Genomic DNA, 144,179 nt, shown 5'->3' with positions numbered 1-144,179 from the left:
TGTCCATGGCATATCTCATCATGGAATGGAAAATAAAACAAAAACAAAACATAAACATAGCTATCTCACTGGGGTGATACAAAACTGTCCATGGAAAACTCATCATGGAATACTAAGAACATAGAAACATGAGAGTGATATTTTGAGATTCGGACCGGCGATACTGTTTACCCGCTGGACAGTGAACGAGATTGAAGCCCTCTATGTGGTAGAACTCAGAGAGGACGAGATCGAGAAGGAGACATACCCGAGATAGCCGCGACATCCAATGTAGAGGTTGGGTGGACAGGCGTCTGAGAAAGCCCTAGATTGGCTAGATTTTCTGTTGGTGATTCTCTCTCTAGATTTACGTAATTGTATTAGCGATTATTATTGTGTTTTTGGATTGTCAGACTTAAAAACCATTATAGATATTGGATAAATTTCTTCTTTCTCATGAAGTGTGAAGTAGTCTGTTAGATCTGGTCAAGTGTTATGATTTTTAAATATTTGAGAAATATTATGATTTTTTATGAATAATTAAATGGAACAAAATATGGGATACGTTACAGTTGGTATCAAAGTATATGTTGGGTAGCTCGCACTTAATTATGAATGTTGCAGGTCTTGGGTGACTAATATTATTTTTTATTTTTGTGATACAGCCAAGAGTTTCTTTCTTTAAAAAATCTTTTACAATTTTGTTGTACAATCAAAAGATGGTTGCACATCAAACAAATTCAATAGTCAACCTAGGACAAGAAAAGAAGCTTTTACAGGGATTATTGCGTGTAACTCCAGAGAAAATTATCAGACTTATTACCAAGAATCAAGAATTGGAGGAAAGAATGAGAGCCATGCGTGCTTGAGCTTCCATGGATTTGAATGAAGAAGACGGGGGTGACCGAGAAGATGAAGAGATCTAAATTTTGATGATAGACAGGGTCAACGAGAAGGACAAGGAGCAAGAAATTATGACAAGCAGTAAGAAAAACCTGGTAAAGTTCCCATAATCCCACAACCAAGAGTTAATGCACAAGGTGGGTTTGATCTTTCAATACATCAAGCTATTAAGGAGTTGCAGGATACAGTGCAAGCCATGAAAATTGCTATAAGCACAAGACTTAAATTTGGTCATGGAGATGATTTTCCCCTCAAACAAGTTATGAAGAAAAGGTCATTACCAACCTTTAATGAGAAGGGGAAGAGGAGTGAAGAAGCGAAAGCATGGATTGAGTAGCTTAAAGATTATTTTCGAACGTGCAACTTTAGTGATGAAGCTAAGGCAAAGACAACAGTGCTTCTTTTTGAAGGTTCTGCAAAATTATGGTTGCAAAATTATGGTGAAAGTTTATTATGCCTAGCAGGGACTTGGGGAATGAGGATATCATGTGGTCTCTAATCAAAAGGCATATGATTCAGCATTACTGTCCACCAAAATATCACATGGAGAAAATGAATGAATTTTTGAACTTGGAACAGAAGGCACTTACTGTTGTGGAATATCATGACAAGTTTTGGGACTTGCAAAAATATTCACCCTCTTTAACAGAGAAGGAAAGAGCTTCTCGATTTATGAATGGCTTAAACAGGTAAATCAAATTTCTAGTTAAGGGTAACAAGCCAACTACATTCCAAGATGCTATGTTATGTGCCATGACATATAAATAGATGGGAAAGAATAAAGAAAGCTTTGGAAATAAAAGAAAGAGGTCAAATCGGTTTTATGTGACGAGAAGGAAAATTTTATGCAGAATAAGAAAGAGAATGCAGATGGGTGAGAAGAAGAATTGTAACCAAACTTTCACATATTTGTCCCCAGAGATGGTAGAAAAGGCTTGGTGTAAAAGCCTATGTTTTCGTTGTCTACAAAAGGGTCATAGAACTTTTGAGTGTAAAAACAAGCCATCACATGAGGTATGTTAGGGATTAACTACAGGAGATCAGAAACCAAGGCAGAGTATACAAGAGAATGTACATGGATTTTCAAGTAATAACAACGCTTGTGAAGCAAGAGGTAAAGCTGCCAGTGGCCGAGCAGATTGAAGAATATACACACACGTCAATGCTGTTGTTCATGCAGGTAAGGCCGAAAACCAAGCTTCAATTATTAAAATTCCAATCAAGATTGTGAATAATGTATTTCAAGTGTTGATTGACTCAAGAAGCACCCCTAGTTTTCTATCACCCCATGTAAAATAGTTAGGAATAATTGAATTTTACCAAAAGAAGCTTATGGTAGAGCTTGCTTTGAGAAAGCAATAGATATGTAAGGAGTATGTCAAGAATATGCCTTTCGTTACCTCATAGGCAACCTCAAGTCAAAAGCAGACTTCCATGTGTTTCCTTCGGGAAGTTATGATACCATTTCAGGGATGGACTAGTTAGTGCCTAGAAAGGCCAGAATATTGTGTCATGAGAAGTGGATTTGCATGATTGGAGATGATGGTAAAGATTATTACTTACAGGGTCAAAGATGTGATGTAGAATTTAGAATGATGTCTGCTTTAAAGCTTGTTAAAGTAGCAAGAAAAGGTTGTCATATTTATGTTGTGGAATTGCTCACAAAAAGTGTTAAAGAACAGAAAAAGGGTGATGATCATCCTATACTTCAAGAATTTAAAATTTTGTTTCCTGATGATTTGACTGAATTACCTTCGCATAGATTTGCAGATCACGAATTAGAGCTCATACCTGGTGCAGAACCTGTAATTAGAGCTCCTTATTGTTTATATTTAGTGAAAAGTGCTGAGCTGAAAATGCAATTGTAGAAATTGCTTGAGCAAGGATTTATTAGGCCTAGTGTGTCGCCATGGGGTGCTCCTATTCCCATAAAGGATGGGGCTTTGCAGTTGTGTGTTGATTACAAGGGGTTCAATAAGTTAACGATCAAGAATAAGTACGCATTACCACAAATGGGGGAGCTTTTTGATTGGCTTGTAGAGAGTTGCATATTTTCTAAATTTGATCTACAATATGGTTATCATTAGATTTGCATCAAAGACAGTGATCTAGCAAAGACTGCCTTTAGAATGCGTTTTGGGCATTCTGAATTTGTTGTGATGCCATTTGGATTAACAAATTCCCCTACAACTTTTAGTGTGTGATAAATCGCATTATTCAGGAGAACTTGGATGACTTTGTGCTTGTGTTTTTGGATGACATATTGGTGTTTTCCAAAAGCAAAGGAGAGCATGACGAACACTTGTGACGAAAAGTGTTTCATATATTGTTAGAACATAAGTCGTATGCAAAGAGGTCCAAATGTGAGTTCTTTAAAGATAGGGTGGAGTACTTGGGACACATTGTATCTAAAGAAGGTATTTCTATGGATCCCAAGAAGATTGCAGCCAACTCCCATTTCTATTAGAGAAGTTCATGGATTTATGGGGCTTGCATGTTTTTTACAAAAATGAGTTTTCTCACAAAGTGAGTCCAATGACATACCTTTTGAAAAAGGGTAGAATATTCATATGGACTGTACAACGTGAGTAAAGTTTTAAAATTTTGAAGCATGCATTAACTATACAACCCTTGTGCTTAAATTGCTTGAACTTGGGAAAACCTTCTTGGTTATTATAGCACTTGGCAGGGTTTTGATGCAAGATGGTCATCCTGTCGCATTCGATTCATGTAAGCTAAAACCTCATGAGAGAAATTATTTAGCATATAATTTGAAATTACTAGCTATTGTGCATGCATTGCGTGTTTGGAGGCATTAGCTTCTGGGAGTTGAGTTTCAGTCGCAAACTGATCAATTTGCTTTGAGGCATTTGTTTAGTCAAGCTGAATTGAATGTGCAAAGCAAAGAAGGTGGATAGAGCTTTTGCAAGAATGTGATTTTGAAATCAATTTATAGATCAAGAGAAAACAAAGTGGCCGATGCATTAAGCAGAAAACCAGAAGTTGCACGTGTGAGTGTAATCACTGTCGTTCATAATAGTTTGGGAGAACATGTAAAGAGTGAGATTTCAAGAGATTCTTTCTTCAAAACAGCTTTTGAGAGTTTGACAAAGAATGCATTCGCAAAGTATAAAATAATTGATGGAATATTATACTATGAGAAAATATTATGCATACATGATGTTGTGGAGATAAAGAGCAAGTTGATACATGATCTTCATAATATTACCATAGAAGGACATCCAAGATTTCAGAAGACATACACTAAGGCTAGAAATAGTTTCTTTTGGCCAGGTATGAAAGCTTATGTAAGGGATATGTGGTGAAATGCCTAAAGTGTCAAACAGGTGAAGGCTGAGCATGTGAAGAAACCAGGATCTATGTTACCATTAGATGTGCCAAAGATGAAGTGGCAATGTATATCAATGGACTTTATTATTGGGCTAACAAGGAGTAGAGGAGGTTATGATAGCATTTTTGTGGTGGTAGATAGGCTTACAAAAGCCACTCATTTCTTACCTATCAAGAGTACATGTACCATTATGGATGTGGCAAATGTGTTTGTGAAGAATATCTTCAAGTTACATAGTATGCCTAAAAGTATAGTATCAGATCGAGATGCTCTATTCACCCCAAATTTTTGGCAGACATTCTTTAAAGTTGTTGGCGCAACACTTGACATGAGTATAGCATATCATCCTCAAAGTGATGGCCAAACAAAATGAGTGAATTAGACCTTGGAGGACATGTTAAGAATGTATTACATGGATAAACCTAGAAAGTGGGATGAATACTTGCATATGGTAGAATATGCATATAATAGTAGTCCACAATCTACTATTGGAATGTCACCATTCAAAGCATTATATGGGCAAGATTGCATGTGACTTATGTTATGGTAAGATCTTGTTGGGAAGATAGAGATAAGTAAATATATGTTAGATGAAATGGAGATGCAGACAAAAGACATAAGGGAATGCATAAGAGTTTCTCTAAGTCATCAAAAGAGTTATGTAGACAAGAAAGCAAGCCAAGAGAATTCACTGAGGGTGAAATGGTATTATTAAAGGTGAAGCTAAAGAGGAGTTCTTTAAGACTTGGAAAATTTAAGAACTTGGCACCTAGATATGCTGGATCTTTCAAGATACTTAAGAAGATTCGAACACAAGCTTATCGCGTATAACTTCCAAAAGGAGTTAAAGCATACGAAGTATTTCACATTTGTTTACTAAAGAAGTACATGGTTGATCCAAACCACATACTTGGTGATAGTACAAGAGTAGAGGAAGTGGAAAATTTTGAGATAGAACCAGAGACCATTTTGGATTGCAGAGTCAGGAAGCTTACACATTGGGACATAGTTGATCTTTGGATGAAATTGAAGACTTATTTGTCTGAAGCTGCCACTTGGTTGTCCGAGGATCATGTGAGGAGTCATTATCCTTAGTTCATGTGTTGAGAATAGCGCTCTTTTTTCTAACCGAGGAGAATGTAACGTACTATGTACGTATTTTGGGGTCCAATTGACTTGGTGATTTTTAGCATCTATATTTAATGTTTATAAGTGAGAAATACTTGGAGGGCATAAAAGATTAATTATGGTCATAAATTAAGTGATTTTAGAGATGTCAATTTTGGGATTTTTATACCTATTTTGTGTTGTCATTTGTAAGTGATTTCTATACCATACCTAACCATATTAGATAATGTATAAGAGGGTCATACCTAACCATATTAGATAATGTATAAGAGGTTCATAGTGGGTAGTTTCGATTAAAGGAAACTTGTATGGGGTTTGCATAGTAAACATAGCCATACCAAGCGCCTGTTGGACACCAAATTGACCCTTAATTTTCAGTAATAGCTTCATATGAGGGGGTAGATAACTTTATTTATTAGAGATAAGAATTAAAGAAAGATAGATCATAATAAGAGGAACAAAGTCTGTGTTTGTATCATTTGGAGATTTCTCACAGTTTGGCTGGCATTTGCAAAATGAATCCAACACCACTTTCCAGTGTTAAAAAAAACCGTATCATCTCTATTTTGGTTAAAGAACGTGTTTTTAAAAAAGATTGCTATCTTTATCTTTTTTGTGCATGGTAATCTAACTAATTTTCATGGGCTATTTTATATTTTCAGAGCCTTGGTGTGATTTGGTGCAGGAAGAGAGAGAGAGAGAGAGAGAGAGAGAGAGAGAGAGAGAGAGAGAGAGAGAGAGATTCGGTCCTGCCACCACCAGTAATGTTTACCTGCTAGACAGTGAACGGGATTGAAGCCCTTTGGAAGCCATGTGGTAGAACCCAAAGAGGATGAGATTGAGAAGGCATCATATCCGGGATAGCCTCGATGTCCAGTGTGGAGGTTGGGTGGATGGACATCTAAGAAAGCCCTACATTAGCTGGATTTTTTGTTGGTGATTATATCTCTATATTTTGTGATTGTATTAGCTATTATTATTGTGTTTTTGAATTATCAAACCTAGAAATGATTATAGATATTGGATAAATCCCTTCTTTCTCATGAAGTGTGAAGTAATATGTTAGATCTGGTCAAGTGTTGTGATTTTTGAATATTTGAGTAGTATTGTGATTTTTTCATGAATAATGAAATGGAACAGAATATGGGGTGTGTTACAAGGTGAATGCCTGAAGAGAACACACTCTCTCTTAGGTCAATGCCTAAAGAAACATACATACATACATACATACATACATACATACATATATATATATATATATATATATATATGTTTCGCTTAGGTCAATGCCTCAAGAGAACTCTCTCTCTCTCTCTCTCTCTCTCTCTCTCTCTCTCTCTTTTCCCCTCTCCCCTCTCCTACTCCTCCACTTTTGCCTGAAGAGAACTCTCTCTCTCTCTCTCTCTCTCTCTCTCTCTCTCTCTCTCTCTCTCTCTCTCGTTTGTTTCTATTTTATTTTTCGTTCCATATATGAGATATGCCATGGATATTTTTGCATCACTGGTCTCATAGGCCCATTGGGTCTTTAGTAGATGCTTAATATATCTTTCTTTCTTTCTCTCTCTCTCTTTTCCCCCTCTCCCATCTGCTACTCCTCCACTTTTGCCTGAAGAGAACACTCTCTCTCTCTCTCTCTCTCTCTCTCTCTCTCTCTCTCTCTCTCTCTCTCTCTCTCTCTCTCTCTCGCATTGCATTCTTATTGTTGATAAGAGGGTAAGTCCTGGGAAAACCCATATTATGTTTTTTAACGCCTCCTATCTGATTGTAGCCACACATTTTTTTACATATAGAGGAGACGAGGTTGAGTTGGTTAAATCATATGTACATCTATAGATCACTTTCCAAATTTTTATCATGCACACACGTATTGTGAGGGGATATAATGAAGAGACAATGTTTTCACGTCCACTTCTAGGAACCTAGTACCAAATGTTAATACTTTGATCCTCTTGGCAATGATATATGGGGCGCCTTTTCAGGGCCCACACTTGGAAGAGGAAAGGGCTAGCACTACCTCTCTATATCACTAAGCAAGTACCAAATCTCGAGCTGGCGAGTGGAGGGTCTAGGCCACCAAGAGTAGGAGTATCTTTGAAGGGATTATGCTCTCTCTCAACTCTCTCTCAACAAAGGACTCCCCAAGCGGGTGCATGACTAGCCTATTGTGGGTCTAGAGGGTGCTTGTAATGAAGGGATTTTAGTGAGCACATACATATGGGGGATGGGCCTAGGCACATGGGGCTTAGGGACATTTACACATATGTTATGTAGGGCATATGGGGGCCTTGGGACTATAAAAGGCACCAGTCCTAGGATATTGTATCTTTATGACCTTTTGATACCTTTTATCATGATATAACATCTTGTCTTCTTGGAGCTTATGCCCAAGCTTCCATGGCTAATTCATGGAAGTCTTTCCATGTTTAGGTGCTACTCCCCTAGGTCCCCTTCATTGCATTGGTATCAGAGCTCTTGGCTTAGATCTTGATGCTTTGATTATGAGATTAATCATTTTTGGATTACTCTTAATCCAATTTTTAGAATGCATTTCCTTGATCATGATTATTGATATTCATTTTTGAATTACTAATTAATTTAATTTTTTAGAATGCATCGTGATTAGTGTTAATCATTTTTAGAATTTATTTTTACATAGTTTTTAGATTTGATAATTATTTGTTTTGAGAAGATTAGCAATGAAAATTGTGTTAATCATTTTTGAATTTATATTAATCACTATTTTTAAGACCTTAATCCACTTTACTACTTGATTTATTGAAGTTCTTGATCTTGATTTGTTGAAATTTTCTTGAATTTTGAAATTAGGGTGTACAAAAAATTGATTTCTTGCATTATCTTCCTTAGGGAGCATACTTTTTCAAAGATTAATCCTTAGAGCCCTTATTTCTTCAAGATTGAAACCCTAGGTTGCCAAATATTTGAGTTCTTGAAGGAATATTGTAAGAAGAAGGTTGCTATGCAAAAATTTAATGTAGTTTCAAGAAGTGTGCAAAAAGTTATTGTGCAAATTCAATTGTAGAGTTGAAGAATAGTGAAGATCTCTTTCAAGATCAGTGTAGAATTGAAGATTATAGTGTAGAGTACTGTTTTGTAGTAGTTTACAAATTATGCAAAGTTTATTGTGCTGAAATCAAATCTTGATGCAAAACAACAGTAGATGTTTTTTTATCAAATCTTTTTAATCTTATCACTTTCTTGCAAAGAAGTTGAACAAAGATGACAAATCTATTGGAGTAGTATAAATCTACACAGATTAGTGTGAATCTTAATGTACTGTAGTTAAGACATCAAGAAAAGTGTTGAGAAAACACTATTTGCAAGCACACATTTTGGATTACAACATTTTAGTACATTTTCATCAAGAAATGTATATCATGTTGTTCTATATATAGATCTAGGCATCAATATTATGCAAATAGCATGTTGATAAATAATTGATGCAAAAGTGTGCAAGTTTAACAATTTCAAGTGCAGAATTTCAAAAAGTTAGTTTGTTAACACTATGTTTGTAAGTATGGCCCCACATTGGGGATTGAACCCAGTCCACTGGAGTGAGCCAGTGTGCACCATACACCACAAGGTTCCCTAACTTGCAAACACATGATGCAAGTATAGTTCTTATGGTAAAGATACTGTGATTTACCCAGTGTAAGACTTTTGCAAGTCATTTCAAAGTTTTAGGCTAGCGCATAAGTCTTATCACATGAGTTTAAAAAAAAAAGAGAATGCAGCATTCAGTGGTGATTACACTCATTAGGCTAAGCACAGCTTTAAAAAAAAGAGAATGCAGCATTCGGTGGTGATTGCACTCATTAGGCTAAGCACAGCTTAGTTTTTTTTTTAAAAGTAAGCTTCATCACCAGAGTCTCAGCTTGAGTTGCAAGGGTTTGAAGAAGATAAAGACAAAAAAATATACAAAATTGCTCAAGCTAATGTGAGAAAGAGAAATCTTTTGAGGTTTTTAACTTTTAGGGTTTTAGACCTTTCTTGTCCACACTTTGGGGGTTTTTCCACAGCTTTGGTCCTTTTACACCTTCAAGTCCCTTGCCATTCAGATTGTGGACACCTAGCCACTATCTTTCGCTACTTCACACACCAACCTATTAACCTATTGGGGGTTTTTCACACGTGGTGTGGGGAATTATTTACATGCATTGGTGTGTTGTGAGGTTTGTTCATAAGCTTCGTGTTTTGTGGATGGATTCACATTATTTTGGCCACTCACACGCTGTGTTTGAGGTGCTCATATATGCGTGGTATGGATTTTACTCACATGCTTTGGGCTTCCTTGGTGATTTTCCATGCGTGCGAGGTGTGACACACGTGTTGATACATTGTTTGGGCTTGTTTACATGCAATGTGCGTTTTGGGTGGTTCCAAGATGAGGTTATCTAGTTTCATGTAGCTTTAGTTGGAAAATAGGCATTTTTTCAAGGAGTTTCACTTCAAGGTCTTCTAATGAAACATCATATGCAAAGTTGGGCACCTAAAACTATAATCTGATCGAATATCCAATAATTGCAAATCCCCTTTTCTTTGGGAACCAAGTTTGTATACAGGCTCTGTCGAAGGTTTAGACAGGTGCAGTGAATGTGAGTAAATTGCCTATAACTTTTACATTATTACTCATATGATGTTTCCACTTTGCATATCACAAATACAAATAACATAGAGCTTAACTTGATTTATCGAGTAATTTTTGATGTGTTTTACTATTTTATATATTATTTAAAAAGTATTAGAATTGTTAAAAAACATGCTATTTTATCCTCTACCATTTAAAATGCTCAAATTGTATAATCTAGTGATGATTAGATTGGGAAAGATTAGTATAATGTGGGTATAAGGTAAAATTACAAATCTAACGGCGGTTGGATTTTTGTAGATTTACTTTGAAAAATTTGTTATGACTGTTAGAGGCCCATTAAATCAATTGTAATTTAATTCTAGAAAATTAAATATTGAATCTTTCAATCTAAAAACTCTAGGGATCAATACTCTTGTTGCCATGAATTTATTTAAAAAAATTGGCTTAATTTGAGTATGGGAAGGTCCATTTTCAATCCTCCCAGTGTCCACTCTCCCCTTTTCAAGTCTAAAACCAATCCTAGTTAGGTTTGGAAATCTAGGCTTGGTAAACTTCAAAGCTTAGGTATCATTCCATGTGTGAGGCTTGGGTAGGCACAAATCTTATATATGCATGCCACTTTATGTCCACATGAGCTTCAAGAGGATCCACATAAGCAGTTTGCCACCTCACCTTGCCACCTCCACTCTCCATCTCAACATGGTCAACCTAGTTGACTCCCCAACTCATCATCCTAGTCATCTCATTAATGCCACATCTTCTTGCCACCTTTGCATGCCACCTCGCACTTTGACATGGCATGCCACATCATGGAATTGCCACATCAACCATAATAGTGCCATATGTCAAGAGAATGCCATGTGCCATGCACGCATGTGACACGTGGCACCTCCTTCCTCTTTTAAAAAAAAACATATTTTTGAAAAAGTTAATTTAGTAATTTAGAGAAATAGAATATAAAATTTTAAATAATAAAATATATATAACTTATTAAATAAAAGAATTTAAAATCACTAATTTTAAAAGATTATATTTTGGAATTAGATCAATAATATTATTATTAAAGTTCATATTATTTAATTTAAAAAAATAAAAATTTTAATTTAATATTTCTTAAAAATATTTTATGTAGAATAAACCTTTGAATAAAATTTGAAAAAAAATACTTTATTAAAAAAAGTAGTTATATAATTATAAAATAAAAGATAAATTTAAAGATATATTTATATATCTAGTAATGATAAATATTTAGACTTGTTAATAAATATTATTAATAATATTGATTTTTAAGTGGATAATAGTTTATCTTTAATTATCTTTATGTTTATCTTAATTATCCAATCAATCTTAGATAGGAAATCCAATCAATCTTAATTATCTTTATGTTTATCTTAATTATCCAATCAATATTATTAATAATATTGATTTTTAAGTGGATAATAGTTTATCTTTAATTATCTTTATGTTTATCTTAATTATCCAATCAATCTTAGATAGGAAATCCAATGAGATTTGAAGGGGATAACCTATTTTTCCTATATAATCACACATCTCTAATATTATCCCACACTTATATCTAGTACTATCCCATCATTGAGCCTTTATAATTTTTTCTCTCTTATGGGTTCTCAAAGTCATAGGAGTTGGAAATGTGATAGGACTAGACTTCCCCCCGTCCACCAAGTTCAAGAGGAGGAGGGGAGAAGGGTAGCTCGTGAGAGAAAGAGAGAGTGGAAAGCACGTCAACGAGCAACACCTTCCGTTGGCGATGATCCAAGCCTTGCTGCTTCTCTTCCACTTCCTCTCCCTCCGCCCTCTTCCCCCCCACTACCCCTTAGTTTAGATAATCCACATGAACCTGCCCTTCCTGAGTCTCCTTCTCTTCTACAAGAACCCACCCCCCTCCTTTGGGTGCCCATCGTGTGGATAGGAAAGAACTATCAAAGTCAGGGGCACATCGTCGTGCCCATGCAATCTTCCATTCCTATTTCAAAGACCTCACGCCTTCATCACAGGCATGTGTGCTTGATGCTTTGATTGATCTACCCAACATGGCCAACTGCAGGGCACTTTCCGACATTGGAGGTCGAAGAGAGAGGAGAGCTGGCATGGCGGTGCTACAAAGTGTTCGTCATTTCTATATAGTTAACAAGAGGAACTCTACGGACGCTTTGGCTGCTCGACGGGCTATTGTGGCAGCCATAAGTTGCTCCCAAATGAAGGGTAAGGTTAGTGCCACATCTCGCATCCTTTCCATAGCACCACACGCACTTAGAGTTGGGTCTATTAGACGACAAAGTTTAGATGCCAATGAGGTTGGTGCTTTGTGGGCGAGTAGGGTCGTGTAGCTAGGCATGATCGCCTACTAGATGAAACCACTAGAACCTTGATAGAAAGTTTTTGGGAGGAGAATTGTTGTGCCTCGCCAGTTTTCAAGAAAGCTTTGCGTAAGAGAGTGACAAGAGGAGTGTTCATTGAGCATGGTGCTTGCTTTCTTGAAATGACCCAAACTGAGTTTTATTCTCAGTTTGTGGCTTCGTATCCAGAGCTTAAAATTGGGCAAAGGTCATTTGAGGGGTGTAAGCCTTGGTTTGTGAGGTACTCACGTCAGCGTGACACATGTTGTTGTCGCTACCATGTTGAGTTCAAACTTTTTTATGATGTGTTTTGTTCTCTTAGTGGGCATAGAGAGTTGCCTCGTAGTCCTCGTGATTTCATCCACTCTCTTTTGTGTGCACGCACGGAGGATGCCCAGTTCCATAGGATGCCTTGTGTGGAGAGCAATTGCACATCATGTGGTTCACTTGCACATCTACAGATGGTAGATCTTGATGCAAGTGACCAAGAGATAGTGCCATGGCAACGTTATGAGTATGTGACACACTAGCTCCAGAGTGGTGGACAATCCAGGAAGTTGCAGCTCGTGGACAAACATACACCACGTTGTCACTTCACAGCCACATTTAGGGAGCAGATCTACCCCTATATACGGCACAGTCATTGTGCCAAGTGGCAGGATCGTCAGTTCTGAGCATGCCTGGCAGAGTTTCCTATTGGTGTGGTCGTCTCTGTGATTGATTTTGCAGAGAACTACACCACACCATTTCAGGAGATACAATCTGAGTATTACTTCTTAGAGCAGGTAATGGTTATATTTTATAATATTTGTTTCGTGTTTGAGCTACATTACTTATTTGATTTTTTGTGTCCTAAACGTGTGTATTACTTACCTCACCAGGTTTCTATTATGGTCCACATTAGCTATCGACATGCAGAGGCTCATGTAGATGGGATAGCGAGTACCCCCGAGACCCGTGTCATTATTCGACAGTATCATTTTTATATCAGTGATGATCGTTCACATGATGCACATTTTGTGCAACACTGTTTTCGTCTCCATGACAATTTTTTAGGAGATTGTGGGATCATACGTGGCCAGCAATGGGTTTGGTCGGATGGTTATGGTGCATAGTTCAAGTCATCACCACGACAATTCTATTGGCTCTACAGGTAGTACTTATGGTTCTCTTATATTTGCAATTAAACTAAATTCACTAGAACATCTTAAAGAAAACAATAACTAAGACTATCTTTTATGGATTTATAGGTGGCATGTGCAATCTAGTATCCCAGTGATTTGGTCACTCTTTGAGACTGGTCACGGGAAGGGAGAGCATGATGGTGCGGGCGCGTGTGTGAAACGTGCCCTGAGGCGTCATTAGCTGCGGCGGCAGGATGCTTAGCGGTTTAGAGATGCGGGCCACGTAGTCGAGTGGTGCTCCCAACATTTGTGTGGGAGTGCAGCATCATCGTATCCCAAACGTGATGCTCGGATTGTCAGGAGATTTTTTTGGCATGTGGATGGTGGCATGATTGAGCGTAGAGCCTCCCATGATTGTGAGACAGTACCTGGCACCTTGGGCTTACATTCCATCAGGAGCACGTGCATGGCGGCCCCCACGATTTACACACGACGGTTTGCATGCTTCTGTGGAGTATGTATGGATGGGGATTGGTCACATTGTGCCTCGAGAGGATGGGCAGATGCATGGATATAGACATTCCTCTCCCCCGAGCATCCTTCACATCCAGTGTTGTCTGATGAGCACACAGGTCTTGCGTTCATGATCAGTTATGATGACCTGACAGATTTGCTACAGGAGGGTGATGTATTTGCTGTTATTGCCAGTGAGGGAAATAACGAGGGAGTAGACTACTATCTGATGAGTTGCAATAGGCCAAAGTGCATCCTTGACCAGGATACAGTGGAAGATCATGGGTTTTCTTATGATGCCCATAGCATGATTGTGGCAGGCCGGTTCTACCAACAGATTCGACATGAGTTCCAGCAGTGGAAGTGGGAGTTAGAGGCATTTCAGTTCTCTCATCTAGTGGTTGCTACCAAGCTCACTCTTGATCGAGTACAGAGCCGAAAACCACAGTTCTCACCCTCGTTTTCGGCTTCGAGTGGATGACCATGAGAGCATTCTAGAGCAGTTGAGAGCTAGAGAGGGTGCTGTTGACTAGATCTCTATCTTGATAGTGACTAAACTCAGATTAGCTGGGTTAGCTCACTTACATTGTACTTAGATTTTTTGGGAGTGACTAATCTCATAATAGCTGGGATAGCTCATTTTCAAAATACCTTGATCTTTTGAGTTAGTGGCTAAACCCAGAGTGACTGTGTTAGCTCACATTCTGATGTACTTAGTTGATGTTTATATCATTATGAGTTTTCGCATTATTGAGGATCATTGCATTTTAGTTGATGTTCATGGTTTTGTGATTTTTTAACACTTTGGCTATCATATCGTTTGTTGAAAATCACCATCACCATATTATGTCGTTATTCCATGGCCTCTTAAGCACCAAGAGACTTGAAAAATCCGCACTGGGTGCTAATTACCAATCCAAACATGCTCCGATTGTGACCAAACTTTGCAAGCATGTGGGGGTGGGTCCCCCCACATGTTTGCAAAGTTTGGTCCCCATCGGAGTATGTTTGGGTATGATGGTATGGGGAAGGCCCGGATTTTCCATGGCCTCTTAAGCACCAAGAGACTTGAAAAATCCACACTGGCCGCTAATTACCAATCCAAACATGCTCTGATTGTGACCAAACTTTGCAATCATGTGGGGGTAGGTCCCCCCCATATGCTTGCAAAGTTTGGTCACAATCAGAGCATGTTTGGGTACGATGGTTTAGGGAAAGCCCGGATTTTCCATGGCCTCTTCAGCACCAAGAGACTTGAAAAATCCGCACTGGGCACTAATTACCAATCCAAACATGCTTTGATTGTGACCAAACTTTGCAATCATGTGGGGGTGGGAGACTTAGATAGATGTAGGTGGGGATATCCAAGTAAGAGAGGTAGGTGGTGAAGTGAAGGGGACAAGAATTATATTTGATGTGGAGGGTGGATCGAGGGGAAAAGGCATCGAGGCTTATTCCTTCTCTTTGACTTTGTTTGAGATGCTTGAAGTAGGTGTAATTGAAGAGTCCCCCCCACATGCTTGCAAAGTTTGGTCCCCATCGGAGCATGTTTGGGTACAATGGTATGGGGAAGGCCCAGATTTTCCATGGCCTCTTAAGCACTAAGAGACTTGAAACATCTGCACTGGGCGCTAATTACCAATCTAAACATGCTCTGATTGTGACCAAACTTTGCAATCATGTGGGGGTGGGTCCCTCCCACATGCTTGCAAAGTTTGGTCCACATGCTTGCAAAGTTTGGTCCCCATCGAAGCATGTTTGGGTGTGATGGTTTGGGGAAGGCCCAGATTTTCCATGGCCTCTTAAGCACCAAGAGACTTGAAAAATCCGCACTGGGTGCTAATTACCAATCCAAACATGCTCTGATTGTTACCAAACTTTGCAAGCATGTGGGGGTGGACCCCCCCACATGCTTGCAAAGTTTGGTCCCCATCGGAGCATGTTTGGGTACGATGGTACGAGGAAAGCCCGAATTTTCCATGGCCTCTTAAGCACCAAGATGTTGGAATTAGGGTTGCAGGAAAGCACACAAAGCTTGGAGAAGAAGCAGCAAGAATGCACACAACACAAAGTGTATTAGATTGTGTCAATGTACAAAGATAAGTTAGCCCTAGAATGATGGGTGTATATACAAGCCGGGGGAAAAAACCTCCTAAAGAGGGAAAAAGTGCCCCGACGGTCCTAAGTGTGTTCACACACATCACTGCCTATATATATGGCAACAAATCCCCCTGGGAGTGATGGTGTGAACGAGAGCTGGTACTCATGTATAGGGGAGTGCCATGCCCGAAGTAGATTAATCCACAAAGGGGAGCAAGCCCAAAGCTTTGCGGAAAGCTTCGTACTTCTCACGAGGAAGCGCCTTTGTGAAAAGATCGACAAGGTTGTTGGAGCTTGCTTTAAACCATATAAAGCCTTTTTCAACCTGCACACTTTGTTTTCCTGCCCTCTTTGAACAAAACCACGAGGCTGCGATACATACACCTCCTCATGCAAATCTCCATTCAAGAATGCAGTCTTTATGTCCAGCTGATGTACATTCCAACCATTATGAGCTGCCAATGCACAAATGCTACAAATGGTAGTCATACGACAAGTGGGAGCAAAGGTCTCATCAAAATCAATGCCCTTTCCTTGAGCATAACCCTTTGCAACAAGTCTAGCCTTATAGCGATCAACACTGCCATCTGGCTTTCGTTTCAACTTAAAAACCCACTTACATCCAATGGCCTTTTTACCAATAGGCAAATCACACAAAGACCATGTACCATTCTTCATTATAGCATCATATTCACTTTGCATTGCAGCCAACCAATTTTTTGATTTTTGTGCCTCATCAAATGAAAGAGGTTCTTTCTCTTCACACATACTAAACACAGCCAAAGCATAATAATCTGATTCATAAGAGGCATGCTGAAAACCTGAACGAGTACGACTAGATATAGGTGCATCAATTTTACTATCACGCAAGGTTTGCACCAGCCATTTAGGCATACCTCTAGCCTGCTCATTTTTAGCCCTATCCTCAGAAATTACATCCTGTAAATCTGCATCAGAAATGGGCTGATCTATGATGTCGTTTGATATCTGCATAGGCTGAATATTTGCTTCATTAGGACTTACATTTGAATTCCCACCTGTAAACAGAGGTAACAGTGTATCAAATACATCCCGTGAGCTCACACCTGTCTCTTTGGTACATGATAACAAAGGCTGCACAGCATCTTCCACAAAAACAACATCTCGACTAATCAAGATACGCTTTGACTGCTGCGGATGATACAATCTGTAACCCTTGCTCTCAGCACTGTAACCAACAAAAATGCATTTGACAGCCTTATCATCCAATTTTCTGCGTTGTTGCACAGGCACTAAAGTATAGGCCAAGCAACCAAAGACACGCAAGTGACTAATAGAAGGCTTCCTGCCATGCCAAGCTTCGTATGGAGTAATAGACTGCAAGGCCTTAGTGGGACACCTGTTGAGTACATATGCAGCACACATGACAGCCTCAAGCCAAAACGCATGTGGCAAAGCTTGGCTCTTGACCATACATCGTGCCATCTCCATAAGTGACCTGTTTTTTCTCTCAGTAACCCCATTTTGCTGAGGGGTATACGGCACTGTACATTGGTGTTTTATCCCATGACTAGCCAGAAATGCATTAAACTCTTTAGACATGTACTCCCCCCCTCTTTCAGAACGGAGGGTGCCCACATTACAATTGGATACATTTTTAACCATAAGCAAAAACTATTTGAAGCACAAAAACACTTCGGACTTTGCCTTCAGTGGATATACCCATGCATGCCTTGAGTAATCATCAATGAAAGTCACGAAGTACAAGTGTTTACCAAATGACGGAGTTTGCATAGGCCCACATACATCACTATGTACAAGTTGCAATTTGCGAGTGGCCCGCACAGAACCATCCTTTGGAAACGCAGAACGCTGCATTTTGCCCAAAATACAGCCTTCACAAACATGTTTCAATGGTGCCTCAAGAGGGGGCAATGAAGCAACCATATCAAATTTCTGCAAACGCAACAAACTAGCAAAGTTCAGATGACTTCGTGATGATGAACTTAAGAATTTCATCCTATCCCTGTTTGGTGTTGGTATGAAGTATAACTATAAGAACATTATTTGCTGCCTCCTCATTATAGCGGCAAAGCTACCTACCCATCACAGGTGGCAATCTCTACCAAGCTATAACCAATTACAAGCAAATAAACTAGTACTCTTGTAAGTTCTTCATAACCGTATCTCACACCAGACTCATAATCACTACGGATTAAATGCCAGGGCTTGCAAAATTGAATTTAGGTAGAGGGGATCATCAAACTACGGATGACCTCGCTAACTCACTAGGACTAGTGATGTGTAACTTTTAAGTTACTCCACTCTCCTTGCTTATTCCATACCATCGAACAAATTGGTCCCTCGATTTGAGCAACGTCAACATATTAATGAGTACCTCGATACTCATGGATTGTGGTTCGGTAATTTAAAATGTTGATCTAGAGTATCTTTCACTCGAGGATCTTAATGTTATTAGCAGTTATGATTAGTAGTGAGTAACTACGTACCCACTATCATCACACTAGTAGCTCCATACTAGTCTGTGAGTAATTCCGTACCCATGGCGTACCTCCCCCGAGTGGGAGTACCATATACAACCATCTATAACAAGATGATTAAGTCACTTGCTGCTAAGAAGTGACTACACAAATTGACCCCTCCATTGCACATTGCAGTACAATATCTGGTATTACAACACAAATTTTTGGACGTCCTTATCATAGAGGTCAACTTAAAAACTAGTGCATAGGTCTTGTGGAGTCTCGGCTGACCTAACCACACCACTGGTGACTTCCTACAAAAAATGTGGCGCCGAAGTCACCACCTATGTACTTTAACTTCGTAAAGTACATGGTCTTCATTTATCATCTAAGTTGTAAAACATTCCTGCGAGATGGATTTTTATCACCCTAAAATTATGTGCACTATTTTAGTGTGAAGAGCTTTTTTCCTGGGTACCATGGTTCACCCCAAGCTCATCTTTTGCTAAATTCTCCGATTTAACAAAAGATATGTCTGCCTCCGAACACTCCGGTTCAGCCCCAGACTTTGAGTTTACTTCTTAACACTTCGGTTAAGTCAAAACTCACCAGATACAGTAGGATTTACCACTAAGCTCTCCAGCTTAGCCTTCTATCCTAACTCAGCCCGAGTTTATGTACACTACATATGTCGGATCCGATACTAACAACAACCAGGCTCATCTGGAGTGAGATACTACTCACTATTGCCATGTAAAACCTTATTAAATCCTAGAAATGCTCCACTCATTTCCCAGGGGTCATACGACTTATAGGGTTTACACGCACATGAACTTTGTAAGCAAAATAGCCTGTCATGCAATATTACAATTGCTTATGTAGGAAAGTAATATATTTCCCAAATTCATATGGTAGCAACTAAAATGTGCTCACAATCGCACACTTATGTTGAACATAGGCAAGACTACACTTGCAAAATGCTATAGGGCGTCCCTCATGCATGAAACTGTCCAACCAAACTAGTCTTACTGCTAACCTCTAGATTTAGATCACTCCAGAACTAAATCACTCTGTTAGCACTAGCACACCATCATGGTCTTGCTACCTAGAGCTTTTCTGAACTCTGTAACTGGGTTTTATCCCAACTTATGGCTATATTTGGTAAATTTCAAAGTTCAAATTTTATCTTGCACACTTTATCACTACCGACAAGTGTACATACAGACCTGCCAAAGAGTCAAGTTACATGCACAAGCCTTGGCGTCCCATTCCACCAAGACTACAATCGATTCCGTGAGAATTTGATGTCCCATACCATAAAATTACCACCAAACCAATTGATGTGACATATAAAAAGGCTCTTTCCCCCCTCGAAAGATCACCACAAACTCTCGAGCAGTGGGATGTTGACGCATGGCAATAAAAAGAAGAGAAAACCATGCTAGTAAGTTTAAGAACGGTTCTCTTCGTCGATCAACTTCTATAAGGGCATTGAGCATTACATCTCAAGACTATACCCCTTCAGATTTACCTTTGATTTCTATAAATCAATCCTAAATCTGGTATTATTATCTATGCGTATGCTAATCCCTCAGATTAGTACTCCTAGATAAACCATTCAGTTGAGTACTCTAGCAGCACTACTAGCCCCTTTATCCCAAGTAATACACACCTTAGGGATTACTTTTACCAGGCAATCACGTGACTAAATCAAACTAGTCACCACTCTCTAGGCCCAAGTAGTGACACTATTTTGTTACTTTTAACAAGGGCCAGCTTGCCTCTACGGGCCAAGGCCTTTTATTGCTACAAACAGTAAGCAACTTGTTTGGACACGAGGCATAACCACATCAAGACTACGCTTGTACATGGTTCTCATTTGCCGAAGTTTATCACAATCTTTGAGCATCTGTTAAAAGATTGTGAAGGGTTATGAGCACTACGGCTCAATTAGGCTTACCTTGATTTCTCGTGATAAGCACTCCGTCTAATTTGGGCACAACTGACGCCATTGCCAGTCTTCTTAGCCCAAGTAAACACACCGCGGTTTCACATTTACACTATAGCCAAACTACGTGACTTTTATGGTCAATACTAAGTGTATGCTCAGCTTAAATTTAGTCTGTCCGAACCAAATGTGATTACCACATGTGTTATTCTCGCAGCGCTACGGCCATAGACGTGTTCACTAGGCACAACGGCCATAGAACGGCTCTCTCTCAAAGGACTCGGCACTACGGCCGTGGGATCTGTCTCTCTCTTAGCATGCGACACTACGACCGTGTGCGGTGGGTCTCTTTCGTGAAAAACAGGCGTGACGGCCACACGGCGCGACGGCCGTGTGGGTTGGTTTCATGGGGTGTGCCGTTGTTTTGTGTTTTTTTTTAAAAAAAATAAAATAAAATAAAATAAAATAAAATAACGAGCCGGGCCGGCCCTCGCCGCTTCGAGCATGGTCGCCCGCCAGTGGGGAGTATTCACAACAGGCCCTATTCTGGCCGCCGCCTCCTGGCTGGCCGCTCGCTGACCGCCATTGTGATTTTTTTAAAAAAAATAAAAATAAAAATAAAAATAAAAATAACGGGCCGGGCCGGCCCTCGCCGATTGGGCGTGGCCGCCCACCCACCTGTGGGGAGCCTGGGTGCCGCCGTTTGGCATGGCCGCCCGCTGGCCGATCGCCTGCTTCATCTTTAATTTTAAAAAAAATGAACAAATAAAATATTTGTTTTTTTTCTTTTTCTATTTTTTTCTGCTCGTGGCGTTTGTTGGGCTGGTGGCTGGCCGGCGCCGCCGGCGCCGCCGCCTGGTTGGCTGGCCTGGCCGCCGCCTGGTTGGCTGGCCTGGCCGCCGCCTGGGCTGGCCGGCTGGCTGTAAAAGTCAAGAACACGGCCATTCTTCAGACGTGGTCTTCGTCGGTGCAGGAGTCTGCTGCTACGCCCCCCCTTTCAAAGAGGGTCAGCTTTGCCCCCACCCACTCGACGTTGTCTCGCCAGCAGCCGTGGGCTGGTGTCGTCCCCCACACGCAGGTCAATATTACAACGGGCACATTGTTTTTCTTCGCACATTTGTGCTCTTCTCCCCAGTTCTCAGACGACGACTTCAGACGCAGTGGGGCTGCTCTTCGCCCCCCCCACCTCTTCCACACACAGTATAGCAATTTTTCTCTGCGATTCGTTTGCTGTGTGTGACGGAGAGAGAGAGAGAGAGAGAGAGAGAGAGAGAGAGAGAGAGAGAGAGAGAGAGAGAGAGAGAGGGAGAGAGAGAGAGAGAGAGAGAGAGAGAGAGAGAGAGAGAGAGAGAGAGAGAGAGAGAGAGAGAGAGAGAGAGAGAGAGTTCTTCCCCTCCATTCTTCCTCTCCATTCTTCCTTGGCCGCCTCCCTCCACACCCTCCATTCCAGATAAGGATAAGGAGACGAATGGTCGAAAACCATCGAGTGGGCTCCGGTCCCTCGGTCACGTGCGGGCTCTCACAATCCCATCGAACCACGCTCTGATACCATTGTTACATTTCCGTAACGCCGCTAGCATTACCACAAGAGGGGACGGCCTCTGGCTCACCACCCAGCCATAGAGGAAGAATGAGGACTGCCCCTCATCCCCCAGGCTATATAGTGTGTGGCCTGCCGTCCACACTAGCCTAGCCGCCCATGACTCCGCATGGGCGTCCTCTCCCACTGAACCCCGTATATAGCCATCCGGTCTGCCGTCGGTCTCACAGGCATTACAGCCTACGTGACAATATAGTTGCCCTATAGCGTTACTCCCGCGAAGAAAGCTCCTCAATCAGAGATCGTTTGTCGGTGCCTCCCGTAGAGCTCCCGACAAGGGTGTAGTCGCCAACACAAATAGGGAAGAGTAGATGAGGCTCTTACCCTCGTACCGCTTCCTGTGCTTCTCTTGCTTGTAGCTCAGCCCTTAGCATGAACCAGGCTCTGATACCATGAAAAGATGCAGGGGAGAAGAGAGCTTGAGCTCTTGAGCACACACACTCACAAAACCCTAAAAGAGAACACACAAGGTGAGAGGCTGAAAATCTTCTTCTTCTTCACACAACACTCAACACACCATATACAAAGATAAGAGTACATGCCATATGAAAAGGTACTAAACCAAATACATACTAGGGTTGTCTATAGTGTGAGCCCAACTAAATGAGCTGGTGCTATAACTATGCCAGTCTCTAGAATGGTTGTCACACAGCCTGTCATCCCACCACTAGCTGCATATCACCCATGATCTCACCAACCATGCCAGTGGTGTAAGTGTGGGGCCTATCCCCCAGGCGGGTCATCAGTGTCCACCACCGCCTCACTAGATGAGCTTGATATCTCAACAATATATCGACCGCCAAATTCTTGTGTGCCATCAACCAAAGAAAGAGTGCGATCTTTCTATGCCGAAAGCTATCTCAAAGCCTCTTCCAAAAATCTGAAAGGAAGCGCTATGAAAGGCCCTGTGGTGGCTGCTAATGTGCTACTGCTACCGGTGTGCCATCTATCTCAAGGCATCTGGATCCTGTGGCCTAACTGCACTATATATGCAAAGAAGGGGCATCCAAAGTCTCCTCCTGATCCATAGCATCATGCCAAGTCCTCTCTCCTGAGTCCCATTACAACTGCATGAAAGGTCGACACTCCCAAATCCATAGCCGCCATAGTCTCTCCCTGGCCACCTTGGCCGGTGCTAGATCTATGTGCCGTTCCCATCCCAAAAATCAATCACCCTCACCCTTTGGAAGGTGCAACCTCTGAAATCCTCCAAGGGAAGCTCTGATCTCTCCTGGGAACTAATATAAAAAAGTGAGCAAACCACTGTCCTCATCTGCTTTGTGGATCGCCACACGAGGATATCCTGCCTCATAAACACTCCTAAACACACTGAGGGGTCGGGTCTAGAATAGGCATTAGCCATGAGGATATCGTGCCTTGTAAACACTCCTAAACACACTAGGGGGGTCGGGTCTAGAATAGGCATTAGCCACTCCTCCTGAGGGATAGCTGAATCAATGTCGATGCTGAGCCTATCTCGACCCCGAATCCCTATTAGGCCTCGCTCTTACTCCTCTAGGGGTAATTTCTTGTGTGCAATCCAATCTGTAAGAAACATGGCTGGTCTCATGCTCAAGGTTCCCCAAGATACATGCGGTCAGGCCTAACATGTGGCCACTGGGTAAATGGATCAAGGGGTTCCAAACCAAAGGCTATCGTAGCCGCTCCTATGAGGCAACTAGAACTATCTATCTGAGGGGTGGCCTAAGATGATCCCAAGCCCGAAGTAAACTCGCTGTAAATTTGTCCTAAAAATATGGGCTAAAACCACGGGCTCGCATCTCTGTGAAGATCCATTGGGTACTCTGTAGTCACCATGGGCCCCCAAGGCTCAGAGTGCGGGCTGAAATCCGCCGGGCTAATGAGAAATCCTTCTAGGGCTCACCATTGGGACGGAGTCCTCTGACAATTAGCTTGCCCAAGAGGGTATGGCTCTAAATGGTAGGATTGATAAGGCCAAGCCCCCCAATGCTATGTGGCTGAATGATCACTCGCCATGCCTCCTTGGCCTTGGCTAGCCTCCCATCACTTCTGACCCATAAGAAGTTCCAAATTAATCGTTGTACCTTGCCAATGCATGCCCGAGAAAAGTCCCAGCACGAAGTGATATACCACATGGTGGCTAGAAGTACATGATTTGCCACTGCCACTCTACCTGCTAGGGAGAGCCTCGCCGAGCTCTAATATAAAAGCTTCTTCTGAATAATCAGAAGAAGTGGGGCAAGCTACTACACGGGAGAGATATCCATGCCAACCTGCCAAGATATCAAACTAGAGTGCCCCTCAGGATCAATTGAAAATCCTCAATTGGTCGCCATGTTGGAGCGGGTGCTAAGCCTACCACAAAATCACATGCCTTGTGCCAGTTGATCTATGCTCCTGATGTGCAGCAAAAATCTCGATTGCCTCCGTAAATATGTGTAGATTCTGCACATCTGCCTGCAAGGAAAACTACTATGTTATCTACAAACTTTGAGTCCGATAGCTCCTCCTGTGTGCATAGGGGAAGACACAATCCCTAAAGCCTGGTCTCCTAGGCGGATAGAAAACTACTCATGGTCTCAGTGAGACGAATAGGAAGAGGTAAGGTGCCAAAGGACAGCCCTGTCTAACCGAGCGAGAGGGGGAATTTATCACACGACTCCTTGAATGAAAACCTGGCTGTGTGAGGCTAAGTAAAGTCTTGAGACTCCACGAATCCACTCCATGGAGAATACCATCCAGCTCAAAGTGCCCTCTAGAAAGCTCCAATCCACCCTATCCTGAGCTTTCTCAAAGTCTAGGAGTAGCACAATGAGGTTTTGCTGCCGCATCTTGGCCGAAGCTTTTGCCTCCCAGAAAAGGTAAAGATGTTGTCTAGAATGATTCAATCCTAAAAAAAGCCGATCTGAGTGTCATGGATCAAGTTTGGGAAAAAAGGCTGAAGTCTCCTACTGATGGCCTTGGCCAATATCTTATAGGCTGCCCCTAGAAGAGTGATGGGTCTCCACTGCCTGATCTCCAATATGTCACTACCCTCCTTGGGAATCAAGTGAATCAAGCCCTCTGAGAGCCTCTCTGGCATGTCACCTATGATCATTATCTCATTGAAGGCAGCACAAAGGCCACCTTCCACTGCCTCCGGCAACTCTTCAGCAGTAGTAAAAGGTGTCAATAAGAATGACCAAAGAGAAGGGGGGGAACTACCTCCCTCGTATGCCACCAGACCCTCTCGCATGCTTCACCTGTGGAGATATTGGGGCACCAATGAGGAGGGATCAAAAAAAATCCGCGGGGAGATGGCTCTCACCTGGGGGGGATTTGACACAATAGCACATCTTGGCCATGCAACTTGGGCGAATACCATCTCTCCTCCTGTGGGGGCTGGCTATCTCAAAGAAATCCCCTATGACTCTATTGCCTGATTGAGTCCAGAAAGAGGCACTTACATGATACCTGTACTCCACCCTCCTCTCCTCTATGGATCTAATCTTCGTGCAAGCGGTGGCGACAACAAGCTGACTCTCGATCCACTAGCTATCCAGGGACCTCTCCTAAAGCTACTGTAGAGAGACAAGACAAATCCTCAAAATCCTCTCCTACTCCCGAAAACCCTCTAATTGGCTCTTGGATACCTCTTGTAAGAAGCAGCTGATCTACCCTAAGCCCTCATCCGCAGTGCGTGCAGCAGAGCCCTGAAAGAAAATCCAATCCCACCCATATTTGCTCTATTCTACTGCAAATCTCTGGGTCCTGAATGAGGCTATCCAGGATCCTCAAGCTCACCTTCTTGTCATGCCTTGAGGGGTCCTCTAAGGAAAAAATAATCGGGGCATGGTCAGAAAATGAAGTGCCTACCAAAATGTCAATCATACCTCCTCGGCTACAAGCCCACTAATCCATGTAAAATATGTCAAGTCTAGAGAGGTTGGGGCAGGTGCTCCTCCTATGCGATCTCGAGAAGTGACGGCTCTGATGGCTATGCCCAAACTCTAGAAGATGGCAAGGGTCCTATGCCCTGACTACAAGAATCATCTCCTCCCAGGATGAGTACTTTACTCCTACAAACAATTGTGGCCGTGCCACTCCCAAGTCTGTGCTCTGCTGCCTCTATCATGTTAAAGTCACCACCCAATTGCCAAAAGTGAGCCTGAGGGAGGGCTTGCCATACTGAGCTCCAAAAGAGGGCTCTACCTGTAGCAGCGTGTTTGGAGCATAAACGTTGAGGAAGCCAATGCTATCCTCTCCAATAGTAATGGTAATCCACTGTGCATGCCCCGAGGACGATGACTCCTAAGCTAGCCATTGCCGATAGCACAGCTACTCACTAAAACAAATACACACCCCTCCCTATGTCCGAGAGGGGCCGAAGATGGGGACCCAAAAGTGTGACTCCTGCTTGTTGGAAGAATCTTCCTGCATATCTGCAGGTGCGCCCCTCTGAGAGGTGGTGCTCCTGGAGGAATAAAATGTCTATGGGTCCCCCAACCATGTCTCTCTAGGGATCGCCTCGTAGGACACCTCATCTTTGAAAGCACTGAGGCCTCCCTATACCTTGAATGTTCCATGTAGTAACAATCCACATATTAGTCTTTATGTGATGCGGAACTACCGGAACTGCCCTCCACTCGAAGAGTCTTGGGCGAGGGTTTAGACGAGGAATAATCACAATCCATGAGGGGGCGAAGGCATGCCAGGTGGGCACTAATCTTTTCCTCCATGTGATGCCACTCTGTACGAGTGTAAGCGTATGCATGTTCCAAACTCCATCGATCACAATAGAGGTATCTGTAAGAGGGGGAAGAGGTACCGCCGACAGAAGTATGCATGAAGACAAAAAGAAGCACCTCCAGGTTGGACACTACCATCTCCCCGTCTTGGCCTTGATGAGCAGAACCTCCAAGCTCCATCCTAGCCAAAGGCTAGAAATGGGTGAGAATGTCACTGATGCAAAGATCCTGGAGGTGCTGGGAGGAGAGCTTGATTGCTTGGCCCTAGATAGCACCTGCCACCATCTCGGGATCCCAATCTATCCCCGGGGAAAGAGAAGATCATCGTGCCATTATCTGGTGTAGAGGTCATGGAGTGGTGAAAAACTACACATACCTGTACAGGGGCTATTGTCTCCTCAAAAATGTCAGCCCCTTCCACCGGTAGACATCAAAAGAAACTAGCTGTCCTGGGATACCCACCTGGGGACTTTGGCAAAATATCCCTCATGAGGGAAGCGGCAATGGTCATCTCTACTGACTTAGAGAATTGGTGAATCAAGTGACTGACGGATCCTATCGGCTACCTACGTTCCGAGTTGAGGGCTCTTGGGGGGGGCGACAAAATTACTCTGGAGAGGTAGAAGGGGGAGGGGAGGGAGGGAAGAGGCAGTGAGGGAGGGCAGAGGGGTGGAGGGGCAGGGGAGGGGTGCGGCTAGGAGAGATCCATCGGAGAGGATGGCGACGGTGATCCAGAAGAGGCAGCCAGATAAAGACTATGAACCAGATAGGATCAGAGATTGGAGCACAGGTGCTTTGGGCAGTGTGGAGCAAGGCTTGGGGAAAACAAGAAGAGGTGCTGTCGGCTGCCTGGAAAGGGGGTACTATTGGCTGGACACAGGCTCTGTCATCAGGCTCTGTCGGCTGTACCAGAGAGCATGGCGGCTGAAACGCATCAAGATATGGCAAAGGGACTACAAGCGTATCAAAACATGATTTATTTATCTAATCAACTGGCCGACCAGCAGAGTCGGCCAGTTCTCCATAAAGTCAAAAGAACTATAAATAGCACAAGAGGCTCCTTGAAAGATTCATTCAATCCTCTTGGGATTGGGTCATTAGGAGTCCCATAGGGGGACAGAATTTTGGGTGTTATCACCTTTTCTTCAAGGCAGCCTATGGCTGTAGACAAGTACCTTTTTGTACTTTATGAATATACTGAATTTTCCAGCACATCTCTCTCTCTCTCTCTCTCTAGCATGTTGCCAAGAGTGTTTAGGGCTGAAAGAAGACTCTCAGAGCTTCCGCGTGTTACATTGGTATCAAAGCATCAGGCTCAGCAAAGCTAAACACTGATTTAGTCCCATATGATGGTGTACAAGAAAGTACACGGATACGAAGCCCAAGGCAAGGAACACAGAAACGGGAAGAACTCCCAGAAGGTTTGTTGGTGGTGTTCCACATAGCCAAAGGGGATGTCAGTCCTATGAGCGAGATAGGTTCTCAGGCAACGGTCCCAAGGGAGGTTTATCCTCCAAGGGTGATGTGAGAGTGCCAGACTCATTTCTCAGGAATGAAGACCAAGACAGTGTTCAGAGTCACAGGGCAGGAATGGATTGTGGACTTGATGGAACCAAATGCATAGATCTTAGTCATTGACAGAGTAGTTTGGAGACCGCGCCGAGCTTTCAGAGAAAAGGGTTGCCAGGGATGGATGGATGACAGAGGGACTTCGGGAAAAAGAATGGGATGATGACAGTCATCCAAGAACAGGTTGGAATCTCGTCATCAAGTTTAGCAGAGGGGGATGTCATGTGCATGATCAATGCCATGGACAATCTTCCTTCGCTGATCCAGAAGAGGCAGCCAGATAAAGACTATGAACCAGATAGGATCAGAGATTGGAGCACAGGTGCTTTGGGCAGTGTGGAGCAAGGCTTGGGGAAAACAAGAAGATGATGTTGTTAGAGCTGGCTGGAAAGGGGGTACTGTTGGCTAGACATAGGCTCTATCGGTTGTACCAGAGAGAATGGCGCCTGAAACGCATCAGGATATGGCAAAGGGACTACAAGCATATCAAAACATGATTTATTTGTCCAATCAACTGGCCGACCAACAGTCGGCCAGTTCTCCATAAAGTCAAAAGAACTATAAATAGCACAAGAGGCTCCTTGAAAGATTCATTCAATCCTCTAGGGATTGGGTCATTAGGAGTCCCATAGGGGGACATAATTTTGGGTGTTATCACCTTTTCTTCAAGGCAGCCTATGGCTGTAGACAAGTACCTTTTTGTACTATATGAATATATTGGTGGGGTCGGTGATTCCTAGGGTGGTGGTTCAGGATTCATTTACTTGCTTCAAGTGGGTGCTGGTTCACACTGATGGTTGGCATTTTTGTCAAGTGGGTTGTTCTGAGGTTTGCTAAAGGATTAAGGAACAGCATGAACAAAGTTATCTATCATAAGAAAGGTAAATAAGCCTTTCCAATAGGAAAACAGAACTGTAATAAGATTAAGGGGGCGAAAGAGGGAGGTGGCAACCTGCTTGTCTCAAAAATAGGTGTAACCTTGCAGGGCTCCAGTACCCACCCTGACTCTAACAAGCCCTCAATTACCAATGCATGCAATGACCAATAGGCAGTGTTGATGTCAACCATAGCCACACTCATATCACCTATGAGCCTGAGGCTAGAGATACAAGGACCATGCAAATTACCCTGGGGTCCATGCTTTAGGAGACTAGGAGAGTGAACTGATGTGTGGAGTGGCATCACATTAAGTATAACATCCATACCCACCTTTTTCTTGATTTTGAACCAAAGGAGACCCCCTCAATAGAGCTTAGTAGACACAAGGACTCCCTCACCAGACGGCAATCTACCTTGGAAGACTAGTTTGTCACACCGCCTTCCTCAAACAAACAAAATAGAAGGGAAAAAACTATACCCACATAAGCTCTCTTTTATATTTAGTTGTATTTATCTGGAGATGTATGTTCACACTTTCACATGTATCCACGTCTCATTGTGATAAGGATGATGATGTATGTTCACACTTTCACATGTATCCACGTCTCATTGTGATAAGGATGATGATGAGATAGACCTACACCTAGTCTACCCTTGATATTAGTTGTCTTCTAGTCTTTTCCATGGCTTAGTACTACATGGAATTCTTGGTCTTTTAGACGCATTGAGTCCTTTGTTGACAATATTTCTTTCTTTCCTCCTCCTCCTCCTCCTCCTCCTCCTCTCTCTCTCTCTCTCTCTCTCTCTCTCTCTCTCTCTCTCTCTCTCTCTCTCTCTCTCTCTCTCTCACACACACACACACACACACACACACACACACACATTACAAGGCTCATTTCATGATGAAGTTTGATATTGTGGAAACTTGCTTGTTGTTGACTCGGGCTATATTTTATTCTTGTACACATACATAAGGAGTTTGCAGAACTAGGCTATTTTGAGCTTGCTTGGTGGGTAAATTTTGAGAAATTGTTAGCAAGCTAACTTATGGACCTTTGCAGGCTTGCCTTGAGGTAAATTTTGGCTCAATCGATATTGGATGGGCGTTCTATGGAAATTTCTATAGGCAATGGGCAAGTGTCTACTTTTAAGCACAATGAAAGCTAAATTGGGCATGTTTCTCATGTATGCAAAGGTGGATTAGATGTTCTTCTTGGCTTAAGATTTTACACATAAAGTTGTCATATCTCGTTCATTTTTATTTTAAATACTAGGAGTGATAATATTGATAGTTGCACTACAATACCTTATAAACCATTGAATCAAAGAATAAACAATAACATTGTAATTAATACCACATATACTATTGAATTAGAGAACAAAGCTTGACATTGAAATTTGTTGAGTTAATACCCTCGAGTCAATATATCATGCATAATATTCTATAAATAATATCTAATGCTTACATATTTAAGTGAAGATACATTCTTCCATATACCTACATGTCTTAAACATGGTTTAAGAAAGATTTCTACACTTTCATTATTTATTTTTTTTGGGAGGGAGGGTGGGTGGTAAGGGGTTACTATTCTTAATGCTTAGATAAAAAACATTAGCCTTGTTAACTTCTTGGCATGTAAGAAGACAAGTATAGCAATTACTTGAAAAATGAAGAAGATTTGTGCATTGTGTAGATCATTAAGTCTAAGTTGTGAGTGGCTCTAATGATAAGTATACATGCTTTTCACCTAAATTAATATACAAGAATGTAAGTACGCTTAATAAAAAGTGGATACAACAAATAAAGCCTTGATTTCAAAGTCACACTATGGTAATTGACCTAATTGAGCATTTGGAATTGAGCACTATTAATGCATGTTAAAGTAGCCAAGTGACTACAAACTATGAATTACTAGGTTAGAAAAAAGAAGAAGTATGCAATCACTTTTTGGTCTCAACGAAGTAACAAATTAACCCTCTACCTTTTTCCTTTTCCATATAGAAAGTTTTATTACTTTGATCACCTAACACTAATTTGAAGTAAGGATAATTTGTTTGAGTTTACTATGCAAAGAGATACTATTTGACAATTTAATGTTGAACCTATTATAGGATCATTGTGCAAATCACCATGGTGTAATTATACATAAAAAATTTGTGTAATAATGTTATTTTGATTTTATACTCTCATAGCTATCTTATTTTGGAATTTTATACTTTGAAATACTAAAATTATGTTTGTGTTATGTTGATATTATACCCTCAAAGCTATCTTGTGTTATGCTATTTTATTTTCTCAAAACCATCTTGTGTTATGCTCTTTTATTTTCTCAAAACTATCTTGCCATTGTCCTCATTGTGCTAATTAACACCTTTTTGCTATAATGTAGCATCACTCTTACACTAAAATAACACTTTATGTTGTTATGCGTTACAAAATAGCCATATGTTGTGCTACATAAATGGACTCTTTTTTATATTTCAAAAAATCTAATGTGTTAAAATCTTAAAGATCTAATATTGAGTACAAGTTTAAGAGAAAGGACACAAATCCAATATTGAGTATAAGCAAGCTAAGAGAAAAGAGACAAATTTTGGATTAAATGGTACAAATAAACAATAGAGGATCCATATAATTTTTCTAGCAAATGGATTGAAGATGAAATCTTATTATAATCATAGTGACCATAATAAGTTGTTTCACTCTAACATTTACTCTTTTTGTCACTTAAGATTATAAATGCTTAAGTATATGTATAGATATAGGAAGTGTTGTTTGAGAGAGGCAAGATTGTGGATTTCTATAATAATAGTATATTGCAAAAAAAAGTTGAAAATAAAGTACAGGCTAGGAGATTGTGGCTTGTAAGAGACAAGAGTGAGAGTTAGCTTCATTTCACCCTATCATTGTCATGATTTCTTACTATTCAAGTCTAAAACATTGGCTTTTGTAGCTTCTCGGTGTGTAAAAAGAAGAAAACATCTATCTTATATACTTAATCTCACATCAACATTCTTAGATCTCAAATATGTGCAACATTTGAATTAGACATGCACTAGAAAGTCATGTGTTAATGTCACGGGAGTGAGATTTTTGAAATATTTTATTATCCAATTTTTGTAAAAAGAAAGCCTGTAGAGCAATCTTGGGCTAAAATAGCCATTTAACCTATTTTTGAAGTAATAAAATCTATAAATACTCAAGCGGGGATGCTTTTGGCACAGGGGGTAGTTGGGACCCAATTTGGTGTTTCTCTTGCGTCTGTATTTTTTTGTTTGGCATGCGCTTCTCGAGATCCCGCTCTTTCCCATTTTAGTGGTACCAGAGCCCAGGGTACGCTTCATCAGAAGGGTGTGTGTTTGGGGCACTCATATGGCCATGGACCAACAAGTCTTGTGTGAAGGTGCACAAACCAGTGCAGACATGAAGACCGAGGATTCACCTCATGTGAATGTCACATCAGAGCCATGGGCATACGTCCCAACAAGAAACACCAGTCAAGCGGCGGCGGCGGCAGTTGTTGACCAGGCAGCAAAGCAATCGGAACCGCACTGTCATCGGTGCAATAACACAGCAACATCAGCAACACACGACTGGGGCACTGTCATCACCGGGCTCACGACTCATTATGCAACAATGCTGGCGGCATAACTCAGCAATGGCAACACACGATCGACCAAAAAAGCAAGGGGCCAATTTGGTGTTTCTCTCGCGTCTGTATTTTTTTGTTTGGCATGCGCTTCTCGAGATCCCGCTCTTTCCCACTTTAGCGGTATCAGAGCCCAGGGTACACTTCATCAGAAGGTTGTGTGTTTGGGGCACTCATATGGCCATGGACCAACAAGTCTTGTGTGAAGGTGCACAAACTAGTGTAGACATGAAGACCAAGGATTCACCTCATGTGAATGTCACATTAGAGCCATGGGCATACGTCCCAACAAGAGACACCAGTCAAGTGGCGGTGGCAGTTGTTGACCAGGCAGCAAAGCAGCAGCCGGAATCGCACTGTCTCACCGGTGCAATAACCAGCAACATCAACAGCACACGACTGGCACACTGTCATCATCGGGCTCACGACTCATTATGCAACAATGCTGGTGGCATAACTCAGCAATGACAACACACGATTGACCGAAAAATCAAGGGGCCAGACGGCCACCAACCATATCACGGCCGATTGGCGCACTGTCATCATCAGGCTCACGACTCATTATGCAACAATGCTGGTGGCATAACTCAGCAATGGCAACACACGATTGACCGAAAAATCAAGGGGCTAGACGGCCACCAACCATATCACAGCGAGACGGACAACCACAATTCCCTACAGCGAATAATGGACAGCACACCATACGATCATCCCACCGAGACATGGATGTCTCCTAAAAGAGATAATAATAAAGTACGCTCATTTTTCCTTATTATCCCCTCTACTACTACGGAACCTAAAAATGCTATATGGGATAATCTAGACACCACGTGGCAGCGTTAGGTGAGGCGCAAGAAAAAGAAGAAGGAAAAGAAGAAGAAGAAGAAAAAGAAGGAGAAGAGAAGAGAAGAGAAGAAGAAGAAGAAGAAAGAAGAGAGAAGAAGAAGAAAAAAAAAGAAGTGAGGAGAAGGAAAAGAAGAAGAAGAGGAGAGAAAAGAAAGAGAAGAAAAAGAAGAGGAGAGAGAAGAAAGAAGAAGAAGAAGAGAAAGAAAGAGGAGAGAGAAGAAAGAAGAAGAAGAAGAAGAGAAAGAAAGAAAGAATTATTCTAGTAACAATTAGTGCTATAGTCTTACAACCAAAATTGTTTGGATTTTGGACTTAATGATGCGCCAGTAGATATGCGTGGACTCGTGATGTGACTGGGGTAAATTTTCGGTCATGCACATAGCTCAAGGCCAACATTATTCTAGGCTGTTTCATTATTTATTAAGCAGTTTATGTCGTAAACATGAAGGTAATAGTTTTGAGTTTGTGCATAAGGGTAGGCATGTTATTATGTGCATAAGGGTAGGCATGTTATTATGTGGTGTAAGCATGATGTGCAGGTTATACCGAGATGATCACTACCATAAAGCTACATTCAATTCTACATTCAATTCTATACCGAGATGATCACTACCATAAAGTTACCATAAAGCTACATTCAATTCTAACAACTTTCAACTCGTCCTCATCTGTACCGAATAATTACATTTTCAGTTATTAACGAATTGTTTTAAATTCTCTATTTCTCTTAACTTTTTCATTTTGTAGCCAAAAATACATCAAGGTAAGACTCTCTTACTTTTGGATTTTATTTCACGTCATTAAGTTTTATTTAATGTCTATTATGTAAGTTTATTTCACCTAGACTCAATATGATCGATGATGATGAAGAACAAGACTACCACCCCACGACGATTACTTCGACTCTTAGGGTAGCATATTTATTTGATTATCTCTACAAATTTTATTTAAGACTTTTTGTAAATTTCAAAGGAGACTTATCATGCATCAAAAGTAGAACTTCTTGGAGGAACTAGCTCTTCCACCTTGAATTTTTCACTATATGTATTAGTCTTGTGGTATGGGACACGAGATTAATCCTATGTGAAGTATTACGATGCATACTTATCTCTAGATTTGTGTGGGATAATTTCTGGTGGTATGGAACACTAGAATTTATTACATATAGAAGTCCTTGATACAATGTCTCTAGATTTGTGTGGGATAATTTCTGGTGGTATGGAACACTAGAATTTATTACATATAGAAGTCCTTGATACAATGTCTCTTTTACATGTGCGTGTTATTTATATGTGTGACGGATAACTTAACACAATAAGTGTTGAGAGGGTGACCCAAATTGGTTGTGAGTGAATCCAACCAACTGTGACATGTATGACGCATGTAAGGGTTATGTGAGTTTGATTGTGAGTGAATCCAATCATCTCTTCTAAATTAATTCTTGATGAGGGTGACTCAGTGTGGTATAAGAATTTAGAGGGTGACCCTAGTTGGTTGTGAGTGAATCCAATGTGGGAGTTTGATTGTGAGTGAATCTGATCAACTCTAAGACATGTGTGACGTGTGTAAAAGTTATGGGACTGTGATTGTGAGTGAATCCGATCAACTCTAAGACATGTGTGATGCATGTAAAGGTTTTGTGAGTTTGATTGTGAGCGACGCGTGTAAGGACATATTGTGAGTGAATCCAATGTGGGAGTGAATCCAATTAATTATGTGAGTGAATCCAATTAATTATGTGAGTACATTGTGAGTGTGGGAACGATTAATGTGTTTAATCTCCTATGTCTATTGATAGTTACAATCAAGGACGTCTCCTTAACCGAGAAGAGGACTGTCATGATAATGAGATTTTTGAAATATTTTATTATCTAATTTTTGTAAAAAGAAAGCTTGTAGAGAAAGCTTGGGCTAAAATAACCATGTAACCTATTTTTAAAGTAATAAAATCTATAAATACTCAAGCGGGGATGCTTTTGGCACACGCTTGGGGGGGCACTTGGGACCCAATCCGATGTTTCTCTTATGTCTATATTTTTCTGTTTGGCGCACGCTTCTCGAGGTATCCGTTTCAAGTAATCTAGTTTCCATGCACGTACATCTTCTATTTGCTAACCTGCTTGCTAAATTACTATCACTGTCACTACCTTCCTTCTTATTGAGATTGTAGTGCCAACCCTTTATTTGTGATATGTAACATAGCATGTACCTTAGTTGATATCTTTAAAAGATAAAAATAGTAATGAAGGTGTTAACGTCTTATTTTATTGATTGTTGATATTTACCACTTTACACTAGTCTTAGTATAAACCATAAATACAACCATTGTTTTACCTTTCTACTTGTTAATTTGCATGCCAACAATCACCACGAGACATCACCATTATTACAATCTTTCTTATCTAGATTCTATAGATTGGATACCAATCCTTTATTTGATATGCAACATGGTTTGTACCTAGTTGGCCTATAGTTATAGGCATCATGTCATTTTTAAAAGTTATGCCACTTTTATATTTTCAAAAGGGAAAAAATAGTATAAAGGTGCTAATATATTATTTGATTAGTTGTTGATATTTGAACACTTAACCCTAATCCTCTAAGACATAAGAGATTTTTCTCTTATGTTTGACCACTTCATACTAGTCCTTTGATACATAATATGTTTATCCCTTTTTTCTTTTGTTTGCTAACTTGTTTGTAAATAATTACCAAGAGACAAAGCCAGTATCACTTATTTATATTATATAGATTGGACACCAACCCTTTATTTGATATGTAATAGTTTGTACCTTAGTTGACTTATAATTGTATGTGTCACGTCATTTGAAAATGTCATGACACTTTCATATCTCAAAAGGAAAAACAGTAATGAAGCTAGTAATATCTTATTTTATTAATTACAACACTAGCCTTTGAGTGGAATATATTTAGAATGGAAAATCCCAACTCTTAAGGTTGATGATTTGATGAAATCAACACAGTTGTTTGAAATAATCTATAGAAATATCAAATGGATTCGGATTTTCCAAAGGAGATATAGTAAGTAAGGAAGATTTATACAAAAGACTGAGGAGAAGAAAAGTTTACCTTAACTTAGAAGAGATTCAAATGTTCAAAAACCCATCTCAAAATGATAAGAGAAGAAAAAAATTATCTTCAAAATTTTGGAAATTTAGTTATTAACTGGATGAAAGTATGAAAAAAAATGTTTGTTTAATGTTCACACTTCTTTAACCCATGGTGAATGAAAAGGATTGATGTAATGTTTGATAAGATAGTTTCTCGAACACTATTGCTAAGCCCTCATTTCATCCTAAGCCATGAAGTCGAGGGGTGGAAGTGGAGGAGGGAATTATAACAAAGAGAAGGGATGAATGCATGTGAGAGGGTGAAGCGTCTGAGTTGAAAAAAGCCATGATTTTAATGTAAATTGTCTTTAGAGTTTAAAAGCTCAAGCCATTGCTAATTGTCTTCAGAGTTTAAAAGCTCATGCCATTGCTCATTATCTGGAAATGGCAAAGTTTTGGCAAATGTGCAACAAAGGGCAAATGCGACAACAAGTAAAAGGTTTATCAATGAAGGGGTAATGAAAACAAGTGAACAACAAGGGAAAGGGCTAAAAGGATTATTATTTTTTGGGTTGAATAAGGTCCTATCCTATCCTATTAAGAGCCCCATTAACCATGTTTTGAACAAGAAGGGGAAGGCTAGAAGGACTAAGGTCCTACTAAGGATTAAGGCCCTATTTAAAATTCTTCAACAATGTCTTGTTGCTGAGCTTATACAGCGATGGCGATGAAAGCTTAACCTCGCCTCGTCTCTCGGAGTTCCCGGTTTTATATCCTCTCCCGAAGTTAAAATCTGTCGATCCCCCTTCCATCTACTGGTGCTTCATCTTACTCATGGCCAAAGAGATTTCTGGTTCCTCACGCCATGGAGGCCGTTTCGTGCAGAGAGGCAGTTGAAGCGTTTTAGGTGCAGGCTATCTACACACAGACACAGAGTGAGAGTTGCTGTTGGAGATTTTGTGCAAGGATTTTCGTCAGCATCATCAGTTGTGAAGGGGCGCTCATCATCTCGTTAGCTGTGATCTATCTTCCTCTGCACAAACAGCCAGCAGAAAGAAGAAGAAGCTGCAGCAACAGCAGAAGGAGGATCTCTCGTGTCCAAAGGCAGCAAGCAGGAAGAAGAAGAAGAAGAAGAAGAAGAAGCAGCAGCACCAGCCGCAAAAGGAGGAAGGAGGAGCAGTGCTCGAGTAAGAAAGCAATGCTTAAAGTGCTCCGGGTGCACCTGGCAAGTGAGATCCCCATCGTAGGCTGTGAGCTTCTCCCTTATGTTTCTTTGGGACGCTCGGACTCTTCCATCTCCATTGCTGACGACGTGCCTGAGTCTTCCCCTTTCAAGGGCCAATACCTCAGGTGCCGCTGGTATGTACATCGATCCACCTCTCCCCTATATGCATCTACTAACCAAACATATCTCATCCGAGTTTTAACATTTTTTTCTGATTGAAAAGATCTATGCCTTATCCCCAGCTGTGTAGCCACTTGATTAGGGGTTTATATCACCAGCTGGGTGCCTGAGCTCAATCCACTGGCTGCAGCCGGTGATGAAATGTTGCTTATCACTAACATTACACTCCCAAAAGATGAAGAAGTTCTAAGCCTAACATCTACCTTTCAGCCATGACATCATCTTGGCAGAGTCAAGTACCCTTTTCTCTTTTGAGAAGAAGCTCAACATCTACTGAGGATGAGCTGCATAACATCATCTCTGCATGCACACACAGTTTGAGAACCTTATTGCTACTGCATTGTTACCTTTACTTCCAAAGATCCTATATCAGAACATCATCTCTTCTAGGTGCCCTTCTTTCTTGGGAAATATTACATTAGACCATCTCTGCTCATATTCTGGAACCTCATTGCTAGGGTATCATTTCATCAGACTTCCGAAAGCAAGGTGTGCAGTTGCAAACGTCTCTCTATGGGCTCCAAGAGGCCAGAGGTAAACATCTACACATGCACCATCCTAGAGAGTCAGCTGAGTGTCGGCCCAGACTGATTGTAGAGATGATGCACACTGGTAGATTAGGTGTAGGCCTATGAAGGGTTTTCAAATCCCTGAGCCATTGGCTCATGAGAATGAGCAGTCTGGAAACAGACAGAACAATGTTGGACATTAGTTGAGGGACAGATTTTAGCATGGACAAGTACAGCAGCCTTGGCCAGCCTCCTAAGGCTTGAACTGTGTCTAGTGCGAAAACGGTCTCGTAGAACATAATTTAGCAGCCAGGTCCCAGAAGACCCACATATTTTAGCACTAAAATGTGGGCCCGTCATTGGGAGTCGGGACCCAGTGCTGGTGTTGTTTGTGTGGAGGACAAAATATGCAGGGGCAGCATTTACAGCCCATAAGCAACCTTACAGCAGCCCTAGCCAACTGCCCAAGGCCTGAGTGGGGTCTAGGTGTGCGCATAGGGTCTTCTTGGTGCATAATTTAGCAGCCAGAAGACCTACACATTTAGCTCCAAATTGTGGAACGGCAGGGCTGGTGTTGCTTGTGTGGGTGAGTCTCAACAAGTGTAAGTGTTTTGTTGCTGTCTATTTAGATTTATGCATTAAAAGCTGAGTCGTGTTATTTGTATGCTTTCAACAATCTCTAGCTTGTGTGAGGCAAAGAAAGCCTTGTTGGCTACACTTGTAGACTTGTTTGGCTTGCCTAAATGGATCATACCATTGATTTGGTAGGAGCATACCCGCCCATGCAGGCTTAGGAAAAAAGATGCAATCCTTTTCCCATCATCAAGAAGTTAAGTGATGTCGCTATGCAACTTAGATTGCCAGACAGGTGGATGATGCACAACACCTTCCACGTCTCATGGTTAAAGCCTTAAATTGGACCTTCGTTACAGAATGTTCCAGAAGAGCAACAGCCAAAAATGGTTGATGAAGCAGAAGTGATAGAGCTCAAGAAGATCCTTCTACATCATTGGAAGCATGGTTCTTGACTTTGACTTTGCCAATTTTATACAAAGTTCAAAGATTGAGGGATCCATGAAGCCGTTTGGCTAGATGAAGAATTCTTCCTCGAGTATTCAAAGTTATTGGCGGACTACCTTGAAGCCATGAACTTGCCGCCAAGCTAAGCAAGAGGGAATGTCACGTCCGCCCATGCACTGTGGTACACAGTGACAAACCGGCTCATCAACAGTGCAAGAACATGTACAGAAGTAGTACCTTCTTAGGATATTTTCTCGTATGTTGTAACCCTTTTGTGAGCTCTAGTCTGGGACATGTCAGGCACGAGCTACGTAGGCCAGTCTCCTAGCCATAGAAGTCTGTCAGGTCAGTCCTCTTATCCCACTTTGGAGAAATCATCATGTAGGTGCATGTAGATGTCAGCCTTGGAGTAGAAGTCATTAAAAGCATGTTAATTGCATTTATATAGCAGGGGCTAGTCCTAAGGCCAGCCCCAAGGAGGGGGCAGCCTTGCAAGGGGTATTTAATACCCTTAGCCACCATAAGACCAGTCGGCAGCCCTTGTGGGCCTGTGCAACAGTCGGCCAGTAGCCAAACAAGCCTACGCTTCAAATCAATATTAAATGCTATTTTTGAGTTGTGGTAGAAAATAAACAGGCTGATAGCCTTATGACCAGCCGACCTGCACCCTAAGGTCATATAAAAAGTGAGCCATCATCAGTCCATAAAATCATCAGAAACAAAATCAAGTCTCAAGTCAAGCAATCAAGCATGTGTGCTTAGGCTAAGGGCCCTTAGCCTTTGCATACTTTCAACATTCTTGTGCCTTCAGCCCAAGGCAAACGAAGCTTAGCCTTTAAGAGTTCTCATCACACCAACCCTCAGTCTCGGGCCGGTGTATCCTCTTCAAAGATAGTTTCAGAGTCGCCTATAGCTTATGCACAGTTCTGCCCAGCTTTTGGTCACCTTGTCCTTGCGTTCGGCGGTCAGTCATTCAGTTTGTTTGCTCAGTCTTGTGGACACAGTTAAGCTTTTATTTAGTTCTCTAGAAGAAATAAAGCAAATATTCTTGCATAGCGCGGCGCGCACGCCGCCGGGGGGGGGGGGTGGTTGGGCTTTAGTGGGTAATTTGGGACCCTGGTCCCCATGTGGTGTCATCTCAACTACATCTTTCAGATTCATGTATGTTGTTTAAAGGATTGCTAAAGACTCACTAAACTGTCAGAATACGCAGCAGAGATGATGACCAAATCTGGGAACACAAGAGCAAACACAATGCAGAAAAACAGCACGAGAGAGAGAGAGAGAGAGAGAGAGAGAGAGAGAGAGAGAGAGAGAGAGAGAGAGAGAGAGAGAGGCATGTGACTCTGCTCTCTATACACAAAGAAGATCCCGAATACAAGACTATGTGGCAAGGGGGCTGTAGGGCCATTTTATATGGGCCCCAAACAGTAGTCGGCTTGCTGTAGGCAGCTGACAGGAGTCCAAATCTCCACGACTAGCATAACACCTAGTCGGCCAGCTCTGTGTACTGTCGGCCAGCATCAAGAAGATGTCCACACAGTCGGCCAGCACCAGTAAACACATAGATGCAGTCGGCTAAGAAATAGGACCTCCTGCCACCTCAGGGCTGCCTCCCAAGCCACAGAAAAAATGGAAAAAAATGGGGGAAAAATAAGGGGAGTGAGGAAAAATGAGAACAACACCTACAAGGGCGGACACACCCACAACAAAGGCCCTACATAAAGACAGGAGATGACTTCTAACACCCCCTCTCAGCTCTTGGCTGTGAAACCAACCACAAGGAGCTGGGGTGCCGCCTGAGCAAATCGTGAGAAAGCGACTTCGTGAAGAGGTCCACCGCATTGTCCTCCGTCGAACAGAACTCTAGCAAGATATCATCAGCAACGATCTGTTCATGAACAAAGTGCCTCTGGATGACCGTGGGTTCCTCCAGTGGAAGCCCAATCCTGCAATGCAACCTCTGCAACCTCACCACCTCACAAGCAGCATCACAAGCAGGCCGGTACTATGCCTCTAGCGATGACAAGGCAAAAGATGACTGCCTTTTACTGTTCCATAAAACTGCTCCTGGGCTTGAAGTAGATCTCCTCGTGTCCGGATCTCCTCCCCAATTTGAGTCACTCCAACCGTGGAGTCGGACTGCATCCATCAATCCCCCTCCTGTGTAAAAGAGTCCATGATCCTTCGCATGCGGCAGAAGCCACAAGATACACAATCCTGCCTCCCAAAGAGTCATCTGCAACCATGAGCTTAACTGCCTCATCAGGAAGCTCCCGTGCTTCTGAGTCAAAGAGGCATCACACTGCTCACAAGGATCAACACCTGCTACAGTGCAAAGCCAAGTCCTGGAAACTGCTGAAGACCACGCAAGGCCTTGTGAAACCTGTCAACCATCCCCTCTGAATCCGGAACCACAAAGCCTGGAGAGTGTGCAACATCCACCTCCTTCTACAAGTAATCAACTGCCACCTGCCTGGCTTTCCAAGAGGTCCATGTGGAAATAACATCCTCATCTACACGAGTTTCTTTGTCCCGAATACTACGAGACATCAGAGCATAAGTTACCTGTTCAGTTTCCTCTGACTGACGAACACAAGAACCACCAACATGAGTATTGGAAAGTTTTTGCCAATTTCTGCCATCAACTGGCAAGCTATCCTCCATCTGGTCCCGGAGAGCCTGCACCTGCAGCGTATCCACACTTAAGTGGTCATTACCAGATTGCCACTCATCACAAACCTGAGGACCTAGGAGAGAGAGTGCTGAAAATTTGTAAACTCCATTCTCCACTCCGCCTTCCCAAACTACTTGGCCTGTTGCCTTGTCCCGGAGAGCAACAAAATGCTCATCAAACTCCACCCATACGCCAGTCTTGCAAACCTGATGCACTAACAACAGATGAAAACCAAGTGATACTTCCCCCCTCTGCCATCGGGAACTATCTCCAACGTGCCCTCACTGTGAACTGGGATAGTGGATGTATCCCCCGTAAGAATGTGACCAGAATACCTGCAGAGATCCTGTAAATCTGAATGAGGAGGAGTCATGTGCCTGGAAGCACCACTGTCTAGAATCCACTCCCGAGTATCCGTTGCGGAGAGTCCTCCAACCTCGTCCCTGCTTGAAGAAAATGAAACATCGGTGTCCATCACCTCCAAGTGCACAAAAGCCGGAGTCTTCATGATTGCTGCTGAGGAATCTTCACCCTTTTCGCTCTTCCGCTTGGGACACTGCCTCCAATAGTGGCCTCTCTCGCCACAATCATTACAGATCCTCTCTGCCTTTAGTTTCTCGCGGTCAACGTCGAACTTCTTCTCAGAAGACTTCTTCGATGAAGCCTTCCCTTTGCCCGTGTTACGGCCTTTCGACCGTTGGCTAGTTAAGGCCTCTGAACCTCCACCGTGGGGAGGGTTCGAGAATCTTTCCTCTTGGTCCAAGACCATGGGCACAAGCTCCTCCCACGTGATGGTGCTGAGCCATCCACTAGCAAAGACGAGTAAAATGCTGAGTACTGAGAGGGCAAATGCGACAGCAATGTTATGGCCATGTCCTCTGATGATATCTCCTTCGCAGCCTGGAGAACTTCCTGCTGAAGAGCCTGCAGCTTGTTAATATGCTCCCGCATCGTCGACGACTTTGCAGGGCTCATAACCGCATCTGTACTTCCAAGGAAATCCTCTTCATGGGCGATACCCTGTTGTAAAGAGAGAGAAGCCAAATGCTGCCATATACCTCTGGCGAGCGTCATATGCTTTACATGATTGATTACCTGTGGTGTGCAGTTGAGGAAGATAAATGAACGGACCCTGGCGTTGACACAATCCCACAACTGTGCCTGTGTCTCCCGGTTCTTTCGGGTTGACGGTAACTCCCCTTCCTCTACTTCCGGCCGTGGAACCCCAACAACGATGAAATCAGCAAGGTCGTAAGACTCCAGAACAGATTCCATCATAACCTTCCATATGCCGTAGTTGTTCCCGTCCAACTGACGGTCCACCGGGAACGTGGGGAGTGTAGGGATCTTCACATGGCTCTCGGCCATCTCTAACAAATCTGCCATTGCAGGGATGTACTCCGAAAAAGGGTGGGTTGGGTGGGAACAAAGAAGAACTCACAGCCGCAAGTGGCTGTTCCGCAAATCAGCCCGCCGTTCTCTTGCTTCTCCTCTTCCCGAACAGTCCTGTATAGTCCACCAATCAGCAACGTAACAATCCCCCTCTTGCTCACACAAATCCCAAGAACTATCAAGAGCCTAGGGCTTTGATACCATGTCAGAATACGCAGCGGAGATGATGACCAAATCTGGGAACACGAGCAAGCGCAATGCAGAAAAACAGCACGAGAGAGAGAGAGAGAGAGAGAGAGAGAGAGAGAGAGAGAGGTGTGTAACTCTGCTCTATATACACAAAGAAGATCCCGAATACAAGATACCAATGTGGCAAGGGGGCTGTAGCCTGTGGGGCCATTTTATATGGCTCCCAAACAGCAGTCGGCCTGCTGTAGGCAGCTGACAGGAGTCCAAATCTCCATGACTAGCATAACACCCAGTTGGCCAGCTCTGTGTACTGTCGGCCAGCATCAAGAAGATGTCCACACAGTCGGCCAGCACCAGTAAACACAGAGATGCAGTCGGCTAAGAAATAGGACCTCTTGCCACCTCAAGGCTGCCTCCCAAGCCCAAGAAAAAATGGGAAAAATTGGGGGAAAAATACGGGGAGTGAGGAAAAATGAGAATAACACCTGGGCACACCCACAACAAAGGCCCTGGTGTCTACATAAAGACAGGAGATGACTTCTAACATAAACTCAGGTTTAAAGGCGGCCTCGTTGTTTCACACGATCCTAGCTTGGCGTATGCTACAACATCTCAGCTTTAGCATTTTAGCTTTATCATTTTCTTTCATTCCATGATGATGTATTCCATGGACATGATGTAATCCTTTTGGTCTCATAGGTCAATTTGGCCTTTTGTATTGGCATATTACTGCCACATGTGAATAGGGCATAACTAGGGGCACTTTTTCTCTTTGGGTTTTCCCCCCTAGCACACCCACCTATTTTATGTTTATTTGTATTGTGGGTTGTCTTCTTAGCTCCACACATTTGAATGCAATGTACAGCTTTGCATCTCTATCTATCACCATCTCTATGTAGTGTGTACGAGCTTGCTTTTGTTAGCTCCCTTGGGCCAACAATGGTATCAGAGCCATCCCATCAATCCTCTCCTCTCGTACATTAGTCTTTAACTAGCGTAATCCCTAGAACAACTACACTTGTCAATAACCCTAACTCTTGTAAGGCAACCAGGTCTATCCCCCGCTGTGCAGCTACGCGCATACAAAGTAGCCCATTTCCCAAGACTCGGCCCAGCCAAGCCCAATCGGTCAAGCCCCTCCCGCGTAGCAGCAAACCACGCCAACCACACCTACTTGCCTTCTCGTCGGCCACAACGCACGCGTGCTTGGCGCACGCCTCCCCGCTTCCCAAATCCTTTCGCATAAGCTGTCTCTATCAAGCAAACTAATTTTTCACAACGGGTATATAGTGCTTAGTGGCATCTTTGACAGCTGTTGTACAAAGGTACATTTACATATGTAGTATGTGGGATTTTTATCATAAATTGGCATTCAGGCAATACAACAAATTGGGGCTTTTGTGAATTACATGCTTCAATGCAAAATTTAAGGTGCTTGACTCCGTTAAATTTGGGGCTTTTCTGAAATTCATGCTTAATTGCTTAATTAGAGCTACAGGGTACACATAATTTTGGGGCTTTTGTGATTTATGTGCAATTGGCACAAAATTGAGTCCATTGGTGCATAGAAATTTGTGGCTTTTCGCGTTTTGTGCAATTGGCATATTGTATAGCCCATTGGTGTGCAAAAATTTGGGGCTTTTTGTTCTAGAGGCCTCATTTGGATATTTGTGCTGTGATTGTGCAGGGATTTGCATTGCAAGTGTCGTGAGGACACTCTAAACACTTATTGCAGCCTTCTATTTGGGGCAAAAAGTTTGCTCAGGCACTTGTGATTGGTTGGCATAGCACTCTGGTGCGTTAGGATTTTGCTTGTAGGTGTTTTTTACAGCACACTTGGTTGCAAGTGTTTGCATATCTTTTAGCAGAGAGATTTCAGCATTATGGCTAGGAATGCAGCTGATGTATTTGGGGTTTTGTCCCAAGAGAACAAACTGGATGGCAGTAATTACTCCCTATGGAGTTTCATGGTCCAAAACCTTCTTGTGGCCAAAGGTTTATCGGGTTATGTATCGGGTAATGATATATGCCTTGCAGACATAGCACCTAACACACCTTGCCGTGGTGGCTCAGGAAGCTGTTGCACGGAAGTAGAAGAGATCGGATACTTGTGATACTGCCCAAGCGATGGCTTTGATTGCTTTGTCGGTAAGACGATCAATTATACCGCATATCAGGTCTTGCAAGACCTCATGGCGAGCTTGGGATGTATTGGAAACCATGTACCAGGCTAAGAATGAGGCGAGAGTTGCCTTTCTTAAATGGGAGTTGGGAAAATGTGTCCATGGAAGATGGAGACATCATGGCTAATCATCTTACAAAGATCCAAGATCTTCGGGAGCAGTTGCTCAACATTGATGAGCTCATTCTTGAAAAGGAGTTGGTCTCCAGGACACTATCATCACTACTAGAGACTTACCTGAATTTCCACACATCGCTCACTCTATGTGGGAAAACCTGGAACCAGTCTTGTTTGAAGAGCTGGTTGGTTTGCTACTACTGGAGGAGTAGAATTGGAAGAACAAATCTTTTGCCATGCGTGGCAATGATGGGGCTTTTGTTGCCCAAGGCAACAGCAAAGGAAAAGCGAAAAGCAATTTTCAGCCAAGGGCTGATTTGGGACAGCCTTCACAAAAGGCTAAGAATGATGCAGGCAAGCCCAACAAAAAGTGCAAGTGTCACTATTGCAAAAAAGCTGGGTTACTATGTAAATGAGTGCAGAAATCGGCTTGCAAAGGAAAAGAAGAAGGAAAGCGGCATGGCTGTAGATTCTTCTTTGTCACCTGCAGTAAAAGATGATGGGTGAGTAAATCTTGTGTAGGATGAGTGGCCTTTCTTGTTTGCAGTTATGATGCATCATTAGAGCATATGTCTCTCAAAGACCTGCAGTAGATTCTTCTTATTCAATGGTGCTTCTAGATACATAACCTCATAAAGGAATTTGTTTAAGAAGCTTATGGCTGCCTCTGAGGGCTAATGGGTAACATGTGCAAATAATTCTTCTTATCCAATCAAGGGAGTCGGTGAGGTGATCCTCACAACAGCAAATGGCGCAGACTTATGTCATCTAGATGTATTGTATGTGCCTGGGATTAAGAAGAATTTAATGTCCGTCTCCTCTTTTGCTAAAAGAGGATATGCATTGAACTTTGAGGATACCAGGTGCATAGTTAGAGACCGTGAGAGTGGCTATGCATTATTCACATCTGGCACATTGTACCATGGGTTATACCAACTTGATAGGTTTGATAGGAGAGAGCATGATGTTCATGTGGTTTCCACTCTAACACCTACCATGCAAGAGAGAATTGTGGCATGCCAAGTTTGGGCATGTGAATTATGGCAATCTGATGCCATTGCAAAAGCATCAAATGGTGCAGGACATGTCTCATGTAGAGCTGCTAGTGAAACATGTATGTGAAGAGTGCATATTGGGTAAGATGCACTGAGATGCATTCCCAAAAGATGGATCAACAAGGGCTTACAGCTTGTGCACAACAATGTGTGTGGTCCTATGCGGACACCATCGATTGGGAAGCATGTATACTTTGTAACCTTTATTGATGACTACTCCAGATTTGCTTGGGGATATCTTGTGAAGGCAAGATGTGATGTATTTACATATTTTCAGCATTATGTGGTATCCACACTTAAGTGGCCATTACCAGACTGCCACTCATCACAAACCCGAGGACCTAGGAGAGAGAGTGCTGAAAGTTTGTAAACTCCATTCTCCACTCCGCCTTCCCAAACTACCTGGCCTGTTGCCTTGTCCTGGAGAGCAACAAAATGCTCATCAAACTCCACCCGTACGCCAGTCTTGCAAACCTGATGCACTAACAACATATGAAAACCAAGTGATGGAACATACAACACCTGGGAGGAATGCTTCCTCCCTCTGCCATTGGGAACTATCTCCAACCTGCCCTCACTTTGAACTGGGATAGTGGATGTATCCCCAGTAAGAATGTGACCAGAATACCTGCAGAGATCTTGTAAGGCCAAATGGGAAGGAGTCATGTGCCTGGAAGCACCACTGTCTAGAATCCACTCCCGAGTATCTGTTGCGGAGAGTCCTCCAACCTCCTCCCTGCCTGAAGAAAATGAAACATCGGTGTCCATCACCTCCAAGTGCACAGAAGCCAGAGTCTTCACGATTGCTGTTGAGGAATCTTCACCCTTTTCAGTCTTCCGCTTGGGACACTGCCTCCAATAGTTGAAAGAGTGCACAGAGCGGAAGTAGAGTGGCACTAGAATGTGCTGAACCGAGAGTGCAAGAGAGAGAGAGATATGGAGCAAACTATGCTGAATATACTGAAGCAAAACAGTCCCAAGCAAGAGACACAGATAGTCTCATAAGTGAGGGAGCAAAATATGTACAAGATTGAATGAAACAAGAGAGGCAAGCACCCACTATTTATAGTGATGCTGGCCGACTAGAGCTGATAAACAGGCCGACTGGAGCTAATGGACATGGCCGACTGATAAATGCCAGAAAGGCTGGGAAAAATCCCAAAAAAATAGTAAAAAAGGGTTGGCCAGCCCACAAGCAAGGGCCATGCAAAAGGGGACCAAATGGGCACCATAAAAGAGCAGAATCTAGGGATGAATGTGCTAACACCCCCCCTCAGCACCAGATGATGCTGAACAAACTCTGAGAAGTCGTCCTCTGTCAAAGACAAAAGAAAGCAGCAACAATAGGTACCAGGAAAGCTCCACAAGCAATCTCCATAGCAACTCAGTTATAATAGCAACAGAACAAGCTGCAAGGTACACTGCTCTTCTAGAAGAGAACAACCATGTAGGTTGTGTCGTGCTGCTCCAAATATCGGTGCTAAACCCAAATATAAACACAGTGTCACAAGAATCCCTAGAAGCCTGTAGCTCCAAGAAGATAATACCCTCAAAAGAAATAGAGTCCATCTGCTCCAACTCTGTACCAAGAGTAGCCAAATGCTGTACAATAGCATCCTCCTCGAAGGTCTGCATCGCCAGATGTAAGAACTCAACTGCCCCCTTTGAAAACTGATGTCGGGACTCCACAGGCCCAACCAAATCCAAATCCCAATCCTTCAATTCTTGGAAGTACCACTGTGCCCCAGGCACGGTCACGGACACACCTGACCACAATCCAGAATCCTCACACAGAGTAAGAGGAAGAGGAACATCGACTGTAGTGGTAACTGAAGTAGTAGTAGCCTCCTCAATAGCATCACACAGCGTAGAAGCAGGCTCCTCCATAGAAGGCAAAGGGACCAGCAACACATCTTGGTCATTGGTTGATGAAGAAAGAATCGGAGGTGAAGCAATAGGAGAAAAATCCCCCTCAGACGTTGTGAGCAAAGACATCCCACTATCTTCCTCAAAAACATTACCAGATATATCATCCTGGCAAGAAGAAGTATGCACAGAAATTGAAGGCAGGGCAACATGCGAAACAGAAGTATGCACAGAAATTGAAGGCAGGGCAACATGCGAAACAAACTCCTCAGATGCAGTGAGCAAAACTGGCCCACAATCCTTCGCTTCAGGAACATCTCCAAAAGAAGTATCCATAAGATCACTGGCTGCAGAGCACCCAGAAGCAGAAAGCATCTGCTGATCACTGGCATCACCATATAGCTCACAAAGCAACTGCCACACACAGAAAGCAGAAGCATCATCAGGAGCATAGATGAAGTGTCGAAGAACCGAATCCTGACAATTTAGGAGGAGAAAGCCATAGATCTGTCCGTCAGTCTTCCTCCACCGACACACATCCTTTGCAGAGGCAAGGTCCGGCAACAAGCACCGATTCTTGTATGAGAGAAACTCCATCAAACCATACTCCTTGAGAATAGAAGTAACCTGCAACTTCCATGACTAAAAGTTACCACCATCCAACTTGTCTGCCGCATCAAGGAAATAACAAGAGAGTGGTACAGGAGCCAAATCTGAAGTTGTCATCATTGATCCAATCAATAGGACCAACCCTCATAAGATAAAAAACTGTCCAAATCAAAAAACGCTGATATAGGGTCTTTCCTCCCACCAAAATGCAGACCTAAGAGGCTGGACAGCACCCGAGAATATGCTGTAAGAGGGTGCAAGAGGGAAAGGCAACAACAATGACAGTAGCTTGGGCTCTCCTCAAGAAAAAAACGCACAAACTCTGAAGTAGAAGTGTCCTCCACAGGTACCAAGAGTGCCACCATAGCCTGCAACACCAAAGACCCCCTCTGCAAAGGAGCAAGCCCACGGGAGAGGAAAACGCAGCAAAAGAAGCTGCTGTCCTGAAGAAAACAGGCGGACTATGTCCCAAACTCCACGTGGAATAGAAGAAAACTGGTCAAACAGTACCTGAAGGGTGTGTTGATGAAGCCAAACTGAAGGGCGCAGCAACCAGTAGGTTCAGTCCAGAAAACGCAGCAAAGGAAGCTGCAGATCTGAGAGAAAAACACAGAGGCAAAGTGACCAGGTTCAGTCCAGAAAACGCAGCATGAAAGAGCTGCAGATCTGAAGGAAAACGCAGAGAAGGAGGTGCTGAAAACAGTGCTGATCTGGGGCAGCAAAGAGGTTGCTAAACCGGGAGCGATGATACCATGAAAGAGTGCACACAGCGGAAGCAAAGTGGCACTAGAATGTGCTGAACAGAGAGTGCAAGAGAGAGAGAGATATGGAGCAAACTATGCTGAATATACTGAAGCAAAACAGTCCCAAGCAAGAGACACAGATAGTCTCATAAGTGAGGGAGCAAAATATGTACAAGACTGAATGAAACAAGAGAGGCCAGCACCCACTATTTATAGTGAGGGAATGCTGGCCGACTGGAGCTGATAAACAGGCGGACTGGAGCTGATGGACATGGCCGACTGGTAAATGACAGAAAGGCTAGGAAAAATCCCAGAAAAATAGTAACAAAGGGGTGGCCAGCCCACAAGCAAGGGCCATGCAAAAGGGGACCAAATGGGCACCATAAAAGAGCAGAATCTGGGGATGAATGTGCTAACAATAGTGGCCTTTCTCGCCACAATCATTACAGGTCCTCTCTGCCTTTAGTTTCTCGCGGTTAGCGTCGGACTTCTTCTCGGAAGACTTCTCCAATAAAGCCTTCCCTTTGCTCGTGTTACGGCCTTTCGACCGTTGGCCAGTTAAGGCCTCCGAACCTCCGCCCTGTGGAGGGTTCGTGAATCGTTCCTCCTGGTCCAAGACCATGGGCACAAGCTCCTCCCACGTGATGGTGTTGAGCTTGCCAGTGGTAATCAAAGACGAGTAAAATGCTGAGTACTAAGAGGGCAATGCGACAACAATGTTATGGCCATGTCCTCTGACGATATCTCCTTCCCAGCCTGGAGAACTTCCTGGTGAAGAGACTGCAGCTTGTTAATATGCTCCCGCATCGTCGACGACTTTGCAGGGCTCATAACCCGCATCTGTACTTCCAAGGAAATCCTCTTCATGGGTGATTCCCTGTTGTAAAGAGAAGCCAAATGCTGCCATATACCTCTGGCCAGTGCCATATGTTTGATATGATTGATTACCTGCGGTGTGCAATTGAGGAAGATAAATGAGCGGACCCTGGCGTTGACACGATCCCACAACTGTGCTTGTGCCTCCTGGTCCTTTTGGGTTGACGGTAACCCCCCCTCCTCTACTTCCGGCCGTGGAACCCCAACAACGATGAAATCAGCAAGGTCATATGACTCCAGAACAGATTCCATCATAACCTTCCATATGCCGCAGTTGTTCCCGTCCAACTGACGGTCCACCGGGAACGTGGGGAGTGTAGGGATCTTCACATGCCTCTCGGCCATCTCTAACAAATTTGCCATTGCGGGGATGTAATCTGAAAAAGGGTGGGTGGGTGGGTGGGAACAAAGAAGAACTTACAGCTGCAAGTGGCTGTCCAGCAAATCAGCCCGCCGTTCTCTTGCTTCTCCTCTTCCCAAACAGTCCCGAATAGTCCACCAATCAGCAACGCAACAGTCCCCCTCTTGCTCACACAAATCCCAAGAACTATCAAGAGCCTAGGGCTCTGATACCATGTCAGAATACGCAGCGGAGATGATGACCAAATCTGCGAACACGAGAGCAAACGCAATGCAAAAAAACAGCACGAGAGAGAGAGAGAGAGAGAGAGAGAGAGAGAGAGAGAGAGAGAGAGAGAGGCATGTAGCTCTGCTCTATATACACAAAGAAGATCTTGAATACAAGATACCAATGGCAAGGGGTTGTGGGGCCATTTTATATGGCCCCAAGCATGCAGTCGGCTTGCATCAGGGACAGCGGACAGGACACCAAAAGAGCCCACGACCTGCACACAGCAGTCGGCCTGCATAAAAAGGTCCACGACCTGTCCAAACCAGTCGGCCAGCTCCAAAATGTGAACACAAGCATACTGATGCAGTCGGCCAGCAATTGGATCCTCCTGCCATCACAGGGCAGCCTCCCAGGCCAAGAAAAAATAGGGAAAAATGGGGGAAAAATACGGAGAGCGGGGAAAAATGAGAAAACACCTAATATGGGCGGGCACACCCACAACAGAGGCCCTGGTGTATTTGTATAGACAGGAGATGACTTCTAGCAGGGATCTAGTCCATACTATGCATAATGGAGTTGATAGTTACATGGTCTTGTGGGTTGACTACCATGAGTATATAACATGCACGTTCCTAAAAGGTGAATTTGGGCATGTTCCTGGATTCATCTAGGTATATATATAAAGCATTAATGCTCAATGCCATACTCTCCTCAGCGAAATGGTGTTGCTGAGATAAAGAATGGGTCATTGATGGAAATGGCTAGATATATGGTCAAAGGGAAAGGCTTGCCTCACAAATTTTGGATGGAGTCAATCATGTGTGCTATACATGTTTTGAATAGATGTCCTACCAAAGCATTGAAAACCATGGTTAGGGAGAGGATACATGTAGGGGAGATCACAATAGGATAATGTTGTAGATCTGTTCACAAAGGCCTTACCTCGAGAGAAGTTTGAAGCTTTCGACAAAGCTTTGGGCTTACTCTCCTACGGCGAGTGATCTGCTACCGACCTTGTGCAGGTTCACATTGCTACTATAGGGGGAATTTATTGGCATATTACTTGGTTGTAGTGCCACATGTGAACAGCGCATAAGGCACTTGTTTTTCTACCTAGCACACTTGGTGTGAAAGGATACCCACCTATTTTATGTTTATTTGTATTGTGGGTTGACTTCTTCGCTCCACACATTCCAATGCAATCTACAGCTTTGCATCTCTATCTATCACCATCTCTGTATACCACAGTGTATTGGCTTGCTTCTGTGTGTAACCCTAGCTACCTTGGGCCAACCTTTTGGATTATGTTTTAGCCTCGCCAACCTTCATCCCGAGTGTCCAGGATTTTGCGATTGGCCCCAGGCCCATCGGAGTTACGGTGGATCATGCACTTCTCTCCTTTATGGTGGATTTCCACTACAGTACCCGCCAAGTTGGGCAGTCCTCCTATCACCCGAGATATACCTTCTGTAGAGAGACTGATGGAGTATACACTGCAGAGATCTACAGCTTGTTGAGTGCAGAGGATCCACATAGGCCATTAGCAGAGCTCACACAGATCCTGACAGAGGCTTTACATACAGCTGCAGCGACGGCCTTCCCACACACGCAGCCCATAGTACGACCACGTCCTGGGAGCATGCCCCAGAATAGTTGGTATGATGATGACTGTAGGGAGCTCAGAGCCCGGCTACAGAGAGAGGTGGCCACAGGTGTTACTACATATAGACAGTGACGCATCATCTTCTGATCCCTCATTCGGCGGAAGAAGAGAGCATTCTTAGCTCGGCTGGAGAGAGACATCTATCAGTTGTTTTTGAGTCAGGATTTTGGGGAGGCCTGGAGATTGCTTAGAGAGCACCCCCCGCCTCCGGCCATTACCTCTCCAGATATATGGGGCGAGTATGCAGCCTCCCTCTACACAGTACCAGAGCAGTCACCACTACCGAACCCTCCAGAGCCTTGTCCACCCACTTCTACGTTCTTCACAGCAGAGATGGTGAGGAGGGCCATCAACAAATTGCATACAGGGAGGGCACAAGATCACGAGGGCATTGTAGCCAAGCATTTCATACATGCTAGAGATATGATTGTAGACTTGCTAGCTCTCATGTTTAATAGAGCCATGTGTGAGGGGTTTCTTGGGACTTGGAGTACTTCCACGATTGTGCCGGTACTCAAGTCTGGAGATCCGAGCCTGCCAACTAACTACCGCACCATTATGATTGGTCACTCGCTGGCCAAGCTATATGCCTCTATTCTTGAGCAGGAGTTGACAGATGGGCAGAGAGACAAGGGGCCCGAGCTCAGGGATAGGCCGGTTTCAGGAGGAGATTCTCTACTTTGGATCATATCTTTACCCTCAGGGCTATCATTGAGGAGGGCAGAGCACATGGGAGGAGGATCTACTGTGGCTTTGTGGATTTCCGCAAGGCCTTTGACACAGTGCCCAGAGCTAGACTGATGCGCAGGCTGCAAGACTTGGGGGTTCCATGTGAGCTCATTTAGGGTATTATGGCAATTTATGAGACAGTAGTTGGGCAGGTGCGGACTTCAGAGGGTCTCTCCCAGCCAGTACACTCCACTATAGGGGTGAAACAGGGCTGCCCACTCTCTCCGACTCTATTTGGACTATACATTGATGAGATCTCTGATTATATTGGGACACGAGGGGACAGAGGAGCCCAGTTGGCTGGCACTTGGATACCTCTGCTCTTATATGCTGATGATATTGTGCTTATGGCAGACTCACCAGAGGGTATGTAGAGGCACTTGGATACTTTACATGCTTATGCACAGGACAGTGGGCTCTGAGTTAACCTTGGTAAGACCAAGGTTATGGTGTTTAACACTACAGCTCAGTGGGTTTGGAGATCAGCGCCTATTTTCACATATGGGCAGGAGACAGTGGAGTATGTTGACTCATACACATATCTTGGAGTGGTGTTCACTGGGCCCACATTTTCCATGAGGGGGGCAGCAGAGGCCAGATTGACTAGAGGATATGCAGCACTAGAGGATGTGCTCTCTCATAGGTACAGTTTCAGGAGCCACGCACTAAGCTGTGGCTTTTTGACACGCTGGTCACATCGGCTATGCTATATGGAGTACAGATCTGGGGGCCTAGCCTAGATCGTCATAGTCGATCAGGATGCACATACGATGGATGGAGATCGATGGAGAGACCACTTGTGTCCATGATCTCCAGGATGATTCGGGCTAAGGCCTCGGTACCCCATGAGATTATTAGAGCCGAGATGGGAGCACCACCGATCGTAGTCGAGGCTCTTGCCAGATGAGTGTCCTTCGTTCATAGCACCTGGGAGCTTCCCCGACACCGGTATGCACGACTTGCTTTAGAGTCCTCTCATCAGCTAGCCATGGAGGGAGACACTTCATGTTGGTATGCGCAGATAGCATCCTGGTTTGAGCTCCACGGGTTCAGTTTAGACAGACTTCCGACCTTCCAGTACTCTCTGGAGGCACCCTCTCTCACCTTGACACATTCTGAGATTAGTAGAGTCATCAGACAGGACCTCATTCAGTTGGACACTAGGAGGACATGGCTAGAGCCCTCAAAGGAGTTGGGGACGAAGATGGCTTTCTATAGAGACCATCTTTTCCGCACCACTGAGGATGGCTTTATACTTAGACCGAGTTACATGGATACCCATCTGTCTCATGGTTTGAGGTGCGCCATTGGGTAGATCCACACCTCTTCACATCAGTTAGAGATAGAGACAGGCAGATTTAGAGGCATACCACCAGGGGACAGGATTTGTCAGATTTGTTGGATAGAGCCAGAGACGGAGGAGCACTACATCTGTCGCTGCACAGCATATTATGAGATTCGAGGGCGCTACCATTGCCTTTTCAGAGAGGGATTTGGACCACTGGCTAGAGTCATGGACTATTGTGATCAACGATGCTTGGGTTTTTATCTCCTGGAGATCCGCAGGCTAAGAGAGTCCATTATCAGGAGCAGACGCCCGACTGGCAGGGAGTCCACATAGAGACAGATTACTGACTTCTTTAGAGGGACTACCCGGGAGGGGACACAGCCGACAGCCCAGCAGTGGGCACCCCGTGGGACTCTAGTTGAGAGAGCTATCCAGTTGGGCAGATCTAGACGCCCGAGGGTTCGCGGATCCTCACATCGGAGACGGTGCCTACACCGGAGGATTCAGAGCATCATTGCGAGGCATCGGGCTCGTCCGACCAGGCATCTCACTATGGCAGTTATCCAAGCCATCCGGCAGAGACCCATGCTAGAGCTCCTAGGATGATTACGACTCCAGCCATATACTGTTGTACTCACTGTCACTTTTGTACTCTCCCATATTCATGTATCCATGTACTCATGTACCCCATTTTGACTAGTAGCATTAGCTTTGTAGGCATATGCTCACTTATGGTAGTGCTATGTGTGAACAGGGCTCAACCAAGGGCACTTTTCCCATGTGGTTTTTTCCCTTGGACATCAAGTGTGAAAGGACACTCTTAACATATAATATTTTGTACTTCTATATTATATGGATGTGGCACACATGCAAGGGTTGACTTGCGTTTTGTGGATACCACACTTTTGGCTCTCTCTCTCTCTCTCTCATTTCTGTGTGAGCTTCTCTATCCTGCACCTAACCCTAATGTGCAGGTTTGTGTGTGTGAGTGTGTGAGTCCAACACCCAACAATTGGTATCAGAGCTCGGAGCTGGCCCTGGAATTCTGCCCGTGGAGATTCTGCAGCAAACCCGGCGAATTTCTGTCGAAAACTGAGCTCTGGAGCGTTCACTAGTTTTCGCCGCCCTGCCGCCGCCGCCGCTGCTCAGCCCCGCCGGTTCCGGTCCTCTACTCGCCGCCACAGCCCAGCCGCGCTGGCGCTTCTAGTGCGCAGCGAGCCACCGACGCCCAGCCCAGCCGGCGCCTTGCTGCACAGGGACCCGCCGCCGCCCAGCCCGGCCGGCGCGCTTACTACGCAAGCCTCCGTCGCCGCCGCATCTTCGGCTCACCTCCTCCTGGCCCGCCTGTTCTGAGCGCCACCTCCGCTCGCTATGTGCGCCGCCGCCCCCGCTTCTCCTCGTCGGCTATCCAGTTACAATGGCTCCCTCCAACGCCCATCCTCACCCTCTGCACGCCTTGGCCAGGCTGCTGGCTTGTCAGCTTTATTCGCCTGTGTGCTCCCCGCCTAACATCATTTACGCTCTGCAACTACAAGGTATTCTTAGTACACATTTTTATTCAAACACAAATACAAATTCTGCAGCCATTTCAGTGCAGGTCACCTACAATTTTGCAGACACTACATTGCATGTGGTGAAAATATGCAGATTTTCTAGACACTACAGTGCATGTGGTAAAGGGTTCAGGCGATTTGGGGGATTTCTCAATTTCAGGACAAATTTTAAAAAAATTGGGCATGTTGCTTTGCTTGCAATTTGGGGGTTTTCAAAATTGAGGTCAAAATCAGCAAATTGAACCTCTTTCAGTTGCAGAAATTTGGGGCTGTTGTGAAAATTGGCCAATTAGATGCACATTGAAGCGATTGGAGTGCATAAAAATTGGGGATTTTCAGATTGGAGCATGTAATTGGGCATTACAGTTGTGATTTGTTGCGTATGTACACACATTGTGTGTAATTGGACAATTTGGTGCAGGTTTACACTTGCTTTGGTTTGCAGGCATACATTTGCATAGGACATTTGGTTGCCTGGCAGTGCACATTGGTGCTTGGTTTGCTTGCAGGTATATTTTGTTGACATGGCACAGAATGCTACAGATGTATTTGGTGTGCTCACCCAGGAGGACAAGTTGGATGGATCTAACTACTCCCTCTGGAGTTTCATGATCCGTAATTTGCTGGTAGCCAAAGGGCTTTGGGGCATCGTGTGTGGTGATGACACACACCCACTTACCATACAGCCAGCCACGCCTCAAAGGGGAGGTGCTCAAAGAGCTCTTGATGTAGAACCTGCTCCCACACAAGAACAGAAGAGATGGGACTCTAGAGATGCACAGGCCATGTCATTGATAGCCCTTTCAGTGAAAAGGACTATTATTCCGCACATTCGTTCTTGCAGGACATCGAAGCTTGCATGGGACACATTGGAAGCAATGTATCAAGTACGCAACGAGGCAAGAGTTGCCTACTTGAAGAGGCAATTGGATCTTCTTTCTATGGATGAGGGTGACTCCATGGCAGATCATCTCACCAAAGTGAAAGATTTGCAGGAACAATTGCTCAACATTGATGAGGTTATCCCAGACAGACAAATGGTCACCAACACTCTTCATTCTTTACCACCTTCCTACTTGGGCTTTCACACCTCTCTCAACCTCTCAATGAGAGGAGATGCTGATCCCGTCACTTTTGAAGAGCTGGTGGGTTTACTCTTGTAGGAAGAGCAAACAAGAGCAAACTTATCGAGCAACCCTGGTGGAGACAAGGCATTTACATAATACAGCCAAGGATAAGGGTAAAGCAAAGAGCTTTAGGCATGGGGGACAACAATCTAGCAAGGCTGGTCATGGATAGCCCTCTTCTAGTGGTGAAAAGTCTGACAAAGGGGATGCAAACAAGCCCAAAAAGAAGCGCAAATGTCACTACTGCCATAAACCTGGACACTACATCAGTAAATGTAGGAAGCGGATTGCAAAAGAGAAAAGGAAAGAAGCAGGCAATGCAGTAGCAGACTCTTCTGATGACAAAGCACAGCAATCAGCTAATGTAATCCAGGAAGAGTACACTTTTTTGGTCACATGCACTAGTGGCACACCAAGTGCTTCAGACACTGATATGTCTTGCATTGCATCTGACAGACAAAATGCATCATGGTATTTTGATAGTGGTGCTTCGAGCCACATCACTTCATGCAAAGATGTATTTCAGCACTTTGGTATGATCTGCACATGATAAGGTTTATGCTTCTAATAACCGCATTGTATCATGTGCAGATCATACCACATATCCAGTAAAGGAAATTGGCAATGTCATACTTATTGCAGCCAATGGTGCCAATATTTGTATGAAAAATGTATTGTATGTTCCAGGGATAAAGAAAAATCTGCTCTCCGTCTCAGCCATAAACGACCAAGGTTTAAAGGTTCAATTTGAAGATGGGAAGTGTTTGGTAAAAGACCCATCAAAGGGTTATGAAATAGTCACTTCTGGAACACGATACAAAGGCTTGTATCAGCTGGACAGCTATGACAAGCACACTTATGATGCAAATACAGTGGCTGCCCACACTCCTGCTATGCATGATGCAGAGCTATGGCATGCTCGTTTTGGGCATGTAAATTTTCAGAGTTCGATGCTTTTGCAGAAGCATCATTATATGGTTGATAATATGCCGCCTCTTGAGTCTCCACCAAGACATGCATGTGAGGGGTGTATTTTGGGAAAGATGCAACGATAACCATTCCCCAAAGATGAAGCTCTTAGAGCTGAAAGTAAATTACAGCTCATACATAGTGATGTATGTGGTGCAATGCGGACACCGTCCATAGGGGAGCATCTTTACTTCGTCACATTCATTGATGACTACTCCAGGTTTGCTTGGGCTTACCCTTTGAAAGCGAAAGCAGATGTGTTTACATGCTTTCGACACTTTGTAGCAATGGCTGAAAATATGTGTGGATGTAGAGTCCAAACACTCTGCTCAGATAGAGGTGGAGAATACATGTCAAATGCATTCAAGGATTATATGCTTCAAAAGGACATCAAACACCAAGATACTGTGCCTTATACACCGCAACAGAATGGTGTAGCTGAAAGGAAAAATAGATCTCTCATGGAGATGGCAAGATGCATGGTGAGAGCACAAAAGTTGCCTCACAAATTTTGGATGGAAGTTATAATGTGTGCAACTCATGTGTTGAATAGGTGTCCAACAAAAGCTTTGAAAACCATAACACCATTTGAGGCTTGGTATTAGCCGAAAGCCAACAATGGATTATATGCGTACATTTGGGTGTTTGGCATATGCACATGTGCCAAAACAACTCCGAACAAAGCTAGATGACAAAGCAATTAAATGCATTTTTGTGGGCTACAGCAATGAGAGCAAAGGATACCGTCTTTATAATCCAACTACACGAAGGATTTTTGTCAGTAGAGATGTGGTATTTGCTGAAAATTCAGAACAGCCCATGTACAGCTTGTATAAAAGCAATGATACAGGTATACAGGACATGTTTGATGGACTTTTATCCATTGCAATTAGGGGGGATTTAGATCAGCCCCCTTCTATGGAAGAAGTGGAAGATCTTGTCAAGGAAGAGCAAACAGCCATAGACACAGCCAAGTCAGTGCCAAGATGGTTGCTGAAAACTTTGCAAGAAAGCAAACTTGCAGCTCCACTCACAGGTAGAACAAGGGCTAGTTCCAGCCATGCTTTGAATATACATCGTGGGGAGTCTGCATTAGCAATGGGTGGTCTCTTTGATTCAGAAGAGCCTTCTTCTTATGAAGAAGCACATGAGATTGAGCATTGGTTGCAAGCTATGCAAGCTGAAATTTCTTCTATCATGAAGAACAATACATGGGATCTTGTGGAATTGCCTAAAGGCAAGCATGTCATTGGAACAAAGTGGGTGTACAAAGTCAAAAGAAAGTCTGATGGTACTATTGACAGGTACAAAGCAAGACTTGTGGCTAAAGGCTACTCCCAGAAAAAGTGTCATGTGCATCAGCAATGCCATGGATCTTCTCAAGACTAAATCCAGAAGGGGCAAGCAGATAAAGACTATGAACCAGTAGAACCAGAATATAGGAGCTTCAGGTGTAGCATCTGCGGTGAGCATGGAGCAGGACCAAGTGGGATCATGGAGAGGGGCTGTCGGCTGCAAGAAAAGGGATGCTGGCTGCCAGAGGAGCTGTCGGCTGAAGCCAGCAGAGAGGTTGGGCAGCAGGCGCATCAATGACAAGGACCAGCAGTCGGGATGCTCCAAAAAGGGGCTGTATGGACATGGGACTGGCCGACCAGCAGTCGGCCAGCATAAAGTGTCCCAAGTCCCATATAAAAAGGGGCCTCATGCTCAAGGTTTAGGCATTCTCTCCCACTAGGGGATTGGATCACTAGAGGTCCCATAGGGGACAGATTTTAGGGTTAGCTACCTTTTTATGAAGGCAGCCCATGGTTGCAGATATGTACCCTTTTTGTACCATAGTATATACTGAATTTCCAGCACTTCTCACTCTCTCTCTCTACTCTCTCTCTACCTGCGTTTTTGCATCAGATGGTGCGTTTTTGCATCAGAAGGTTTTCAAGAGTGTTTAGGGCTGAAAGAAGACTACCCAGAGCTTCCGCTCGTTACATTGGTATCAGAGCATCAGGCTAAGCAAACCTAAACGCTGATTCAGTCCCATATGATGGTGTACAGGTCCAAGGTACAGGAAAGTACACGGATTCGAAGCCCAAGGCAGGAACACAGATCGGGAAGAACTCCCAGGAGGTTTGTTGGTGGTGTTCCACAGTGCCAGATGGGGATGGCAGTTCCGTGAGCCAGATAGGTTCTAAGGGAACGGTCCCAAGGGAGGTTGATCCTCCAAGGGTGATGTGAGAGTGCCAGACTCAGTTCCAGGAACGAAGACCAAGACGGTGTTCAGAGTCAGGGCAGGAATGGATTGTGGACTAGAGGAAGACCAGATGCATAGATCTTCATCAGAGACAGAGTGGTTTGGAGAACAGGCCGGGTTTTCAGAGAAAAAGGTTTGCCTTGGATGGAAGATGACAGAGGGACTCCAGGACAGGATTGGGATGATGACAGTCATCCAAGAGTAGGTTGGATTCCCGTGATCAAGTTTAGCAGAGGGGGATGTCATGTGCATCAGCAATGCCATGGATCTTCTCAAGACTAAATCCAGAAGGGGCAAGCAGATAAAGACTATGAACCAGTAGAACCAGAATATAGGAGCTTCAGGTGTAGCATCTGAGGTGAGCATGGAGCAGGACCAAGTGGGATCATGGAGAGGGGCTGTCGGCTGCAAGAAAAGGGATGCTGGCTGCCAGAGGAGCTGTCGGCTGAAGCCAGCAGAGAGGTTGGGCAGCAGGCGCATCAATGACAAGGACCAGCAGTCGGGATGCTCCAAAAAGGGGCTGTATGGACATGGGACTGGCCGACCAGCAGTCGGCCAGCATAAAGTGTCCCAAGTCCCATATAAAAAGGGGCCTCATGCTCAAGGTTTAGGCATTCTCTCCCACTAGGGGATTGGATCACTAGAGGTCCCATAGGGGACAGATTTTAGGGTTAGCTACCTTTTTATGAAGGCAGCCCATGGCTGCAGATATGTACCCTTTTTGTACCATAGTATATACTGAATTTCCAGCACTTCTCACTCTCTCTCTCTACCTGCGTTTTTGCATCAGATGGTGCGTTTTTGCATCAGAAGGTTTTCAAGAGTGTTTAGGGCTGAAAGAAGACTACCCAGAGCTTCCGCACGTTACAAAAAGGGAATAGATTATGAAGAGACTTTTGCTCCTACTTCGAGAATGACCACAATAAGATCCGTGATTGCATTGGCTGCACATAAAGGATGGAAAGTGCATCAATTGGACATCAAAACCCCATTCTTAAATAGGGATTTACAGGAGGAAATATATGTAAATCAACGCATTGGTTTTGTAGTTCCTGGGGAGGAACATAAAGTATGCAGGTTACACAAAGCATTGTATGGATTAAAGCAAGCTCCAAGAGCTTGGTATGATAAGATACATGCTCATCTAACCAGCCAAGGTTATGAGAATAGTCCAGCTGAAAGCACATTATATGTGAAGAAAACCGATGCCGATATTCTCATAGTTTTCTTGTATGTAGATGACATGCTCATTACAGGTACTAGCAAAGCACAAATTTCAGATTTCAAAGCTGATTTGAAAGCTGAATTTGATATGTCAGATTTTTCAGATGGATGAATGTAAGCCCATTTCTACTCCGGTAGAACCAGGTGTACGGCTTACTATGCATGATATTGGAGAGCCTTTTGAGGCCGGCATTTACAGCCAGGCAGTGGGATGCCTCATTTACTTGTGTAACACAAGGCCATACATATCTTTTGGGGTGTCTTTGTTGAGCAAATTCATGCACAGCCCAGGCACAAAGCATTGGCAAGCTGTCAAACGCATTTTTCGTTATCTTAACGGTACCCTGGATCTTGGTTTGTTCTATCCGGGGGGGGGGAAGCTTGCAGCTTTATGCATACAGTGATTCAGATTGGGCTGGTGATTATGATACCAGGCAATCCGCCAGTGGGAATTGTTTTTTTCTTGGTAGTTCATGCATATCTTGGTTGAGTAAAAAGCGACCCACTGTTGCTACATCTACTTGTGAGGCTGAGTACAAGGCAGTCTTCACAGCTACAGGGTTGCTTTTTACTCAACCAAGAAAAAAACAATTCCCACTGGTGGATTGCCTGGTATCATAATCTCCAGCCCAATCTGAATCACTGTATGCATAAAGCTGCAAGCTGCCCCCCTGGGATAGAACAAACCAAGATCCAGGGTACCCTTAAGATAACGAAAAATGCGTTTGACTGCTTGCCAATGCTTGTGCCTGGGCTGTGCATGAATTTGCTTAACAAAGACACCCCAAAAGATATGTCTGGCCTCGTGTTACACAAGTAAATGAGGCATCCCACTGCTTGGCTGTAAATGCCGGCCTCAAAAGGCTCTCCAATATCATGCATAGTAAGCCGTACACCTGGTTCTACCGGAGTAGAAATGGGATTACATTCATCCATGTGAAACCTTTTTAGCAAACTTTTTATATACTTAGTTTGCTGCATAACAATGCCATCATCTGTATGCATAAACTGTATGCCGAGATAGTAGTGAAAAGGCCCCAAATCTGACATATCAAATTCAGCCATTCAGCCCCCTTATGGTTGTTTGCTCTTTCCACTTCTTCCATAGAAGGGGGCTGAATGGCTGGCTGTTCCACATGTTCTACATGAGGATTTTGTTGTGTTGGGGATGGCTGATCTGAATCCCCCCTAATTGCAATGGGTAAAAGTCCATCAAACATGTCCTGTATGCCTGTATCATTGCTGTTCTGAATTTTCAGCAAATACCACATCTCTATTGACAAAAATCCTTCATGTAGTTGGATTATAAAGACGGTATCCTTTGCTTTCATTGCTGTAGCCCACAAAAATGCATTTAATTGCTTTGTCATCTAGCTTTGTTCGGAGTTGTTCTAGCACATGTGCATATGCCAAACACCCAAATGTACGCATATAATCCACTGTTGGCTTTCGGCTATACCAAGCCTCAAATGGTGTTATGGTTTTCAAAGCTTTTGTTGGACACCTGTTCAACAAATGAGTTGCACACATTATAGCTTCCATCCAAAATTTGTGAGGCAACTTTTGTGCTTCCACCATGCATCTTGCCATCTCCATGAGAGATCTATTTTTCCTTTCAGCTACACCATTCTGTTGCGGTGTATAAGGCACAGTATCTTGGTGTTTGATTCCCTTTTCAAGCATATAATCCTTGAATGCATTTGACTTGTATTCTCCACCTCTATCTGAGCGGAGTGTTTGGACTCTACATCCACACATATTTTCAGCCATTGCTACAAAGTGTCGAAAGCATGTAAACACATCTGCTTTCGCTTTCAAAGGGTAAGCCCAAGCAAACATGGAGTAGTCATCAATGAATGTGACGAAGTAAAGATGCTCCCCTATGGACGGTGTCCGCATTGCACCACATACATCACTATGTATGAGCTGTAATTTACTTTCAGCTCTAAGAGCTTCATCTTTGGGGAATGGTTTTCGTTGCATCTTTCCCAAAATACACCCCTCACATGCATGTCTTGGTGGAGACTCAAGAGGCGGCATCAACCATATGATGCTTCTGCAAAAGCATCGACGAACTCTGAAAATTTACATGCCCAAAACGAGCATGCCATAGCTCTGCATCATGCATAGCAGGAGTGTGGGCAGCCACTATATTTGCATCATAAGTGCGCTTGTCATAGCTGTCCAGCTTATACAAGCCTTTGTATCGTGTTCCAGAAATGACTATTTCATAACCCTTTGATGGGTCTTTTACCAAACACTTCCCGTCTTCAAATTCAACCTTTAAACCTTGGTCGTTTATGGCTGAGACGAAGAGCAGATTTTTCTTTATCCCTGGAACATACAATACATTTTTCATGCATATATTGGCACCATTGGCTGCAATAAGTATGACATTGCCAATTCCCTTTACTGGATATTTGGTATGATCTGCACATGATACAATGCGGCCATTTGAAGCATAAACCAAGTGCTGAAATACATCTTTGCATGAAGTGATGTGGCTTGAAGCACCACTATCAAAATACCATGATGCATTCTGTCTGTCAGATGCAATGCAAGACATTTCTGTGTCTGAAGCACTTGGTGTGTCACTAGTGCATGTGACCAAAAAAGTGTACTCTTCCTGGATTACATTAGCTGATTGCTGTGCTTTGTCATCAGAAGAGTCTGCTACTGCATTGCCTGCTTCTTTCCTTTTCTCTTTTGCAATCCGCTTCCTACATTCACTGATGTAGTGTCCAAGTTTATGGCAGTAGTGACATTTGCCCTTCTTTTTGGGCTTGTTTGCATCCCCTTTGTCAGACTTTTCACCACTAGAAGAGGGCTATCCATGACCAGCCTTGCTAGATTGTTGTCCCCCATGCCTAAAGCTCTTTGCTTTACCCTTATCCTTGGCTGTAAATGCCTTGTCTCCACAGGGTTGCTCGATAAGTTTGCTCTTGTTTGCTCTTCTTGCAAGAGTAAACCCACGAGCTCTTTAAAAGTGAAGGGATCAGCACCTCCTCTCATTGAGAGGTTGAGAGAGGTGTGAAAGCCCAAGTAGGAAGGCGGTAAAGAATGAAGAGTGTTGGTGACCATCTGTCTGTCTGGGATAACCTCATCAATGTTGAGCAATTGTTCCTGCAAATCTTTCACTTTGGTGAGATGATCTACCATGGAGTCACCCTCATCCATAGAAAGAAGATCCAATTGCCTCTTCAAGTAGGCAACTCTTGCCTCGTTGCGTACCTGATACATTGCTTCCAATGTGTCCCATGCAAGCTTCGATGTCTTGCATGAACGAATGTGCGGAATAATAGTCCTTTTCACTGAAAGGGCTATCAATGACATGGCATGTGCATCTCTAGAGTCCCATCTCTTCTGTTCTTGTGTGGGAGCAGGTTCTGATGGGAGAATTAGGGTTAAGAGTTATGTGGGAGACATACACAGAGAAACAAGGGGGAGAGAGAGAGAGAGAGTTGTGGGGATAAGTCAACTCATAAGGCATGAGTGTGTGACTCCCCTATCACACATGTATATTGCACTAGTACACATAGTGCACTTAGTACATTAAAAGTACTAAGTGTACTATGTACTATAACTTATGGGCTTGTACACACTATAAGGGTGGGCATAACGCCTTTACCCCAACAACCTCCCACTTAAAGGCAAAGTGCCCTTAAATGAAGGAAAAAAAAAAATCAGCATGTACATGATAATATACAAGGCCATATCAAGGCTGAAACTGGCCTCATCCAATGCCCATCAAGTGTCTGCAATGAGCAAACCGCTCCGGAGGCAAACTCTTCGTCAACAGATGAGCCGGGTTGTCATCCGTGTGAATCTTAACAAGCTGAATTTGCTTGTTCTCTATCACCTCTCTGATGAAGTGATACTTCACATCCACATGCTTCGTCTTTGCATGAAAGACAGGGTTCTTTGCCAACTGGATGGCACTCTGACTGTCACAATGCAACAATGGAATATCCCCTGTATAGCCCAAATCAACCACTAACCGAGATAGCCATAATGCCTCCTTGCAAGCCTCTGTGGCTGCAATATACTCGGCCTCTGTAGTAGATAAGGCTGTGCACTCCTGTGAATGTAAATACATAACCGGTAGTAGACTTCCGGTTATCTGGATGACCGGCATAATCCGAATCCGTGTAACCATGCACTAATGCATCCTGTTTGCCAAAGCAAATGCACATATCCTGTGTGCCCTTCAGGTATCTCATGACACCTTTCACTGCTTCCCAATGCTTCTTGCCAGGGTTGGCCATGTATCTAGAAACCACTCCCACTGCAAATGCAATGTCCGGCCTAGTAGCAACCATGGCATACATGAGACTGCCACAAGCTGAAGCATACGGAATTTTGGCCATATCAGCCCTGTCTCTATCCGACTGTGGGCTGTCCATAGCACTGAGTTTCACATATGGAGGCAAAGGAGTACTAGTCTTCTTCCCCCCGTCCATATTGAACCTCTGCAAGACTTTGCCAATGTATTCCTTCTGAGACAAATACAACACATGTTCATTTCTGTCCCGAAGTATCCGCATACCCAAGATGTGATTTGCATCACCCAAATCCTTCATATCAAAGGTTTCATGCAGCCTCTTTTTCAATGCATCCATCTCTTTACGAGATTTCCCGGCAATCAACATATCATCAACATACAAGATGAGGATCAATAGACTGCCATCCAAAGCTTTCTTGGTGTACAAGCAGTGATCTATGTCACTTCTCCTGAATTTCTGAGATTTCATGAATGTATCAAATTTATGATACCATTCTCTTGGTGCCTGTTTGAGCCCATAAAGACTCTTTTTCAGCTTGCATACAAGCTTCTCCTTTCCACTTACTGCATAACCCTCTGGCTGCTGCATATATATCTCCTCATGGAGATCACCGTGAAGAAAAGCAGTCTTCACATCCATCTGAATCAAGTCCAGATCATCATGCGCAACCAAAGCCAACACAGCTCTAAGTGTGGTCATTTTGACCACTGGAGAGAAGATCTCCTCAAAGTCCACACCATATTCCTGCTTGAAGCCCTTAGCCACTAACCTGGCTTTGTATCTTGGCTTTGCATCTGGTGCAACTTTGCGCCTGTATACCCACTTGCATGGCAAAACCTTCTTGCCTGCAGGCAAAGGCACCAACTTCCATGTTCCATTTTTGTGCAGAGAATCCATCTCTGACTTCATGGCACGCTCCCATAGAGCTTTGTCTGCCCTCTGTAAAGCCTCCTTGTAACATGAGGGCTCCCCACAGTCAGTAAGCATCAAGTAGTCAACCCCTGGAACAAACCTGTCAGGGGCTCTGGAGGGTCTTGTGGACCTCCGTACCCAATGACCATCTGAAAATACAAGCCTCACATCACCTCTGCCAAGAATCTTGCATGCATGGTTATCACCCAAATAAACCACTCCTTCATTGCCAGCAATATACCTAACAAACAAGTCCCTGCAACCTGTGACATGAAAGGAGGCACCTGAATCAATGATCCATGAGTGCATACCATGACCACCTGTAAGAAGTGAATGGGCATCAAGTGAAGACGTAAAGAGGACCTCATCCTCACTGCCACCTGCATGTGACACATTGATTTCTTCAATCTTGACTCCACTTTTGCCCTTCGGCTTTACATCTTTGGCTTCATCCTTGTCTTTGTCTTTGCCTTTTCCCTTTTCTTTTTGATCATTTTTCCATTTGTAGCATTGCTTTTTAATGTGTCCCTTCTTGCCACAATAATGGCATTCCAAATCCTTTTTGGAGCGAGACTTGCTCCTTCCCCTTTCTTGGCTTTTCCCCCTTTGCTGGGATCTCCCACGTGCATTCATTGCATTGGACTTTCCAACAGAGTTGTTTTTCCTGTTCATCTCTTCTTGAAGAAGAGCACCCTCAACATCTGCATATGACAGCATAGCATTCGAATTGCTAGTGGCTGTCTTGAATGTGTCCCAACTCTCTGGCAAAGTGCATAACAAAAAAGTGGCTTTGAACTCATCGTCCATTGCCAACTTTTGATTAATGACCTGGCTGACAATACCATTAAACTCATTTAGATGGGCTGTCATAGAAGCCCCTTCCTTCATCTGAAGGCCTATGAGTTTCTTCAACCAATACACTTTGCTTGAGGCACTTTGTTGGGCATACAAGTCCTGCAATCTCTGCCACATTCCCCAAGCTGTCTTCTCTTCACGAATGCTGAAAAGTAATGAATCTGACACAGACAACATGATAGTAGATCTTGCCAGCTCATCCATATCTTCCCACTCTTCAGCCGTAAGAGAAGCGGGCATTACACCCCTTTCTTTGATAGGCTTGTGCTGCTTTTTCTGGAGCAACACATTGTAGCACTGGGTTTGCCAAATATCATAATTATGCGAGCCTTCAAGCTTCTTGATGTGAAGCAATGAAGAGCTCTCACCTGTGGTTGCCATTGCAAAATGCAACCTGTAAATGCCTGACTCCCTGCAAAATGTGCAAACACTGCACCAAAGGCACACAAAGTGCTCACAGTTTTTCTCCCAAGCTTTATCTCCCACTGCGGAAGCACAAATGTGATGAAAACACCAAAATCTGGTTGCTGCAGATTTTGGACAGCACCTTAAATGTGCTCTTTTGCCCTTCCAAAGTACTGTACAGCAGTACCAAGTGCTCACCAATGATGTACCAAACCTGTACCGGCAAGTTCAGCAGCTGAAATTGAACCTTTTGGTCACTCAAAACAGTGTACAGCCATGCCAAAACATGCACAAAGCTGTGCCAAATCTGTACCAGCAGGTACAGTAGCAATAAATGCTCTCCTGGCTGTCCAAATGAGTGAAAATCAGACTTTTACAGTCCCGAACACTGCATACAACAGTCCCGAATAGAAATTGGGCAAAAGCCCCTTGACTGCAAGCTGATTTTTGAGGATTCAAGGCATAAATGTCTTGCCTGCTGCTTTGCCAAGCTCAACAAGCATACAAACTTGAAAAGCCCCTTGAATTAAGATCAATTTTTGATCATACATGGTACATTGACGCACATGAAGGCATCCAGAGTGTTCACGATGCTTCCCCCTGGCCACATATACATCCAAATAATGAAAGCCCCTTGATTTACAGGCACATTGAGTGCTTGTAAGGCATCAACACATTATCCACAGCATTAACTGCGATTGCCTGCATGCAAATCAACTCAATCGGCACAAAAGCCCCTTGATTTGCACTGCAATTTGCTGCAATTTTGCCCAAATGTGCGATTTCTCACATCATACAGCATGTATGAGTGCTTAATTGCACAATTACATCAAAAGCCCCAAATTTCGACATCCAATTTCGTGCAAATTGATCTTGATTGTGACCAATTTCCTGCAAATTTATCCTGATTGTGACCAATGTCACCCAATTTTGCCAATTTTGCTCAAAAATTGAGCAATTGGGCACCTGTATCTGCTCAATTAATGATTGCACCTGCTCAATTGCAAATCCCAAAAAAAAATTGAGACAAATACCTTGATTTCTTTGAATTTCTCTGATTTGCAGGCAAGGGGGGGTTTGCTGAATTTGGTGCTGCTGTTGGGTCTCTATTATTTTCCGGCTCAGAACTTCTGAAGCTCCTGCTTTCTTCGTGCAGATTCTACACCATCGGGTCCTTCACCATCTTTTTCATTCGGCATCTTTTCTAGGCAGTGATGAAGTTTCCTGTGTTTTGCCCATCAGCCCGATGGTAGTTGTTTGGGTCACTACCAAGCCGTCCAGCAGCAATTTCGGGGCTCACTCCATTTTCAGGTGTTGGTGAGGCAATGTTTTTGCTGAGACCAGCAGGCGCATGGTTGGTGGGAGGTGGGCTCTCCTTCACAGCAGGAGCAGCAGGAGCATCGGTAGCTCTTGCACCTGTTGGTGCTGGCTTTGGTGGCTCATCCGATCCAAACAGGTAACCAAGAGAGCTCTGGCCGCCGCCACTGCTTCGCCAACGCCTGCCTTCGCCTAGTGGTGCTGAACTTCAGATGATGTGGTAGCCTTCGCTTCACGCCCGCCTGCTTGTTGACGTATTCGCCAGCTAATTCACTTCGCAGCCTTGTGGCTTATGCTACACGTAGAAATGGCTGCCTATGCCTAGCTGCTGGGCAGCAGCTGAGCCAGCCCACGCCTACTGGGGATCACTTTGCCTGTTGCGCTGCCTTGCTGCGCCTGACTCCTTGGCTACCTTCGCTCATGTGTGCCTGTTGCGCTGCCTTGCTGCGCCTGACTCCTTGCTACCAACAAGGAGAAGAGGAAGGGAGGGATCACTAATGGCTCTGATACCAGTTGATGGGAGAATTAGGGTTAAGAGTTATGTGGGAGACATACACAGAGAAACAAGGGAGAGAGAGAGAGAGAGAGAGTTGTGGGGATAAGTCAACTCATAAGGCATGAGTGTGTGACTCCCCTATCACACATGTATATTGCACTAGTACACATAGTACACTTAGTACATTAAAAGTACTAAGTGTACTATGTACTATAACTTATGGGCTTGTACACACTATAAGGGTGGGCATAACGCCTTTACCCCAACAGGTTCTACATCAGGAGCTCTTTGAGCACCTCCCCTTTGAGGCGTGGCTGGCTGTATGGTAAGTGGGCGTGTGTCATCACCACACACGATGCCCAAAGCCCTTTGGCTACCACCAAATTACGGATCATGAAACTCCAGAGGGAGTAGTTAGATCCATCCAGCTTGTCCTCCTGGGTGAGCACACCAAATACATCTGTAGCATTCTGTGCCATGTCAACAAAATATATCTGCAAGCAAACCAAGCACCAATGTGCACTGCCAGGCAACCAAATGTCCTGTGCAAATGTATGCCTGCAAACCAAAGCAAGTGTAAACCTGCACCAAATTGTCCAATTACACACAATGTGTATACATACGTGACAAATCGCAGCTGTAATGCCCAATTACATGCTCCAATATGAAAATCCCCAATTTTTATGCACTCCAATCGCTTCAATGTGCATCTAATTGGCCAATTTTCACAAAAGCCCCAAGTTTCTGCAAGTGAAAGAGGTTCAATTTGTTGATTTTGACCTCAATTTTGGAAACCCCCAAATTTTTGCAAATGGAAGAGGTTCAATTTGCTGATTTTGACCTCAATTTCCAAAACCCCCAAATTGCAGGCAAAGCAAAATGCCCAATTTTTTCAATTTGTCTTGAAATTTAGAAATCCCCCAAATTGCACCTGCAATTTTCCTTTCAATCTTACTTGCACAGAAGTGTCTGCAAAATCTGCATATGACCTGCACTGGAATGGCTGCAAATTTTGTATTTGTGTTTGACCAAAAATTTGTACAGAGAATACCTTTGGCAGCACGTGTGAGGAAGCAGGTGCTAGAGAGTCGAATAGAGGTAACGGGCTAGTAGCCCGGCCAAGTCGTGCAGAACTGGCGTGGAGGGAGTCGTTGCAGCTGGAGAATCAACGTCGAGGAACACACGGAGCTGCAGGCTTGGCAGCCGGATGGAGGCGTGTAGAGTGTCGAGGAGCTACAGGTGTCAAGGTGGGCGCACGCAGCTGACGAGGCAGGCTGAGGTGCACCGACGAGCTGCCTCGGGCGGAGAGCAAGCGCCAGTAGTTGCAGCAGGACCCGGCGGCTTGGAGTCGTGCACGGCGCTGGAGAGTGCCGGCAGGTGTCGGGCGCTCAGGGCGGAGCTATCGGTAGGCGTCGGGCGCTCAGGTCGGAGGGTGCGAACAGTGGGCGGAAGCGAGCACGTCGCTGGCGGGAAACACAGGTGACGAGGCAGGCGGAGGCCGGCTCTGGGCGGTGGCGGGCCAGCAAAGGCGCCAGCAGAGGCGCCAGCTGGGAGAGGCGGCGGCGGCACCTCGAGCAGTAGCGCTACCGAGGCAGGGGCGGAGGTGGTCGTCTGCGCAGAATTGCCGTCGGCTGGGCTGAGCGCCGGTGGATCGCTGGGCAGCAGAAGCGCCGGCGTAGCTGGGCGGCGACGGCGAAGCAGCAGCGGAGGCGGTGGCGGCGGCGGCAGGGCGGCGAAAACCAGAGAACGCCCCAGAGCTCAGAATTGGACGGAATTTCGCCGGCTTTTTTGCAGATTCTCCACAGGCACTACTCCAGGGCCAGCTCCCAGCTCTGATACCAAATGTTGGGTGTTGGACTCACACGCTCACACACACAAACCTGCAAATTAGGGTTAGGTGCAGGGTAGAATAGCTCACACAGAAATGAGAGAGAGAGAGAGAGAGAGAGAGAGAGAGAGAGAGAGAGAGAGAGAGAGAGAGAGAGAGCCAAAAGCGTGGTATCCACAAAATGCAAGTCAACCCTTGCATGTGTGCCACATCCATATAATATAGAAGTACAAAATATTATAAGTGTCCTTTCACACTTGGTGTCCAAGGGGAAAAACCACATGGGAAAAAGTGTCCTTGGTTAAGCCCTGTTCACACATAGCACTACCATAAGTGAGCATATGCCTACACTTCCCACTCTCCCTAGTTGCTGCTTCCGGATGCCCCCTACTGATGTATTGTGGGGCTAGATACTTACCTTCAGTTCTTTCTTTTCTTTTCCAGACAGTGTATCAGATGTCACATGGTTGTAACTTTGGTCTCATAGGTCACTTTGGCCTTTTGAAGACGTTAATATAACATTTCATTTCATTTCATTTCTCTCACACACATTCTCAGCTCATAGCTCTAGTCTTTGTTTTCTTTTCTTTTGTACCATGATGAGATTACATAGACACTATTGTATCACTTTTGGTTTCATAGACCCACTTTGTATTTTGAAGACATTTAATATAACTCTCTCTCTCTCTCTCTCTCTCTCTCTCTCTCTCTCTCTCTCGGAGAGGATCTGCCGATTAATGCCACACAGGGGTTGAGACGGAAGAGCATTACATATGCCGCTGCCGAGTATACTATGAGATCCCCACGAGGGTTCACTGTCTATTTCGTGAAGGATTTGGTCCACTCTCTAGGATCATAGACTTCTCGGACTAGCGTTGCCTAGGCCTCTTCTTGCTTGAGCTCCGCAGACACAGGGCCACTTTTTTGAGAGTGCTTGGGCCCCTGCCACCCCCCTCCCTCACTAGCCAACCATCACCAGTTTCTTCTAGACCCAGGAGGTGAACACCGATATAGTGGATCTTGTGGACCCACCTCCGAGGTACTCCAGACCCACCTCGCTCGAGAGGAGTTACCTCGGACTGGGCCTCCACACTCCAGTGCCCTCGATGCCCCCGATGCCATCGGCCACCATCCCCTCGTCAGCTTCAGATCGAGGACATGCTCCACCGCCATCAAGCTACCTTTCCACGTGACATCGCTGAGGGAGATCTCTCGGCCATGCTCATTAGCCCCATGCTTGATATTTGGGAGAGTGGTATACCAATAGTACCATCTACTGGGGGCTGATGTTGCTCTCATGTTTCTATGTTTCTAGCATTCCATGATGAGCTTCCATGGACAGTTTTGTATCATCCCAGTGAGATAGCTATGTTTGTTTTTGTTTAGGTTTCTGTTTTATTTTCCATTCCATGATGAGACATGCCATGGACATTATTGTATCACTTTGGTCTCATAGGCCCATTGGGTCTTTAGTAGACGCTGAATATATCTTTCTTTCTCTCTCTGATGAGGTGGCTGACTTCATTACACGGGGAGGCGGAGATGGAGTTGATTTAGCAAGTACCTCAGTACATATTATGCTCTATGCTGATGATATTGTATTAGTGTCTGAGTCTCCAGGTGGTCTACAGCAGCATCTACATGCACTCGATGATTTCTGCACACAGAGGGGTCTTACTGTGAACCTTGGGAAAACCAAGGTTATGGTCTTTCATACATCGAGACAGGGCAGGAGTCGGCTGACATTCACTCTCGCAGGATGCCAGGTGGAGGTGGTGACATCATACGTGTACCTAGGGGTTACCTTCTCTGCAGCAGCCACACGCTTCACCATGGGTTCAGCAGCGAGAGCTAGATTGACACGGGGATATGCAGCATTGGCTATGCTAGAGAGACAGTTCCACCAGGCGCATTTTCAGGAGCCTCGGACGAAGGGGTGGCTATTTGACACATTAGTCACACCGGCATTGATGTATGGAGCAGCGGTATGGGCGCCAGGCCTTGCTACCCATTGGTGGACACAGATAGAGAGACCACAAGCCCTCATGATGGCACGCATGATACGCAGCAAACCGTCAGTACCTCATGACATTATCCGAGCAGAGTTTGCTGCGCCTCCTATGATGGTAGAGGCCATATTTCAGACTATATGCCTGCTAGACAGATTCAAAGAGATGCCACAAGACAGATTGTCATACAGAGCTTTTGAGGCATCTAGACAGTTGGCTGAGGCAGGAGACAGAGGATCCTGGTATGCACAGGTCACACATTGGTTCTCACAGCATGGCCTAGACATGGATCATCTACCACCATTCCAGTATGACAGGGATGCACCACATATTCGTCTCTCTCATAGTGAGAGGAACAGAGTATTGAGATAGGATCTATGGCAGCTCTATACACGAGAGACGTGGATATCGCCTACACAGCCTCTTCCACCGAAGATGCTATACTACAGAGATCACTTCATGAGTATCACTGATGATGGATTTATAGAGAGGCCTAGATACATGGAGGGCTTTTTACCACACGGCTCCCGAGTGGCTATTGGTCAGCGACTCAGCTTAGAGTTTCATCACATTGATTGGAGATTGAGACTGGCAGAGCAGCACGGATCTCCCGAGAGGAGAGGGTATGCAGATTGTGCAGAGAGGAGGTGGAGAGTGAGGAGCATTATGTATGCAGATGCAGAGCATATACAGCCATCAGAGAGAGATATCCCATTTTATTCAGAGAGCCACATTCCCTACGCCAGATCTTTGAGGCAGCAGACTAGCGCATATTGGGGAGATTCATTCTAGACATAGAGCGCCACAGAGAGACTTTATTACAGGCCCAGACAGCTCCAAAGGGGGGGCGACAGACACAGATTACTACATTTTTTCAGAGATCCATCCCCCTCCCAGCCCCTACACGGCAGGGAATTACTCTCCAGAGAGCATAGACACTTAGAGCCCGCAGGAGACAGAGGACACCTGGCTTTCGGACACCACGCCTATACCAGAGAGGGATGACAGAGATTAGAGCTCAGTTTCACAGAGAGGGTGCGGAGTGACTGGCTCGCTTCAGAGCACACCCAGGCATGTTCTTCAGGGAGCTGTGGACACCCCCTTCACTGATGTATACCATTTTATACCCCCAGTATGGTACAGGATGGAGCTAGCTAGGTTGCATATCATGATTGTATACTCCATGCATATAGCTTTGCATTCTCCTAGTAGTAGAGCTCCATCCCCTTCACCACTCATTGTACTTATTGCACACCCATATTCAGCTTTTTAGTTCAGTACTTTTTCATTTTGTTGGGATGACAGAGGATACCCCATACAGGTACTCCGATTTGTCTCATAGGCCGAGTTCGGTCTTTTGGAAGACGTTAATAAAATCTTTCTTTCTTTCTTTCTTTCTCTCTCTCTTTTTGCACTCTCATTATCATTACATTGTGCTATCGTCAAGAACCAAGGGCTGAAGGCATTTATCAAACCATAATCCTCGTCATCTGTAAGCTTCTGATGTTACAGTGGTATCAGAGCTTTGCTTTTTGGTGAAGAAATTCAGCCAAGTGAAAAAAAGAAAGATTCCATCCCCCCCCCTCCCCATTTTGGTGTGCCTCCTATCCCTTGAAGGACGGTTGGCTTATAGCCTCCAGAGTTGACTGGAAATGTCTCCCACACCCATAGTGGATACTATGTGCTGGGATAGAGCATTTTGCGAGTGATCACACAAAAGGTTGGACATCCAGGAGCCTTTGATAGTAGGGCATGACTTAAACTAGTGCACATTTGACAAGGATTCATTGGAAGTTACACACGCACTTAAAACACGGAAGTATTGCCTATTCCCGCCGATTTGGACATCCAGGTCAGCTGCAGCCAGCCATTAGAGCAGATTGTGCATGTCTCCAAGCAAGGCGTTGCAGTTAGAAAAGCGACCTTTGAGAAGTATATGCTGATTCAAGCACCCAAGGGCTTTATTTTTGCTCCTGGCAGTAGAGGGCCCAACTAGCCTTTATAAAGGCCCCTCTAGGTTTCCAAGAAGGTTCGCGTCCAGAGTAAGTAGCTGCAGGCATCTGTGCAGCAGGGTTTCTACCTCCAGTCTCCTTTCACTGTGAGATCTTGTCCCAAGAAGGTGTTTTTTTTTTCAGTAGCAAACCTACAGTAATTTGTATGCTGGATGATAAAACCTGAAAATACTCCTAGATTAGGTACATTTATGCCGTAATAATGTATAATGTATACAGTAATAGTGTATCTAATGCAACACTTGTGCCTTTGCAAACCACCCTTGACATATACATCTCTGCCTCTCTTTTGCTAAACATGTCAACAATTCTTTATCACAGGCATGTGTGAATGTGCTCTGACATCAGCTACTGTACATGGATGTTACTGTGCCACTAGTATCATGTCTGTTGATCGGTCTTTTTTGTTATTTGTCGCAGGCATCGAGGTCCAGCGGGAAAAATAGTCTGCTGTGTTCACCCTACAGAGACAGCAACAATACAGTGCATTGAGTGTATGAAGTACAAACATCTAGGGTCTAGAAGCTATCATTGCTCAGCTGAGTGCTTTGTTGATTCCTGGAAACTTCATTGTGCAAATCATGCTGAGGCTGCAAGTGCTGCAAAAGAAATTGACAAAGAAAATGCTGAACGCACTGAACAGTTCAACAGCACCGGAGCCTCTAGTGGTAGAAACTCCATGTTAGCAGGGTTCCCTGGAAGCTTTACGGAGAATTCCAATGGCACTGGATCTATGAAGCAGGCTGTGCCGGAGCTATGGATTGAAGTAGGTAGATGTAAGAAATATACACCTACTGTAGATGATGTGGGCCACGTCTTAAGAGTGGAGTGTGTTATAGCTGATGCCATCACGAAAAACCCACTTTCAGATGTCAAGGCTAAGATTACACAAATTGTTATCCCAGCACCATCACCCACTGCAAGGTGCATGATTCCTTTGATTTTCCAGAATGGGTTAGCATCTGAGCTTGACAGCTCAGTTTCAACCTTCAGTGTGCTCTCTTACAATATGCTGGCTGATCTGTATGCCACTAATGAAGCTTACAGTTATTGTCCATCTTGGGCCCTAGCATGGTCATATCGCCGGCAGAATCTTTTAAGGGAGATACTCGGCTATAGAGCAGATATCATCTGCCTTCAAGAGGTACTGTGCAGTAGTTGTCTCGATTTTCATTTTGAATTTTCTGTTGCCTGTTTTGGGCGCCCTACCAAAAGTTGCTAAGATCTTTGTTAAAGCTTTTTGCTATACAATGGGCACTTCATTGAATCGTGAATGCAGGTGCAAAGTGATCATTTTAAGGATTTTTTTTCTCCCGAATTGGAGAAGCATGGATATGTACCTGTGTACAAAAAGAAGACCACAGAAGTACATTTTGAACATTTCTTTTATGGTTTGGTATCTATGAGGAGCTGTCATGGGGCCTGTATATACATGTTTTTATGAATTGTTTAAAAATGGCAGAAGTGCATGTCTTAGGTACTTTTGTGTGCAGGTGTACACAGGTGCAACTTTTGCAACCGATGGTTGTGCTATTTTTTTTAAACGGGAGCATTTTTCGTTGGTGAAAAAGTACGAGGTAAACAGTCTGGAAGCTACGTACTGTTTGTATGCAGAAATATTCTTGTAGTTTATGCCTTATGTAGCAGCCTCTAGTCCTTGTTAAGTTTGGAAAATCACTAGAAATTTCTTTTAGATGTAGATACATGGGCAGCTCAATGTTGCAGCCAGATAGACATTGATTTCCAATTACGAATATGAAGTATTGACGCTGACCTCCTAAAAAAGAAAAAAGAAAAACTTATATTTCTCCCCCACCACTTTTCACTCCCTTTCTTTTTGCCTTCTCTGCCTCAATGGACCCATCTTTAAATATGGCACCTGAAGGATAAGTATGGGGTTTGGTAAAATATATTTTTTCCAATAATGGTTAGGTTCTTCCGAATAACATATACATATCATTATGCTTATTTGCTGTACTAATTCTTTCTATTTGCTACTTCCCTTAGTGCTAGGCTTCATTATGGCTGAGTCTGCCGTGCATCTCCAGAGGTTTGACAGAAACGCAGTATGAAGGGCTTTGTGTGAGTATATGCTCTTGTGCGTGTGTGTGTGTGTGTGTGTGTGTATGTGTGTGGAGTGCGTGTGTGAGAGCATATCTTGATACAGAGTTCTACTCCCACTATTGGGCAGTGATGACGTTAGTGGGGATGTTCTAGTATCTAGTCCATACTATGCATAATGGAGTTGATAGTTATATAGTCTTGTGGGCTGACTACCATGCGTATATAACATGCACATTCCTGGATTCATCTAGGTATATATATACATATCACATGAGTTAGAGATACAAGATTCTAGCAATCTATTATCTGTCCTTTGTGCACATACATAAATTTCAACATATAACAGACGACATTCGTTATCAACTGAAGATTTGAACTCATGCCTCATGATTCATTTGTCAACTGAAAGGTTTCAGAATTCACATTCTAAGACTTAATTTCACTCACGAGCTGTGGTATTTGATTGTGAATCAAGAACGGGTTGGTTAGAAGGTGGCACACATCAGGGGTGGGCTGCAGCTGGGTTGGTATTGTGCTTCATGGGTTTATGGTGGGATGATTTAAAAGTTGGTTTGGACATTGGAGAAATTTTGCTAATATTTTTGGTCAAAGTTAAAGAAGGGCAATTTTGTTAAACATAAATAGAATTATGCATAGGTTTAGTATAAGTAACAAGTATGCCACGCTGCCAACCTCCTCATCCTGCAGATCACTGGGAAATCAGCATAGGGGAACTCGACAGACATGGGCATAGGTGGGGGAGTGATCAAGTCAACATTTGTCTCCACTCCACACAAGGAGTGAAGTTAAATAGAGCTTTGGAATGGTTATGATCTCTCACACCAGGATCATCTGGAGGATTTGGTGGCACCTAGCTAAGACATCTCAGGACCCACTGCAACAAAAACAGCCAGGTCCCCCCAATTACCCTCTCCCGCTTCAAGAATCAACATAGGCATCCCCTTTCCACCTCCACTCAGGACCCACTGCAACAACAACAGCCAGGTCCTCCCCATAACCCTCTCCCTCTTCAGGAATCAACATAGGCATCCCCTTTTCTCTTCCACTCAGAGGTTCGTGGATTCTTTCAGAGGATACAACAAGAAGAACCTGGAAGGGGGTGAGTTTTGATACCCACTGCTTCTCCTGCTGATCAGAGAAGACAGTACGGTAGTCTCCTTGGAGACTAACTGTCCATCTTGGCGGCGAAGACGTAGGCAGTGATTGCAACTCTGCCTTGCTCTTTATGTAGCATCTCAGGTATGAACCCTATATCTGTTGAGTGCTTGGTAGACTGACCTGATTTCTCACTGATGCTGGACCAAACAGATGTTTTTACATCATGAGGAACCTGTGTAGTCCTCTAGTACGTGCGCCCTCCTCCTCCATCCCACAATTGTGGCACCTCAGCATTCTTCTTTTCTCATTGAATGGATGTTGTGTGCCAGTTGGAAGCTTTTCTCAACAGCCCTCAAAGCCACCTACTAGAGTAAGTCTCACATGCACTTTGCACTGTAGTGCATGGTGACAAGATGGCTCATCATCATCAGCGCAACACTGTACATTATTAGCACCTTTTAGGATGATATTTGTTGTACACTGTGACCCCATTGTAATCCTCAGTCCAAGATAAGTCAAGCACGAGCTACGTAGGTCATTCTCAGCCTTAGACAGTCAGTCAGTCAGTCCAAGTCCCTTAACCCACTTGAAGAGATGCATTCATGCATGTAGAGTCAGTAGAAGCCTTAGGGTTTGCATTAGAAAGTTCAAAGCACTCTGCATAATGTATAGCATTCATCCACATCATTTAGACCATTGCAGAAATCTTCAGATAACATCTAGCATTCATTAGAATTTATCCAGTATTATTTCCATAATTTATAGCATTTATTGGGCATTTTTACATCATTTATCCATTTATCCAAGACAGATGCAATCGGCCAGCTTTGTAGCTAGCCGACCAGCATCCATTGTCCATATAAATAGCTGAGCATATCATTCATTCATATCTCATTCAGCCTTGAAGACCTTAACGCTTGGAGCCTTCAGCACAAGGAGCATAAGCGATTGGAGAATTCAGCACATCATCCATCGGCATATAGGAGCATCAACGCTTGAGCAATTCAGCCTTCATTTAGTAAAACGCAGCATCTACAGCATTCAGCCTAAAGATCACCTTGCGTTTTCAGCATTCATACAGTTTTCAGCATCCTTGTTTGCATCGTTTTGCTGCAGCCACTTGGTGAAGGCAAAACTCAGCATTCATACTCATTTTCAGCATTCATACATAGCCTAGAACAGTCTCAATTAGCCCCTTCTCTTAGCCTCAGATTTGCAGCCTTCCTACATCCATTGGGAAGAGTGTATAGACTCAAGATTGGACATCATTGGTGCTTCTACAACCGTGTCCAGTTCAGCCCAACTCTTGGTCCTTCGAGATCTTGCGTTTGGCTTATCGTCAGTCCACAGTCAGCAGTCCACAGTCAGTCTCTTCAAAGAAATAAAGCAAACACTATTCCGGTAACGGGATAGGGGGCCCTTCAATGGGTAATTCGAGACCCCATACGGTGTACAATTTCTCTCTCTCTCTCTCTCTCTCTCTCTCTCTCTCTCTACCCCTAGAGTGGGGAACAGGATGGTGAGACAACCTTTCACACCACACCCCCACGAAGGCACCAAATGCCTACCGCAGAAGACTGAGGGAAGGAATCATGTCCCCTGGCTCACGAAGGATTACGAAGATGGCCCGACGAGATGATTCCCTTTATTAGGAGCTACAGCTTCACATAAGGACAGAGATGAACACTATGCGACAGGAGCTTGAAAAGGAATGGACTGAGTAGATGCATGCCCAAAGGAAAGTGATATACGAAACGTTGAAGGAAGATATATATGTCGAATTGAAGGGAGAAATGCAAGCCCAAGTACGGGATGAGATGGAATTAGCCCAAGCCTTGATGCACACGGAAATGAAAAAAGAGATGTAGAAATGGAAGGATGACATGCTCCGAGAGATTGGCACAACAATTGCATTGTACGAAGGCACTTTGAAGATGTGTATGGCTGACCACGACAAAGACATCACAAAAATGCAAAACACTTTGGAATCATGTAAGGCAAAAGTGGCTGCAGGTGAGAAGGAAATGCATTCATGGGCTGAAATTGCCAGTGCCACAAAGAAACAAATTGAGGAAGTCAACCCATGCATTGAAGTAGTAAAAAAACAGAAGGATACACCAGTCAATAAAGTAGAGGTGACGAATGCTACATTGGAAGAGGAAGCCAAGAGACGGGCACGTGCCTTACATTTACGTGTAGTTGGGTGGGAAGATAAGGGAAATCCCCAAGAGGATGCAAAAGCTCTTGCAACAAAAATCGGAGCCACTGATGTACCCATTACTGGAGCATGGCGAGTAGGCAGAGATGAAACCAGGGCGAAGATATTGATCATCAAGTTTGGTGACTTGGAGAAGAAGAAGGCCTTCCTCTCCAAAAGGATGGCCCTTAAGGGGGAAAAGATTTATTTGGATGAGGACCTTACACCGGCACAATTAGCACACCGGAAGGAACACATGCCGCGTGTGCTTGAGGCAAGGAAAGAGGGGAAATGGGCGGTATACAGAGATGGCCGAGTCATCATTATGGAGAGGAGGCCCGCTTGACGGTGCGCGGCCTATGAGACCTTGCGATTCACGGTGTGGAATTGCAACGGAGCCCTTAGAACAAATGCAGGATACTTTCAGACACATTGATATTGCTATGTATATGGAGACCCATCAGTGCACAAACAAGAGGCTTCTTGACGTTCGGGGTTATAGATGGGAATCAGTTTTCTGCCCTCAGCCACGCACAGTGGGAGGTACCAGAGGATCTGGAGGAGTGGCAATACTTTACAGCAGGAGGAGCCTCGTGACAAAATACATGTGGTACATAAAGATGCAGATGCGAGGTACATGTGGGTCCGAATATGCAGAGGGGGGCTCCGCGAGCTATATGTGGCGGTATGCTACTTTCCCCCAGCCCACTCCAGGTTTGCACCATTAGGAGAGTTGCCCTATATACCGCTATATGATGATATCATGAGGTTTGCCAACATGGGAGACATATTACTATTGGGAGACTTTAATGCACGTACAGGCACAGAGCAGTCAGAGTTGTATGATACTCAAGAGGCTATGTATCGGGAGATCACGGCAGAGGATGTAGGGTTGCACAGATCAGCACAGGATGAGGGGGAGATTACAGATTATGGCAGGCATTTTCTCACACTCAGGAGTGCACATGGGTTGGTCATATACAATTGCTTATCGAGATCAGATGCTCTCACACACTCGAACTCTAAAGGGGGAGCGAGCACAGTGGACTACTTGATGGGATCTCCTTCATTGATACCTGATGTGCGGGGTTTCACGATTTCCAGTAGGCCCATTGGCATAGCAGCCGATCATGCATACCTGAGTTTCACACTAGTAGGTAGATCCCCAAGAGATGGGCCAGCCACTCATCTACCTAGGTACCCGAGATATCAGTTTACATGTGAGACAGTTGGGGTTTATCGGGATGCAGTATCTGCTGACTTGTTCGCTTTAGACCCGCATGGCCCTCTGGACGAGATCATGAGAGGATTGGCAGGTGTTCTACATGCATCCCCCTCATATGCATTTCCTTGCACTATGATCCCTTCCACCCACCCCCGCAGCACTGCCCCACAGAACAGTTGGTATGATGATGAGTGTCATGAGACGAGCACAGCTACAACGTGAGATTGCCATTGGGTCTCACACGCATAGACAAGCCAGGATGACCTTTCGGCGCCTTGTGCGGAGGAAGAAACGAGCCTATCTGGCTAAGCTAGAGGAGGAGATCTACCAACTCTTCCTGGGGAAGGACAGCAAGAGGGCATGGAAGATGTTTCAGGAGAGACAGCCTGGTACTCCGATTACTGCACCTGAGGCATGGCATACTTATGCTAGAGAGCTATATGGCACCAGGACAGCCCCCCACCCTCCCTTCACTGGGAGCTAGACCGCCTAGCAGCACCTCTTTTACTATGCGGATGGTGCTAGATGCGATAGACAGGTTACAGAATGGAAAGGCACAGGATCATGATGGGCTAATTGGAGAGCACTTCTCATATGCACGAGACACTTTGGCTCCGCTCATCGTACATGTGTTTAATCGTGCCATTTGTGAGGGTTTCCCGACAAGCTGGACAAAGCATATCATTGTACCACTCTTTAAGAGTGGGGACCCCATGGTACCAGGCAACTACAGGACGATCATGATTGGTCATTACTTGGCCAAATTATATGGCTCTATATTGGAGTCGGAGTTGAGCCGATGGGCAGAGAGACATGGTCATCGAGCACATGGACAGGCTGGCTTCAGGAGAGGATTTACTACCTTGGATCACATACTGACGCTTCGGGCACTTATTGAAGAGGGCAGGGCACATAAGAGAAGGATATACTGCTACTTTGTGGACTTCCGCAAAGCCTTCGATACCGTACCACGTGCCAGGCTTATGCACAGATTGCATGACATTGAGGTACCCGAGGATATGCAGTGGGGGATATATGCTTTGTATGAGTCTATGACAGGCAGAGTCCGAGCTCCAGGCAAACTATCTGATAGGGTGACCAGCACGATAGGGGTGAAGCAGGGATGCCCGCTATCGCCCACCCTCTTTGGACTGTACATTGATGCGGTCTCTGATTATGTAGACAGATTGGGAGGCCCAGGGGCATGCCTGGCAGGGGTGTTGATACCCATCTTGTTATATGCTGATGATATTGTTCTAATCTTAGACTCTTCGAAAGGATTACAGAGACACCTGGATGCATTACAAGCTTTCTGTGCGGATAGAGATCTGACAGTGAACCTTGGGAAAACCAAGGTTATGGTGTTTAACACCACACAAGCATGGGTGACGAGATCAGAGCCTCGGTTCACTTTCCGAGGGGAGCCGGTAGAGTACGTCAGGTTATATGTCTACTTGGGAATTACTTTCACAGGACCACGTTTCTCCCTGAAGGAGCCAGCAGCAGCTAGATTAGCTCAAGGGCATGCAGCCTTGGGGGCACTTGAGAGGCAGTGTGCACACATACAGTTTCAGGAGCCACGCACCAAATTGTGGCTATTTGATACGCTTGTCACACCGACCCTCCTGTACGGAGCTCCAATTTGGGGGCCGAGTATACATCACAGATCTCAGAGAGGGACAAATGGGGGATGGAGGCAAATGGAGAGACCACTGATTATGATGATTGCCCGCATGATTCGGAGCAAATCATCAGTACCACACGAGATTGTTCGGGCTGAGCTGGGTGCCCCGCCAGTAGTAACCGAGGCCCTATTCCAGGCAGTTACCTTTTTTACAGCAGCTATGGGAGCTCCCTCAGCAGCAGAGGTACTCCCGATTGGCATTGACCTCATCCATACAGTTGGCAGAGGATGGAGATACTCATTGTTGGTACTCTCAAATGAGATCATGGTTTGACCTACATGGTTTGCGGATAGAGGCACTACCACCCTTTCAGTACAGTCTGGATTGTCCATTTTTGGATCTCACCCGCTCAGAGCAAAATCGCGTGATCAGGATGGATATCATCAGAGTGGACACAGAGAGGACATGGACTAGCCCCCTTGAGCCCTTGGGCACGATTTTATCACCGGATGATTTTATCACCCGCCCGTCGTACATGGATGTACACCTATCACATGGGATACGTTGTGCCATTGGACAGATCCGGACCTCATCACACCAGCTGCGGATTGAGACAGGGCGATATGTGCATCAGATCGTGGATGACCGCATTTGTCAGCTATGTTACCAGGAGGTAGAGATAGAGGAACACTACATTTGCCGATGTACAGTCTATTATGAGATCCGAGGGAGATATCACTGCCTCTTCCGAGAGGGTTTTGGGCCGTTACACAGGGTCATGGAGTTTGAGGATTAGAGATGCCTTGGATTGTTTCTACTTGAGCTCAGGAGACACAGAGAGACCCTCTTGGCGGACAAGAGGCCGAGCCATGATGTACCTAGACAGAGGACCCTGATAGATTTTTTCGGCACTAGCACCAGCAACCCAGCCTACACACCTCCTGATACCTCCTCCATTGGGCCATCAAGGCACCGACCACGCTCCCAAGGAGTCACCACTGAGAGCAGTTATCTTATGTCGTGCTCGTCGGCCACGCCCACTAGGATCCCGACCACGGCATCCTCACCATCGCCAGATCAGAGCCATTATTACTCGGCATTGGAGGCGCCTACCTCGCTTCTACGACCTCTCCATTCTAGACAGCCCCATGGCGGAGATACTTGATCTAAGGAGAGGGCAACACTTCAACTGATCAGCATACATGAATCTACCTGATACACATTTTTTAAGTATTTTCCAGTATTTTCTACTCAGTATCATCGCGGAGTCTTACAGTTCTGTTCTTATAACTGTAGGACAATCGGTTTATTGTGCTTTTTAGTCTCATTTAGTTGTTCTCTTTGATGAGACACCAACTTCAAATGTACTCTCAGTTTTGGTCTCATAGGCCACTATGGCCTCTTAGAGACGTTAATATATCATTTTATTTCATTTCTCTCTCTCTCTCTCAAATCTCTTAAAGTTTGAAGTCATAAAGTGGGTTGCTAAACACGCGAAACTCAGGATAGAGAAGACGGTGTGAGCATTTGTGTGACAGGATCCTCAATTACGAATACTTCCGTTGCATGTTACATTCGTATTAGATTTAGCTTGTCCACACACACCGTATCCTAGTATATTATGAGATACGAGGCTGTTTTCACTGCCTGTTCAGAGAGGGTTTCGGACCACTTTCCAGAGTCATGAGATACCAGGATCAGAGATGCCTTGGATTATACTTGCTAGAGCTGCGTAGACATAGAGAGGGTCTCTTGAGAGGGAGGGGATTAGAGAGGGAGAGACACCTACAAAGGCAGATTACAGATTTCTTTCGACCAGAGATTGAGCAGTCAGGCTAGCAGGCATTGCAGCTAGCCCCAGAGTATAGCCACACCAGAGGTACACTGATTGATCGGGCTATAGAGCTGGGGCGGTCCAGGCACCCGTAGATAAGAGGCCCATCTCGACACCAGCGGAGACTACAACAAAGGATCAGGACCATACTAGCACGGCATGGGAGACGTCCAGTCAGAGTACTCATCATGGAGAACATTGAGGATATCCGCCATCGACTGATGAGAGACATCTTTGGATAGTGATGTATATGATGCTTACCTTTGTTGTCACCGATTGGCCGACCATTTGGTCCATCTCCAGATTTGTGTCTCGTTCACTTGAGGCCAGGCCGGTGTCTCATGTGAAGGGGCCAGTATTTTTGCATAACATGGACGGGAGCCAGACTGGTGCCACCCGTGTATGATCTATCCATGGGATTGTCACTCCATAGGGAGGCTTGTGCCTTGATCTGTGTCTTACCTATGGGACTGTCACTCCATAGGAAGACCGGGATTTATGTTTCTCTGTCATGCCATCATTGTGCCCGACAAATGTTTTGTACTTGTTCCATGAACGGGAGATATGTCCATGATACTATTTGCACATGCATTCATGTTTTGCATGTTTGGAATTGTTTTCGCATGACTTGTATTCTTGTGTTTGCTTGTTTGACATGCCACTTACGGAGCGGGGACGCCTGCCAGTGAGTCGTGAAGTTTGCTCTGTCTTCTGACGAGTTTTGTTGCGTGTGAACAGGTGGTAAGTGTATTGCACTTGTTTACTTTATAGCATTCTTTTTAACCTTTGTTTTTTATAAGGTGGCGAGTTCACATTCATTAAAGAGTGGGCACCCTCCCAAATATTTAATGATGTCCTTGGTAGGGTGGGCACCCACGTTTAATCATGAAGGGTAAAAGGAACCCTTTATGTGTGGGGGTGGGTGCATGACCACCTACCGATACCCCACCTTGGAACTGGCTGCCTGCATGCAAACCAGAGGGGCCGGCCAGGTGTGGTCGTGTGCTCTCTCTCTCACCTACAAAGGAGCGACCATCTCACCAGCTTGGGAGCACTGTGCAGGCGACCATCCTTTCATCCTCCATAGGCGGCTGCGCTTCTGCCTACTCTGCAGGCGGCTGCGCCACTCCAGAGGCAGCTGCAGCCAGGCGTCTTCTGCCCTTATAGGCGACTGTGCACGCCTTCCACAGGCGGCTACAGGTAGGTGGCTGCGCTCTCCTTGCAGGCGGCTACTGGTGGCTGCGCTCCTCCCCTTGCAGGCGGCTGCACCCCCTCTTCCACAGCAGGCTGCGCTTTCCTCCTCAGGTGGCTACGCTCTCCTCTACTGGCAGCTGCACAGGCGGCTGCGCCCTCTTCCACAGGTGGCTGCACCCCCAGATCTCCACAGGTGGCTGCGCCCAGGCCTCCTCTTCATTCAGCAGGCGGCTACGTGCTCTTCCTTCTTGCCAGTAGGCTGCTGCGCCTTGGTGTCCATCTCTAGTAGCTGCACCTAGATGCATCGGGTATTTGTCTTCCATTAGCGGGCTATAGGTAAGTAGTCCAAGCTTCTGGAGAACCACGGTCCATGGGTGCCGAGATCGGGAGAGCCAGGCGTTAGTACGGGAGCGCCTGTTTGTGCGTGGTCTTGGAACACCAGTGGGGCGCTCTCTGCGGATTCCAGTGAAGACACAGGATCGTAGAAACTAGACTACTCAAGTGGACTGCTCTCCTTCGAACGTCTACTTCGAGTCTCTTGTTTGGTACTGTATTCATCTCAGTTGTACATGGACATCATCTGGTTCTTTGAACCCATGGAGCATTGTATCTTTTCAATACTCCCAATAATATATCATATATTGAGGGGGGGTCGGCTCGTTCCGGCCCCAGTGTTGGTGTCCATTGATCAACATTTCATTTCATTTCAGTTTTCAGTTGTTATTAAGTTGTCCATTCAATTTGTGATAATTAAGTTGTGCTATTACGCGTGTGGGTGTCCGACGGAGTCTATTCCCACTGGACGGGATCGGTTTCATTGGTATCAGAGCACGGTTATTTCCCTCTTCTTAGTGGAAAAACGAACCTGTGTATTGGACACCCCGCTTCTAGCACACTTAACACAATGGACAGCCAAGGCAACCCTTTGGAAGTGCCTAATTCGAGGGGCCCATCAAGTGTCTCGCGTGGTTCTGATGCTTTACAAGGAAGGCACAAGCCCCTTGAGAGGGTAAATGATAGTGATTCAAGGGGACAACTGTCTCGAGGAAAGACAGTCATGTAAGAAGAAGAGCCTAATGCAATGAGGATTGAATTGGAGCATATGAGAAAGCTTTGGCAGGCACAAGAGCAAGAGCTGAAATTTTTGCATGAAGATCCCCATGTGCAAAGTGCCATTGAAGCAAGGAAAGCCGATGCAATGGTAGACGTGACTTTTGAGTCCATGGCAGGGGAAGTGGGCAAGAAGCCAAGGGAGTTGGCACTTTCCTACCTCCTCCGCAAAGGTGACATCAAAGAGGGGGAAGATGGAGAGCTGAAATTCAGAAATCCACCTCGCTTGAAGCATGGAGATCCCGCATCTCAAAGGTTGAGGTCATTTATGCAAAGGGAAGAGGTGACAGTCACCTCTCGTCATGCATCTTCTCCACAAGGCACAAAGCCTGACAGGTATATGTATGCTAGTGCTCATGGAGGGCATGATGGTCACATGCATTCAAGACATGTATCCCATGGAAGGGGTGACAAGTCTGCCACTAGAAGAGCTTTGCCTACTGAGTTGTCTCATGGAGAGACATTGCCTTATGCAGGAAGGGCACATGCATCTGATTCTTAGATTCGTGGAGCACATGCCACCGTGCTTCATGAAACTTCCATGATGGCCCATGGAGCCCCATGCAGATAGGGCTACCCCGTTGGATAAAGGAAAAAGAAAAAGAGAGGACCATGAGCCTCATGCCAGAAAGCTCAAGGAATTTAAAGTCGTTGACAAGTCCATTAAGTTCGATGTTTTTCATGGAGAGCATGATGCTTCCAAAGTGTTAGCATTTGTGGCACAGTTTGACATTGCTTTTAGCGGATGAGGACTTCCCTGAGAAGTCTAAAGTACGCCATGCTAGCATGTTCTTGAAGGGGATCGCTCCTCATTGGTGGATCACTGAAAAGATCACCAAAGATTCCATTTGCACCTGGAAAGAGTTTTAAGGACAGATTTTATGCTCAGTTCTTGCCACCAAATGCGGAGCAAACTCTCACTCAAAAGTGGGATAGACTTGAGCAAAGAGATAATGAAAGTGTGCAACAGTATGTCAATAAGTTTTGGAAAGTGTTGCTTGAGGTAACTCCTTTTATGCAAATCACTGAGGATGAAAGAAAGAAGAAGTTTCGCTCTGGATTGCAACCAGCTTATCGTTCGGGCATTGAATTGCACCGGAAACATACTTTGCAACAACTTACAGCCTCTTCTTTTGCTACGGAGCAATTAGTGTTCAAAATTAAGCAAGATCAAGGCGGATCAAAGGGCAAAGACAAGGCTGTCCCAAATCTGCAAAAAAGTGGACAGCCACCTAAAAAGAACTTCCAGGAGACCCACAAGGGAGGTAAAGCTGAAAATACCTCATCTAAAGATCAGGCCCCAAAGAAGAACAAATTTGGCTTGACCCCCGAGCAAAGGGAGCAATATGCCAAGGAGGAAAAATGTTTTTCTTGTGGCAGCAAAGAGCACATGTTTCGACAATGCCCTGACCGCAAACCAAAGCATGACGACAAGCAAACCAAGGCTAATGTGCATGCAGTTTCCGATGTGCAGGGAAACACAAAACATGATGCAAAAGAGCGGATGGTATGCAAAGCATGGGGTCAAATCAAGGATCAGCCCGCCTTGTTCATGTTTGATGATTGTGCAACTGATAACTTCATCTCTATTCAAATGGCAGCTGCCTTGGGTATTGAGGTTGAGAACATGGGACCTCAGATTGAAGCAGAAGCTGCCTTTGTTGGCAAAGAGGTGCAGGTTACCCCACTTATAGGGAAGTTGCGCATACATATCCAGGGTTACCTTGATAATGAACATGTTGCTTTGTCGCGGAGAGCAACAAAATGCTCATCAAACTCCACTCGTATGCCAGTCTTGCAAACTTGATGCACTGACAAGAGATGAAAACCAAGTGAAACACTTGGGAGGAATGCTTCCCTCCTCTGCCATCGAGAACTATCTCCAACCTGCCCTCACAATGAATTGGGATAGTGGATGTATCCCCAGTAAGAATGTGACTAGAATACCTGTAGAGATCCTGTAAAGCCGAACGGGAAAGAGTCATGTGCCTGGAAGCACCACTGTCGAGAATCCACTCCCGAGTATCCGTAGCGGAAAGTCCTCCAACCTCCTCCCTGCACGAAGAAAATGAAACACCGGTGTCCATAACCTCCATGTGCACAAAAGCTGGAGTCTTCATAGTTATTGCTGAGGATTCGACACCCTTCTCGGTGCTCCGCTTGGGACACTGCCTCCAATAGTGGCCTTTCTCGCCACAGTCATTATAGGTCCTCTCTGCCTTGAGTTTCTCGCGGTCGGAGTGGGACTTCTTCTCGGAAGACTTCTCCGGTGAAGCCTTCCCTTTGCCCTTGTTGTTACAGCCTTTCGACCATTGGCCAATTAAGGCCTCCGAACCTCCGCCTTGCGGAGGGTTCGTGAATCTTTCCTTCTAGTCCAAGACCATCGGCACAAGCTTCTCCCATGTGATGGTGCTGAGCCTGCCCCACTGGTAATCAAAGAAGAGTAGAAAGCTGAGTATTGAGAGAGTAAATGCGACAGCAATGTGATGGCCATATCCTCCGATGATATCTCCTTCGCAGCCTGAAGAACTTCTTGCTGAAGAGCTTGCAGCTTGTTAACACTAGTTTGGTACCAAAACAGGACACTTGAGTGTCCTTTTTTGGGGGTTGCGAAAAAAAATCAAACTCCTAATGTAGGCTTTAAAAACCAAAATGCTTCATTGGGCATGTAGAACATAACCCTATGCTTATGTAAAAAATGCTAAACATATAAAATGCCTTTTTATTTGGAAGTACATAAGCAACAAAGTAGCATATGTCTTGAAAATGAACATTTTTCAGGATTTTTCAGGATTTTTCCAAATATGCAAGCATCATTCTCTCAAAAAAAATCCAATGATATCAATAGCATTTTTCCCAAGATATTTTGATAGCATACATCAGTCCAAGGAGGTAGAAGGTCACCAAAAAAATCATTTTCCTTTCCTAGAATTTTTTCCAAAAAAGTTGTATAAAATCAGCAAAAGTAACACGTATTATCAAAACTCAATCACGCCACTAAAAAAAATTGTAGCCCTATCAATGAGAATGTTGATTATTGGTTTTCATGCTTGAGATGAGATAAATAAGCCATAATTTGATGTGTATGACACTAACTTAGCCTCCACTTAAGTAGGTTCTTATCGCCTAGTTCTAAAAAAACTGTAAAAAACAAAAATACAAAATTTGATCATCTTTTTTCAAAAACTAATCATAACTATGCTTGCACAAGTAGTCTACACCTATAGTTACAACAAATAATGCACTTACACAACTTTTCTCTTTGATGAAAATCAAAATTAGGCTCATAATTAGACATTTTACGTATTAAAAACAGGTTGCGCAAAAGGCCATGTATGAGAAGAGGCCCAAAAAGTGGCTCTAAAGTTTTGGAAAATTCAAAACAAAGTAGTATTTACCCTATATAACATGGGTGCACCTCAAGTTTTACATTATTAGCTTGCATATGGAAGGAGAAAAATTCATGCTCCACCTGTATAAAAAACATCATTTCAATATTAGCGAGTCAAAAATTTATCCAATAATTATCGTTTGATGATTCCAAGATTTAGTTTACATCATGGGCTTTCCATCAAGCCAAGTTTCATGATCAAACTATGTCCCTTCTAAAAGTTATGTACAAATTACTACTATTTTGAAAACAGCAAAAATCATGCGTTTTATCAGCATGCGTCTAAGAAAATTAAAATATTGCCTTGCAAAAGCTAAGAAAAGTGCAATTTAAAAAATCTCAAAATTTTTTTGGGTCTTGAGGAACATCTGTGGATGTTAAGCATTTCAAAACTCTTAATAGATTGCCCACAAAAATTCAAGAAAAATGCTAACTTTCAGGACACTTTAGTGTCCTCAGGACACTTTAGTGTCCAATTACAGAACTAGTGTTAATGTGCTCCCGCATCGTCGATGACTTTGCAGGATTCATAACCTGCATCTGGACTTCCAAGGAAATCCTCTTCATGGACGATACCCTGTTATAGAGAGAAGCTTTTCAACCTTGTTTCAGTTTGCATAGCAGTTTAGGGTTTGCATTTTAGCATACGTAGCCAAATTAGGGTTTTCGTTTTTGTGATAAATCAACGTTCTTGCATCAGCTTTTTGCTCATTTTCAACATGGTAGAATGCTAGAGAGTCTAGATTTCAGCTTAGCATGGTCCTAGGGAGTCTAGGAAGCATGTAGAAGTCTAGGGTTTGGTTGGGTTTGTGGGTTGATTACTTGAGAAACAGCAAGCAACTTTTCATGGTAAACAAGGAGCTTGTTCTCCAGCTAAAGACCTACTTTGAGTTCAAGAATTTGGGAGTAGACCATCAAGAATATGTTCTCTATAATGGAAAGAGAGGAGTTCATTGAGTGGAATGTTGTTGCCAAAAGTGTTGGGAGAACCAATTGGCAGCATGCCAACAAGAGATTCAAGCAAGAAAGACAACTTGAAAAAAACGCATTTCCTACAAGGAAACGCTTCATTTCCAAGTTTCCTTCCTAGGAAACATGTTTCCTAACTACTATGCTTTCTTTCAAGATCTCATGCCCCACCTTACTGCCCAAATCCACACCCCCTACCACCACCTTCACCCGGATTCATTTTCATCATATGAGGACCACCTCTCCCGCCACATTTCAGCTCTCGACTTATCCCTCCCCATCTCTACCATTACATCCCAGCTTTCCTCCATCATCCATGACTCCGTCCACGCCAGCTTCCCCTACACCACATGCTCCACAACAAGTTTGCCAATGGGATCCCAACCCCAGAATGGATGGTATGATATAGAGTGCAAAACCACCAGGCTTCACCTCTTACGTGAGAGGGAACATGGGCTGATTTCAGCACATAAGATGCAACGCATCTTCCGTACATTCACTTGCCGAAAGAAAAGGGCATTTCCCGCTAGATGAGAACAAGAGTCATACCAGCTCTTTTTGAGCGAGGACAACTCAGAAGCCTGGTGCATTCTTGAAGAAAAAAGAGCACCTACAGGCTACAGCTATCAGAGATCCTAGCCTTTGGGAAGCCTATGCATGACAACTGTATGATGTGCCAAACCAAGCTATACCACAAATGTCACATCCCTCGGTCTACATCTTATCTCTTTGATTCCCCCAATGTCACTAGGGCTCTTAAAAAGCTACATAATGGGAGAGCAAAAGATCATGAGGATCTACGCATGGAACATTTTCCCCACGGGCACCATGTGTTGGCTCCCATTCTTGCCAGTCTTTTTAATAGAGCACTCTGTGAAGGGCCTCCCACCCTCTTGGACTACCAACACCATTGTCCCCATCCACAAAGCAGGAGGCCCCACGGACCCAGGTAACTACAAGACTATCTTGATTGGTCACACAATGGCCAAGATCTATGAGGCAGTACTAGAGGACATGATGAGCTTTATGGCAGAGAGGATGGGAAACAGAGCATCAGGCCAGGTAGGCTTCAGGATAAACTTCTCCACGCTGGACCATGTCTTTACTTTATGGGCTATCATAGAGGAGGCGAGGTCCTCAAAGAGACGTGTATTGTTTAAAAATGGATTTCCGTAAAGCCTAACTCCGTCCCTCTATCCCGTCTCATAGGATGCTTGTAGGAGCTCTAGTTCTCACATGAGATGATATGGGGTGTGATGGCACTATATGGGGCAGTACTCGGCCAAGTACATGCACCGGGTGGGACCTCGGGAGATATATGTAACACTATTGGGGTTAAGCAGGGTTGCCCACTCTCACCTACACTCTTTGGCCTATACATTGATGAGATCGCAGTATTTGTGGATAGTTTCAGAGGTAGAGGTTCACCATTGGCTCAGAGAGCAGTGCCCATATTGCTATATGCTGACGACATTGTCTTGATCTTAGATTCAGCCGAGGGTTTACAGAAACACTTAAATGCATTGGACAGATTTTGCAGGGAGAGAGACCTTACGGTCAATTTGGGCAAAACCAAGGTTATGGTCTTCAACCCATCTTATGCAGTCGCCTCACAATTTTCTTTCACATACAGAGATGCCCCAATGGAGATTGTGGAGAAGTATGTGTATCTAGGAGTCACTTTTACATGCCCTTTGTTTTGCATGACCACAGCTGGCATTGACCGACTTACGAGGGGGCATGCATCCCTAGCCCATATGGAGAGAGTGTTTCTAGGCACATTTCCAAGAACCTTGCACTAAGTGCTAGCTCTTTGATACTCTAGTACGACCAAGGGCTATGTATGGTGCAGCCTTTTGGGGGCCAAGCCTAGGGAAGGATCACTGGAGCAGCATAGAGAGGCTACTGGTGATGTTGTCGTCACGCATGATCAGGAGTAAGCAAACTAAACCACAAGATATTCTACGTGCAGAGTTTGGGATGGCCCCACTGGTTGCAAATGCCATTTTTCAAACTGCCTCTTATATTGAGCTTGTATACACGCTTGACAGAGACCGCCTCCCACGACTATCACTAGAGTCCTCTATGCAATTATATTGCGAGAGGGAGAGGGAGCAATCGAGACGAGCTAGAGTGCCCTCCTCTCCTTAGCGACATGGCCACCACCATTACGGACACATGCATGGTACTCTAAGAGGTAGTCGAGTGGTTTCATGCACATGGCATACGGATGGACTGTCTCCCCCTGTTTCCATATAGCCTGGATTCCCCCTACCTTGATCTCTCACGAGACAGGTCTCTGTCAGAGATTGGTAAGAAGTATGAGTTCTAGAAGGATCACTTCTTGAGACTCTCCGACGATGGATTCTTTAAGATCCCGGGATACATACAGATACACATGTCACATGCTATGCGTATCATGATCGGCGGCCAGCTCAAGGTATCCTCCCACTGCCTCGGAGTAGAGACTGGCAGAGCTGAGGATATCCCACATGAGGAGAGGACATGCACAGTATGCACCATAGGAGCAGTACAGGATGAGGCCGATTATATGTTCAATTGCCCGGCTTACTACAAGATACAGTGAGATTCCGCTGCCTCTTCCGAGGGGGATTCAGACCACTCACACGGGTAATATAGTTTGAGGATCAGAGGTGCTTGGGCATGTACTTGATGGAGCTCAAACGACACAGGGATGTAGTGTTGAGGTAGCATGCTGAGAGACAGCCCCGGCTCTGACAGGACACCTCGTAGAGAGCCATCACAGATTTCTTTGTGGTATACACATCCACATTGGAATCCATTGCCCACAACAATTCCTCTACTACGACATTAGAGACCACCACCCATACACACGCCCCGGCTCCATGCCCCAGAGGAGTTCTTAACGAGAGAGCTCGATCCATTCTGCGAACTAGACGTCCCCGACCCAAAGCATCAGGTCCCTCCACCACATAGAGATAGATTCGTGAGGTTCTCCGCCGACATGACACACTCCCACTGACATTCACTCCACCATTAGATCGGTTCTGGCCGACGCAGGTATCGTCATTAGCTGATCACAACATATCTCACTCTACACAGGATCATCTGTTGATCAGATGTCCTGTTAGATGTTTTCATTTTACTTTTTCTTTTAGTTTTCCATGGCTCAGTACATCCATGGTACCAATGTATTACTTTTGGTCTCATAGGCCCTTGGAGTCTTCCGTAGACGTTAATATGACTTTCTCTCTCTCTCCCTCTCGTTACTATTTTTGTCAAGCTTCTTTGTGTTAATCTGTGTTTATTTTGTTAACCTCATCCATTGTTAGTTAGCATGTTACAAAAGGTTTCTTGAAAATCAAAACCTTTCACATGTGCAAAACCTTTTGGTCACAAATCTGCCCTTGAACTTCTCCAAGGTGCCATTGGATCTGTACTTAGTGGCTGTCTGATTAAACATGGCTTAAATTGATCCTGACTTGCCCGGTGTTGCTCTTGAGATCCTGGGGCAGCTAATTCCTGATGAGGCTGCCTAAAATGGCGTGGGCTCTGCTAATCCTGATCGTACTCTACAGATGTGTCACTTCCCCCCATAAAGATTGTGGTTGTTCTCAGCTGTATAGCTTCCAAACAGGCATGCACCAATTGGCTGCCTTTAAAAAAAGCAGAAAATTGTCTTTTTTTAAGAGGAAAATAGCTGTGCAAAGTTTCGTAAGGTAGAATTTGTAAGAATCTTACAGAAATATTTCATCAAGAGTTTCCTAAGCATTTCAACTCTTGAGCTACATTAAGTGGGATGATGTCCTGGAAACGACGGTCCATCCATTGACACCTTGTCTTTTCCTGGCTGCTCATCCAGAACGACTTTCAGAAATTCAACTTTAATATACACCCAAGTAATTGAATTGAATGTTGACTATTTGCGTTTAGTTAATGGAATCAAATGAAAGTTGGTGTGCAATACTTTTGATTATATACAGGCCGAGTTCAATAAAGCTGCTCAATCATTGGTGTCTCGCTAAGTTGTGGTGTGTAATTATTTGTTATATACAGGTTGAGTTCAATAAAGCTGCTCAGTCAATGATGGTCCCATTAATGCAAAACAACGTCAATCTTGCCCGTCTCATGAAGGTGGATTTTTTTATTAAAAAAATTGCGCGCTGCTTCAGATGTTTGAAGACTAATTTGTGAATCAGGATTTCTCATTTCACATCTCTGTACTTATGGATGTTCCCCTGGCAGGACAATGTAGCTCTTATTGTTGTGCTGGAGGCTAGGGAGTCTTCAGGTTTCTCACCCCCCGGTAAACGGCAACTGCTGTGTGTGGTATGAACACGATGCATCCACTGATGAAAAATAGAGAAATATCTTATGTTTGGAACAGTAAAGCTCTTGAATGACTCACCTCCCCTTGATGAGGTGTCTTGCACCATACACTTCACCCCTTCCACTTGTCAAGGGAGTGCCACCTATGACAGTCCATTGACTTGGCAGGCCTCTGAGTATTTCCTTGGGACACAAGCCTTGCTTACATTGTACCATGTCACTTGCATACTGGTGTGGTTTAGTGACATGCTGTGCTGATGTATTATGTTGACATGGCATGCTTGCATGGGACAGCACACTGATGTGGCAAGCTGGCATGCTTGCTGTTGTTTAATGCTGATGTGGTATGGTGACATGCTGTGCTGTTGTGGCATGATGACATCCTCACGCATACATGGCATGTAGACATGGCTCACTGATGCAGCATGAGTACATAAATGTGAATGGACATGGTTTGAAGGGTTTGTCCGTTTAAATATATGGGTCTTTTCAGGAGTATTATATGATTATGCAAAAGAGATGTAATACACTAATGTTCATTATTGCATGACAGGCCAATACACATTTGAGTGCAAATCGGGATCTCAAAGATGTGAAGCTCTGGCAGGTTTGAACAGCTTTCTGTATACCTTTTTGACTTAATTGCATGCATGTGTGTGCACACATACGCATGCATGCCTACATGTAGGTGCGTCTTTTTTGGTCTTTTAATTTGAATACACTCTGTGACTACATTGTCTGTTGTTCGGTGAAGGTGCACACTCTTACCAAAGGGCTTGAGAAGATTGCAGCCAGTGCGGACATACCTATGATTGTTTGTGGTGACTTCAATTCTGTGCCTGGCAGGTTTGTACTTAGTAGTCAACCCCATTGTGCTGTCTCTTGGTCTTGATTTGTTTACCAAGTATTAGCATGCTTTTGTGCATGTTCATATTTCTTCTGGACATTGCACAAGTGCTTTTTTGTATATAATATAGTTTTAGTTTTTGTATGGGCAAATGTTGTCATTTGGACAACAGTGCACCCCATTTGCTGCTGGCCACAGGAAGGGTGGACCCATCACATCCAGATCTAGAAGCAGATCCTCTTGGTATACTTTGTCCTGCAAGCAAACTATTTCACCAGCTACCCTTGGTAAGTTGTAATGTTTTAATCAAGCTATATTTTGAAATTTCCAATTTATTCTTAGGGTGGCTCCAGAAGCATCCACCGATGGACAACATTTGAGCCATATGCGGTGAAATGCCATAGGGTCTCTGCCCATGAGCACCTTCACATGATCCGTGGACAGTTGCGCTGAAGCCTGAAGCCCACTGTCAGCATCCGTCTGCCCACCACAAATCGTGTCCAGCATGGTCAAGCCAGATACCTATCTAAAATCCAAAGATATGAGGTCATGATGATTCAAAACCAACAGCTCTGCCAGTAGGGTCGAAAGTTTTAACCTCTTCGTGCTATGTGAGGTGCATAAGCACTTCGCAAACTGTTTGGACCTTGTGAAAGGAGCCCCTGGACACTTAATATATATTAAGGGGCAGGTACATCGCGTTGATGGCCTTGTCTGAAATCCCACTTTTTTGTAATTCTACAAACCTTGGTGTTTACATGGACACAATATTTTCTTTGTAGCCAATCATGTGTAGGATGTAGGGTTTGAAGATTTATCTTTGGTGGTTGCAGGTTAGTGCGTACTCAATGTTTGCCAATATGGGGGGATATGGGCAACAAAACCGGATGGACATGGGAAACCATGAACCACTCTTCACAAATTATTCGAGGGATTTTCTCGGTACCCTTGACTATATTTTCTACACAGGTTACTGCTATAGCATCGCTCTTGAAGCATATGCAGCTTCTCAATGTTTAGATGCAGGTTTTAATATTTCTGTGGTTTTGCAGCTGATTCTTTGTCAGTAGAAGCCCTACTGGAGCTCCTGGATGAGGAGAGCCTACGCAAGGACACAGCTCTTCCATCCTCAGAGTGGTCATCTGACCACATAGCTCTGCTTGCGAGTTTTCAAATCAAACATCGACAACAGTAAGTCTGCAAAACCATTCAAAAAGAGGTGCATAATGTATACTCTGCGAGAATTGTGGCATAGTTTTGAGCAATGAGGGTGAAAGTACCCTTTGTAAAACAGGCTATGACAGGGTTTAGGGATTTTCGATTGGGTGGCATGCATTCACATTTCTTTTTTTGAACATGGGATCACACTGGGTCTCTCACTCAAGTATACATGTCACCTTTGCAAAGAACAATGTAAGGAAAGAGGCCCTGTACAATTTTTTTCAGTACCCTAAAAGGCTGAAGTAGTATAGTGTCACAAAGCCAGGGGCTGATTTTTAAATGCCTGATTGGAATTGCAGGTAGTTTCTCGTGTATTTGAAGCATTCCTATGTTGCCCATATTTGAGAGCACCTAGGTATGGATTAGATTAATTAGATTTAATTAACTAAAAATTAAACATGAGCATTATATTTCTAGCTTAATTAGAATTTCATTACCCAAGCTATTTGAGCTGGTGTCCAAAGACCTTGTAGCTTTCTGCTGTGGGAGTAATTGCTTGTGAAATTTGCTCTCTTTACAAAGATAAACCTGTAACAGATGACATTGTGCAAAGAATAAGCTAATCGTATATAATTCTACATAGCATAATGTAGTCATTTAAGTGCAAAAGATCTTATTTTAGTTGTAGTCTTGGCTTCATTTAGTCTATGCAAGTACTCTCTTTTCCATAATGGTATTTTTTTTGACAATTGAATGGTAATATCCATCCTCACAATTTCAAGATGCCTTGACATGGCTCTATTCTCAAGCTTCCTTCCATTTTCCTTGGCTATGGTGTTGAGATGAACTTGATCAAGTGTAGAGGGACATGGATTTTCTTATCCAAAACTTTGCCTAACCATGATTGGCTTACAAAATGTCGATAGGTTTGGGGATTAGCCAATAGCTTTTGATAAATTAAAACATTAATTCATCGTCCTTAAAAAGATTCACATTTCTAGTACCATAGAGAGCCTAAGCGACCCATCATCAACTTGATGTCCTTATATAGATAGATCAACGTTTCTAGTACCATAGAGAGCTTAAGAAGCTCTCATGAGTAGAAGATACTGAACTCCAGGTACCCCATTTTATGTGCCGAGAGATGCCCCAAGTACATGATGAATGATTACATTTAGTCACTTCTACATAGCACTATATTGTTGTTGGCTTTAAGGAATATTTACTAATAGGCTCCCTTATAATATTGGTGTTTTCTTTAAGTTCCCAAGGGCAAGAGAGAACCAATCCATGCTCAAGGCCCTTATATGCCACATGTTCAAGAGACCATCCTTTGAAGGCCATTGAACTTGATCAAGCACTAGACTTCTAAATGCACTCCATATCTCCTTGACTTACTCCCAATTCATCTGTTCCATAATCAATTCGCCGAACCTTGGTTTTCTCCACTTTGAAAATACATGTGGATTCTCTCGATCTACCCTTTGCACCTTATCTTAATTTCACTTGCAAAATAACCTTTGATCAATCACCCGACCAAGGAATAACTTGTCTTTCCTCAAGTTACAAATGTAGCACAAACATAAAGTGAACTCCTTTCCACTCCACACATGTAGACCCAAATTTCAATACCTTCCCTTTAGGATGCACATACTCTAACATGTTTCCCAGCTCCATCATGATCACCACTAGGTGTGACCAATGTGGGCTTGGATTTGAAGACACGCTCAACCTCATGCAACTCCATAAGCACGGGCCTCTTATGAGCCTAAAGTACCCGGTTGGCCACAGTTTAAGTGAGTGTGAACACTTATGGTCATGTATATAAGTGAAAATCTTTCATAATACAAAGGACTCTCTCATTGTGCAATAGAATCTTGATCTTGATAATCTTTTTACTAATCTCTCTCTAATCCATGCCAGTGAGTGTGCATGAGAGTGAAGTGTGGTGAGAGGAGAGCAGAGTGCATGTAGTGCAACGCAGCGGTGTGACAACGCACACAGGAGGCTACGTCGAAATTGCTACTGAAGGAGTGGTGGAGCTTAGAGGTCTCAAGGATTATAAGCTCAACCATCGAAAAGATCCCCACCAGGTCAATTGTGGTTCGCTAAGTAATCTTCTTGTTGGATGTGGTTTCTCACGAAAAAATGTGGTTTTGATGGAGATTTGTGTGTGATTTTGTGAGAAATAGCTCTCTTTTTTATCTTTTGATAGAGTGATATTTTAGCTTAAATGTGTAGTTTTATTAGTTTTTATCTAGTTTTTAGTGTTTGTTAAGTGTGCGCATAGAGTGTGTTAGATTTAGTTTATATCCATTGCATAAAACAATGTAATGGATTGTAATTTTGTGATTTTTAGCTTTCTTTAGAGTTAAACACTTATATTAGGTGCCCTTGCCCTTGTTCATGAGAGGAGATTTGCACTTTCAATTTTCCATTTTTCACAATTCTTTGCTATGCTGCTAGGTCTTCCACAATCATGATATTTTGGTTTTAAGACTTTTTGTGAAAGAATGGTGTTTCCGGTGTCAATGAAGTAGACCCTCCTCTGAGCCTTTTTCCTCCAATGGAGTGCTTTCTATACTATTGAATATGGGTTTTGGCAAGTTCTTCAAGGTTAAAGACAAGGATGCCAAGTTCTTATGGCATGCCTTTTAAGCAAAATGGCAATGCAATCAATTTCATCTATTGGTGCCCCAATGCTTGCTACATGTTGTGATGCTCTTTAAGTTCGTAATGTGTGTCCTCAAGATTTCAAAAGAATTTGAGGCTTATTTTGAGGGCTTTTGTTTAGTCCCAAACAAGGCATCAAGCGTATCTTAGGCTCCTTGTGATGTGGATGCAAATGTAATATGATGGATGAATGTATCACTTAACCAAGTGTATTATAGACAATTCCTGCTCAGCTTTCCCTTTGCATTCATTTTCTCCTATTCCATCTTCACCAGGACACAATTTTTGCCCAATTACTAGGTCCCATAAACTTTATTGCATGAGAAGAAACTAACTTTTACCTACCACATTTGAAAAACCTCCCCCTCAAACTTTTCAATGAGCAATTGTGTGTCCATAGAGTGCAAACATAAGGGTTTTACTTTGAGGCCAATGTCAAGATCAAACATGGAAGCATGCTAACGTTTCTATTTAAGGGACCAAAAAATCCATCCTTTCAACATGTAAAATCTCCCTTAATCAATGTGTCAGCACATTGCATATAAACAACCCTTGTGAAAGGACCGAATAAAGCTTAAATACTTCTTAGAATGGGACCCTTGGAAAAAAGCATCCACGTGGTAGGCACTTTGACAATGAAGGTATATGTATTGTTCTTTAAAGATTTAGGAGGTTACTTGCTTGTTCATGACTATGAAAGGCATTGCTACTTTGGAAATGTTGAGAATCCTATTGTTTCTTGCCTAATTCTTGTGATTATTAGGATGATGTAGCCACTAGCTAAGAGAAAGAGGGGGGGAGGTGTTTGGGAGGAATCTTTGTGAAGGAAGGCATGCTAGTTTCACATGTAATTCACATTACACATTGTGATGCATATGTTTAAGTAAACTAGGACACATATATGGATCAAAAATAGTGTGATTGTAAAAACAATGTTGAGGCTTGATTTATTTAATGTTCACAAACCCAAAGAATTTATAGTACTCTATATTGTTTTTAATGGATTGAGTAATCTTCCACATTTTTTAGCAATGGGCCACATTTTACACCTTGAGTTTAGATAACCAAATCTAATTTGTTTATATTGTAACAAGAAGGTAATGATGTGGGGAACTTGTCTTCCCACAATCTAACATCGGTTCTAACTTAGGTTTCTTGTGGATTGTTGCAGGTATAGCTTCTCTCCCTCAACTTTACAAACTAGGATTGGTGGACTTGACCACAATATTACTCCTTCAACTTCATATCTTGATATAGATTTATCTTTGTTGCCACACTCTCTCGCGTGGCTTAGTAATCCATAATTCAGTGAAAATTTTGACATAAAATGCAAAAAACATTAATGGAAACTATTGTTGTTTCTGAAATCCTAAAGCAAGTTCTAAAAATTAGAGATCTTATGGTACAAAGCAACTTAACACAATCTCTTATGTGTTTTGGGTGTCTAGAAGTATGTGTCCTCATATCTTCAAATTTAATGTGCATGTATCTAGGTAAGCACCTAAGAGGATGATAGTAATATCATATCTGCTACTCTTCTAGACCCCTATTTATATCAAATAATAATACTTCCCTAACATAGTTCTTGATCGCCTCCTCCATCTAGTAAAGAAGTACCAACTTCACCTTGATGTGTGCAGTTAACTATTTTAATAATTGGTTAACTTTAGTAATCCGTAATTTAGTGTGAAAATTGTAATCATAAAATGCATGGAGAAATTAATGGAAGCTATTTTGCTTCTCAAATCCAAAGGCAAGGTCTAAACAAGTGGGTTGTTAAATCTATAACACACACACACACACACACACACACACACACACACAAAAATGTTATGTTACAAAGAAAGTTGTCATAATCTCTTATCTGGCTTAGTGGTTCATAATTTAGTGAAAATTTGTAAAATCATAAAATACATGGATAAATTAATGGAAGCTACTTTGTTTCTCAATCCCAAGGCAATGTCTAAACAAGTGGGTTGTAAAATATAACACACACACATGTTGAAAAACAAATGATGGAGGGTGCAACCATTTGGGCATTAAGAGGGAGTATGTAACCGTAGGAAATTATTTAAAGGGTGTCAAATTAGATGTCACGTGAGTAGATGGGTCAAATGGGTCGTCATAATCCATGATGTATGTGGGAAAAAAAAGTGGGCTAGTTGGTGTATGTGGGCAAAAATTAGCCCAAGATAGCATCAAAAGAAGAGCTTTAAAAGATGGCGCCTAAAACAAGGGGGCTAGTGGGTGCACACTATGGTCAACTATAATCATTAAAGGAGCCTTGAATCAAGGGAGGTAGAAGCTACAATCAAGGGAGCCATACTAGGGCTTAGATTAGGCAATGGAGTAAGAAAAGAAAGGTGCTAATGATGATGTACTCCAACCTAATCTAATGCAAATGTGTCTATGTTGAATCTAATCTCATGCATTATTATTATCTTATCATTAGTGTAATCACTTTTCTCTACTTTCATTATGCAAGTATAAGTAGCTTAATCCACTTCTATCCACTTTAGTGAGCTCCCAACTTAATTTTCACACACACACACACACACACACACACACACACACACACACACACACACAAACTTTTGAACCCTTGTTTTATATGCTAATTTATATTTTTACATTATCAATTGGAAACAATTATGTGCCAGGGCATAGGACTATGTGCATCAACATTTGAAGAAGTTGGAGTTCCTCTTATAAAATACATGGTAAAAGTGAGTATATTAACATGTTTACAATTTCATAATGCCAATATCTGCATGCATCTTTCTCAAATGCAATAGTTTACATGTTTACATTGATACTACAAGTATTGAATGTCAATAGGTGAGAGGGAAATTATGCATTGCTTATTTCTTGACTAATTCACTATGCTAGCTCCATGTGAAAAACAATAGATGAAGATCATCATGTGTGTGTAGGACGCTTCATAGGTGAATTATAATCGTAGATCAATAATATTTCAACACGTCTTTAGTCATGTATTTCCAATATCTACATGTATCTTTCTCAATCATCCTTCACAAGTTACTTTTCTTGTGCTCTCTCTTTAGATTTAATAGGTGAGAGAGCAACTGTGCATTGATTCTTTCATAATCAATTGACCATGCCAATTCCATGTGAAAAACAATATCTAGAGGTGGGTCTCGTTTCAATATTGGTTGTGTCGATCATCAATTATGTATGTAGAAAATCATTATAGACAGATGAAGTACTCATAATATCCAACATGACCCATGAAGATCTAAAAACACTTTAAACTCCATTACGATGGTAATTCTTCAATCTTGGCTCATGTGTGACTATTCCATGCTGGGACACCACATGACCTAATATAATTTCGTGGGGTAACTCTATGAACTAGCATGAGTAGGTTTAGTGAGGCTTGGTAATATCTACATTGCTCTAACACTTCTCTAAGGTGTGCTAGATGGTCTAACCACTTTGAATACACACACACATAAGCTATGAGTATCTCCAAGAACCTCCATAACTACTTGTTGAATGTGGTACACATGAACCTTGAAAAATCCATCCAAAAGGCAACTCGTTATGACCCACCCTAACGAAGAGGTTATGGGTTTGATCATTAACACCGTAGGGTTATGTGTGTGAGTAGTGTAGCTTCTAGATTGGGCTGCATCCCCTCAAAAGGGGGCTTTTAAAAAAAAATAAGGCATCACTTTGTATGCATAGATTTTCCACTCAGTAGCAAATACGTCTTATGTTGATCTTTGGGATCAATCAACACTTGATTATACCCACTATAAAGACATCCAAGATGCTATATATCTTTTACCTTGTAACCCCCCTTTAACACATCCAAGAAGCTATATATCTTTTACCTTGTAACCCCCCTTTAACACATCCCTTTGTAAAGGGTAAGGGGTAATAGTCCCTTTTAGAGCAAGCATTTAGCTTCTTGAGGTTGACATAGATATAGAGGTTCTTATTCTTCTTGGGCATGTTGAAAATAGAGGACCCCCGATCTGTGTGCTCTATCTTATATATTAATCCCACATTTAAGATGTCCTTCTCTCTTGATCATTTAAACATGCTTGGGGTTGGTTTTGTAGGGTCTATGTACTATTATAGGAATTTTATCTTCCGTTACAATAATATACAACCTTTTCCTTTTGTTAGCCACATTGGGTAACATTACTCCACGCGCAGCAACTTCTTCAAGTCGTTTTTTTGTACCATGCAATGCGCTTCATGAAAAATAACTATGGGAAATCTCTAAGCTTACAACTTGTGTAATGCGGAAAGATAGTCAAACAACAAGCTTATGACTTGTGTAATGTCGATGATGTACATTTAGCCTAGACTAGCTTATTAGGCCCTAGACATTAGTTAGGCAGCCGGGCGTTGTACAAATGAGTATTGTATATATAAGACATTTTGACTAATGAGAAAGGACATAATCCCATTCCCACAATTGAGTTTTGAGACTTCTTGCTCTTGTGATTGAGTTGCTTATATGCTTTTCTCTTCTTCTTTGTTACATGCATGCTTAGGGATTGTGTGGGTGAGTGATGGTGTTAATGTATGCTCTTTTTGTGTAACAACAGAGGCAAGGTTTAGAACCCTAGCTCTCACAAGAGAGAGTTACTCTACCAAGAGTGGCATGAGGTGCAAACTGGTATGACCCTTGAATTCTCCTCTCCTTATATCTATCTTCCAATGCTTTAGTGTTCTCTTCCATAAACATATTTGCTACCACTGTCAGGGAAATGCCTTTTCTTAGGACTCCCTTGCTATACTCTGCATTTGGAGTATTGATATAGCCCAGTTGGAGTGCAAATCCACCAGTTTTAACTCTTATTTGTTGTTGTTATATGGTTTATCTTTCTTGCCTTGATGCAATGACGCATGGAGCAACCCTTCCGCTCGAGTTGCATGGATACAAGTAAGTGTTTAATTTAATTTGGTTTGATTTTAGTTGATTCCTTCTTGCATTTGTAAATTTTTAGAGTTTTTGTTCATTTTAGGACTTGATCTCACCATTAATCGTTGCATAAAAGCCATTAGGTTGCATTGTGCACATCATTAGACAGGTTACAGAAAGCTAAAGCATGCTATCAAATCAAAAATCCAAAAATATGCACTAATTAGGAGAAATCAGAGGGCAATTTTCAGACTAAAACTCAGAAAAGTGCTCTCTGGTTTGTCTGCGTACGTGCTCGAGTGGGCCTGGGTACATCCATTCACAAGTCTAAATGCATGTTCACAAATCTAAATGGGAAAATCTACACAATATTCTCATTAAGGAAGGGTCTAAAAATATTCTTCACATAAATGCTCATAATGATGAAAAACAGCTAAAAACTAACCATCAGATGGCCTTGATTTTTCCACCATTGCAAGTGGCAGACTTATTAGAATTCCATATACATGCCAAAGTGAGAACACATGTCCTAGCCACCCATATTCCTTACTTTCCTAGCCACACACATTCCTACCTCGAAACGCATGTTCACAACTCCACATATTTCACCTAGCCACGTAGTTCTGAGTTTCCCATGCACATTCTAAATGTTGTGAGTGTATGTTCGCAAGTATAACTAGAACTTGGCATGTTCACAAGTCCAACAAAAACAAAAACTTTTCCAAAATATCTAGGACCATTGTTGGACGTCTGTAACTAGGAGGAGTGCTCTAAGCTTATCATCACCCTTACATGAACACGAGGTTAGGTAGGATTTTTGGACTCAATCCCACGCTTGTTGAGGTGAGTTTCTCGAACAATGTCGAATCAAGAGCACATCCTCAAAAGGAATATGTGCACACTTCACAATCCCCTAGAACCCCCACAGGAGCCAAGCGACCCTAGAAAAATCGACCATTTGATTAATAGCGAGATGATGCTACCTAGAGTGAGACCTATTCCTAGGAACCTATTTCTTCATAGGCACATGGGACAAAAATTTGGAGTGCCTACTCCCCCATAAATGTCATCACAAAGCGGTCCACAACTAAGGAGTGGAAGTCAAAGATGCATCAAATTGTCCAGCAAAGGAGAGATCATCCACTATAAAAAGACCAAGGATGGAGGCCTCCACTCTCGATATGGACGCTAACTAGTCTAGATCAGGAACAAGAAGCATCAACCTTTTAGAGGAAAGAGTAATCCTTCATATAACCACAATTGGAATAGTCGTGTTGAGAGAGTGGTTGTAGCTCTAGCTTGTGGCTTGGGCAGCTTGCAAAGAACACAAACCTTGGAGTGTTCACATGGAGACCCACTGCCCCTTCTAGCTTCACTGCATTATTAGACCCCAATATGAGTAGTGCTATAGGGGAATTTAGGTTTAACATGACCCCCACAGAGGCCACAACAACCACTCAAGCAACTAGGGCTGAGGAGTCAATTGAAACTATCGAATGCACAACCATGGAAGCCATTTAGCACAAAAAGCAAGGAGCTCCGGGTTAGACCTAACTATAGGAGGAGCATATATGCCACAATACTAACTAGCCTTGCGTGGCTGCCCTCCATAGTACCGAAACTATGGGCAACACCTAGCATATACCATGCCTCCACAAACCTACCCATACCCATACTACAACCCATAACCATTGCCTCAACCACCACCTACACCACTACCCTCTACTCTAACCACTAGATAGCAGCCCAAATAATTAGGGAGTAGCAATAGGGCAAGCAACAACACTACCACCGATCACAGTAGTATAGCAAGACCAGGCTATAGACACCAAACTACTATCAAGACTATGCAAATTGCAAAATTAATGTCCACGTTTAATGGGACCATAAACCCCATTGCACACCTGGCATGTAAGCTTGCTCGAGTCTACGAGTTGCCATCAATGATGTTTCGACAGAACTATTAGAGTTTCCCCTACTAAACTAGAAGCCCAAGAACCAAGAAGATATGACAAGGGGAAGACTATGTGACAGTTCAAGAGGGATCTAGCGAGGACACAATTTCTAACATCTCTTCATCCTCTTTGGAGAAAGAAATGAATCCCCAGCCCACCAGAGACCTGTAGGAACCATTCTTGGTGAAAAAACAACCATACTGCTCATGGGTATTCCAACAGACACTTTGGTTCACATATTGGTTCAATTTGAGGGCGTAGAAGCCCTAAAAGTTCCAAGGGTTTGTCCTGGTGGATAGATGGAACCTTAGCAAGGTTTCTCAAGAAGTCTAGGGGCTTATCATTTGGCTGAGAAAGTGGGGATGTCCTGAACTCAGTTGAATGTTAGCAAGTCCTATGAACCAAGTACCAACACACCAAACCTCAACCCCAAACCAAAAACATGGTTTGTCGAAAGGGAGTTGTTGGAGGCCTAGGGCTACTATGATGGGTAAAAACAACTTTGGCTTCCCAAAGCAGCGCAGTAGCTCCGACATCTCGTCGACCAACTTGACCTCCATAAAAATGTGTTCCATAATGATGTTGGGGCTTCTTGCCATGCTTCTAATGGCCCAAGGGTGTCAGAAGCATTTGGGTCCCTAATCTCACCCCATCAGTTACCCCAACCTCTTTAGTCACAATAAAAAGCACCAAGGAGCAATTGGAATGGTAAAACCCATGGTTCCTAGCAGCCTAGAAACCCTCATTGCAAACCTCACGAAAGGTAAGGAAAAAATTGACCAATTCATGGAGCCCCAGGACCATCTAGGGATACCTAGAACATGATGCTCCTTCCGCCTTTGCACTCAGCCACCTCTCATGCAAAGAGCCCTACACCACGTAATCCCCTACTGCCACCAGCCTCTCTCTTAAGCCTTGCCATGTGGGCCAAAAACCAATCCCTCATCTAGCCAGATGAAGTAGTTCTCATTGAAAATGTTGAAGAAAGCAGAAAAAAAGTCAAAGATAGTAGTAATAAGAAGGAACCAACATAGAAGGTTGCCCCGCCAGATGTCCACATTTGATTCTCTAACCATCATTAGCCTTCTTAGTACATCTTAGGATGGGAGGCATGGTAGGTGAAAAACTGGCCCATGTTACGGCCCATCACCTTGATTGCTAGTGCTTAGAATACACCACCTCAGGCATTCCACCCCCAAAAACAACAATATGTTCAAAATGCACATACATGTTCACATCTGCACATGCACGTTTGCTTTTGTGCATGCATGTTTCCATATATGCACACATGTTCATTTCATGACTTGTGAACATACATACACACCACTACATACGTACATTCCTAAGTAAAATACTATAAAAAACGAGGGCCTCTCTCTCATTTCCCACTATTTTCTCTGCACCTAGTGAAACTATTGCTAGTTTTTTCCTGCTTTTCTAGCCCTCAACATCCTCTACTTTCAATGACTATTGTTGGGGCATTCAAGACCTCCTTTGACAAATTACTCCTTACTCCCATCAAGAAGGGGAAAGCCACCAAAGTCGCCAAGCTCTTGAAATATCAGGTAGCTTGACACCGACTTCTCCCCACTGGGCATGGAGCTGCTTTGAGAAGTCGACAGCCACATGATCCATAGTTAGATCTAGTATAGGAAGGTTGAGCACAAGATCATTTACCATACCTAGGGTGCTACTAGGTCATCACAAAAGAACCCCAAAGGTCATGGAGCACCTTACTAGGCTCAAACTCGAAGGCATAGCTGCTCTTCCCACTTGGAGCCCTAACTTCACCACCTATTTTTGATCTATATCTTCTTATGATACCCATCTCAATCTAAAATTGTCTAACCCTCACCCTCACCATCTAGTATAGGAAGGTTGAGCACAAGATCATTTACCATACCTAGGGTGCTACTAGGTCATCACAAAAGAACCCCAAAGGTCATGGAGCACCTTACTAGGCTCAAACTCGAAGACATAGCTGCTCTTCCCATTTGGAGCCCTAACTTCACCACCTATTTTTGATCTATATCTTCTTATGATACCCATCTCAATCTAAAATTGTCTAACTCTCACCCTCACCATCTAGTATAGGAAGGTTGAGCACAAGATCATTTACCATACCTAGGGTGCTACTAGGTCATCACAAAAGAACCCCAAAGGTCATGGAGCACCTTACTAGGCTCAAACTCGAAGGCATAGCTGCTCTTCCCACTTGGAGCCCTAACTTCACCACCTATTTTTGATCTATATCTTCTTATGATACCCATCTCAATCTAAAATTGTCTAACCCTCACCCTCACCATCTACGTGGTCCACAAGGCCTTACACCTACCTAGGCCACATAACCATACTAGAAGCTTAGTGGCACATAGGGCATGGTCTGTGACATCATCAGGGCCCTAGTAAACAAGGATGGTGTCAAGTGGGAAGATATCACTTGCCAAGATCAATGCATCCCTACCCATGCCCTTACCATGCTAACAAACCTTTGCTGGATGGACATGTACAACCCATTGCAAGCAACTTCTCCCTTATCACTCGCCTCAAGCAAGATCAAGCTTAATTAGGTTGACCACTTTCATCATGAGCTCCAGAGTATTTATGCCGACCGAGCTGGCAATTTCGAGGTAGCTATGATCCTCACCAAAGTACTCTATTATGCAGTTGGGGGGCTAGGAAGAGCTCTCCAAACCTTATAGCTACCAAAGGACTGCCACCCCAAGTAGATCCCCTCCACATCCCACCCCAATGGATCCTTCCCCCATAAACTCTCCGACCCCCACAAGAAGCAGAAGCTAGACTAGGAGGCCACAACGAATGAAACCTTTGCCAATTTCATAGAGACCAACGTAATGGATACCCCCACCAAGTTGGTAAGCCGCAGGCCCAAGTACTAGTCCTGCCTCTTCAAGCTACAACACCACACCCTACAAATCAAACTCCTCTAGCATAACATTTTTCTTGATGAGGATATCCCCATCACCTTATGCCTCCCACACCACCCTCATCATGCTCTTGTTCCAAAACTCCATCCCCCTCACTAAGCCCTCCACCATCTTCAGCTTCCCTCACCGTATCCTTTGTCTCAACCTCCAATCTTATATACTTTGGATTTGTGTGCTCAACACCTCCAAGGGTGTGCCCTTCATGCCCGTATATTTCCAAGCAAAGAAGTCTTAGAATTTTGTGATGAGTAGGTCAATGAAGTCTTTTTCTTCTTCAAGAGATAGTCCTTCCCAATGTATATAGGCTTGGATCCTCGTTAGGGCCTACTAGGTTGACCTCTTTGACGTTAATTGGTAAATCATAAGATGTCCCAGGCTTCTCATTGAGGGTTATCTTTGCTTTTTCAAAGTGTACGAGGCGGTCATCCACATTGTATATTTAAAATGCTCAGGCACATGTCTAAGGTCTTCCACATAGTTTGGTCACAATCGGAGTATGTTTAGATTGCCCAGTGTAGATTTTTCAAGTCTCTTGGTGCTTAAAAGGCTATGGAAAATCCGAGCCTTCCCCATACCATCGTACCCAAACATGCTCCGATGGGGACCAAACTTTGCAAGCATGTGGGGGGACCCACCCCCACATGATTGCAAAGTTTGGTCACAGTCAGAGCATGTTTAGATTGGTAATTAGCATGGAAAATCCGGGCCTTCCCCATACCATCGTGCCCAAACATGCTCAGATGGGGACCAAACTTTGCAAGCATGTGGGGGGACCCACCCCCACATGATTGCAAAGTTTGGTGACAATTGGAGTATGTTTAGATTGCAGCTAGTGTGGATTTTTCAAGTCTCTTGGTGCTTAAGAGGCCATGAAAAATCCAGGCCTTCCCCATACCATCATACACCCAAACATGCTCTGATGGGGACCAAACTTTGCAAGCATGTGGGGGGACCCACCCCCACATGCTTGCAAAGTTTGGTCATAATCAGAGTATGTTTAGATTGGTAATTAGCGTCCAGTGCGGATTTTTCAAGTCTCTTGGTGCTTAAGAGGCCATGGAAAATCCGGGCCTTCCCCATACCATCGTACCCAAACATGCTCCGATGGGGACCAAACTTTGCCAGTATGTGGGGGGGACCTACCCCCACATGCTTGCAAAGTTTGGTCACAATCAAAGCACCAGTATATGGGGGACCTACCCCCACATGCTTGCAAAGTTTGGTCACAATCAAAGCATCTTTCGATTGGTAATTAGCGCCGAGTGCGGATTTTTCAAGTCTCGTGGTGCTTGAGGCCATGGAAAATCCGGGCCTTCCCCATACCATCGTACCCAAACATGCTCCGATGGGGACCAAACTTTGCAAGCATGTGGGGGGGGACCCACCCCCACATGATTGCAAAGTTTGATCACAATTAGAGTATGTTTGGATTGGTAATTAGCGGCCAGTGTGGATTTTTCAAGTCTCTTGGTGCTTAAGAGGCCATGGAAAATCCGGGCCTTCCCCATACCATCGTACCTAAACATGCTCCGATGGGGACCAAACTTTGCAAGCATGTGGGGGGGACCCACCCCCACATGATTGCAAAGTTTGGTCACAATTGGAGTATGTTTAGATTGGTAATTAGTGCCCAGTGCAGATTTTTCAAGTCTCTTGGTGCTTAAGAGGCCATGGAAAATCCAGGCCTTCCCCATACCATCGTACACAAACATGCTCCGATGGGGAGCAAACTTTGCAAGCATGTGGGAGGGACCCACCCCCACATGCTTGCAAAGTTTGGTCACAATCAAATCATGTTTGGATTGGTAATTAGCGCCCAGTGCGGATTTTTCAAGTCTCTTGGTGCTTAAGAGGCTATGGAAAATCCGGGCCTTCCCCAAACCATCATACCCAAACATGCTCTGATTACGACCAAACTTTGCAAGCAAGTGGGGGAGACCCACCTTCACATGATTGCAAAGTTTGGTCACAATCAGAGCATGTTTAGATTGGTAATTAACGCCCAGTGCGGATTTTTCAAGTCTCTTGTGTTGCCATATATATAGGCAGTGATGTGTGTGAACACACTTAGGACCGCCGGGGCACTTTTTCCCTCTTTAGGAGGTTTTTTCTCCCGGCTTGTATATACGCCCATCATTCTAGGGCTAACTTATCTTTGTACATTGACACAATCTAATATACTTTGTGTTGTGTGCATTCTTGCTTCTTCTTCTCTAAGCTTTGTGTGCTTTCCTGCAACCCTAATTCCAACAATTGGTATCAGAGCAGGCATCGGCTCCCAGGGCTACGTCGCCAGCACCCTCCGACTCACGTTCTCCGATTAAAGTGAGCTTTCACGAGCGCTTGCAGGCAGGGATTTCATATTCACGTGATCACAGCCTTTTTTCTTGTGATCACAGCTATTGTTCACAAATCTCAATGTTCACAAAATTCACAGTTCTCAAATCCTAGAGGGTGGGATGACCTGGTAACCCACAATTGGCCTGCCGGGCTACAAGCCTGGACCGCCGGGCCCGCCGGGCGCGCAGAAGCCCGCCGGGCCCGACTCCCGGCCCGGCGGGCTATATTGTGGTATAAAAGGGTGGTCCAGGGGGTCACTGTTCACAGAATCTTCCTTGTACTTGGTGTCAGTGGTGCTAGTGTGATCAACTTGAGGTAATTTTTAAGTTGAAAGTGTTGGTGTCATTTAATTTTTTGCATACGCTTAAGTTTAAGGTTGTTTGTGATGCATGTGCATGTGTCGTTAAATGTTAAGAGGCCCGCTGCAGATGGCCGAGTGATTGGCTAGGTCTGCTGATGTGCACTCTTAATATTTAACTTATGTAGAAGTTTTCGTTGTGGCACGGTATCTGCAAATGGTCGGTTTACTGACTAGGTTTGCAGTTACCAAGTTACAATGCGGCTTTGTTTTTGTTAAATGCTTTGAGAGCCCGCTGCAGATGGCCGGTTTACTGGCTAGGTCTGCTGATGTGCGCTCGTAGCATTTGACATGTGTGATGCTTTGCTACTTAGTACGGTATCTGCAGATGGTCGGTTTACTGACTAGGTCTGCTGACACCAAGCTATGTGGTGAAGTTTGTTTTTGTTATTTGGTTTGATAGTCATCTGCAGATGGTCGGTATACTGACTAGGTCTGCTGACGATGTGTCAAAGCATTTAACTTGTGCCATAGTTTTCATCTTAATGCGATATCTGCAGATGGTCGGTATACTGACTAGGTCTGCTGACGTCAAGTTAAGTCGTAAACTTGTGTTTTGTGTTTGTTTTTGACGATGACTGTGATTATTTAGTTTGCATGACATGAGTCATAAGTGTGTTGGATGTAGAAATCCTTTAGTTAGCTTACAAATAGCATTTTTTGTGGTTATAAATGTTGCAACTATTTGTCAATTATATTGTGCAGATTGATGGTGACGCTTGCACTTACTCCTGAAATCAAGAAATCAATTCGTATCAAACTCGTTACCCTCATTAGTTGCTTGTCACCTAATCACATCGAGGGTATTGTGTCTGATAGGAATCGATTTGAGCAAATATTAGGTGAGGTTGTCCGCGCAGTGAAAAATATCCATGAGGGTGCTGATGGAGCAGCCATCAAGCATTTTGTTACTAGCATTGTGGGCAACATGCCTAGATGCGCTGTTGACCTAGGTGACGACAGACCAGCGGAAACAAATGAATCCAAGCTGGAGCACTTCCACACAAAATGGAAGGTAGAGAAAGAGAGGTCCAAGCGTGCAAAGGCCATAGACACCCAAGCTATCCTGAGCAAGAGAGCTCGCAAAGAGCTGGACCGGCCTGCTGATGAACAAGAAGATTTATCATCTGGTGCACGTGAGGTCTCTAAAGGCACCCACTTGCAGCGCACAATGCATAATACTAACTGCAGCATGACAATTGGGTTGCCTGCAGAGGCCATCATCACAGAAAAGAAGATGGGCTCTGGATCGTACGGCGTTGTACATAAATGCCATATTCAAGGTGTCTCCTGGTTTCCAGAAGGCATTTCTTATTGTGCAAAGCAATTCCTTGGTAGCCGAAGGGCTCAATTGAAGTCTTTTGCTCAGGAGGCTTCAATCGACCTAACCCACAGGGGCATAGTGCGCGCCATTGGGCACACAAGGAAGGAGCCATGGATACTGCTCTTCCCCCTCTTTAATGGGGGAAGTCTTGGAGATATAATGGAGTGTGTTCCGCCTCCTAAGGGGACCCTCAGTTCCATGCTTGCTGCAGACAAAGGCAACAGATACAAGAAAAAACAAGTGGCTCCTCATGAAATGGAGCGATACAAGTCTTTGATTTTTCATGCTCCCGAGCTTATCTGTGCCCTTGTGAATACCATGGCCTTTGCACATGCTGAAGGGATCATCCACAATGATTGCCACCCCTGGAATATAATGATAGATTTCACCAAAGAAGGGGTGCCACGGGTAGGCATCATTGACTGGGGTCTTGCATTGAGGGATGGGATTGAGTTCAAACCCACAAATATCGCCAACAAAGCAGAGCACGATCAACGCCCCTGGAGAGCCCCTGAGCTCGCAGATGTAAGGTCCCCTTGTCCATGGAGCAAGGCATCAGATGTCTTCTGCTTGGCTTGGGTGATTGAAAAGTTTACATTATTTTGTGCTGAGTTTGCAGAAATGACCAAAGTGCCGTGGGTGGGTAAAACTGCCATCCACACAAATTTGATTAAGGAATGGACGGCTGCCTATATGACGCCATCAAAGGAAGATAGGAAGACCATGGCAGATTTTGAGGAGCAATTGAAGAATTTGGAAGTGTCACCTGCTGCATGCTTACGTCCACTATCTGAGATGACACCACACTTATTATAAAGCCTCTTGTAAATGATATGTTTTGGTTGGCTATCTATTCCATGACCTGCCTTTAATCGACTGACACTATTGTGGTCCCAATTGTTAAATATTATTTTGATCCCAATTCTCTCTCTCTCTCTCTCTCTCTCTCTCTCTCTCTCTCTCTCTCTCTCTCTCTCTCTCTCTCTCTCTCTCTCACTCTATGAGTATTTGAAAATAACAAGTTTGCAGTAAATAAACATTGATTTTATAAACTTATACCTAACATCTGAAAATAACTTTAAAGCTATTCCTAAATTAACATTGATTCTATAAACTTAAAGTGTACATACTTTTTCTCAGATGGCTGATAATAATGAAGCCGCAAAGAAGGCATTTGAACGCTTAAAGCAAATCTCGAGCAGTGGCACTGTGAATGATGCGGCACGTATTGCCGGACGCACCTCCAAATGGGCACCGGCCCATGGATTACAGTATGCCCAAGTAAACAAGAATGTGTCCAAAGAGATGGTCAAGAGCATCTGGCCTGACGTCTCCAATGATGCCATAAAAAAAGGACGCTTGAAGCTGACACAATGTAGTGTTCCTTTAATTATCGAGCATGCGGAGCGCATTTTTGTGGATGTCATGGCCCAACCCATGCATCACGGTGACTGTCCCCTCTGGTTTGCTAAAATGCTATATGCACAATTTGTGCAGAATTCAGTTGTAGACTTTAGCTCTCGACCTCCTCATCTACATGTGGAAGACATTCGGAGTGAGTCAATCACTATGCCTCGAGATGAGTTGCAACTGGCCATTCTTGGAGCCTCAATGGAAGTTCATCACACGGTTGATGAGCTTCAAACTCAAATCAACCAAATTAGAGGCACCCAAGGCCCTCAACAGACGGAAGCAGCACCAGAGCGCGGGCAAGCACCTGAAAGTTCAAGCGCTAGAGATATACTAAGAGAGAACAAGCTCTTGAAGAGACGCATAACGCAAATGGAGGAGCAAGGCCATGCAAACTCTCCTATGACGGCATTTGAACACCCGAATAGTTTGGAGCAACCACCTCTACATGGGCACGAAAGTGGCGGACCATGCCCTATTTGTTATAGTTTCTTTCACTCATGGTCTGGCCACTACACTGTCCCATGTGGGCACATGTACCACTTGACCTGTCTTTTGCAACACATGGTCAACAGTACTACGTGTGCTTTGTGCGGCAAAGAATTTCACAAAAATTTGTATATATGTTTTAAATTGGGTGCCGACCATGATCGGTTGACCAATGCACGACACATGGACGAGTTAGAGCCGCATTTAAATTTATCTCTCTCTTAAATGCAACCCTGGAATTTAACAAGATTCGGCAACTTTGTTCAAAAGATTTCCAATGCTCTCTCTCTCTCTCTCTCTCTCTCTCTCTCTCTCTCTCTCTCGCACACACACAAACACATGCACACAGATTACTTTGGAGTGTGTCAAAACTAACATGATTTCGTATTCTAAGTTTAACATGACATGACTAAAAACCATACTCTCTAAATTGACACTAACATGTTTGATATCCAGTTGTTGCAAGACGGATTACTTTGGAGTGTGTCAAAACTAACATGATTTCGTATTCTAAGTTTAACATGACATGACTAAAAACCATTCTCTCTAAAATGTTCACCAACATGTTTGATATCCAGTTGTTGCAAGACGGATTACATTGGAGTGTGTCAAAACTAACATGATTTCGTATTCTAAGTTTAACATGACAAGACTAAAAACCATTCTCTCTAAAATGTTCACCAACATGTTTGATATCCAGTTGTTGCAAGACAGATTACATTGGAGTGTGTCAAAACTAACATGATTTCGTATTCTAAGTTTAACATGACATGACTAAAAACCATACTCTCTAAATTGATCACCAACATGTTTGATATCCAGTTGTTGCAAGACGGATTACTTTGGAGTGTGTCAAAACTAACATGATTTCGTATTCTAAGTTTAACATGACATGACTAAAAACCATTCTCTCTAAAATGTTCACCAACATGTTTGATATCCAGTTGTTGCAAGACGGATTACATTGGAGTGTGTCAAAACTAACATGATTTCGTATTCTAAGTTTAACATGACAAGACTAAAAACCATTCTCTCTAAAATGTTCACCAACATGTTTGATATCCAGTTGTTGCAAGACAGATTACATTGGAGTGTGTCAAAACTAACATGATTTCGTATTCTAAGTTTAACATGACATGACTAAAAACCATACTCTCTAAATTGATCACCAACATGTTTGATATCCAGTTGCTGCAAGACGGATTACATTGGAGTGTGTCAAAACTAACATGATTTCGTATTCTGAGTTTAACATGACAAGACTAAAAACCATTCTCTCTAAAATGTTCACCAACATGTTTGATATCCAGTTGTTGCAAGACGGATTACATTGGAGTGTGTCAACTAACATGATTACATCAAACGTGACGAGCGTCTGCGGGTGGCTTTACTAACACCAAAATCGGGTTGCAAGTTTTCTTCTATCTCTTCAATAAAGCACAAGTTATCGCTCGTATGTGGGACATTAGGCTCTACATCTCCATTCTCTTCTGCATCATACTCATACTGAGTAATGTCATATGTCCACTTAGGCATCTCTTCGTTGTAATCATCTGACTCAATTGACTTCACCAATTTATCATTACAATACATATACACCAACTTCTCAGCTCTATCACTCAATAAACGATTTCTGCTAATAGAATGCACATACTTGTAACTGCTCCAATTACGTTCAGAACTAGAATTTGAAGCACATTGCGCAAGCACTCTCACAGCTAAGCGTCGCAAAGTTGGAACACTTCCCCCATTCAACATCCACCATTTCCAAGCAGGCTGTTCCTTAGCAAGCTTTTGCACAAACTCCAAGGCAAATCTACCTTCTTTCAATTTATACTTGGTTAGCTCAATTACCGCTGTTGCTTGCTCATCTGGACCTTCATAAAATCGCTCCACAACATCATAGAAATCATCGATTACCTCCTCATCTAGGGCATTCACGTCCATATGCCAGTATTCTGGGTCAAGACAATATGCAACACTATGCAATGGACTATGTGCTCCTACCCACCGAGCGCTTACATACTTGGCCAAGATATTTCTCCTTGCTCTGGTGAATGGAGGACTCCAATGCTTGACAACAGTTTTAGTGGGCTCCTCTGGGTTTGCGAGGCTTTCTTGAATGGACCACCACGCCATCCAAACCTTCCCGATATTTGGCAATCTAGAATCCAACTGGCGCAAAGCAAGCATAACTGGCATCATAACATGATAACAATCTGCTGCTTCCTCCCATAAACTACGATCCGATATCAAAGATCGCATGTACCTCACCTTTTCTTTAACCTTTTCGGACTGGTCAACCTCCCACTCAGAGAAGCCAGCACACACAAAGGTTTCCATCACTGCATTCCTATTTCTTAGGAGAGATTGAAGCATATAAAAATTAGTGCAAAATCTGGTTTCACAAGGCAACTTTAGCATAGTTTCCATGCGTTGACGATACATATCTAAAACACGTTGCCGTTTGAGCACAAATTTGACAATCTTACTTGCACTATCGATAATCTCCTTGAACCACTCTGTATCAGCATTTTTGTACCAATCTTGTAACACCAAGTTAAGGCTATGAGTGTTACAACCAAATGTATAGATATTGGAAAATCGAGATTCCAACATATGACCTGCTGCTCGACAATTAGCTGCATTATCCATAATCACTTGAAGTACATTTTCAGACCCAACTTGGTCGATAGCATCACCAATGATATCGGCGATAAATTGACCAGATTTAACTTCCCCGGAGCTATCAACAGCTTTGATAAAGCATTCCCCACGAGGACATACCAACATTACATTTATCAATGGACGTCTTTGGGCATTCGACCAACCATCACTGACAATTGTGCATCCAGACTGATTTGTGGTGTCAATTATGAGTCTTTGAACGCTTTCCCGTGTGTTGTCATAGCACTTGTCAAGTAATTGATTTCGCATGTGGTGATAAGTTGGTGGACAAAACCCAGGTCCATATTCTCCAATCTTCTTCCAAGCCATCTTCCATGAATCTTTCGTGACCATAGACAATGAAGAACCAGTAAAGAAGATCGCTTTCGCTAATGCAAGTTGAGCATCCTCTAAAGCAGTGGCACGAAAGCTGTCAACTAGATTAGTTTGTCTGGTACGAAACATACCCACCTGAAACTCAGGAGATGCATCCATCGGTATTGAGACATCTGGACCTTGGGTGTCATTTTGGCAAGTAGTATGTGTTGGAGTCACTCCTTGGTTGGAGATCCCTCCACTTGATGCTGCCAAATTCGGCGATTGGTGATTTCTTGCACAGAGATTGGGCCTCTTGTTTTGTGATACTTGTTTACTTATCAAAGCTCTAAGGCGCTTTGCAGCATCATCAGCTCCTGCACCCTTGCATTTACCTCCAGGATTTTTTGTGTTAGTGCCAAGCAAATGCTCCCTTATTCTGGGAGCACCCCCAGATTTTACCAAGCCACAAAAATTACACTTCCATTCGACAAATCTAGAAAGATTGGAAGCAAATTGCCATTCAGGTCCCGGTGATTTTCCTCCGCTCCTCCTCTTGCCACTTTGAGACGCAACATTCAAAGTTTGTGCTGTCATATCTCGTTGCAAGGAAACTCCACTAGTTTCTAATGGTCTGTTGCTTCGTTGGGTTGATGTGCCGCAATTAGAAGCAACCATTGTAACACCTAAACAACAATCATGCAAGATTTGAGATCCAAAACAGCTTGAGTAAAACCAAAATATGCAATTATAAAGTCTAAAACCCACTTCTTGCCAATGCAACCGAACGTTTGGTGAGATGCATTTGAGGCAATCCATCCCTAAATAGAGATGATGTCCCGAACATCTCACCACCTATATCCTCCTCTAAAGAAGCTCCTACCCAGACCAAATGGCACTCGAGTAGACCACCCAAGAGGAGGTAATTGCTAGTCGACCTAAAGAAATCAAACGTTTGGTGAGATGCATTTGAGGCAATCCATCCCTAAATAGAGATGATGTCCCGAACATCTCACCACCTATATCCTCCTCTAGAGAAGCTTCTACCCAGACCAAATGGCACTCGAGTAGACCACCCAAGAGGAGGTATTGCTAGTCGACCTAAAGAAACCAAACGTTTGGTGAGATGCATTTGAGGCAATCCATCCCTAGATAGAGATGATGTCCCGAACATCTCACCACCTATACCCTCCTCTAGGGAAGCTCCTACCCAGACCAATTGGCACTCGAGTAGACCACCCAAGAGGAGACATTGCTAGTCCACGTAACAAATGCGATAAACCATTTACAATCAAAATCTTATAAAATACAAAATATTATTAACAAGCTTCAAACAAAAATCCAGAATATTTATACTCACCTCTTGTGTCTTTTAGCTTGAGGTGAGCCACCCAAGTACGTTGGTAAAGTACATTTGGAAGTGGCGGACAACCCTTTATATAGGTCTCTCCAAAACGGCGAAATTTTGGCGCAAAAAAAGGCCCGCCGGGCTAGATAAGCAGCCCGCCGGGCTAAATAGTGGCCCGCCGGGCCAAGCTAGTAGCCCGCCGGGAAAACCGGGATAGCAAGTTTCTCCCGGTTGTGTGAATATCTATGATATTAACAAGTGTGTGAGAGTGTTATTAACTAGTGTTATTACCACTTCGCGGTTAACGTGATCACGTGAATGAAATCCCTGCTTGCAGGTCCCTATATTCTACAAATAAGTCCGTAGGGCCTCACATTCTCAGAATTCGCATCTGAGGTCGTTTCGGGCTCCGTTTTTGCATTTCAAGTTCTGCACAGGTGTTTTCGTCATTTTGTGCAGAAATTTTGACAGTGCAATTTTCTGCAAAACAGGCATACGTACTCTATTGTGGACTGTGCTACATAGCACGAGTTGTTTTCTGTTCAGTTTTTGCTTCATTACAGGTAGCTTTTGCATCAGTTTCAGTCAGTGGCCATGGCTAATAACAACAATGATGTATTTCGCATGTTGTCTGCTGAAGACAAACTGGATGGAGACAGCAACTACCCACTTTGGGCATACATGATGCAGCATGTTTTGGTTGCAAAAGGAGTGTGGAACATTGTGCAGGGTATGGATGTACGTCCAGGTTCTTTGGATGTAGGATCTATTGACAATGTTGCAGGTTCTAGCAGCTCTACTGTTGCTGCTATTTTACCCACTGCTGAACAAGCTCGTTGGGATGGTAAAGATGCGCAGGCTCATGCCTTGATTGCACTTTCTGTCAAACGTAACATCACCCCACATATTCGTTCAGCTAAAACAGCAAAACAGGCTTGGGATATTCTAGCTGGTTTGTATGCAGGTCATAACGAGGCAAAAATCTCTTACCTGCGTAAAGAGCTAGAATTGAAGATTATGCAGGAAGATGATGACATGAATGTTTTTCTTGCTGAGATTAAAGATCTCAAGGAACAGTTGATATCTGCAGGTGAGACTATTCCTGATCATTCTCTTGTGCAGAAGCGCAGTCTATTTTGATAGTGGTGCTACAAAGCACATTACCTGGCATCGTGATATGTTCACTTGTCTTGAGGCTGTCACATGTACCAATAATGCTTCTTACCCAGTGAAGGGCGTTGGTAAAATTATGCTTACTGCTGCAAATGGCAGCGCTTCCACACTTTCAGATGCTTTGTATGTGCCAGGGATAAAGAAGAATCTATTGTCTGTCTCTGCGCTTGCTAGACTTGGACTTGTATGTGCCAGGGATAAAGAAGAATCTATTGTCTGTCTCTGCGCTTGCTAGACTTGGACTTGTAGTCAAATTTGTGGATGACAGATGTATTGTTCATGATTTGACTTCTGGTGATACGATTATTGCATGTGGCACCTTGTTTCGTGGGCTGTATAGGCTCAATTCTTATGACAAGTGTGTGGAAGATTCAGCAAATGCAATTTCTGATGAAAAGACAGTTTCAGATGCAAGATGGTACAACCCACCCACATGATTCATAAGTGTGTAACCGCTTATGAAGGGTAATAATAAGCAACATAGAAGCACTTTGTTACAAGTGTGAAACCACTGATCTGTTACAAAACAGTTTATCAATAGTACCACCATATGTGCGTAGACACTATACCACATCTTCGGTGCAAGATGTTTAAAAGTTTCTTGGAAGGACTCAAGAATAAAAATATATTTAACACGGTCTAGATTTGTTCTTGGACCTATGACACTAGCGCGTAGTCCGCGTGAGAGTACAATTTTTGAGGACAAAAACCTTTCTTGAGGGAAAGGAGGGATATCCTCAAATATCACATAAACTCGAATAGTTGTGTGAGTCCAGACAATACTTGAAGGAATATGTCTGGTAATAGCAACAAAGAGTTGTAATGGATGTAATTCCAGACACCCGTAGTGGTGCAAGAATCTTTATCAAACATCTCCACATACTATATGATCTGCTCGCATATATAGTATGGCATAAGAGATAGGAAGTTTGATTGTTATATTTGAAGGGAAATTTTCAAAACTTACATTTACTCTGAGTTAGAGTGGAGTTTAACCATCCGTAGATTGATGGTAGTTAGAAACTCAACAAGATTCTAGAGCATATGCTTGTGCAAAGATGTTACTCTAAGAGAGAAAGTATCTCTCAGCTTTAGAACTAATCCTTGTGATGCATGATTAGATTGGCTCTAGTTTATGTCTCCTATGGCCGTAGAGCTTTCCAAGGAGAAGTTTTAACAAGTTGGTGATGCAACATGGTAGCGTAGTCTACAAATATCTAGTAGCATAATCTGAGAACTTGCGCTACTAAAATGCTCTCCAGTACATTAGCTTCTGTGCTAATGACATGATGCAAAATCAAGGCATGAAATTTGCCTTAAGGTTTTGGTTGAAATACCAAATCATGGCTTGTGTGAGCATGATCATGGCTTGTGTGAGCATGATCCTGTCTTTACAGGTCTGGCGCGCTGTACGCGTACGCACTTTGTCACATCCTCGCCCACCTTCCTCGCCGGCACATAATGCTAGTCCGGAGAGACTGGCCGTAGGTGCGGCGGATAGCGAGGCGAGAGTTAGTCCGGAGAGGCTAGCCGAGTCTTCGGGGTATAGTTTTGATAGTCCAAGTGCGGGTCATCCTAAGATGCAGAAGACCTATACACTAATAAAAAGGCAGTTTTATTGGCCTAGTTTGTTTAAGGACATCCAGACTTACGTGCTGAAATGCAGTAAGTGCCGAGCAATAAACATGAATGTCTTAAGTTGGAGGACTACTCCATCCACTGGAGATTCCTCAAGGGAAATGGGAAAACATTTCCATGGATTTCATTACCGGTTTACCCAAGACGAGTCGAGGGAATGACTCGGTGTGGGTAGTAGTGGACAACTAAACTGGCAAAGTTTATTACCACGAAGAAAACTGTAAAAACGCCAGAGTTGGCAAAACTCTTTATTGAACATCTCTACAAGCTATATGGCCTGCCTGCAGATATAGTGTCAGATAGAGATAGAAATTTCAACAGTCATTTTTGGAGGGTAATCTTCAAAAAGTTGGATACTACTCTGAGTATGAGTACGGTAGATCATCCAGAGTCTGATGGTCAAACAGAAAGGGTTAACCAAATACTCGAGGATATGTTGCGTTCTTATGTCAGTAAGAAGCAATCTGATTGGGAAGAGTACTTGCCCTTATTGGAGTTTGCCTATAAAACAGCTCCAAACACTCAGCGACTGGATTTACACCATTCATGTTAATGTATGGATTCCAGCCGAGATATCCGATGGCTGTAGGCCTAGAAATGGAGAAGATTTAATCTGTCAAGGATTCCCTTGAAGATATGAATGATATGCTCAAAGCTGCACGCGAGAGCATTCGTAGCGCACAGGATCGCGGTAAAACATTTGCCGATAAAGGACGCAGACAAGTGACCTTTGCAGAAGGTGACTTTGTATTTTTAAAGGTTCCTGCGCAGTCAGCAACCATGAAAACGGGAAAGTGTGATAAACTTTCTCCTAGATATTGTGGTCCTTTCAAGGTCCTTAAGAAGATTGGGGACGTAGCCTACAAACTTGAGTTACCCGAGAGTTCTCAAGTTCATCCTGTCTTCCATGTTAGTAAACTGAAGAAATCAGTTCACGGGTTAGAGAACGTAGTTTCTCTAGATATTTTGGTGGAATTGATCACTCCACCAAAGATACCACATGAACCGGAAAGGATTCTTGAGTATCGTCACAGACAAACCCGACATAAAGTGTACCAGGAGGTACTTGTTAAATGGACAGATAGGGATGAGGAGGTGTCAACCTGGGAACGCCGTAGTGCAATTTCCAAAAGGTTTCCCCAGTTTGTTTTCGAGGACGAAAACTCTTCTTAAGGGGGGGGTAATGTCACGTAGGCTGTAACGCCTGTGAGACCGACGGCGGCAGACCGGATGGCTATATCCGGGGTTCAGTGGGAGAGGATGCCCATGCGGAGTCATGGGCGGCCAGGCTAGTGTGGACGGCAGGCCACACACTATATAGCCTGGGGGATGAGGGGCAATCCTCATTCTTCCTCTATGGCTGGGTGGTGAGCCAGAGGCCGTCCCCTCTTGTGGTAACGCCCGTAGCGGCGTTACGAAAATGTAACATATATTATCCTATTGGATGCTAATTTTTGGGCCAGAAACGCGTTTCCGGTGCATTAGGACCTCTATTTTTCAGAAAGCAGGCGATTTCGAGCACTGCGAGATGGGTAAGTCATCGATTCTATGCAGAACTCTGTTTTAAGAACTGCAGGAAGACAGATTGGTTGTGCAGACATTGTGTGTGTTGCAAGGAGGTCAATAGTTGCCATTGGGTGTATGTATACACATTGAGGTCACTGGTTGTGACATTTGAGTGTAGTACAGTACCGCTGCAGAAAATACAGCAGTTTGTGCAGGACAAACCAGAGTGCTGTTTCTCGTAAATTTGTGAGTCTGGCAAGATGTCAAATGATAGCATAAACCAGATTGTTGCTGAAAAGCTTGATAAGAACAACTTCCATGCTTGGAGGTTTAGGTTGATGAATTTCCTAATGGGAAAGGGTTACTGTTGGGACTACATAGAAGGTGAGCATGAAGAGTCACAGGAGATACCAGAGATCAATCCGACTGCTGCAGATGTGAAAGACTTCAAGGATTGGAACCAAGGAGCCAGAAAAGTTATGTATTGGCTCTCTATCAGTATACAGGACACCATGATTGGTGGGCACATACAGGATGCCAAGTCCCCCAAGGAGGTGTGGGACACCTTGGTAAAACTCTATGAAACGAATACCAAGGTACGAAAGATACAGTTGAAGAATGAACTTCATACTGTGGAGAAAAAGAGTATGTGTGTGAATGACTATGCATTGAAGATTAAAGGTATTGTGGAATCCCTTGCATCTATTGGCGTTTCAGTAGATGATGATGATAAGGTGGAAGTCTGTCTACGTGGTCTCGGGCCACAATACAAGGCATTCAAGACGTCTATTTAGACTCCAAAAAACATTCCTAATTTCACAGATTTGGTGTCTATGTTGATTATAGAAGAGAAGAGCTTGGGTGAAGACCAACAGTCTTCACAAATCAAAAACAGTTCAGAGCAACAGGCCTTCTACACAAAATCAGGAAGAGGACGAGGTAGAGGAGGCCGTGGACGCGGCCAAGGAGGTGGCCGAACAAGTAATCAGAATTATGGCCAGCAGCAATAGTCCCAGAATTCACAACAACAACAACAACACAGGTGGAAGAGGCCAATTCAGAGGCAGGGGGAGTCAAAGAGGTTGTGGAAATTGGCAAAGGTAGTATAATGATACACGTGGATGCTTTTATTGTGGTAAGCCTAGACATGTGCAGGTAGATTGTTATAAGAAGCAGGCTGACATGCAAAATGGGAAATTGCAGCAAAACAACTATGCATCCTCGAGCAGAAACAATGAGGATAATGAAAGGTTGTTTGTTATGTAGCATGTCATTAATGCCATGTCTGAAAATGTTGAAGCAACACATAAAGATGATGTATGGTACGTTGATTCAGGTGCTTCGAACCACATGACAAGTCATGGGGAGTGGTTCAAGGAGATGAAAAAACAAGGGATGACACTGCTCATCCAATTGCCTATGTTGGAGATGTGCCATTATTTATGCAGGATGGCAAAGTGAAGTACCTTGCAGGATGGCAAAGTGAAGTACCTTGCAGATGTACTTCATGTTTCGAACATAACAAAGAATCTTGTTTCAGTTGGCCAGATGATAGAGCAGGGTTTGCAGGTTCGGTTTAATCCTGATGGTTGTTATGTTGAAGACTTTAAAGACAAGTGCAGGTTGGTTGCAAAAGGCAACAAAGTGGACATAATGTTTACATTGAATGTAAACATGCCTGAAGTGAGTGCTGCGATGTTTGCAAATGGTTCAGGAATTGTTGCAGACACAGACATTTGGTATAAAAGAATTGGACATGTGAATGTGTAGAGAATGAAGTCTATGCAGACTAAAGGAATTGTGACAGGGTTGCCAAAGTTTAAAGTTGAAGGTATGCAGAAAATATGTGAAGCATGCCAATTTGGAAAGCAAACAAAGCATGTATTTCCACATGATAGAAATGTGAGCAAAAATGCACTAGATGTTATGCATTCAGATGTATGGGGTCCTACGAAGACCATGTCTATGGGAGGTTGCAGGTATTATGTGACATTTTTTGATGACCACACAAGGAAAGTGTGGGTATACTTCATGAAGCAGAAGGGTGAGGTGTTCACTCATTTTCAGAATTTCAGAGTTATGGTTGAAAAGCAAACAAGGAAATATGTAAAGTGCCTAAGGTCAGATGGAGGAAAAGAGTACTTCTCCAATGAGTTCTCTGAATTTTTGTAAGAAGAATGGTATTCGAAGACAGTTTACATGCAGATACACTCTGCAGCAAAATGGAGTTGCTGAGTGAAAAAATAGGCACATTGCTAAGATTGCGTGAGCATTGATGGGAGAGAAGAATATGCTGCATAGCTATTGGGTTGAGGCTGTTTCTACAGCAGTTTACATCATGAACAGGACTCCAACTGCAGCCATACATGACGTAACTCCAGAGGAGAGGTTTACTGGCAGAAAACTTGATTTCCAACTTTACATTCACATGCATTTTCAGCCGTGGATACAAAGTGTTTAAAGCACATAAAAACCTCTAACTTCTGCTATAATGGATACACCTAGCTATATCTGGAATAATCATCAATAAAAGTGACAAAGTAGAGATATCCCCCAATAGATGGTGTCCTCATAGGACCACATACATCACTATGTATAAGCTGTAATTTCTTAACAGCTCTCATAGATCCATCCTTTGGAAATGATGCCCGATGCATTTTACCAAGAATACACCCCTCACATACATGTCTAGAATGGGTCTCAAGAGTTGGCAACTCAGACACCATATCATGCCTTTGAAGGCATAACAAACTGCCATAATTCAGATGGCCAAATCGTGCATGCCATAATTTTGCATCACTCATAGCACTAGTCATAGAGACCGAGCAAGCATCATGCTGCAACTTCTCACAAATACATCCATATTATATAGTCCATGAAATAAGGTACCTGAGGCAATGATAGAATAACCATCATTTCTATCCTGAACTGTACATCTGTCATCCACAATTTTCACCGTCAAGCCTGACAAGGCTAAGGCTAAAACTAATAGCAAGTTCTTCTTAATGCCTGGCACATATAAAACTCAAAAAAGTAAATGCACCCCTATTTGCAAGCAGCAGCAGTGAGCACAACTCTACCAACTCCTTTGATAGGATATGAGGAACCATTTGCACATGTGACGGTTCCTGCACTTGGGATAAATTCCAGAGATGAGAAAAAACCTTTTTGTGAAGTAATGTGCTTACTAGCACCACTGTCAAAGTCCCAAGCATCCGATTCTGCCCACTGACATGCATACATCATGAACAAAAGGGTCATAACTGCAATGTACAGCCCATGCCCAATCATCTTGAGCAAAACTTGCAGATTCCTTCTTCTTTGCACTTGGTGCAGATGCATCAGCCACACAGCCATGCCCGATTCTTTCTTTTTCTCCTTCTCTAGCCTTTTCTTGCACTCATGTATGTAGTGCCCTGGTTTTCTACAATAGTGACACTTGCCCTTCTTTTTAGATTTATCACCTTCTTTCTCTACATCCTTACCTAAGGATTCTGATTTTGGCTTATAGCCACCATGCAAAGAAGCTTTACCTTTGCCTTTCTGATTGGAAACAAAAGCTTGGTCTCACCAACTCACATATTGGATCTGTTTTGCCTAGACTGCTCTTCTTGCAAGAGTACTGAAACTAGCTCATCAAATGTAAGGGCATTTGGATTTCCCTTCATCATGAGTCTAAGGGTAGAGGCAAAACTCTGATAAGAATTTAGCAATGCATTGAGAATTGTGGGCACCAATGTACTATCAGGATATATCTCATCCACACTAGCAAGTTGCTCCTTAAAATCTTTGATCTTGGTCAAGAAGCTGTCCATTGAGTCTCCCTCATTCATGTGCTCAGACTCCAATTGTTTTTGCAGATATGCAACACGTGCTTCATTGCACACCTGGTATAATGCAGCAAGTACATCCCATGCCTGTTTTGAAGTCTTACATGACCGAATATGAGGAATAATGCTTCGCTTCACAGAAAGTGCAAGCAGTGCATGTGCCTATGCATCTCTTCCATCCCATCTCGTTTGAGCCACAGTGGGAGGTATTGGTGGTGCATGTGGAGGAGCCACATCTGTATTCAGATTCTGCTTCAGATGTACCTGCAGCACCTGGTTGTACTGGTAGTTGTGAAACAGGACGAGTTTCACTACCACTAACCATATTCCAAAGGCCTTTAGCAACTAGTACATGCCTCATCATATAGGACCACAATGGGTAGTTAGTCCCATCAAGTTTGTCCTTAGCAGACATGTTGAATACATCACTACTACCAGCCCATGACTTTCTACCAAATGCAAAATCTTTCAACACACTGTAAGTACTCATCAGTATTCACAAAATGCAACCCTGGATGGCACAACTGACTGAATCACCTGCTGCAAACTATATGAAAAATAACATAGAGTAGAGAATAGAGTGTTACTGGCAAAGTATGATGGCCGATGTTGTCGAAGACACTGTAGATGCTGCTGCACACCAAATCTTTCTCGCTACACAGCCCAAATACCCAAGATCAAGTAGAACCAATCCAAAATGACGCCTCTCCAGAACATCTGCACAAACCTTGCGGTGCCCAAAATGCGCTCCAAACCCCAAAAACTTTGTATACTTCGTATATAGCACACTACAATATACACCTTTTTCTCCTAAGAGGGTATCTCAATCGAAGACAAAAAAAATAGGGCTAAAAGGAGGGAGGCAGACTACTAGATCAAGTGTAAAGAAAGCTAGCTCTCATACCAAGTGTTGGAATTAGGGTTAGGGTTTCAACAATGCACACACACAAGATAAAGAAGCTTGAGAGCACACAAACTCACTAGAATAGAATGAAAAAATGTGTGCCAGATACAAAAGATAAGTACACACCCCAAAATGAGCAGATAAGAGGGTGTACATACGCACGTGGGAAAAAACCTCCTAGTGAGGGAAAAAGTGCCTCGACAGTCCTAAGTGTGTTCACACACATCATACCATATAATGCTACATGCACAACACATGTACTCACTTAGATCTAAGCAACACCTTGATCTTTGATGATTCGGCGTATAGGGTCATGCGAAATGAATTAGGCACATACCTTGTTTTTCCAAAGCTTGAAAGTCAAACACTAGAGTGCACATGATTTCTCAAGGACACTATGGTATATTGGCTGGCCATGTGGCTATGTGAAAAAGATTGGAGAGAGTTCACACGCAGCACAGTCATCTATAAAGGCATTGATACAGAGACTATGCATATCAAGAGGTGCTACTAGAAGATGAGGATGAGAGATTTAAAACAAGTAGGTGTTAAGTGTTTTTCCTAATTTTATAGGGATGTAATATCTTTTTATTGATATATGAATACAAGACTTCATTTCTTCTAGTCACCTCCCTTTGATGACTAGTTTTGGGTGTTGTTAGTCTTTAATGCATAGTCTTTAATGAAGTAAGTGTTAAAGATGACACATCCAAATGTAAGTCGTTAAAGCCGATTTTACACAAGTAGAAGCAAGTTTTTATAAACAACAATTTATAAAACAATAGGCCGGTTATAAACATATAAACCGTTGACTTATAACTAGTTTAAAATCGGTAAAAAAACATTATTTATACAAATCGCTTATAAACCGAAGATAATATGGTTATAAATTGAATACAAACCACTCATAAAATGAGTAGTCTGAGATAAAATGTTTTGACAATATTTACAGTATAGAATCGGTTACAAACTGAATAGTCAGACACAAAATGTCAGACTTGTCTCACCATCAAAACAAGAGATTATGGACCGGTATAAATTGGTGATAAACCCTAAGAAAACTCACTGATGGGGTGAACATTATATGGGTCACTAACATCAAAAAATTTAACATGGTGAACATTATATGGTCTCACCAACATCCCAATTTCTACTCAAGATCAAAGGGCATGATGTTGTATACATCTTCATTGACTTCAAGAGGCAACATGAACAATTTGCTATTATGTTTGTGTGGGGGCATTTGAAACTTGATTGCTCGAATAAGGTGTGAATATATAAGCACCTCCGGTTTGTCATCCCATAGCTTATAGATCTGCTCGGTCTTTCTTGCATAATATGCACCTCCAACTACATAAGATCCTCAAGCAATGACATTTTCCCAATGGTCTTCTGCACCCTTTTTGCAAAGTTCCTTCTCTTTCATGCATTTGAGGATGTAAAAGTCAATGTTTTCTTTCCTTTTTCCCCCCCACAAGCATGTGAAAACTTTTTCAATAACTTGCTCATAATGGTGAAACCAGCTGTGTTTAAGAGTAATGGCATCTTTCTTCTCTGCAATCACTACAAAATTTTCTTCAACCGCCCCGCCAAAAGGGCAAGACTAAGTGTGTCATGATGCCCTTCAAAAATTGTGTCATCAAAGCAAGTTGATCATCAACATTCTTGTGATTACTGCCATCTTCCAAAGGCTCCATAATTATGTAATCAACATGTGAGTGACTCAAACACCTCCTCCATCGGCATTGAATACAAGCACTACAAAAGCGTGAGAGTGGATGGGTTTTTGAGAATACCCATAGTAGAATGTAGCGGTATAGCTTTGGCATCCCATCTCTTCTCTCTGACCACTTCTTCCACTCTTGAATTTCCCAAAAGACTCTTTTAACATGGTGAGACTTTGCATACATGGATTCAACTCCATTTTCCAGAGTACTTCTCAAGAACTGCACAACGTCAGCAGCACATTGTAGATACGCATTGTCCACCTTCCATTGTTCTTGGGTTAGTTCTCATTTGTTTTGGGGGGAAAAAGATCCTTCAATTAGTTAAAGAAAAAACAGCCACAAAGGGCTTAGTACAACCACGACAGGCTAGATACAAACTCGCATCATATAAGGGTAGGAAACAAGTGATCATGAGGGAAATAGATGCTTCTCCTCTGGTTGGCCACTCTGTGAGGAGAAATTTATCTTGTGTAGGGGGAGGGGGGAACAACCACACGGGTAGTCTGTAATGCCAAATGGGGTCACCGCCTCTATTTGTAAGGAAAGGGCCAGGTCTCCAAAGTCTTAAGAAGGCTTCTCGCCGCTTCTGCATGTGGTCAAAACCTCTCTATAGCTTCCCCCACTAACCACCACAGAGGGTGTGAATAATATCAAGCCATATGCTCCTGATGGTCTCAGCCGGTGGAGTGTGGGTACCCTCGATGGCCTCCCCACATCTAACATGCCAAATGTGCCAGGTTGCGATGCTATTGCAAATCTCCCATCTATGGCATGAGCCTGGCCCCACTAGTCACCTGTAGGAAGGGCTATGAGACTAGTACTGCTACAATAAGATGGTGAGAGACATGTAGGGCTATCCCTCCCCCATCCTCCTCTCATAAGCCCTGATCGCTTGCAGCCTCTGTGTGTCCCAAACAACAGTGTCCCAAGTGATGATCTGGGTTGATGCCCTGTCCATATAGCGAAGATGTGGAGAATTTGCTACCAAATTTATTGAGCCTTTGGACAATCCCAAAGGCAATGTTGCTCAGACTCTTGATGGTGGTAGTACTGCGGACAAGTCACTGATCGACCTCCAACTGCTAGCCAAGTATGTGAAAAGATGCAAGGGAGAAGAGAGCTTGAGCTCTTGTAAGCACACACACACTCACAAAACCCTAAAAGAGAACACACAAGGTGAGAGGCTAAAAATCTTCTTCTTCTTCACACAAAACTCAACACACCATATACAAAGATAAGAGTACATGCCATATGAAAAGGTACTTAACCAAATACATACTAGGGTTCTCTATAGTGTGAACCCAACTAAATAAGCTGGCGCTATAACTATGCCAGTCTCTAGAATGGCTGCCACACAACCTGTCATCCCACTGGCCGCATATCACCCATGATCTCACCAACCATACCAGTAGTGTAAGTGTGGGGCCTATCCCCCAGGAGGGTCATCAGTGTCCATCGCCTCACTAGATGAGCTTGATATCTCAACACTCCCCCTCGAGCTTAACTCCATCTCATGTGCACCAAGCAAAGCCGTGAATTTGCGGACCTTCTTTGTACCCAATGCTTTGGTGAAGATGTCAGCGACCTAATCCTGTGTGCTGACATAAACAAGGTCAATGTCTCCTGCCAAAACCTTCTCTCTGACAAAATGGTAGTGGACCTCTATATGCTTCATGCGAGCATGAAAAACTGGGTTCCTGGCCAACTGTATACTGCTAATGTTAACACAAAAAATGACAACTTGTCTATTCACTGATAGACCCAAATCTAAAGATGTGCCTTTTCTCACACTCACCACAAGAAACCAAAGAAGGTGAGATGCTCTAGAATCAATGTTTTTAAAACAAAAGCATCTCCATACCTCACATCCAAAAACCACATATAAGGTCAAAAGGGTCATGCAAATAGATTCTCATATCAAACTTTAATTCAAAGCCCTTCATCTTGCTTAGTTTATTGGCTTCTCTACATTCCCTCTTTGTATTGGATAATGCATGCATGACCACTATCCAAAACAAGATCAGGTTATAGGGCAATGGAGGACAATGGTATGATAAAAAAACACATGAGGTTATAGGGGCAAGGATAGGATAGAAAAGGAACCATGAGGAATCTCATTTTATGATGGTTAAGCATGACCATAGTCTAATTACCATCACAAATTATAAACTTTCTACCACTCAAGAGCAAGTGCAATGATGAACATAGAAATTAGGATATTTACATTAGACATACTATTCTTAGATATAATATTCATATCATAGAGATGGATGTTAAGGGTACAATGGTATTTTAGGAAATACATGGGGAACATAAGCATAAGATAAATAGGAGACTAGTACAATCTAGGTTGATTTTTGAATTAGGAATAGGCCTGAAATTTGTAACCCTACAACAGACTTCAAAATTTTCAAATTGAAGGTCTAGGTGCTATCTTGGCCTTCATTTAAAGTCCACTATTAAGGAAATTTTACTTTTATGGCCTTTGCAAGCTTCTTTTTAGTTGTAGCCTTCACCTGAAGACTAAAATGGCCTTGATGTCCATTTCAGCCTTCAAGTTTCAGGCCTGATTGTGGGAGCGTTGTAAGGACACAAATATATATATAAGGGTTGGGGATGAATTAACAATCATATAGAACTTTGCATGAGAGAAGCATTGGGACCTTATGGTCCTATGAAGGAGCATTAATGCAGTGGTTTGATGAATGAAGGGTCGTATGAAAATAAGAGTGTGTTTTTTGAGGGAGCTTGGTGGAGGGAGCTTTTACTAGCAACTTTTCTCTCTTAAAAATGTGGACATTCTCTCTTTGGTCCCTCCACCACTACCTCCAACCCAGCCCACCACTATCTCCTAACCTCCACGAGTACCTCTCAGCCTAACCCACTTTCTCTCCTCTAGCCCAACTTAGCTCCTCCCTTCTCTCTCTCTCTCTCTCTCTCCCTCTCTCCCTCCCTCCCTCCCTCTCCCTCCCAATCTCCCACCCTCTTCCCTCTCTATCCCTCTCCCACCCTCTTCCCCCTCTCACTCTTTCTCCCTTATCCACCCTCCATCTCACTCTCTGTCCTTCCATCTCTCCTTCCCTCTATCTCTCTCCCAACCTCTTGCCTTTCTCTCTTCCTCTCTCTCTCTCCTTCTCCCACCCTCTCTTGCTCTCTCCCTGCCCCTCCCTATGCATCATCTCTCCTCTCCTCTTCTCTCTATATATCCCTCTTCCTATTCATAATCTCTCCTTCCCTCTCTCTCTCTCTCTCTCTCTCTCTCTCTCTCTCTCTCTCTCTCTCTCTCTCTATGCATAATCTCTCCTCTCCTCTTCCCTTTGTCACTCCCTCTCCCTATGTATAATTTCTCCTTCCATTTCTCTCTCTAGCTCTCTCTCTCTCTCTCTCTCTCTCTCTCTCTCTCTCTCTCTCTCTCTCTCTCTCTCTCTCTCCCTCTCACTCTTTCTCCCTCTATCTCTCCCCCACCCTCCCTCTCAATCTCTCTCCTTCCCTATTTCTTGTAAGGTTCCCCTCTTCTAAAATAGGGGAAACACTTAAGATAGTCTACTAAGTCTTAACTTGGAGAAAATTTCCTACTCGTCAACACCTTGACCATGCAAAGATTCAAGGATATGGTTTGTAGGTAAGACCTAGTCCTATCCCGCAGGGGGAGTGTGGTCTTAAAAATCAAATCACCCATAGGGTAATTGATCATAATTTGGGCAACTACTAATCTTGATTCCTAGAGACAACGCTTTTTCCTCATCCATGCAAGGCACAACCACTGGCCTAGTATTCTAGAATAGAGTTTCCCGAGAACCTATTTATCTAGCATAGGGCTTTCACTTAATCTGTTGGAAAGCTACCCGACTAATCGGGTCCACCTGTCCATAGGATGGAGCCATCGGGGAATTCCACCCTACTCATGCATCAACTTGTTTTCTAATCAATCCTACCACACTGTTTGACATAAATAAACATGTTCCTTATTTAGGACCCTTTAAAACAACCTCTTTTACAATATAATAATGCTAAAGATACAAGAATCAATCCCATACAAGCCAAACCGGCTCTCTTATTCTTTTCCTTTATCCTGTCGATGATATAGAATTTCGCCTTCCAGCCTCTACATGCTAGGCAAAACCCTACACGACCATACACCTCGTCGTCGGTAGCTCTGACAAGGACTCAAGCCAGCTTGTCACCCCCTCAGCTCCATCGCTCGATCCTCTCGTCCCTCAGAGGGATGTCTATGCGCTATAGGATCATAATCACTCGCTTCAATTGACGAACCTCATTCTCCCAATGGTATGAAGGATACCATGGGCCAATTTTCAGGCCTTGCTAAACGACGCCGCCCGGCTACACAAGCACAGAAACGGAGTTAGCATCGAAGCCAGGAGAAAATACCTGTACTCTTTCTCTTAAAAATAGCAATTTCAATACTAACCATCGATTACAAAATACAACATCACTTCAAATAATGGCTTCATAGAATTTTTAACATTTTTCAATGGAAAAATTTGCATCTTCTTTCTTGATTTATTGAGCCCTTCCAATATTCATATTCTAGGTATACAAATCTCCGAAATCGATAGGCTTATCCTGCTAGCATCTTGCTCCAAAGACTACGGGCCTTTGTCATGATTCTCAGATGTTCTTTCACATCTCCACCTATTTTTTGTGCACAAATCTTTGCAAACCGTATCAAGGGTATCCTTAAGAGTAATATTGGGGCCATTAGAAGAAGACATAATGAAATTAACAAAGAATATTGGATGATGGTAAGGGTTGTTAAGGTAGAGAAGGATGGTGAGGGAGAGAAATACAATAAGAGGGAGAGGGAGGCAATAAGATTTGGAAGTGAGGATTAGAGTAATAGCCAGGGGTCATATTTATAGATACACTATGCTAAAAGCAAAAAGGGATTTTGCATGGATAAGTGCTAAATTTAGAAAAGTAAATGCATGGATAAGTGCTTGTGTTATATAAAAAAAGTTGCACACGAGTAATAATATATTCAAGGAAATCGATGTAGACATCAACATTGAGAAGACCTTAAAAATAATAAATGAACATATTCCAACCATTGACAAACAACCATATTAATTCTTGCTAAAAATTTAAAAAAATGAAAAGTAAATAGACCTTCCTAGAGAGTTAATAGAACCATGATACAAAGGACATTTTACTATCACAAAATGAAGGACCTTTTCAAAACTACAATACAATGGCATCAACAATAGAAGGCCCTTTTCAGATTTCTCTCCTGCTCTGCTGGAACATTTGCATTAGGTACTCCTTTTTTAGAGTGTGTTGATGTATTTTCTTTTCTGTTTTGTTGAGAGTAATTTGCCTTGTATATGTCAATGTGTTTAGATTGATCCAAACACGTCAAAGAAAACCCCACACCCAAATTGTGAACATCGCTTAAAGAGTACACCTGCTAGACAAGCAAGCCAAGAAGTCATAAGTACAAAGAAGAGGAGGAAAATAGTGTAAGAAGAAGATGATAATAATTGGGCTCCTCCTCGAAGAAATCCAAGTCAATCTGCTAAGTCTTCAAAAAAATGTGCTTCTTCAGAATCCATGAAAGAAACAAAGGAAGTAGGAGAGGTAGATGAGGGAACTCAAAAGAAGGCAAGAATGAAAACCACTTCATAGTGACACATGTAACTTGCTTGCGACTAGAACTCCTGCAAGACATTCTAAACAGAGTAAAGGTGAGTGTTATCCACTTTTTACTAAATCTTGCATAAGATATTTTTATGGCTACCAAGCACAATTGTGTGTGTACATTGCAAGTGAAGAAATCCACTCCTTTTCCACCTATTGTCTTGTGTAGACTCATGACTAACCCCTCTATACAAAGAGTGCAGTTTAGGTAAAGAAGCTGGCAAGGGAATTCTATACAAATGGCTATGTTGTCGATCGATGCAGGTTCATTTGCTCTATCTCCTCATCCCATAATCGAGCTAGACTCATGACTAACCCCTCTATACAAAGAGTGCAGTTTAGGTAAAGAAGCTGGCAAGGGAATTCTATACAAATGGCTATGTTGTCGATCGATGCAGGTTCATTTGCTCTATCTCCTCATCCCATAATCGAGATAGAGAAGTAATGCAAGATGATGTTAGTGTATGGGATGACACATGGCAAACGAAAAACGAGGAGTTCGAGAATGTGGTCAAAGGCATGGAGTGGGCATTTATGACCAACAAGATTTTTTATATGTGAGACAGCAATCATCACGTTGTGGCATGGATGGAGGAGATTAGTAAATGTGAGTCATCTTAAATTACTTACTTTTTGAATGTGGTGTTAAGTTTTTTACAATAGTTGTGATGACTAATTAGATTCAAATTGACTCTAGCATTTAAGAATGTTGTATCAAGACATCCATGTGTTGACACTACCCTTATTGAATTCAATGAGGATAGCGAGGGGGGAGGTCCTCATATTAATAGCTCTCTTAAATAGGTAAGGGAATATACACATTACGAGAATATATGTCTTAAGTCTCTTTGACTTGGGAAGGTCCAAGTGCAGTATGTTTTATCTTTCATCATAACGTATATTTTTTTGGCTATAGGATGAATGAAGTGGGACATGTTCATCTCTTCTGGACAAAGTGTGCCTCATTAGGGCCCCTGGACTAGAAAATAAAGAAATAATTATGAAGCACACTAGAGCGATGAATAAGGTATGGATGGAGAAGCATGTCTCGATGTATAAAAAGGGTCGCCCATCCTAGTACAACTACGAGCTTTCAAAACTTTTCCAAATAGTATTCCAAGTAAACCTTCAATCTTCTAACATTTGCATATTGTCAAACGAATGTTGTAACATGTGAATAATAGGATGAGTTCCTTATAGCCACCCGAGATATTGACCCCCTGGTAGATAGCTTGCCTACAAATGAGTTCGAAGAGAAATGGAGAAGTACATTTTATAAAGATGAAAGAAAGTGGAGGCGTGCTACTAGGCGGTTTGCAACAATGATTGCAAACCCTACACAAGGAGAAGGTTTCTTTAAGTAAGAAAGCCTGCACTCTTCCCTCTCTGTCTATTTGGTAGGCAATGACATTTTATGGTTTTAATGTTGCGGTTTAATTTTGGTGTTATGTTATAGACGACTAGTGCAAGTTAATTGGGATGAGAAACCAAATTGTTTAATAGAGGATAGGTTATACAACATCTGGCTCGTTGCCAAATGACAAAAAAGCACATATTTTAGATATTTTAATTGATGGCGATTCACAGAGGTTGGACTCGCAAATCCCTAAAAGTAGGTAATAATTACTTTCCCTTTTTTCTTGATATATACAAAGCAATGTATTTTGTTAGAATAACAATTTCAATGGCAATGTAGCAAATGAAACTTTATTCAAGGATTGGCTTAGATGATAAGTCATATGGCATGAGATTGGAGCACAATGTGTGGCCGTCCTTTAAGAAATATCAGAACAATACAAGATAATTTTTCGAGATACATTTCAGAGGAGGGCCTTGCCAATCTTAAGAGACTCTGTTTTGGGAAGCTATTCGAGGAAATGGTGGGATCCCTGAAGAAACAAGGCATGGTAGCTTCAAACCCTGTTGTCATCAAAGCTACCAAGCATGTTATGTTCAGGTGTATAACATTCTACAAATATTTAAACTTACTACTTTATTGTGCTCTTTTATTTGTAAACTGAATGCAAACAATTATATGTAGATGGATTCGTAAGTGCTATGTGGAGAAATATATTGTAGATGTGCCGACCATCATAAATGGCTGGCGTGATCCATGACATAAGAGCACTACGCATACATAGCAACAACTTTGAGACCTTTGGGATACAGGGATATACAAGAGATGCCCATTATTCCTTAACTTTCCAAATGGCAAATTTTCCAAGAGCAAAAAGGAGATGTATACTCGGGCCTATAAATTAAAGTAATCAACGATGGTATAAACTATACAATTAAATATTTCATTTCTTTTTTAATATTTTTTCTTATATATTTTCAAATCGTGATTTCTATTATGAAGACTAGAAGTCTACATGACCAATCACATGTTCAAGACAAGGGCAAAGGTCTTATGAAAAGATAAAGGGGATGATGATGAGATGAAGGGGCAAAAGCGCTAAGGAAGAATGCAAGGAAGGAAAAGAAAAAAGCAAAGGCACGAGAGGAAGAGGATGACTCTAATGTCTCTAAATCAGAGTATGAATAAGAGATTCTGAGGATAGCACTTGCAAGAGCGAGGCAACCCCAAAAGTTAAAGAAGTGGGTCATGCAACAACATAGGTAGGGTGCTCTTTTACACGTGATTCATTAGTTTTATTATTACAATGTTTGGATACTAACGTACATGATTTAGTTATACGTCTAGAGATGCTTGGCAAGAGGTGAGGGGTTTGACTATTATAGGGTTGGAATACTAATGTAGATGAATAAGTTATGGATTTAGATAAGCTTGGTAAGAGGTGAAGCGCCAAATGCACCATTGCGACATAATAATCCACCTAGCCTAGGTGTTTTGGATCCAATCCAAATGAATTTTCCACGTATGATTTTAATCATTTTATTAATGATAATGTAATGTATATGTGTAGTGCATGCACTTACAAAATGTACGCTTTGTAGGAGTGTCTCCTCATATGGCCTTGATAATAGTCCTCGGTGTTCCAAGCGAACATCAAAGTGCTAGTTCCTCTACTATTATAGAAGCCTAGGTGCTAACAAGTGTAATAATCAATGTGAAGGATTTTGAATGTGTGTCTTTTATATAGTGATAACAATTAATGTGTAACTCTTCTTAACATCGTGTAGCAGTACATGTAACTCTTCTTAACATCGTGTAGTAGTAGGACATGTAACAATTAATGTGTAACTCTTCTTAACATCATGTAGCAAGACATGATTCTCCAAATAAAAGAGCATTTGTTAGGGATCCTTTGAAGATAGGTTGTGCAATTAGGAAACCAAGAGTGTCTTGAGGAGCTAGTATGTCTTTTTGATATGTTGCAAATGTTGAAAGAGGGAAATCGGACCTATAATAGTAAAGGTGTCAATATAAACACAACGTGTGATTGTAATGTAGTGAGGTTGCCAATAGGAGGTTCCATGTATGGCTACCCCAATGACATTGTCCCACTATAGAATCTCTGTACATGTGAGTGATGAGATGATTTTTCCATCATTAAGACCTTAATTGTTGTGTATATGTGGGGTGCAAATTCTCACATTTTATGTCTATGCCACGTAGATGGAGAGGAGGCTTTATTGGTTCAAATTTATGAGACAATAATGGCTCTATTATTGTCATTGGTGGTACTATGTACCAAGTGGCAACCATTATAGCACAAGCCGAGCAATCAAACTTCTCCTATAGTGTCCAAAGCTACAACTTGGACGGGCGCCCGTAATGGTGTGACAGAGTATTTATGGCAATTCCCATTTTAAGAGCCTGTGGTAGCAAATAGGATGAAGTCCCAAGTGATGTACTTCATGGATATATTATGAGAGTAGCCATTGTGATAGCATTAGGCCTCTTATGAGCCTAAAGTGCCTGGTCGGTCACAGTTTAAGTGAGTGTGAACACTTATGGCCATGTATATAAGTGAATTTCTCTCATAATACAACATACTCTCCCATTGTGCAATTGAGTCTTGCTCTTGCTAGTCTCTCTCCCTAATGCATGCTAGTGAGTGTGTGTGTGTGTGTGTGTGTGTGTGTGTGTGTGTGAAGTGAGGTGAGAGGAGGGACGAGGACCCGTAGTGCAACGTGGCAGTGTGACAATGCTCACGAGAGACGCGGTGGAATTACTTCTCAAGGAGTTGTAGAGCTTGGAGACCTCAAGGGTTACGAGCTCAGCCATTGGAAAGATCCTCACGATAGTTGCGGTTCACCAGGTAAGCTCTTTTTTTTGATGTGTTTCAAGGAGGGTTAGGGTGAGCCTTAACAATTTTGGCGCCGCTGTCGAGGAGCCATCCCTTGGCTTTTTCCATCATTTTGTCTCTAATCTATGCATAACCCATTGCCCATTATCTTGATTGGTGGTATCCCATGAAAAAGATGTGGATTTGATGGTGATTTGTGTGAGATTTGGTGTAGAAAAGCTCTATTTTTTGTTTTGAAAAGAATGCTTTTTGCTTAATTTTTAGATTAATTTGTTGTTTTTGTTATTGTTTTTATGGTTTTTCATGTTCTTAGGGCTTGCACATAGTTTGTATTAGGCTTAGTTTGCATCCATTGCATCAAACAATGCAAGAGAATGCATTTCTTAGTGAGTGTTAGCTCTCTTTAGTTTAAACATAGATCTAAGATCATTAATTCTAGGTTAATTATGTGTTTTTTGTTGAAATTGTTTGGATTAGAGTGTTAGCAAGTATTAGGAGTAGCTTAATCTTTCAAAAAAATTTCTTAAAACCATCAAAAAATCCTTGAATTTGACTAATTTCTCTTAATGGACTGGTTTTTGTCATTAAGGGTGATTAATCTTGTTCAAGAGGCTAAAAATTTAGAAAATGTGTTAATTGGGGTCTAAATTGATCATATGAGTAGTTGAAATTAGGGTTTTTGAGTGTTTTGACAGCATCTAGATGCATCAAAACACCTAATCACATCAATTGTTTGATCAATTGGAGAAATTTGACTCTTTGCTTAATTTTGCCTTAAAGAGGAGACTATAATTAGGAGTCTAATTAATCTCCTAATTTAGATTAATTTA

At 43.3% G+C, this 144,179-nt stretch overlaps 1 protein-coding gene across 2 annotated transcripts; it reads left to right on the top strand.

Moving 5' to 3' along the window:
* Nucleotides 1-37,425: 37,425 nt before the first annotated feature.
* Nucleotides 37,426-100,349, top strand: LOC147609796 (carbon catabolite repressor protein 4 homolog 1-like). 2 transcript variants are annotated; one of them, XM_086786743.1, is made up of 11 exons: nucleotides 37,426-38,158; nucleotides 77,349-78,072; nucleotides 78,208-78,294; nucleotides 78,422-78,505; nucleotides 97,695-97,772; nucleotides 97,884-97,967; nucleotides 98,521-98,574; nucleotides 98,722-98,813; nucleotides 98,987-99,101; nucleotides 99,648-99,783; nucleotides 99,867-100,349. In XM_086786743.1, exons 1-11 carry the CDS (start codon nucleotides 37,998-38,000, stop codon nucleotides 100,007-100,009), a joined length of 1,758 nt encoding a protein of 585 aa, XP_086642869.1. In that variant the 5' UTR covers nucleotides 37,426-37,997; the 3' UTR covers nucleotides 100,010-100,349. The 2 variants fall into 2 exon arrangements, with proteins under 2 accessions (XP_086642869.1, XP_086642870.1); XM_086786744.1 differs by lacking the exon at nucleotides 99,867-100,349 and having other exon boundaries at nucleotides 99,013-99,101; nucleotides 99,648-99,784.
* The last annotated feature ends 43,830 nt before the right edge of the window (nucleotides 100,350-144,179 follow it).

Source organism: Cibotium barometz, chromosome 50 (assembly GCF_041138505.1).
Source record: "Cibotium barometz isolate CiBa-2024 chromosome 50, ASM4113850v1, whole genome shotgun sequence".
NCBI lineage: Eukaryota > Viridiplantae > Streptophyta > Polypodiopsida > Cyatheales > Cibotiaceae > Cibotium > Cibotium barometz.
Note: the sequence above shows the minus strand (reverse complement) of the source record. Positions and strands in the feature narration are given on the sequence as shown.

Bases quoted from the DNA above. Each gene is read 5' to 3' on its own strand.
- LOC147609796 (XM_086786743.1), top strand. From the start codon at position 37,998: ATGCTTAAAGTGCTCCGGGTGCACCTGGCAAGTGAGATCCCCATCGTA. The intron at 78,295-78,421 runs GTACATTTTGAA...TTTTGTGTGCAG, and splicing joins ACAAAAAGAAGACCACAGAA to GTGTACACAGGTGCAACTTT. The intron at 98,814-98,986 runs GTTTGTACTTAG...TTTGGACAACAG, and splicing joins TTCAATTCTGTGCCTGGCAG to TGCACCCCATTTGCTGCTGG.